The sequence below is a fragment of the Poecilia mexicana genome, unplaced genomic scaffold (assembly GCF_051168715.1).
Source record: "Poecilia mexicana isolate PSO_F unplaced genomic scaffold, ASM5116871v1 scaffold_16, whole genome shotgun sequence".
Lineage (NCBI taxonomy): Eukaryota > Metazoa > Chordata > Actinopteri > Cyprinodontiformes > Poeciliidae > Poecilia > Poecilia mexicana.
Genome location: NW_028263385.1, coordinates 25,461,876 through 25,606,054, shown reverse-complemented (window position 1 = coordinate 25,606,054; position 144,179 = coordinate 25,461,876). Strand labels below are relative to the sequence as shown.

Sequence of the window (144,179 nt, the reverse complement as noted above, 5' to 3'; positions counted from 1 at the left end):
GATTTAAAAAAATACTTTTTCTACTTTGTCTACAAGAACAGGATTTTAACATTTTATGCTCTGTTTGGTTTTTGTTAGTTTTATAAGTCAATAAAATGCAGATTTGGTTGCACCCGTGTCTGATTTTGAATAAAAGTTGATGGATATTTGTTGTTCTATTTACTATAGAATCCAAAAGAGAGCAAAAACAATATTATTAATAAAATACTTTGTGTTGTACCTAAAGTTTTTCATCTCAAAAGACTGTCAGTAAGTAACTGCAGCAACTGGACTTGAACTACACCATGTTGTCTAAACACATTTTAAACTACAGTGCGCAACTTCTTGCAGCTTCTATTTTGTTTAATCTACTGGCTGCATTTTTCTCCGGTAGAAGAGCCCAAACGAAATATTTTCACTGCTGTTCTCATTCCTGAGATCCCAAATTAGTCACAAAACGGATCTGTGCTTAGCGTATCACTCATTTTAATAAGTAAATCCATTAAATTGTAATTGGTTTGTAACTGATGAGGCTATTGCACCCATTTGTTGAAATCCCATCTATTTCCCCCATATTGTTTTACATATTTTAGGTTTCCATGTTTTCAGTTTAGCAGTTGCTCTCCAGCACGGGACGCCGGGGCAATTTGCATTTGCTTCCAGTTCTGCTTTCTGGCTTCCTGGCTCGCTGCCTTTCTGGCTCGTCAGCACCGGTTGGACAGACAGACAATGATGATGACAGTCATCAGGGATGAAGCAGCCTTCCACCTGTCCATCTGACCATAGGAGTGCAACAAACAGGTGCTGAAAAATCAAGAATTAGCAGGAGGGTTTGTGTGGTGTGGAAAGCGGATGATCACAGATGATAACAAAAAGAAATTCTTACAGTTTTCCGGCTGTGCTGTACTTTTTTCTTTCTTTTTAGGTTTTCCTGAATAAAATTCAAGATGGTGGGGATTCATGTTTAAAAATTGTTGGGGGAAAAAAAATCATTCTGTACTTTAAAAATGCCCAAAATTAATTTCACCGCAACAATTGAACGCCCGAGGTTAGGAGGATCATGTTTTAATATTCCAAACATACCCTAACATGCATTCATGTGGACAGTGGAAACAGTCTTAGCGTCAGAAGATAATACGAACAGTGTCGCTTGCTTCCTTGGGGGTACAGCCAATCAGCCCCAAAGGAAAATAAACGGTGCCTTTGCAAACGTCAGCTCATAATGTGTCGAGTGGTACTGCGCCTCCGTGTTTCAGCTTCCCAATATTTAAGGTTTTCCCTATGGAAAATATTATCTAGAATAGGCAAGTTTTCCACAGGAAAATCCATGAATATGTGAATGGGTGAATACTGAAACGCCAACAGATGGGGGATCGTCTCTGGTTAACTCTCTACCCAATGAGCCTTAGGTAAAGATATGTTGTGCCACGGTATTATGTGTCATTGTCGGCTTAAGTGTTCATAAATGTCTTATGAGTCAAATATTTTACAAAGCTAAGCGGTTTACATTTTAAAGGTCCTTCACAGGTCAGAGGTAATCCTAACCTCTGACCTTTGGAATAATGTGAGACATCACAACGAGAAGGTCCTAATGTGTCCTGTTGGACGTTTTGGTGACAGATTGACACAATAAATGTGAAGATAAAAGATAAGGATTAAAAGCCTCTTTTACAAAAAAAAATATATCTACATATATATATATATATTTTACTGTATAATTGTGGGGTAAAGGTCCGTAAACAAATAAATGGTTTACCTTAAAGCATACTCATGTGTTAAAGTGGTCTAGTCAAAGTCTGGACCTAGACTAAATCCAGCAGAGAAATACTTTTGATGTCTCTTCAATCAGCCTGACTGAAATTGAGAGTTTTAGGAAAGAAAAATGGGCTCAAGTTTTCAAAGCTGATAGAGACATACCCAGAAAGACTTGCAGCAACTCAAGAACCTGGCATACGCACATGACCCTTTGAAGATTTTTCTTTCTAAGTAAAGAAAAAACTCTTACATGTTCAAATTATGCACAGTCTGTGTTCATACATCGTTTAAATTCTAACTGAAAGACACCGATGTGGTTCTAACTTGACCAAAATGTGAGAAATTTGAACGGGACTGAATACTTTTGCAAAACACTGCCTGGCTTCAGGATGACACGTTTAATCTGAGGCTTTCATAAACTCCCTCAGATCATAAATATACAAACTCTGATCTCTGAAAACCCACCATGGACAGTTGTTAGGATCTTTTTTTTTTTTTGATGCACAAAACTTTTAATTTCAAAAAGTAAGTTAGTCTCTGCACAAATCAAGGGCGGAAAAAATCTCCCATCAAGTGAGAAGTGGTTCTGTGTTGCTTTTAAATGAAGCAAGCTGATTTCAAAGTAAATTTCTAAATAGGAAAATATGCATATCACACGTTCATTTTTCTAAATACAGCTGTTAGATCCCTGATTTAGTGATTCACTAATGGATTTAAATGCAGGATGTAAAAAAAATATCATATAAAACACTACAGGAAGATCAAAGAGAGCTTTTAAAAAGCTATAACATCGGATGCATGTACAGTAAGCAGCTGGAGGCCAGGAAAAAAAAAAAAAAATCAGACATTTAACATCCCTCCGATGATTCCCAAATGTTCAAAACATCTTTGCTGTTTAACATGTTTAGCATTTTAACTTCAAAAATCCCCCGGCGCCTCTCACATCGGCCCCAGGATCTTCAAGCAAAAAAGATAAAAAAATAAAAAAAATAAATTGTATTGATCGCAAAAGATGCTGAAGATAAATACAAGAGAAAAAGAAAAGGAGATGAGAGGGAAGAAAATCAGGAGATATACACTGCAAAAACAGAGACACAAAAAAAAAAAGAGATAGACGGAGACAGGCCAAATAAACCAGGGGCGATTTTTAGTATCTGGGTCTCTGTTCTGTAAGAAACACAAGAAGGGAAGGGAGGGAGGAAAAGAGAGGAGAAAAGTGAAGGAGAGCAAAAATATCTTTGGGAGTGTGTACAAAGAGAATGAAGACACACACACACATACGCACACACACACACCCAAAGGCCGGGGTCACAGTCTGAACGCTGGAGCGGCGCAGCGGGCCCGGCGGCTACGCAGGAACACCTCGCTCTGCCTTTAATATCGCCTGCCCACCGCACAGATTTCAAAACAGATAGTCCAAAACAAAATAAAAAAAGAGAGAGAAAGAAAGAAAAAAAATAAAGGGAAAAATCAACGCCCCCAAACTCGCTCACACGCCGTTCTCAAACAGCCTCCGCCGTGAACATAAACTCCACAGCCCCCATGCAGATGCAGCGCAGCCTTGTTAGGTCGAGCTCAGAGGGTGGGAACGGGTAAATTCAACAACAATTGCGGCCTCTGGGGATCCGCCGCGCAATCTCACAGACACGCTAAACTCTCCCTCTCTCTCCCTCTGTCTCTCTCTCTCTCTCCCGCATCACGCTCGCCCCCGTCTCAATCGCCCCTCCGTACGCGCACACGGTTAGAGAGCAAGAAGTGAAAGGTAAGCTTTTCTCACAGCTTCATGCATAATTCTGCCTCACGGTGCCAAGCCAGTGTGCTGTGATGTGTGTGCGTGTGTGTGTGTGTGTGCTCTTCTTCTTCTTCTTCTTGTTTTTGTTGTTGTTGTGTGTGTGTGTGTGTTTATTTTTGTGTTTCTGTTTTTAAGGCCACAAGGTACGGCGATGACGAGATGCTGGAGTTGGAGTCCGGGCAACAGCTTTGCTTTCAATCAGGACATTTATGAGGGGTTGAATCATTTATGTACCCGGCGTCCCGAGCGCATGACAGATCCCTTGGAAACACAAATTATCATGTAGACTCGCAACAAACACTGTGTAATTACATCATGGCCTGTCAAGAGGCATTAAGGAATCTTCTCCCTTATCTCCAAAGTAATGAGACGCTAATGCAGCTATATGACACAGTCACTGGCATTTAAAAAAGAAAAAAAAAGAAAAAATCCACTGCCACCAAATAATTACAAAACTCCACCATTTTTGCCGCTTTAATTTCTATAAAGGACTTTTAGAAACAAATGTCTTTGCAGCAAATTTTTCTGGTTGCCTTACTTTACTTGTGTGTTTCTAAGTGCTTTTCGAACTGTACAGTGCCTTGCTAAAGTATTTACTATGTTTGTTTAATTTTATCTTATTGGAGTTTTTTCTGTGATAAACCAACATGAAGGTCATAATTGTAAGTAGAAGGAAAGGTAAGTAGTTTTGAAAACTTTTTACCTTGTTTTTGCATTCAGATTATTTACTTTGATACAACTAAAAAAAAAAATCCAGTACATCTAATTACCTGCAAAAGTTACCTAATAATTTAGTAGAGTCCAACGATAAAAGGCCTCCCAGGTGTGTTAGGCCTTGTACACACCCAGCCGGGTCTTAATAAAAATGAATATCTCTGCCATTTTGGTTTAAAAGGCAATGTTGTACACATGAGAATGGTTTCACAAATGTTTTCATACACATGAACCCTCACAAATCCAACCCTGAGCGTTGTTTTAAACATGCCAAACCCATAGGGGGCAGTGTAGCCCAAAGCTAAAGACTACATCGGCCAATCAGAATGCTTCAAAACAACCACAGCTTCCTGTTAGGAATTAAACATGGTGCCAGGAGGTTCATCAGTGTAGACAGACATACAGAAGGTAGAAATACTTTTAAATATCTTATTAGAATAGAACGTTAATAAAACACAAGACAATGTTGATTAGAAATTATGTCAAAACAAGTATGTGGACATGTTGGTGCATCATTTGTTGCAGCCTGTAATGCACAGGGGCCCTAAACCTCTGTTTTCTCATGTACACATGCAACTACAGAGTTGTTTAATGTCTCCACTTAGTTGGAGTTTTTATAAATAATCATTTGCAGTAATATCAAATTGTGTTTTTGTGTGGATGAGAAGCTGAAACGCATAAAAATTTGTTTCTAGGCCTGAGAGGGCATTAGAATATGAACATGAGCCAAAGAGCATCATCAGGACCAAGAGGAACCCCACATAGGTCAGGAGTTAAATATAGGGAAAGGTTATGGCAAAATTTGAAAATCACCCCGTTCAACCCATCGTTAAAAAATATGAAAGAGCTCAAACTCACCAAGACCCTGCTGTCCAACTGAACAAGTTTATTCTGGCTGAACTTGAACTAGGACACAAAGAAGAAAAGGCAAACATTTCAGTGCTTGGATGTGCAAAGCTTGTAGAGACATACCTCAAAAGACTTGGAGCTGTAATTGCAACAAAAGGTAGTAATAATGGCTGTTTCCTCATGGGGTCAAACACATGCTTACCACACTTCTCATAAAATCCAAATAAAATTTAATAAGAGGAAAAGTTGAAAGGGGATACATATTTTTTCAAAGCACTTCAAGTTGCTTTTAAATTGCAAAGCTAAACAGGTTGAAATGAGATGGTGTTCTTGCATCGCTTAGCACTACGGTTGATCCATCAGGCGTCCATCTATTCACAGAGGTCTCTTTAGGAGCAGACTGCTCAGGGCTGTTTGCCTTCGCCAAGTAAACGTGAGCGAAATTGGGAGGGCCTTAGGCCTTAATGGCACTGCCCCCTCCCCACCAACCTACTCCTGGCCTGCTATCCTTAAATCTGCAGGGAATAAAGAGTGCTGTTAAACCAAACTGGAAGACAAATGGTTTTGTTCAATGGGAAGCCGCCTCCATAAATCCCCACTTAATGCGGCGGAGGAAGGATGAAGCAGAAACAGGTGAATTCGCCGCAGTGAGGGAAGCCATTCATTACTTCTCAGGAGAAGCCGAGAACAGGAGGAGAAAAGGCCAGGATGATGAACAGATGGATGTACGATAGGAGAGAGGAGAGGATGGGGAGGACAGGTGCTGCTCTTCCAAAATGCAGGCCACTAATGGTCGACGGTGTTCAAGCACAGAAATCTGATGAAAATGTATATCTGTTATTGGATGGATGAAGATGTCTGTCTCAACTCATACAACTTCATGAGTAAGGCATCATATCAGGGCGATTGTAGATGGAAACAAAAGGACTAAATTTCCACCAAAAATCTGAAATTTTCTAGAAAAAACATGGAACTTTGAGTTAGAAAAGTCCAAAGTTTTCAACTTTTGAAACTTGAAAATTTCCATGTTTTTTTTCTAGAAAATTTCTAAGATTAATATAAAAAAATTCTAGGTTATCCCCAACTTCTCAAACTCAGAAATTTTCTTTATTTCTATAAAAATTCTGAGATGAATCTCAAAATTTGAGTTTTCTCTAACAAATTTTCAACTTTTCAAAATCAGAAATTTCCCTGCTTTTTCTAGAAAACTTCCCCAAATTTTAATTTTTTTTTGGCGGAAATGTACTCTTTCTTTGTGTGCTATTGTGGGAGATTTGATAGGTATAAAGCAAAACAAATAATGCACAAAATCAGCTGCTATCTTTTTCTCTTAATAGTAAGAGATATTTCGTCTTAACCACTTTCCACAGAACATCATCATGCTACACAAGCAAGGATTAATTCTTGTTAAGTTATTCCTTAACCTTTTATTTTAGCTACAGAGTGTGCAAATGTGAACATTGTGTGCATCAACGTACTGCTGAAATGTGTATTACCATGTGGGTGTGTCTGCTGTGGCAGCCATCTTGGTGTTCAACTAAAGAGGATGAAAAATTGAATCGGATAAACACTCTGTGTTCCTCATTCTTATTTTTGTGTTTTTCAGTTGCTGCTCAGCAGTTTGACCAAAGCTGACTGACCAGGACGACAGCGAGTCTGTCAAGAAGCGGCTTTGTTATGCATCAGAGAATGAGGCAGGTATCCCAAGGAACCAAGGAGACCCAAACCCAAGTCAACCAAACCAGAATCAAGCTTAAGTTAACCCAGCTCACAGTTTCGCTGGTTCATAAAGTACAAGCGTTTACCTCATGGAGGCTGTTCTTCCATGGACAGACTGTTGTTCTGACAGTCATAAAGGATATATAGCCATACATAATTTTAAAGACAGAATCTAACGTTGATTCAACATGCAAGTCACCGACCACTTTTTGGATCATTTAAATGTCAGGCTTCAACATGGATTCAATATTTCTGCCTAACCATTTTTCAGTGTTGATTCACTCATATTTCATATTTCTTTCATTAGAATGAAGATATGGAAATATATGCCTACAGTGGTCAAGAAACAAGCATTTGTTTCCCTCCTGATGATGCTAGCTAACATGCTAGGCTAATGTTAGCGTCTGTTTTTATAACTGATCATTGGTAATTTATCTCAGTATTCATGTGCAAACTTACAGATCAAGTTGTTCTGCTGAAATTTGACAGTATGGAAACACAAAGTTATTAGAAATGCATATTTAAACTTAATGCTTTTTGTAAATGTTAAAATAAATATGATTAGGTTGTAACAGGAAAACAGAATTGTTAAATCAACTCTGTGTTTAATTTGGTATTCAAAAACCTCTGATGAGCTGCTTTTAATTACTGAAAATTGATAGGGTGGAAAATAAATCTAATCAGATTTCCAATCAAACAAAATAGGAAGTGCTATTTATGACGCTCAAGTGCATCATAACCCACTTGAGCATCAAATGGGTTATTATGCAGGTATCTTAATAGCAAGCGAATAAGTTCCATTTTTTCTGATGCAACCCAAATTGATTCAGTACTGAGTTCAGTTTAACATCTGCACGGTTAAAATTATGAAACTACAGCAAACATGAACAGATTGTTATTAACCATCAACAGCACTCAGTTTGTGAAAATCGCCGGCTAGTAAATCAAGTGCATCCATTCAGACGATAACATGGCATGTAATGCCTCACCTGTCAGAGCTGCAGTCTGCAGCTTATTCACCAGCTTGCATAGTCTCCGGATTACATAAGGCAAAAATTGAATATAAGCCTCGAAACTCCAATCACGAGTCCAAGTCACGTCTGAAGTCTTTATTTTGGGTCAGTGAGTACAGCGTTTGTCTTGCAATTCAAAAGTTGTGGGTCTGATTCCAACTTCCTCTTGCTACATGTCGTAAGCTCCGGGGCAAGATACTTATCTGTGTATCAATGCATGAATGAATGGACTTCAGTGAGTGGGATAGTGTCAGGATGACTAGAAAAGTGCATTCAGCCAATCTGCTATTTGCTTGAGTACAGCTTAAGTCTGAAACTCAAGAATTCAACCAATTGAGCTAACTTTTGTAGATGTGATCATTTGTTTTAGACTAGTATAGTTGTCTGCGATACTGTATATTTTGGTATCGATCTAATATCAAGAAAATAAAGGGTCAGTATCGCCAATACCAATACTTTTTACTTAAGTTTGACATATAAAACGTCTTAGAAAACAGAATTTGTAGAAAGTTTATAGGTGTCCACAAAATACTTTAATATATTAGCTTAAACTGAAAAGAAAATAACTGTTCAAATCATTCAAGTGATAATCAAAAAATATCTTTGAGGTAGAACAGCTACAATACAAACATAAAAAATTTAAGAGGGAATCTTAAGTATTGATCTTATCAAGCCAGTAAGCTAGTAATCTGATAATGATACCGACTTGGTATCGACATCATCAATATTTCAAATCAATCCGTCCAGTACTATTAAAAACCTCAAATGTTGATATAGTCCTTAAATCAATCTAAAACTGCCAAAAAAAAATTTTTTTTCATCAGATTACACTCAAAATCATACATTTATGAAGATTAGAGTAAAGTCAGTAAAGTTTTTTCCTTTGAAAAGACTAAGACATGTCAGTGAGAACAAACCAATAAAACCTAAGTCAGTATTCAAAGGACATGGTAATGACCCGCGACAGACACATTTGGCACGCGTAATAACAGCTGTCTATGACAAATTCAAATTCCTTCACAATTATCAAAGACCTAAGAAGTGATTTGAGCCTGGTAATGTAGCGCATGGACACGTAACCTCACAGATGAGGCGCTAAGAGACCGAACAAGAGTCTGTGAAGGGTAAGGTAAGTGAAGGGAAAGCATCTTGCAGGGTAGGATGTTGGACAGACTGTGGTCTGAGGACGAGAAACCGGTGTTAGGAGTGAGCCATGAGTGAGTTATATTTAAACCATTAGGCTGCTTATTCGCTCAGTACAAATGCAAATGAACAGGCATTATCATCATGGCCTCTTCCCTGGAAATCGACTCCCTCTGTAATACCTCGGCAGAAGTGGACCGGTCATGAACCTTCCTCCTCTGCAGTGCCAGCTAGCCCTCAAATGGCCTACATAGACAGCTCGATGCACACACGCACGTTCGCACGCGCACACACAACCGCACACACACACATACACACGCGGAGTGCCCCTCCTTTCCTAGGCACCCGCCCAAATCAGAGATCAAAGGCTGGATTTGTAAAGCTAATGGCTGCTGTGCTGCAGCCAGGGACAGGGAATGAAGGAAAAGAGGGAATGAGGGAAAAGCAGACAGCAGAGGCAAAGTGACACGGAAGTGCAGAGAGAGGAAAGGGAAAAAAAACTGTGTTTTTAAAACATGCAAAAAGACTTAACACCATGTCGCGTGTGGACGTGCGCCGCAAATGCCGTGCTATTTAAAACTAAAGGCAAGGCGGAATATAGTGGGAGGTATCTCCAAAACACCTAGACAAAACGCCACACTGAGGCGTTCACACTTTTAACTTTTGCTTGGTGCAGTTTTTACTTTTCGGCAAAGTGATGAGAAACACGTCCACAGATGGTGACTATCTCTCGCTCGTCACTGTGTGGGATTGCGGGATTGATGGTGTTGAAACAGACCTTTCTCTTTGTCTCACACATGGCGCAAGTGCTGCTGCTATTCCCCACGGTGCACTGAGGGGCCATTGAGACAAATGGCACGAGTACAAAAAAAACAGGAGTGGAGAAAAAAAAAAAAGAATAAAGAAAGGGAGGAAAGCGGAAAGAAAATGTGTCTTTCCCTTTCAAAAGAGCGAAATCACACGCATTCAGTCTGCCAGTTCGCATTGTCCTAACATTTATAGTGCTTTAAGCTTGTCAGTAGTGCTCCGTCACTCCCACTCATTACATTGAAATCCTTGCTGTCACGAAGGAAAAGAAAAGAAAAACAAAGCCCCCCCCCCTTTTTTTTTTTCGTTCGCAGTGGTTTGGTGATCACAGGAACATATTAAGGAGCAGATTTCAAAGCTACATTTTAAAACTCCACAAAATGTTCACCGAATCTCATATATCTCATGTCAGGTCTTTGTGTTTTTATTGTTTCTAGTTCGCTCAATTAGAAGCCATTTTGGTTAGTAGCTTCTCCCTGGCAGAGACGTTAAGGGGGGGGAAGCAACTCTTGCATACATTAGCAGTGGAACCAGGCCAAAATGCTAGATTTCTCCTGATGACATCGACACTGTGACTTCATTATCATGATAATAAACAAGCAAAATGAGCAAAAAAAAAGAAAAATTAAAATAAAATCGTCTGAGCGGCAAAAACATGTCAGTTGCTGGTTAACGCTTGTGCCGTAAAGTCAACATCTCATTCAGCGTTTTAATCAAGTTCGTTTGTTCGATTTTGACAGTGAACAAACTGCGTTTTGAAGTATTTTTTATGCCATTAAGCTTTTTACGGGTTTCCTGGGATGAAGACGGTCTTTGAGAGCACCTCCCTCTTCCTTCCCGCCAATCCTCAAGACGCCATCATTCATCATGATAGGGGTGCAGAAGGCCCCTGCATATCCCCGTGAGAGAGCAAGAAAGAGAGAGAGAGGCTGAGGAAGAGGATGATGCAGAGGGATGAGGGCCAAAACCACATCTCTTTGTCAGATGACAAAAGCTTGCCGACGCAACAATAGCTATCAGTCACTGCCGGAGCCTGTCGGATTACGGGGATCACTATACAGCCGCGGTGGTATGTGTAGGTGTCTATTTAAGGGGCGTGGACGGTTCTGGATTTTAGAGGTGTCGCAACAATTGGAGGGGGGTGCAGAGGACAGAGGAGAGTGGGTGTTGCAACAGAGCTAGTAATGGTTACAACCTGCTTTGCTCCTCCACACACTCGACATGCGCAATCGGCAGAAGATCAGCGGTGTATTACTTATGAAGTAGAGGTTTCCTAAAAGGAGAAATCACTACTGGGGATGACACTGAGCCACGAGAGACTGAGGGAAGGTAATCTGTTCTTATAGAGCCTCGCGAAGGTAGTCAGGCCCTCTCGATCCAACCACACAAGAAATAGAAAGAGAAAGGCACAGCTTCAAACCTTAGCAAGATGTGGCTGTTCACCTAAAGTTATGGGGAAACACTCAGTCAGAAAACCAACCTACTGGGATTCTGGTGGGAGAATCCGTTGACTTGACAACCATTAGCTCCTTTACTTTACAGATGAGGGGTAAAAGCAGGAAATTATTGAATTGAATTATTGAAAAAGCCCATAAGAAGTCCCAAAAAAACCCTGATCATCAGATCACTTCCCTGTCACAAGAAGGGAGTCATTAGGTCAGACAGACTGGATATAGACAATAATATTTGATCTTATCAAAAGTCAAACCACCAATCAAAGAATCATTCAGACTGGAGAATTTAAGTCTTGATCATCATCAGGTGAGCCAACAAATATGAGGAGCAAGGTCCTCCAGTTCAGTGACGCCAAAATGTAGATTTTTTTAAAAATCTTCTCACGACATGGAACATGTGGGGGAAAAACTCACACTGCACCCTGAACACCTCAGTAAAACACGGTAGAGGCAGGATGGTTCTGCACTCCATGAATCTGGGCTCTATAAAGGAGACGAGGAAGAATCACCATAGAGAGACGGAAAGAGTAATAAAAAAAGAAAACATATGGAGAAGTAGGTTTAATATTCTGGTTAATATGGAGACATACATCTCGCCCTGCACATCATCCACTCTGCTCCACTCCAACCAGTAACTGAGAAAACATTGGTGGTGTTAATTAGCATTATGCTGTGGACATGTTTTACTTTAGTTTAAAAAAAATAAAAGCTAAAAAATGTCTAATCCAGAAAAAAACAGCACAGTAACCAGCCAAGCAGACGTCTGCTTATAACATTACACTATGAGGTAATATTTTGTTGTTCAGATGTGATAAAGACGGTGAAAAAGGCATTGACAGTGACCTCCAATTCAACTATCAAAGGTCAGAGTTCACATTGCTCAGAGCTCCTGAGTCTGAGTGGAGGGGTGGGATCATAGGAAAAAAGGAAGAAAAAAAAATCAATTCATGGCCAGTGGTAAGTCTCCTTCTCAATCAGCCACCATGTCAGCTGCTCCAGATGGCCACCGGGTAAGATGGCTGTCAAGCCATCAGTATCATCATTACCCATAAGGCCTGCTTCGGCCAAAAGGTCAAGGGGTGATCTCTGCAGATTTGTCAACCTGAAACACCAGAGATCCACCGAATATTTGTGTCACTGTCTGCTTTGTTTTTCTTCTCTCTTTTTTTCCCTGGTTTTTGTTCGTTTTTATGCGGTGCGTATCCTTTCTGTGCGGCCGGACGCTTAGTGGCTCTTTCAGGAACAGTGACCTGAGTGGCTACCGGGAGCTCAGCGCGTCTTTGAAGAGAAGATGACCTATGTGAACTCAGCAGGAAAATCAGCCTGATGAATCTTATTGTCCCGGGGTCACGACAGGGTCGGGGGTTCACAGAGAGGAGTCCTGTCTGACCTTTGGCACTGTATCTCACTGATAACCTTGCTGTGGAGTGAGTAAGGAAGAAAAAGTAAAAGGGGGCTTTTTTGCCTCTGTAGTATTGACTGCTTTAGCTGCTTTAGTCGCATTTTTCTCTTCTCACCCTTCACTCCAGGGACAATTAAACATTGTATGATTTAGGTTGCTCCCTTTTATTTTACACATGAAACTCACTATATGCTGATAATAAGACTAGAATGTATAGTTACCATAATTTCAACACTTTGTATTTCTTTATTAAACTACCTACTGGTGCTTTCTACTGTTAGCTTAATTGTTAGGCTAATTAAGGAAGCTGTGTCAGTCACTTAAATTGTGCAAAAAATGTAAACAAGTATATGTTTTCCATGTATTTTCTTCACTTCCTCCTGGCAGTGAAGGAAGTGAAGAAAGCCATTCAGTCCATGTTCACCATGATTCCAAATACTGAGCGGCTAAAGTAGGTGCAAGAAAACTGTTTTAGACATTACGGAACGCTTCATCGAGCCAAACGTTAGCATTGAGTAAAATCACATCCAATCATTTAAAACTTCAACAAGAGACCACGCCTCCAGCGAGGAATCATTTTTCAAAAGCCAAGTGTTCAGACTCTCTCTGAACAAAGGGCTGGGTGTTTTTTATACAGGCTGCAGAAAACCTAGAACAGAACAAAATTATGTAGTAGTACTACTCCAGTATTTTAGTTGGCCTTGTGTAAAATTTCCTCAATAGTGGTAAAGATGTGGCAAACACACTAATTACACATAAATTTATTATGCATGATCAGTGCAATGTTATATCACCACCACCTACCCAACAGTGTCTATGACTTTCGTTTCTAAAACAGACCTGACTTGTTGAAGCAATGACCAACTCCAATGACTCCCTACAGGTATGCTGTCAAATCTGACACCAGGATGTTCAGAACAGGTATTTTAAGTTGTGAAGTGGGGCCTGCTTGGATTGGACTTGTCCAGCATGTCCCACAGATCCTTGCCTGGATTGAGCTCTTGGTAATTTGCTGATCAAGTCAACACCAAAAATCCTTCTCAAATCAAGACTAAGCAAGTCAGTGAATGCCTTTCCACGAAAGGTTGTGGACAGTCCACAACAATACCAAGGTAAGCATTATATGACAAGCATCAGGACCCAAGGTGTCCCAAAGTAACTTTTTGCAAAGCAACGTATAGCCTCTGCAGCCTTACTTTCTTCCCATTGTACTTTGAGTGCTTCCAAGTTGAGTAACAAATACGTAGTGTGGCATTAAAAAACACTCATTGGACTGTTGTTGTCTTACCTCACATTTCTGATGTCTTTGTTGGCTCTTTTGAATGTGAAAAGATGTCATCGGTGTCACCATGATACATCTGCGTACGGAGCTCCTTAAGTGACAAGTGAAAGTTGTTCTGACACCTTTCACTTGGAACCAGCATGAACTTCATGGAGAAATATTATATTCAGTCACTCTGTCTCTTACGACCCTGACAATGTGTAATACATCACTGAAATTAGCACAAGTATGAGAAAGCAGGATTCTTCTGAAGTGATAAAATTCTGATTTTAGCTTTGAAACACAGTCAGACACCACATTAAAGGCACTACAAACAAAGGTAGTAGCACCTTTGACAGACAGCTATAATGATATATTCTTAGTTTCCTTTACCGCATTCAGGAGATTAGACACATTAACCGATCAAGAGCATGTTTTTAAGACTGCTGTCTGTTTATTGCTTTCCCTGGTCAAAGACTACCAGTGTGTGTACGTAAACATAACGCTGTGCGTTTCTCACACACACGCGGTGTCGGCTGTATGGGAAAACAGCATTCGTGTAGGAGGCTGTGCAGTTGCAGTATGTCTGACGGAGCCACAATCTGACACGACCCTCTAAACAACAGATGCAGCCGCTCACACTCTGGCAAATTCATGCACAATGAAACGCGCCTGCTTCCCACTCTGAACAGCAGAAGTTAAAACACATTTGCGAAGAAAAGAAGAAGAAGAAGAAAAAAAAAATCAGCGCATGCACACGCTAAATCCACACGGCGACTGTGACCTTGCCTTGCCAGTGGCATCCACCTACGCGACAATCTGTGTGACAGAAATAAAGAAAATAAAAGACGAGATCCTCATTCTTCTGGAACTGGCATTTCTGTTTGGATTCCTTCTTGGCAGCGTTGCAATCTGTCGTTTAGCAACTGCTGCTGAAGCAGAAATCTCCTTCATGTAAGCTAATAGTAGATGTGGAAAGGGCAGTGGATGTACTCGAAAGAAGGGCAAAATAGCTCAGCATGTAAAGGTTTCTTAAATCTTGAATTCATACCGTTTCGCTTATTTTGAGAATTTAGGGAACTTGTTAAGAGAATACTTTTCATTTTGCTCCACCTTTAGAAGTCGTGGATATTAGTAAAAGTGCTTTTGTGGAGAGCAGAGTGCAGCTTTCATGGATTACAACTTGATTTAGGATATCGGGTGAAACTGGAATGCAAGACCTTGCACTTTTTTTTTTGCCATTTCTTCCCAAAGGATAAATAGTAACAATAGGAAAATGTTCTAGTTCTTAGTGTGGTATGTTGGATTTTAGTTACAGACAAAAATACAGATTTTAGTTACAGACAAAAATAAATAAATTAAAACAAAATTGCCAATTGGAATTGTTGAGACCAACCAATAATAAAGCCTCAACAAAAATCACACTTACTCATTGAGTTCTTTTGGAAAATTTGTGACATTCCCTCTTTTTATTATAATATTTTCATTATTATCATCATTACTTCACATTGTAAGTAGTTTACTTTTGCACAAATTTGAAAAAAACACCACCACAGAGGGTTTTGTTGTAATAAACAACAGCATTCGTCAAATCCACGTCTTCCCATGCAATTAAAATATCATGGTGAAATCAAAAGAAAAACAGGCAAATTTTACGTGTAAAAACCCCAGGAAGGATGAGGGGTGGTGAGGGTAACAGAAGGGGAGCTTACAGGCAACAAGAGAAAAAGAAAAAAAAAACAAACTACAGACTGTTGAACTACATATGTCTCTCAGACAGCACCTATAGCCTGCTTTGCCAACGAGGAAAACAAGGAAAGAGCAACTAGACAGAGAGTTGGGGGAGAAAGGGGGTGAGGGGTTGTATTATCCCCCCAACAGAGGGGTGGAAGGGCGGGGTAGTGTTGAGGTTTGGGGGGTGGGGGGTAAAGGGGTGGGGGGTGTTCTGGTGTGCCATGTTATTGAAATCTTCAAGTCCTGAAGCACTGTGCTGTACTTCTCATTAACCGGCGCAACGTTTGCCGGGGTGTCTCTTTCCTCTTTAATAATAAAACAACGCTCCCCTCTTTTCTGCCGACTTAAAGGATTTCCTAATTTAATCAAGGCAGGCAGAAGCAATAACAACAAAAGCATCAACAATGGTAACATGGCCTCTAGTGTCTTGTTGTACTTTTGCAGAGAAGGGAGTGTGCCTGGATTGGGAGGTGTGTGGGGACGGGGAGGGAGCCATGTGTGTTTATGCCTGTGTTTTCAGGATTGGGGAAGGTGGTGGTGGTGGTGGTGGGTGGGAGGAAAAAAAACAAGAGAGGAGCATTTAGTTCACTTTCTTCTAACAATCTTGGCTGCCAATCCATCTGCTGCTAACTGGGAGTGTTTGTTCGAGTGGGACAAAGGGGTAATAATTAGCCACTGGGAAGGCACCAGAGGAGGGAGGAAGCTCCTCGGTGACCAGTGGGTGACCCGTGCAGCACACCCCGGCCTCGGTGTACACAGGCAACCTGACCTGACTCTCACCCCGAATACCACTCCAGCACCCCCTGCATGCCGCCCCTCGGCCCCCCACTGGACACACACAGAAACACGCAAACACACCACACAGGGACACAAATAGACAGCAGAGTTTCTTGGGTCTGCTGACCTCATCATCACCCTCTCATAGTCCAGCTGGCCTCTCTTTCACCCCCTGACCCCGGGATCACCCCAGACGGCCCCCTGAGAGGCAGAGAGGCCGGGGTCATAGGTGGAAAGAGACAGTGGCCTGTCGCTTGTGTTCATACCACTTTTTTTTTCTTTCTTTTTACATTTTGTAATGTTATAAACCACAAGTGTCAATGTATTGTAGTGGGATTTATGTGATAGAAAAACACAAAGTAGTGTATAATAAAGTAGAAGGAAGACGCAACAGGATTATATTTCTTTATATTTCTTTTTAAATAGAAAATATTTACATTCGATTGATGGGAATTTAACAGGACTGAGCATCTGTGCTTTATGTATATTACGTTGCATATCACCACTAAAACAAACACTTCTTTATATTTTGTTAAGATGTATAACAGATGAACAAAAAGCAGAGCATGATTGCAAAGATTGAAGGAAAAGTCTTTGTGGTTTTTTAAATAAACATCGGAAATGCCCCTAAATAAAATCTTGTACTACCAATGACATTCAGAAGTCATCTAATTATGAAAATATGTACAGATGTGTGAAATTATATTTTCAAGGCCTGTCATCTATATTTAGCTTTCCGATACCAAACACTGGACGTGAAAGTAAGTTTCATTTATTTAACTTAGTTTAAGGGTTTTGAATTAAGCTTTACTTAAAATCAGTGAATTTATTCCTTAAAGGAATTGTCCACATGTCCAAAGACTCATTATGTCAGTTCAGTTAGTGCTCCTTCAGGTTTTCTATCTTGAAATTGCTTTAGCTAGGGATTAATTTCTACATCCGGCCTCTTATTAAAGACAGGCAGTGATGTGAGAGTGTTCTGTCTACACCATCCTTGAAATCTACCTGATATTATGTTTGCTGGTGTGTTTTACCCAAGTGGACTGAACAGTGCTGAGTGATTATACGAGTGTGACAGCGTGCGCCAAAGGCTAGCTGGCAGCGAGGTTTCTGTCCTGCTGTTTTAACTGCCTTTGTTTACTTCAAGCTATGGAAAAAACATGTTTTTTTCCAACGTTCTTCAAATCCTTAAGTGTATGTTTAGCCCACACTGAAGTTATTAAATGGTAACCAAAAAACGCAGCACGATGCACATTCATTGGCACTCATGGCTAGCTTTTATGAACAGCCTTTAAAAGTAGACGTTTCCAGGGTGTACCTCGCCTCTTGCCCCACGATAATGGAAAAAAAACCCCCAAAAAACAATATATATATATATGTATATATATATATATATATATATATATATAAATCTGGGCCTGAAATTGTGTGCCTTAATGCAACTGGAGGATTTTCAACAAATCTTATCGACAGTAGACAAAGTGTCACTGGAGGTTTCTGAACATTTTATTTTACCAAACCAATTCATATGACTTTGTTCAATCCAGAGGAGTAGCACCTCGACTTGGAGTTTTACTGAACACACTCAGACGCTAAGGGTGAGTCCAGTAATCCTACGAGGTGGAGTTTATTTCGGTAGATCAGTCCAAAAACCCTCATTTCTGCACATCCAACTCCAGTCTTTCTGTTAATCTCCATCAATCGTCAACAAGACCAGCACATCATAAAATATTCTACTGGATGCACAACATATGGTGTAGAGTTTAGATTTATGACCCAACCTGGACCTGAACCTGACCCGAAATTCTGGTATGGCTGGGCCAAAATTATTTGTTTGACCGCCGGGTCAGGCTCGGACTCCATTTTATAAGCCAATGTAACGAGAATGCACAACATAAAGTGCTGTCAATCTACTTCTTGTAGTCTAAATAGACGACTTGGCAGCTTACCCTGTTGAATGAATGAAAGAAAGGTGCCGGCGTTCATTAGACTGTAACAAGCACAGCAAACTGCATGATAAATTGTCACAAAGCTCTGTCTCCATCAATCACACATCCCAGATGATTTGCACTTGTCTCAAACTCAGGTTACAACAAGTGACAAAATGGAGTTGAAAGATGCTAAGCAAAAGCTAAAGACGGTAGAAGTTACACTGTATACTCAGATTGTGGTTTTAAAAAAACGGTAAAAGTTTAGTTAAAATATGAATGATCAGAGCCTCAGACTTGGAGAAGCTAACTTTCATCCCAGCTGCTGTGACCAGAGCGAACCGAAGATCAGGGCTTGGCGATCATAACAGAACCACATCATCTGCAAAAAGTAAAGATCTTAGTGTTTTATAAAGCACACACGGCTCCTGGTTTAGCTGAATAAAGGCTGCACAGTTTTCATGTTTGTTTAAAAATCAAGAGTCTTTGCCTCAAGAAGATCAACCTTTGTTAAAAAAAAAGGTAAAATATAAAAAGAAATGTTGTGAAATGACTCAGTCTATACAATCACAAATAACACCTTTAAATGAGAAAGTGCATTGGAGAAAGTTGGGTTTCTTTGGCGTTATCTTTGAGCAAACAAAAATTGCATCATATGAAGAGCAGTTTGTGTTTATGAGATGGACATGCATAAACAATTTTTGTTCTGGGTTTTTGTTTTATATAATACCTTTTATGTGTTTGAACGACAGATTCATCTGTGTGTTCTTGAGTCTCCTGAGCAGCTAGTTTGGAAATGTGTGTTACTGCAAAATAACTGTTCCTGTTAAACAGCTGCCACAACGGTCCCAGTACCACGAGGTATATATTATACAATGATAGTCTAAAGACAAAAAGCATCATAGAATGAAGAAGAATAGGAAAAACAGGGACTTTACCATTGTAAAAGGGGGGGGGGGGGGAGGAAATCTCATTTTGTCCTCAAGTCGGATAAAACACGTAGCTAAGAAATGCAGGCAGGCATTAGGTGGGAAAGGTAGAATTTTTGTGTACAATATGCAATTGCTCCATCATATTTGAAATGCAAACTGGCTCTTTTGGTGAGAGACTAGTGGGAGTTCGAGGTGCACTGCAATGGCTTCTGGGAGTAGAAAACAAACAGCGCTGTCAAAACAAATGCTTTAATGCCTGCGGAGGCTGTCCTGCACTCTGCAGTTAGCGAGACTGGTCCGTACCAGCCAGCTTAATGGGCTAATACGGATGAGAGATCTTTTTTTCTCCCCCTTCTTGTGCTTTTGTAAGCTGAACTTTACATCAAAGACCCGTGATTAATTACTGATAAAGGGGTTAATAAAACATTAATGCTTTTTGTAATTAACTACAACTCTGAGATACTGTACACCACCCCGCCAAGCGCCCCCCCCCCAGCCCCCTCAACCCTCGCTACCTCCCATTCTCTCCTCACTCACCCGCAGCTATGTCTTGTCTTCATCTTTTTATGTCACATTCTGCTGCATTGTGCCACATTGCATCTTTTTTTTTACCACCCCTTTCTCTGAGGTTGAAGTGAAATCATTAAAACAGAGTATGGGATGGGCCAGAAGGGAACAAACACAGCCCCGGATTTGTTTATCCTGCTCCAGAGAAGGATGGGGTGGCGGGTTTTTAATTAAGGGCTTTTGAATATTAATTTGGAAGGGTGATGGAGGCTCCTACAAGGTCAAGATAAAAAACAAGAGCTTCATCACGCTGACTTTCACGAGAACCGAGCCTCCAGAAAACAAAACACTCTCGTTAATTGTCTGGCGCGGGCCGGCGAGAGGGGTTCGCACAAAAAAAAAAGGTAGCATTGCATCAGTGGCACAGGGGGATTCTCACTGTGTTCTTCTACCTGAGTCAGGAAAACAATAAAGATTTTTTTTGTTTTGTTTTTGTGAATGCATTTTTACGGAAAGGTATATATTCTTGAGTTAAGCAAGATGGGATAATAAGACGAGTTCCGTTATTCTACTTAAACTTATATTGCTGGAGAGGTTTGGGAATGCCCCTTTAAAAGTCTTAGTATCTGTCCTAAGCTCACAATGTGCAAAACACCTGTCATGATGTTAAATAAAAAGTTGCTCCGGTTACTTTTTTTCCCCAGTTAGTTTTTTTTTTTTTTTTTTTTTTTTTTTTTAGCAGAAACCCTTTTGTTAATTAAACTGTAGAAATTTGCTGGTTGTAAAATTGAGACTTTCTAAAAGTCTGATGTACATTTAAAATATCAATGTTTGCTATAGTATATCCACACACTGTGCACTAAATGTTGAATGGTCTGTATGAAACGTCCCGTGACAGACCCTGCAAGAAATGCTGCTGCCAAGAAACGTCACTGAAACTCACCAAAAGACATCATCATTTGTGAAAACGTCCTTGGTCTCTGTATGTGGAGAGGTAAACATCCCCTCTTTGGACTGCAGCTGGGAGGGACTGCTGCATCTGGCCCTTTAAGATGGCAAAAAGCTCATTGACAGCAATAAGCTGGATATGAGCTTTCAAGTTAGAATCTGTGGTTACCCCAGAAAACGTCAGTAGCCAAGTTGTTCTCTTTTATAAACTAGACGGTAGGAAAAGTTGCAACAGGTTTGCAACACTGGGCAGGATAATCCCTGCCTTACACAAAAAGACTAAAACTGCAAATAAATGGTGAAACTGTAAAGAGTTTAAAAGACAAGCTTCTTGATAAAAAGCACTCAACAATTAAAAGTACGATGTAAGAAATTAAGCTTCGGTGTAGAAATTATATTTCACTCTGCGCGTTTTACTTCAACCCCACCAATCAATAAGCAAGAAGCTGACTGCACTACAGACATACGACTGCACTTTATTTTGATTTTGTACCGAGCACAAGTGTACACTCCAACCTGCGAGAAGGGGAGAGGGAACTGGGATACCAGGAGAATAGCCTCTCATCTTCAAGGAGGAAATTTAAACAAACTAGTGGCTATGAAGGTCAGTTACTTTTCAGGAGCAGAGAAACGGAAACAGGTGAAACAAACTAAAGTAACTACAGAAAAAGGGATGCAAATTTTCAGAACTTTGATAGACTTGTTTGTGATACTCAGGGCCGGGTTTACAAGGATGTGGGCCCCTGGGCTGGAGCCAGTTTGGGTGTATACACTAAGGAAAAGTGATTTTACTAATGCAGATTACAGTAATAGGTAGTCCTTTACATGAGGAGGTAATAATTGATGTATGGTAGTTTAATAATAAATACTCTAGCTAAAAACTCCATGCTATTCCCAAATTAATTGACTATAACTAAATAATTTTCAAATACTTGAACATTGTTTAATGTTTAAAAATATACAAATACCTTTGAGCCGTCCCCCCAAAAAAATTAGGGCCCTGGGCTACTGCCCGTTTCTAGTCTGGCCGAGATGATGCATTTAACGAAGGTTTCATTTGGCCATTTGTATGTTTTGTCCTTGTTCTTATTAATGTTTATTTAAAAAACCGGGCGGACAAGATGGCCGCTCATAGCAAGTCTGGTTTATTAGTGCTGCAGCACAGCGAGAGAGAGCAAGACTTTTATCAGCTTTCTATCAGAGAATAAGCTGAGTTTTATGTGAAGTATTTCTCAGACAAGGTAAGGATCTACATTCTCTATAGCACACATGGAAAAACACTGCTGCTTTGTCACCACTGCTAACTGAGGTAACTGCTATAATAGTATTTAACTTTGCAATAATAGTTTAATTTTAAATTATTGGTGTAACTGTTTAACAACAATTGCCTTTGTAATATACAGAATTAATTACTGCTTATTATAAAACATTTTTAAATATTAAAAAAAAAAGGTGGATCAAAAAAGCTAGCGAGTTTGTTTTGTTATTATTGTGACATCAAGCAGATTAAGCCAAAATCCACACCTCTAAAACACTTGATGCATACAAACACACACACAAACACACAACACACAAATAGAGAGATTTCATGCGCGGCGTCTCCGTCTCCCAAACATAAACACACTTACACCTATTCACACTGGATGAGACAGTGGGAATGTGTGGTTAATATTTAACAAACGGGAACAGAAATAGATGGGCTTGTGTGCCGAGAGGAGAATAGGTTTCAGCAGGGCAGCCTCAGTGGCACATGAAATATTTAACCCACTCCAAACAGTAAATCATTGGAAATAGAAAAGTAAAGTTTACATCAAGATAGACTTGTAAAGGAGGCTCTCCTGCGCTGAATGTGACGTCAACGTCGAGCCATTTTTAATACTCGATAAAGTCTTGCAGCCGCTGCGATCTGAGAGGAAATTTTAAGAGAAACACGTATATATATATATATTTACATATATATATATTTTATCAACTTTTGCTTTGATGCAAGTAAAGATGAATAGTTACAAACGGGTCGTATTTTAAAGCAATCACTGGGAACATTCTGGGTCAGTAAATTACAAGGCTAACTGTAAGTATGGGATCATGTTGCCTTAGAATGAAACAAGCATCTGGTGTGTGAGTTTGGGAGCGTCCTTTTTTTTTTTTTTTTTTGCTTTTCTCTGCCTTTTTGGAGCTTGCACATGTGCTACCTTTGTGTATGATAAATCTGCTCCCTCTCATAATCTATGTGATCCAAAATGTGATATATGTGAGCATGAACTTTGAATTATGACCCAAACAGGGGATCGTAAATCTCTCCCCCCACAAACTCTGCCTCTGTACACACTCGTAGACTCTTTGGTTTGGTCCACTCATAAATCTCTCCAAACTGGAGCGGAGGTGCATGCTCACCGCTTTCTTTTTTTCCAACGCACGCTTCCATACAAGTCGGAGACTTCGGATTAGACAAAACAACCAGATAGTCCAGCTGACTTTTGGGAATAAACACATGCGGGCAGAAGAGAGCTACAGGAAAATTTGCGATAATTTTTTTTTTTTTTTTTGGAGTAAATGTTTGCAAACCATAGAAAATGCTACATTTTAAGTCAAAAATAATAATTATTGAAATAAAGACAAAGAAAAAAGAAAGTGCTCTTAGGCACTATTGATCAACTAAAAAGTAAAGCGACAGGAAAAACTAACTTTGAAGCTGCTGAAAAATAACAAGTACCTTGGCCAAAAACCACCCACAGCTTCCAGACTGACCACTGGTTTTGAGACTGGAGCCCCGAGGGTGTTTTACAGACGGTGTTTTCTCTCTCTGTCTCATTTGTGTGGCAGCCAAAGTGTTTTTTTTTTCTTCTTTTTTTTTTAGGAGAATCACAGCATCAGCAGTCAAAACCCAAGTGGTGAGAGGACAAAAGAGTCGTCTGCTATTGTTACCCTGGCTCTCAATAATTTGCAAGTTAGCTTGAGGTGTGATATCGCAAAACAACGCCTTCAGACAAAAGGGGAAAAAAATATATAGTGCTACCTCGGCATTCCTTCTGTCACCTGTGAAGGGAAACACCTGTGTTGAACAAGAGTTGGTGCTTTGTGGTGGCATGACTTTGTTGTAAATATTTGCTTTGTGTTTCTGCAGTAGGGTTTGTTATTACCAACAGACAATCAAAACTAATTCTGAGATGCTATATAGATCTTTTCTCTATCATGCTGTGAAAACTGAAGTGAATTAAACAAGTTTATGTATTTAGTGATGAAGTCACAATCAGTCACCACAGTCTCTCTGGAGTCCCAAAGGTCTGTCATAAAACAATAATTAGAAATATTGTTGCACAAGTTAAACTCGTCCCCTCCTGCCCATCACTTTCACTGTTAAAGTTTTATTCCCAGAAGTCAATAGAGTGACCACCTCATTTATTGGCGCTTAAACAGACCTAAAATAAATGTATGACTGCAGTCGAATTGTTTCACAAGCTCCTCACAGTAGATTGTTGGGTGTTTGGGGTTGTTCCTCCTGACAGAACCGCTGTAACTGAGTCAGGTTGGTAGGCAGCATTCCTCAAACACATTATTTGAAATTTGGCCAAAAACTATCTGAAGGACTGAGATCGGGGATTTGTGATGGCCATGATAAATATTGGCTTTGTTGAGTTTAAGTTGCTAAATTTGTAACCAATTTGGCGTTATGATTGGGGTTATTTTGCAGACCCACTGGCTTCCAAGCTTCACCAATTTGGCTGATTTTTTGAGAAGCTCTACTTAATTAGTGAAGTGCACCAGTCCCTCCTGTGGCAAAATAATAATTTGACTTGTAATTTTCTTTTTTTATGTAAATGTGACAGTGACCAAAAACTCCAATTTTAGTTTCAGTAAACAGAAAATGTCTCCATAAATTAAACAGGGCAGTATTATGTACATGTTGCCATGTTAAAGTACAATCAAGTCACTATGTTACCCTTCAGTTATTACAAAAATGTTACATAAATCAAAAATGACAAAAATTTGTAATTTAACGCCTCGAAATTGGGCCTCTGTCTCTTTAAGAAGCTCCTGCTCCTTCTGAAACTCCGCCTTCAGGAAGTCATCATGACATCACTTCTCTATTAACTCTTCAGCATTATTTTTAGCAGCATTGCACTGAGTAGTAGCTAGTAGAATGAGCTCAGTAGATGTGTAGTTGTTTGCTAATTGCTTCTGGTAGTCTGAAGGAGCTGAGTAGGAAAAACACAGGAGAAAGGTGCTCTGTGAGGCAGAAGTTTGGAAACCTTGAAACCAGCTATCTCCCGCCAAGTGTTTTGCACAGCTGAGTGGTTGCAACGGGAGATTAAAATTTGCTTTTTATGAACAAAACTCGTTTCAGTTTTGATAATGATATTCCCTTACCACCAGCTTTAGCTCTTTTGCTTTTGTTCTGGAATAAAACATGTTAATCTTTGGGATACATAACTTGTCCTCAACTTAGTGAAAGATAGTTGGACATTCACATGGTGCTCACACTTTAAATGTTTGAACAGCTGAACATTGACACCTTCAGGTATCTGGAAATTGTACCCAAATGTAATCTTTGAGGTCGACAGCTCTCTCCCTGATATTTTTTTAGACCGTTTCTGTAACGTCACACGTCTAGCGTTTGTGGCGTCTCCTTAAAACACGCTGCCTCCTTTTAACTGATGCAAACAAAGCCATGGGATCGTCATCAAGCTTTTCAAAGGTTGTTTAAGTTATTGGCAGCTATGGCTCAGGCAATGGCCCCCTCTAGCAAAGTGTCACAGCTAGTTATAATCATATGTGACTTATTGAGAAAGCGAAGAGACAGAGAATATAAAGTTAATGACAGCGATAACTGGACGTAATGCACAGTAGTCGAATTAACTAACAAAACAAGGAAATGCAGTCAGTACGTTCTCCAGCTGCCTAAGCTCATTGCAGCATACTTAAAGAGATTTAATGGGTTAAATTATGCTAGTCTCATATCTGAACTCGTCACTGCTTTAGTTAAAAAACATGGATATAATTTTGTCTGGACAGAGGGCCTAACATTAGCAATTCACTGAACAAAAGCAAACAGTTATTCAGTGTTCAGTGAGTTTCTTTAACGTCAAGATATTAATGTTTAGTATGAAAACATTTGAGACAAATTAAGAAACATTTTGGCAGGGTTGATTATTTCTACTACATCAGAATCGTCTTGGTGGGAAATGAACTCGGGTCCATATCCTGTCTTGTTTTAGAAGTAGCAGCATCAATTTTCTTGTAGTCATCTCCTGACTCGAGGTCAATCAACCCACAGGTTTATTATCATGTTCTCCTGTCTTTCCCATTCTGAACAGTGTGTCTTGTGTCATAATATTTTAAAAAAAGTATGAAAACCATTTTCTCACTATGTTAGATTAAACTTAACATTTCCTATGAAAGTGGTTACTATTTGACGAGTGCCAGAATGATCAGCAGGAGATTTAGTTTTTGCTTTCTTCAAATTCAGAAGCTTACATACACTAAGGTTATTAGGCCTTTAGTATTTTCTCTCCATAGAGAATAAATTGTCCCATCTTTCCTTGTTTAACCTTGTTTTAACCCCTTACTGTACTTCCGTGTTTCAACGACATGAAACCGAATTTCTCTGTAAAATTGGTCAAAATTTAGTATTTTTGTACATAAATTTGATTACTTATATTTTGTAAAGTACTTAGAAGCAACATTAGTTGTGAGCTGAATTGTGTTTATTTTAAATGCGGTTAGTATCTTATTTAGCTGAATCATTTTCATAGCAGTCTAATTACTGATGTAGCATTGTATTATATTGCTACATAAATGTATAACCTATTGCAAATTTATAGCCCATATGTCTCATTTACTCCCTGCAACCTCAAACATGAGAAAAATCTGGTTTAGAATGAATGGATGAAAACATAAGGAGTATATTTACCTTTGAAATGGCAACTCGAAATAAAAAAAAGCAACATATGTCCAAGTTATTAGTTATACAACAAACATCCTAAGACAGTTTTGTAGATAGTTCAACATACTACTTTGGGATATAGACCCGTTTATTCCAGAGCCGTTTCCACCAGATTAATCGTATCTATCCGTCATCAGTTTCGCAAATTTGTCCCCAGACGTGGAGGCCTGGAGAATGTTTCATCTTATTTATTTATTTTTTCCTTCCATACCAGACACAGCTTGCATTTAGTGAACTGATGCACCTGATATGGTTCATTATGATTGTCATTTCCACTTCTGCTCCTACGGGGGCCTGCTGCAGTCATTTTGTTGCCGGTAACGGCGCTACGCGGGGTAATTAGCGCGGGTGCGTGTCGCGGCGGGTTTACGGGACGCGTCGCCGTCGCCTCCATTACGCCTGACATTCATCGCTCATCAGTCCACTCACAGATGATGATGATCAACATACGGTGCATCATCGCCGCTAATGAGATGCGCTTTGCTGATGAAAGCCATTCGTCGAAATTCAAGCGTAAAATATTGAGGCAGAGAGGAAGAAGAAGACAGAGAGACAGGAGGAAAAGAGGAAGGGAGAAGAAAAAAGGAAAAAAAAAAAAAAACACTCCGCACACACAGGAAGGAGCTTTCGGACAGCTCTCATCTTTCAGTCTAATGGTGTTAACTAAGATTCATTAACCACCAGCCATCTTTGTCCTGCAGGAAACTTGGAAGTCTGTTTGTGTGTTTGTCTGCTCTCCGTTTCCCCCTTTCCACTTGCATTCTGTCACGTGTGGCATGATGTCAAATTCGTGTGTTTGTGGATGAAAGTACTGCATTGGTACGACAGACCGATCGAATGAGTACGAAAATCATCTGTTTCAAATGGAGGGTTCACTTTGTGCCATTATCCATGGCGAAAACAAATTCACGAATGACTTGCTCCTGGAAATGTGGCTGTGTGAGAGTGTGTGCGTGTGTGTGTGTGTGTGTGCGTGTGTGTGTGGGTGTTGTCTGTGCAGACGGAGTGCTCATCATCTCCTGGAAGGATTGATATGAACATTCTGTCACTCACGGGCAGCACAGATGGCTAATTTCCGGAAAAGAGCAGATTTGAGCCAGGTTTTAAAGAGAAAAAAAAATAGAAATGGCACTTTTTCAAAGCGCATGTGTGTGTGTGTGTGTGTGTGAGAGAGAGAGAGAGAGAGGGGACAGACTGTGCGCGCGTGTGTGTGTGTGTGTGTGCGTGTGTGTGCGTGTGTGCGTGTGTGTATATGTGTGTGAGTGCCTATAATGTAGCGGGGGTTCAGTCAGGCTTGACCACTGACAGATAAAAGCTTTGTGTTGTTCAGCTGCCAGCCCAACATGGCTGCCTGTCAGAGTTTGAGTGAGCAGTGTGTGTACGTGTCCGTCTGTGAGTGTGTGTATCCGGCGAAACCTCCAATGTGATCTGGGCGCCCACAGCTGTGGAGCTCTTCCAAAGTGCTAACATTTAGACAAACAAACCCCGCTCCACATCGATTGCAGGGGGGGGGGGGGGGAGAAAAAAAAAGCGGGAGAGAAGGAAATCCAGACGTCGACATTTCAATACCAATTTAACACTCTTTGCTCTCGCCGCCAAACGCTGGCAACGCCTTTGAGGGGATATAGTCATGTTTACTGTAAATAACCAGTTAAATGGCCACTGGCAAGCTTCGGGCTACAGGCTAGGGGCTCGGAAAAAGAAACGGACATAAAAATGGGAGTCATCTGGTCGACTCCCCATTAGACCGATGTAGCAGAAGTACTTCAGAGCTACGATCACGTGCGACTGTGCGATGCAGTGATGAAATAAAAATGCTCCAATAAAACGGAATCGCTTGCGCTTGAAGAAGATTCTGTTCGGACATATGCTGAGCGTCTGAGGGCAGCCTGTTGCCTCCACGACCTCGAGAGAGCCAAGCCGAGCTGGAGGACGTCGGGGATCGTACCAACCGCTTTGTGTGTGTGATTTTGTTCCCTTCTGGAGGAAGATGTTTGGTGGACTTTAGAGGGGAAACTGAACAGAAGATGAGCCATTTCACACCGGGTTTATGACAATGAGATTTAAAAATGTATTAAAGAAGAAATAAGAATTCGTATTATTATAGTATTATTATTATGAATAAGTTTTTGGTTTTTGCTTAACAGTTTTGGTGCTAGGACGAGGCGTTTTGTTTGGCCATATCGAAACTGGTTTATTTTGGAAAACTGCAATGGAAACACTTTTTTCGCGTCACGAGTCACTACATGTTTTTAATGACCTGTCAAGTGAACAAAGTTATTCACGTGTGATTTTAATTGTGTTTCTTATTTAATATAAACACACCAATTGGAAAATTGTGTTTTCTCGACATCCATGTAATCTTGACAAAGTTTTAGCGCGCATTTGTAATGAAAACGCACCTCCTGCAATATTTTGCATTAACATGACCACTCTTGCACAGCAAAAACACAAAATGTTATGACGTATTTTCGGTCTAGTTTCTAGTGCAAATGTTTTAATACACTTGAAATAAGACAAAACTTACAAGTAACTTTTCAGCAAGATATATAGGCTTGTTTTAAGTAAATAATTATTTAATGTTGTAAGAAAAATAATCATGTTAAATGTTAAAAGTTAATTTATCTGCCAATAGAACAAGCACTTTTTCCATCAATATTACAACTAAGATATTTGCATTAGAAACTTGACCAAAATGACTTGATAGGATTTTGTGTTTTTGCAGTGTACTCGTCTTTTCAGGTGCATCATTAATCGACCTCTTTGCGTGTTTAACATTTGCAGAAACGTGCCTGTGTTTCTGTCAGCACTCATGCTACCCGTGTAGCTTTAGCATCCACCCCAGCGCCACTTCATCCTTTTCTTAAAGAGACAGACATGTTTTTCTCTGTTTGTCTGCGTGTGTGAGTATGTGTTGAAGAGGGAAGTGTGTTTGCACAGACACGCGATGCCTTTGCTCCCGCACTAAGCGGATGAGGGGCCCACTGAGCAGCGCTAAAACATCTAACTTCTCGTCCTTGCCCTTGTCAACATGGCGCCGTCCGTTATCCCTCACCTAGCACACAAAGACACTTCTTACAGAAGGGATCATCAGTCGCCTTTGCAACTCGGCAGATTCAGTCCATAAATCCTAATTATGCCCCCTCCCTGCTTTTGCTTTACCACTCCACAAATAAATGGTCAGAAAGTGTAAAACATCTGCTGCATGGATCATCTCCGTGGCTGCGGAGGTAAATCATCCTCGTCTGTTTCTATTATGAAGGCAGGAGCGTCAAGGGACCTCAACTCCACTGAACGTGAAGCATCACTCCACTGACTTGTTCCACCGCGTCACTTCGCTTTTCGGCTTCTAAAACCATAAACTGTCTGCTGCTGGTGTGTGTACTTCTGACCATTTTAGGTAAAGCTGATTAGGTAAAACTAATCGGTGGTAACGGTAAAATAAAAATGAATTTATGCGCAGGTTTTTATTTTTTTGTACAGGATCTGGTTTCCAAAATGTGATTGTTGATCTGAAGGAAGAAGGTGAGGAACAGCTTTTTGAATTTGACGTTGTATCTATGCAAGGTGAAACAGGCCATCCAGTATGAAAATGCAAAGATGAGTCAGACTGTTAATGTATGAAATGAATCTCAAGTCTCCATGGCAGACTGCATGTATGAATTGTGAACAGGCATTCATATCAATAACATCACCATCATTCAATCGAGACAAAAGGCAGGTGTAAGGGTTTTTTTTTTTCCTGCCGCAACAAAGAAAAGGGTTGATTTAAAAAAGAAAAATCGAGTTTTGACCAGCTGCTGAATCTGTATTTAAAAGTAAGCAGTTCATCAAGCAGGATACAGTATTTGCATTCAGATAGTAAAATCAAGAACAGAACCTCAATGGGCTTCAACATATTAAAAAAAAAAAGGTATTTGAATTGGAGAATTTTTTTTTCTTAGCATGAGGAACCAGTTCACTTTGGAAAACAATGTGTAGATGCAAGAGAGTCAGTCTTTAACATAATTCAAGTAACTATTTTATACCTGATGATTATAATAGTTGGGATGTAGAATAATTCTAAGACACTCGAGAAGGGCTCCCAGGGGAACACCTCTGGCCAAATGAAGGTAGCTACAATGGTCTACACAATTTCTGGTATCTAAACAAAAAACCTTGAAATACATTGGTGTTGAGAGTTGGTGACCCCAAGATTTTCAACAATTAGTTGAAGATTTCTTATTTTACTGCCCACGTTATCCTGCTGTCTCTGCATTTTGGTTTGTTTTTAGGTTTTGTTAAAAGGCATGTTGTATTTAAGAGAGGGTAGAAAAACTGACCTGTCACATCATATTTATATGACAGATTACATAATAAAAGTAACATTAAAAAAATGTTAAACTAACATCTTCTTGTATTGGTTGTGTATTGACTAAAAGTCTATTACTTTCCTAAAAAAAATCCCAGTTATTTCATAAGATTGGTTGAAAATTTTTGATTCTTAATATATGTACTTTACTCAATTTTAAAAAATTACTATTTCAAAACTTAGGCTACATAAGTTTAGTAAGCTAACGCAAATCACTATGGGCAGGAACCACTGTACATTTCTGCTTCAGTCCACGAATCAAACGTTGCGTGACGTAGATAAGTGTAACATACTAAACCTTTTATCGAACGGAAATGTTACTCTTTCACCACTTTCCCCCGATAAGAAGTGTGAGAGGATAATACGCAACAAATTCCCAGCACGGTTAACTCATACAGTGCATTAGCGAGAAGTAAAAGTGTTGCTGCTAACGAAACTCTGGTCCGAACGTCACTTGAGCAAGGCTATACTGTTCGTCTCATACAGTAAACCCAGGACCTTTAACTTCTAACAATAATTTATATCCATGCAGTATTAAACAAGTGCACTCACCCAGGCCTGTTGCTATTGACAGTGTATTGTTGTTTACTTGTATGGAAAAAAAAAAGAACATATTTCATTTTGGGGAGGGTGGCTGTGGGTTCAACGCGTTGTGTGTTCCTTGTGCGGGCGTACGGTATTTTGTTTTGCCCTCGTCCTTTTCTGCCTGTCTCCTCTCCCCCCCGCTCCTTCTCGACTCTCCTCAGCCTCCAGCCAGCCTCTCCGCAGACAGGAGGTCAGGCCACGCCACTCCGCTCTGCCTGCTGTGAGCGCCGGGTCACCGAGCCAGATAACACCACCAACTGTTCAAGATTTGAAGAAATCAAGCATTTTTGTTTGTTTTGAAATTTTTACTATTTGCTCGCGTTCTCTCCGAGCTCCCCTCCCCCGATGAAGCTAGCACTTTATGCTAAACAGTGGAGTAGTTCAAGGTTGGAAAGTCACAAATTAGAGCCTTAAAGTCTGTTAAGCGGTAGGTCTTTTGCATGCTCGTAGTGCGTGAACTAAAATAAACGCATCGTTTGACTCCTGCACTTTGAAGGCCTTTTGTGAAGGAATACACATCTTATTTGATTTTGGAAGAGAAAGAAATAGGCCAGAGTGGCAGTGAGTCATTAAGTTACAGCTAAGCCACGTTTAAAACTTACTCTAAATATGTATTCCCTGCAAGTTTTGTTTGAAAAGCACCTTTTAAGACAGTTCAGCTTTGTCAAAGATGCATTCACTCGAATATGAGATTTTGGCGCTCTTTTTTGTTGTTACTCGACATGAATATTCAGAACTGTTCCAGGTTCAAAGACTGATTACGCACCACATGCAGATAAGTGAGAGGACGTCGCTTTAATGCCGAGTGTGGTGAGGAGTAAAGCTGTCCAATAATGTCTTTTTTTTATATCTTTCTGTTTGTTACAGTAAGTGAATGCAGTCAATGTCGTGAAAAAAAACAAACAAACATGCAGTTGTGGTGTGTTATTTTTAAAAAAAAATACAACCTTATCTTATATTCACCACAAAGCAATAGTCTAAACCAAAAATCAAAGTTCTGGAGGACTGTCAGGCAAAGCGAAATGTTTGCCTGAGTATAATTTGAATTGCTCGTCATCAGCAGCAGTTCAAAATCGGCACTCCAAGATCACTACAGACGTCTGAGCACCACATGGTAAATAATGCACAAAATGAACTTTTATCTTCTACAATATCGAATTGTGTGATTTTTTTTTTTCTCATTGTCAAAACTCATGAAATCTCCCGAATAATGGAGTCACCTGTAAATTAAACTTGTGGGGTTACACACCCAGTTTTATATGAGCAATACGGTTCACCATCCAGGTCTGTAAAGACTTTGGGACAACTTAAATGCTTTATGTAAAAATAACACAGGAACATTTATTGCATGGTCAGAGTGTCCACAGTAGAGCGTAAACACTAAGGAAATATTGCCTTATGTAGGGGGCTAATGACCCTAAAGTTAGGATTTGACTCCTGTGTTGTGCTGTAATGAAGAGTTATTTCATACTTTTTAAGGAAACTGAAATGATAATCTCTAGCTTAATATCTAAAATCTTTGGATTGATCAAATGTAGACAGGATTATTTTACATTGAAAAGAGACTTTATAAACAAGGCAGTTCATAGTTATTGGAATTTTTACTCATTTTTTTATCCTTCATAATAACAGAAGAAATATGTGTATTTGAGTACCAGACGTATAAAATGTCAATTCAAATGAGAAAGACCAGCAAATTAGCAACTACTTTCCCCATTGATACTTGTTTGTCCAGTTAAAATTTGGCGAGGGTCAAAAAAAATGTAAAATTTACTGTTTTGTCACTACTGAGATACAATCGATCAACTTTATTCGTACAGCACATTTCAGCAACACAGCAGGTCAAATGCTTCACATCGTGAAAACATAAAAAAAACCCATCATAAACACATTATAGTCAACAGTTGTGAAAACCAGTGACAGACATTACATTTTATCAAGGGTTTAGTCATTAAAATATGTTGGTCAATAACCCATTTATTATCATTCAAGAGCAACTCTAAGCTAATAAATCAGACAAATTGTGCCGAGACTAGAAAGAATCTCTTTGAAATCTCACCTTTACACAAAAGTTTGCATTTTGAGCTGAGACAAGTTAAGAAAGAGATTTCCCAAAGATGACAGAATTATAAAACATAAAGGCTTGAGCCAATGCCGTGTTTGGATTTACAATTTCGCCCAAAATCACCCAACGCCCCACTTTACAAGCATTCATTTTTTACCAGCCTTTTTCACATGTGCTCTACAGTTTACTGCAGAGTTTGATCATTTTCGTCACCGGATCTTTTTATTTCTCTCTCTCGCTCTCTTTTTTTTTAGAAGTTTTCTCAATTTCTCCAAAAAAAGAAAAAGAAAAAAAAAAGAAAGAACATTGAGAAAGGGAGGCACCTAAAACAATAACTGGAACATTTTAAGCCACCTATCTTCATCACATACCTTCATATTTTGATCCATCCATTTCCTCCAAACATTATTATGAGACATATACTGCCAGGATCTAGGGTTTTCTGGGGAAAGTCTGCTGATGCTGCTACTATCTGCTGCTGTAAATCTCACCCTGCATTCAAACCGCTGCTACTATCCGGTTGTCCGTTTCAAACAGATATATTCATCCTACCATCTTCCTCATCTATTTAACAACAGCTAATGTTACGGTAATACTAATGCTCTGTAACAAAAGCTAAGCCGAATCTGAACATGTTACTTGATGTGATAAGTCGAGATGTTTTAGGTTTACGGCTCTTCCTCCCATGCCAGCCTCTCTGTAGGTTCCCCCCCCCCCTGTCTCACCAGCTCGCTCCTTCCATAATGTCCTCTCTAGACACCAGTACACTTGAAGGGTTTAAGGTAATTGCACTCGGGGCTTCATCTTAACGCCGCTCTCTCACATGTGGAATCATTATCCAGGCTAACAATTACAGCCTGCTCTAGTAATTGATCAGAAAACTGTCTCGGGGAGGTTAAAAGGTATTAAATATCACCACTTTCTTAATTTACTGCGCCTGTCAAATAAAAAAGAAGGAGAAAGAGGAGTGAAAATGAGAGTCTTCAGCCTTTTTTCCGTCTCTCGGCTTAAATAATGACCCCCAATTAAAGTTCCTCTCTGTTACTGCGCACTGCTCTAATGCAGGTCTGTTGGCCCCGTGGCTAATTTTGTGTACACAGGGTCATGAAGATTTTTAATTTATCGTCTTCTCGTTGTGGAACTGCGTGCGTATGTATGTGTGTGTTTTGTGGTTGCTGTTGCGTTTGTGTGTGTCTGTGTACATTTCTGTGTTTCTCCTATTTTTCCAACTTAACTTTCACCAAATCACCAATTCTAATGAGTTGCCACTGGCAATTATTGCCCACTTTACAGCTGACCCGACTAGATGGGAGGGTCAGAGTGTGCAACATTGTGTCTTTGTGTGCGCCAAAATGGGGAGGGGAGATTATCAAAATGTGGAAAAGCAAATACAAGACGCTCATTGTGGACTTGGAGAGCCATTATGTGCACAAATCTACTCCTGTAAGCTACAACAGCGCCCCACGTTAGACGCCGCTTCTCCACAATATGGCAGCCTCTGGTAGACATGTTTGGGTGACCATAAAATGCATCTTTTACTGCAGCAACTAAAAATGTTAGAAGAATTTTAAAATAAATAAAATTTACGGTGCAACACTTATTGGGACCCAAACAATCCCCCTAAAGTAAATTTAACGGAAGCATTTAAAAAAAAGTTTTTATTTTTATTTTTTTAGTTGCGTCTGGAACATTTTAATTAGTAATCCATGACCTGCTGTTTCCTGGGGGAATAAATATGGAAGGACACAAAGGCCTGTTTATTTTAGCCTCTACACAGAATGAAGACCCAGTTTCAGTAGGATGATAAAGGAGGCTAAATAAATCTCAAAAGCTCACTGTTGGAGAACAGCAGCAAAAAGTGGCATCTCCAGATCAACAAGTCTCCATAACAACCATTAGAGACCGTCTATGACGAGTCAAACTTTAGAAAACAAGCCAGGAAAAAATCTTTTCTGTTTGACCAGGATAAATATAGAGTGGTGCTAAATTCTACTTTAAATTTAGTTCAAGTCAAAGGAGACTTAGATTGATTGTGCAAAGGCGATTCACATACGACTTATTCCTGGCAGTCTGAATAATCCAATTTTGATCTTTTCACCCCCCAAAAAATATATTTTTTAATCGGATTGCCACTTCTATATGTGGTGCTAAACTGGATACAATAGCTTCAAAATCACCTGCAGTCTGAACAACCGTGTTGCATATTTTCCAACTTTTACGTCATTTACGTGAGACGTGTCATAATTATGCACCAGAAAAGGCCAGATACAGTAAATTTGGATGTAGACAATAGCTCACTCAATAACTTTATTTTCTTAGCTTCCTTTGTCTTGTGAAAATACTACCAGGATCTTTAAAATTGCTCCACAGACGACGGCATCCATTATAACTTCCATAAGCAGGGCTGCTGTGTGACGTTTATGTTCTTCTGCACATGTAGGTCAAGGCTTTGTGGCAACTAGTAATACGTTTATTGGATTAGAACTTTGTTAATTAAGGCACATTAGCATCTTTTTGAGCATGATCAATCCGTTTTAGGTCGTTAGGCAGCATTTTAGTTAGATTTAAGTCCAGACTTTGACTAGGCCTCTCCAAAACCAGCTTTGTTTTTGACCTTTTCAGAGGTGAACATGTTGGTGCGCTTTGAATCGCTGTCCTGCTGCATAGAAGAAAAGTTTAAGGCTGCAAAGTGGCTGATGTACATTCTCTTTCAGGATTTTCTTGTTGAAAGCAGAATTCATGCTTCCATCAATTATAGTGAATAGTCCAGCTTCTCTGGAACATCACACTATCACAACCATGTTTGTTTGCAGGTATGATGTTCTTTTTTTGAAATGCTGTGTTAGCTTTACACCAGATGGCCTCTTCAATACGATGAATATTTTTCCCCCAAAAGGTTTTGCAGATCATCCAGATGTTTGGTGTCATCTTTTTTTTTCTTTTTTTTTAGTTCTTTTTGAAAAACAATGGTTTTCAACTTGAAACTCCATGAATGTAGGACTTGGCTCACGCTCTCTTAATGCTGAATCATGAACACTTGAGTCCATGTTTCATCTGAACACGTGTTCACGATTCAGTGTTTGTCAAAGATTTTCAACAAAGTTCATGAGAAAACACCAGAGTTTGGCCTAGTGTCGCTACATGTTCGTCCAGTTGGAGTGAATGCTGCAAGTCAATGACTCAATGCAACCCAATGGGTTTACTTAGGTAAACCTTTTAAGCCAACTTGTATAAAGAGCTGAGCTTAATGCACTGCTTGATAACTAGGGTTTATTGGAATGTACATGTGAATGGATTGGAATAACATTTCTGTCAAGAGTCTCGAGATGTTTTAGAAATATTCAAATTGAATTTGTCACCCATAACAAATGAAATCATCCATTAGAAAATGTTTACTCACTGTATATTTGATACAACATTTGAATATCAAGATTTACTCCTCCACTTAAAGCCTTATCTGCTATGGTGAACCTCAAGGCTCCATCTTTGGTCCTGATTTATTTTGATGTTTGACATACAATTCTTTCTTAAAATAACTATTTGGGATTGGTCTTACTTTGACCTACTTTGCAGATACCCGTGCCCCTCCTGCTTTTCATCATTAAAAATCTTCCAGAAGTGTTTATCGATTGTTCTTTTAAATTAGAGAAGCGAGGCATAGTGATCAAACTGCTATAACAGGACCTGCTCTTGCCCCAACGAGGCCTAAGGAAACTTTAATTTCTTTGGATTTGGGCTAAAGCAGAAGAAACTAACACTTATTCCGTAGGCACTGGATGTTGTAAAATTACTTTAATACATTCACATACCATCTTTTTAGGTCACAGACTTAAAAAGACAAACGTTGACGTAAATGCAAGAAGAGCCCTTAAAAGTGCCGGACCTTTCTCTGACTGCTAATTCTACTTTTTAACCTCCATTAAACAACCGGCCCGACCCATCCTGCACATCTCCCCGTGTTTCCTTCTCCCCCCCTCCCCACCTCAGTAAGGACAGCTGACAATGATGGGCAGACAGGGTGAGGTGGAGGAGGTGATGGGTGGAATGGAGGGACAGAGGGTAACAGCAGGGGACAGCAGGGGCTAGCAGGGTGAGCGACGCTCGGTGCCTCTCAAATCAGCTCCATTTTTTTCATTAGCTCATATCCTTGCCAGGCTTTACAGCTGGCTGATCAGCAATCAGGGCCCGTTTGTTTCAATCAGCCAGCGACTCCACTGTTACAGACAGGACCAGATTACAGAGGGAGAGGGAGAGAGAGAGAAACAGGGGAAGGATGAAGAGGGGTGGAGAGGCAGGAAGGGGTAGGCCGGCTGTGGGGGAGGACGTCTTTACCTCTCACCAATGACTGTGATGAGAGGGGTGAAGCCGGGGACATGCAGATACAAAATAGAGTGCAAGGCGTGTGTAAATGGAAGGGTTGGGAACAATGGAGTAAACCGTGGTGGATATGAGAAAATGCTCCCTGTCACTGCAGACACAAGGAGGCGAGGCGACTTTTTATTTCCGCTGTGCCAATCGTGAGCAGGAAAAGTTAAAGGAGCAGTTAAGTGTTTTTTTTTGTGTGTGTGTGTGTGTGTGTGCGTGTGTGTGTGTGTCTTTTTTTTAAGTAAGGCTCAATTAAGAGGTTACAGACAAGCAGCAGTGACTAACTCTCTCCGTGTCTTCATTTAGTATAACCTCAGATTAGTTTGTACCACAAAGGCAGAAGCTAAATGCTAGTCTGAGAAGAGCGGGAACCAGCTTCAAGTCTTGAAGTAACTTGAAGCATCTAAAAAATTAAAAAAGATCATAGAATCTAATGCCACCGCCGTTTCATAATCCCTCGAACTGTTGTGGTTCTGTATTTCCACAGAAGTCGAAAATGTTTCACAGTAAGTGAAGGTCGGAGGTGGTGCACCACCAATTATCTTCCTTTCTACTGAGAAAGAAACATGTTTCAAGTCTAACGGACTTAAAAATAAAGATAAGGATGTTTTATACATTTTTATGCTGCCTTTCTTTTCTGTCAAGTAATTTGCCCAATTATTATTTTACCCTTTACAACCAGCTTCCATTTATCATGTAAATTGTGTAAATAAATGCTAATTATAAAAGTCTAAAGGTTGATAAAATAAACTGCCTAAACTACTGCAATGTTCCTGAGATTAGTCAAAAATGAGCTACATGTGCTGCTTTCACTTTTAAAAGGTCATCCAAGAGGACTGAACATTCACTACATATGGTGACAAACTTTCAAAGTTGATGTGACTGTGTGTCTTCATCACTGTAAATATTTCCAAACTGACTTAATATTCTCACGAGTGAGGGAAAAGTGTAGTAGCTTTCTTTTTGTCAAGCTTTTTCATCCAGCAGACAGGCAGTGAGCAGCAACATATGGGGAAGAGGTAGAACGGCGCTGGCCTCTCTGACACATCCAATGGGAATACATTTTTACATCAGGAATGTTATTAGACAGCTTTAATAGTTTGTGGAGAGAAACACATTGATACTAGGATCATGATTATGAACAGGCTAGCAATTAGCTTGAGGATCAAGTAAAACAGATTAGTCCTAAATAGTCCTAAAGTCTGTCACCTGAGGAACACTTCCAGGATTAAAGGATAATGTCCGTGTGAGATCTTGAGAAACTTGAGTTCAAACGTCCTTACACCGACTCCCTGTAGCTCAGAGAACAGACTTTAAAATGATTCTCTTACTTACCAAATCACTGAACAGCTTAGCACCAAATACATTAAAGTTGTGTTGTCTTAACCTTCCAGACACTCAAAGTCTTCTGGCTCTGGTCTGCTCTGCGTCTCAAGAATCAAGACCAAACATTGAGAAGCATGATTCGGTTTTTATGTTCTACTAGTCTGGAAGAAACTTCCAGAAAACAGCAAAACCGCCAAAACACCAAGTTCTTTTTCATCAAGGCTAAAGACCCATTTGTTTAGACTTGCCTTTAATTGATAACTAGAACGTTGTTAGTTTGTCAACTTTTCATTACGTCACTTTATTTTGCCACTGCAATGTGATATATGTTGTCTATTTTATTGTGTTATGTCTTTATCATGTAAAATACTTCGAGTTGCCTTGTTTCGATACAAATAAACTTGATGAACAAGAGTTATCAGTGATAAGCCGTTAAGTGCATGTAATGTTTCTACAGAACAAGTCGTCAAATATTTCCCCCTTGGGGGAGAAAACAGATGAAGCTGAACAATTTCAACCCTGTACAAGCCATCAGTTTGATCAAGTCCTCTCAATCCGTTTCACTTAAGGAGAATAAACTCGTCTTTGTTGTTAAGATCGCCTCCGTTTTTGGCGATAAATGCGGCGAGACCTTCGCGGAAACTGTGAGATTAAAGGGCCTCGCAGGGGCGGCGTGGCTTTCTCCGCTGATGGGAGGCGTTGAGGAAATAAAAAAAAACGAGGGTAAGATCTCCCTCATCCCTCTTTCAGTCACCAAGCCAGAGAGCCGCTCAGCCGCACCGCGTCAAAGAGAAAGAGTGAAAAAGGATGGGAATTAGAACGAGGAATGATTTAAGGGAGCGAGGCAGCGCTGTGCCCACGGAGGCCTTGTGCCTACCGAGCGTGCCCAATGAGCGGCGGGGACTGAGGCGTGTTGGATCTATAAGCAAAGTATTTATCCTGCCAGAGACCCTGAGAGATTAGCCTCAGCAAAGTTGATTTATATCGACACACGGCCATCCTTTACCTTATGCTACAGATATCCTCTCTCTCTCTCTACTCCTTCGCTCCCTGCGGATTGTGTCTGTCAGTGGGCCCTGATGCCCAGTTAGCCTCCAGCTATGATATTTGATCATAGTAACTACTGACTCTGTCACCTCCATTTCTTTTCTGTTCAGATACATTATATCCAACGCTGCTGCCGGGACGCGGACGTATAGAAGGGTGGGGGGAAGCGGGGAATCGTACGGTGATGGATTAAAACGGGCCGGATGAATGCGGCATCCTCGGCGTCTGACGAGTCGGTCGTGAGTTTATTCTGCAGTTTGGACAGACTGTCTCTCCGTATAAACAAGGCGGTATGGAACACACCGCAGCGATCGGATTAATCAGATTTTAACCGCGGTTACATAAACCTCAGAAGGCCTACGGTTACATAACGCGTTCTTAGATGTACAGATAAAGGCAGAGGACTTTGTTTGATGTTGGATTTTGAAGAACGATGTTTTTTATTATTGTTATTGTCGGATATGTCTTCGTGTGCTTTCCGTGTTGTACAATGTAGAAACCTTGCAAAAGTATTCGCACCCCCTGAGCTGTTCCAGATTTTGCCTTGTTTACAACCAGCTCATGCACTGCAAAAAAACACAAAAACTTAGCAAATGTTTGCCTAGTTTCAAGTGGAAATATACACTTGAAACAAGGCAAAACTAACTTACAAATAACTTTTCAGCAAGGCGGAAGAGCTCGTTTTGAGTCAATAATTTCTTAAATTTGATTTTAAAAAGTAGCTACTATAGTTCTGCTGGCAAACTATATCACTTACAACATTTTAAAAATGTCTTGGATGAGCATGTAGTGGGCAGTTGCTTGGATTTTGTTATTGACTTTCATGAAAACTGTTAAAAACCGCAACTATCATTACATTATGCAAGTCTATCACATAAAATTGTTGTAAAATATATTAAAATCTGTGCTTCTCTTTTGATAAAATGCAGAAAAGTTAATGGAGTATGCATATGAATGCTTTTACAAAACACTGGCTGACTGTTATATGAGATTATGGTCTCAGTATAGCACCAATCTCTGCAAATCAGCTTTCTTTTCAAATGTTGACCCCTCGTATTTTTACAAAAGTGATATTTTCATGTCAGTTACAGTTCGACTTCTGTCTAGACATAAGTTTACATAACCTTGGATACTTTCTCTCCAGGCCAGAGAAGAAAAAAGTTGCAGCGATAGAACTTATTATGAAATGACTAGAAAGGAAACGGAGCTATGCATTGTATTAACGATCACTTGTCTGAGACACGCATGTCTGTAGATCATGAACTTCTGTTTCAGAGACTAGCTGGAATAAGCTGCAGTGAATTCAGAAGTGGTTCAGAAATCCGCCACCTGAACTCTGGGAGTGGAGAAAACTTCTCACAGACACTGGAGAGATTCTCCAAGTAAACAATTTCAGGCCACATGTTTTCTGGTTTTATGGAGCTAAGTGACAGGGAGCAAACCTAGCAGATGGATATTTATAGCGACCCCCCACAAATATTTGCACATCTGGTAAAGATGTGTACAAAATCTTTAGAATAAACTGTTGCTATGGAGACTTGGTGACCTCCATGATGCCAATCCTAGCTGCAGTTCTCCGTCAGTGAGCTTTGGATATACATGCATATTTTTGCCATTCTCGCTGTATGTGAAGAGAGAAGAAACTAGAGTGGCACAGTTTAAAGTGTTTTCAACTCATAGATTATTCTTCTCAGTTAGGGCAAGTCTGTTCTTTTTTTTGTAGTAATAGTTTTCTGATGTATGTAAATAAACATTTATCTTCCAAGAATTATGTGCTCTCTTGTCATTCCCATCTTGAAGAGCAACCAAATAAATTCAACATGAAGCAACAAGACAAATACCACATTAAAAAGTATGTGCATCTCTTAAATTAGTACAGTTTAAAGGGAAATTTAAATGATTAAAAGCTATAAAGGGATTTGAACATTTGAAATCTGAAACTTTCATGATGGAAATCGATTTACTTTTCAATCTTTCTTCTTGATTGTTTTGTTTTCTTCTCATGTTGCTTCTCTGTTATCTGTTAGCATTTCTTATACTAAAGCTATGAGGAGTGGAAATGGTTTATTCGTAACGAACACATAAGGGTTGGCACGTATACGTTGAATGGCCTCAGCCTACACCTTTTTGATTTGTGCAACACTTCTGAATTATTTTATCTGACTTTATTGGAATTTATTTATTTGATTTGCAGTTGGAATGTTGATTGACAACTTGTGGCTATTTGAGTGTTTTAGATTGAATAAAATGCAAGTATAACAATGGATGGAGTCATACATTGTCTAACAAAGAATCTACTGTATCCGACATAAAATAATGTCAAAGATGTCAAGACAAAAACTTAAGATATTGCCACTGTCATAGCATACTACATTATACATTTTATTGTAAATCATCAAATACATCAGTAACTTCGACTTAAAAAACATTCAGATTTTTCAATCTATTCAACGCAGCCACTTCCGTGTTGCAGCTAAAGCTCTGAATCCACTGAACAAGCGCAGCCAGTGCAAGAAGTAAAGCTTCCCCTTCAGCTGATTTACAACCCATTGTCAAGTTTAATGTTATTAACAATGCATTATAGTTGGATTTGGACTAACAGCGAGTGGGATGTGGCCAATCATGTGAGCCTCTATTTGCCCTCACTTGAAGACCCCCACCCTCTCATTGTGGCTGTAATTGGCTGAGCTCAGACAAATACCCTGTGACAGCTTAAAGCAGCAGACAAGTTGGCACATTATGCTAATTATGAGGAGTCATTACATGTTTAAGGAAAATGGCTGGTGGGCTCAGAAGGAGGAAGGAGGATGTCGTCAGAAGCCGTATCAACACATGCTCTGCGCATTAGACGTCCGGTCTGATGATCCCCTCCTTCCCTCGCCTGCCTCTTTAGCTGCATTCAGTCGTCGCCGGCAGCCGAAAGCCCGCAGCTGTCTGCTCTGACCCAGCCTGGAAAACACGACCTGGCAGCAGCAAACGGTCATGCGACAAAAATACTGGCAACCGACACTCTGCACATTGAAACAGGATGTTTTACGCTGCTATATAATGAGGTTTTCCAGAAATTCAGGGTAAAAGTAAAGAGGTCTTGTCATGTTGGTAGCTAAATGTGGGAAGAATTTTCTCACATCACACGGTCTGGTTTCTGTAAGAATTTACAAAAATGGGTGGTATGTACATAATAAACATTCAATTAATTAATCTCATGGTGAACTGAAGTGAGCTTGATCATTTCCAGTTGGACAACAATGGTTGAAGAATATTGAAAATGTTCAGTGTTTCTCAAAAATCTTGCTGTAATGTTGTGCCACTCAAGAATCCAAAACCTCGTATTGTCACGTCTTTTTGAGCTGAATGTTTCGTTACATCTGATTATGGAAAGAAAAGTTATGACTGGGATTTGAATCAAAAATGCTGTTCTACTTTTTGGATGCCTGTAGGTGGTAGCAACATTGACATGAACTACATCAAAATTCAAATGAAGTTCATGTTTAACAGATGCAGTAATAGATCCACACACACACACACACACACACACACAATATGGGCTCAGATGTTCAGCTTTCTATGCTATAAAGTTTTAGAATGTGCATAAAGTGAATGGATTCACAACCAATAAAGAAAAGTGTTTGAAAACTTCAGTTTGTGTCTCCAAAACTTGTGTTTGGATGTGAGGTGCAAACACAGGAGAAAACTCTCAGTTTTGCAAAATCTCTGAGTTATTGTGGACAGGTCTATGTATCCTGTGACAGTGTGAAGGTGTTTTCTGCCCACACAGCCACGCATGCACTCTGGAAATTTTGAAACTATCATAAACAATGAACTAAAGGCATTACACAGTGAATTAATCTGATTGCGAAATGTCTAAATTGGAGTGGAGATGCCTTTTCTTCCATTCCCGTGACACTGAGGGAAATGAGACGGTATCTGAAGTCCCCCTAACCCCCCACAGAGACAACAGGTAAAGTGGGTAATGAGCAACAGACATAGTATTCACACAGACCGCCTCTCATGTTCCCACACAGGCAAAGAGCATTCATCTCTCACTAATCTAACCACAGGGATCCCTCACAGTTATGGCCCCAAATAGCAGGAGCTGTCAATACGGACAAGGTTACTGAACTCGGGGTCATAACAAGCTAGACCCCTACCACCCACCACAACATGCACACTCTGCATCCACATAAATACAAACAGCACGTTGGCAGCAGAGCGCCCGGCGCGGACCGTATATAATGAATGTGATTTTTTAAAATACTTGAAAAGTTTAGATCGATGTGAATGTTTTATTCTGGGCACGGCAAAAGCATGAATCCTCCCCTAAACTTTTTCACGCTTTGTCGCGTATAAACTCAAAATGTAATGTAATTTATTGGGACTTTATGTGTTAGACCAACAAGAAGAGGTAAATAAGTGGGGCTGGACAATATGGATGAAAAACATATCACGATATAAGCGTTTCATATCAGTCGATAGATGATTATTGATTTGATGTTTTCCAACCTATCGACATCCATTGATCTAAGCACACCCTCAGCTTTGGTTGTGCTTTCAGGATCATTTTCCTGACTAAAAGGCTTGAAACTCCCTGCTTCATCTCTAATCACGTAAAGCCTCTAACAGGTTTCCCTTCAAGGTACTCCAGTGTTTACCTGCATCCATCTTATCACCCAAAACGTTCTTCCCTGTCTCTGCTAAAGACAACAATCTTTCTTTTCCACAATCTTTCTCGGTAGAGATGCTCTTATCAGGTCATGTCCGATGCCAGTTTTTCGCAAGGTTTCAGTCAAACTGCAAACAGGACTTGTTGAGTCTCTCTTTTAACAATTGCATTGTTGTCAAGTGTCTATAAAGACCAGATTCGTATGACTGATAGATGCTCTGTCAGTAGATGGGAGCTCCTCCAGAGTCATCAGGGCTTCTTGGATGCATTTTTGAGTAATGCTCTCGTTGTCCAAGCAGTAGGTTTAGATGGACAGCCACGGCTTCTTGGTTTTATTGTTGTTGGGTTGATGGTTTTCACTTCGCTCCATGAGATGTTCATTGCTTAGAAATATAATTTTAAGCCCAACCATGTGATGGCTGCATGGTGCTGCCTCGCAAGTAAGAAGGTCCAGGGTTTCAATCCTGGCCTGGATGGTAGATGAAGTTCACATTCTCTCCCTTGGCATGTGTGACTTCTGTCTGGTTAACAGAGGTGGACAGATTGATCCAAGATATCAATAATATCGATACCATATCGGCATCAATCTCAGATTGACACTAGTATGGTGAGAACGATACTTTAGTTTCAGATTCTCTCTAAACGTTTTATACTATTTTTGGATGATGTAGTTTCCTAATTCTACCTCAGAAAAGATTTTGTTTTATGAAGGAAAAGACGTACATAAATCTATGTGGTTTTTCTATTGTTTCTGTGTATGACATCAATATATTATCAAAGTATTTTGCAGACAAACATTGTCCAAATTCTGTCCAAGGTTTTTACAAAAAAAAAGAAAGCAAAAGCCACAAAAACTCCTAAAAATTAAGACGTTTGATGATTTACCAAACTTGAATAAAAAGGTTGATTGCACTGTATTTTATGAAAGGGTATCAAAATGCATGTCATTTTTCATAGGTAAAAAGTATATAATTTTCCTTCCACTTCAGAACTTTGCACTTCTTGTTTTCTCACTTAAAATCCCATGAAAATACAAAAAAGTTATTTTCCCATCGTATTGTGACTAAATGTGGCAACTTCCAAGCTGCTGCTTCCCAGAGTCTGATACTAATTGAATTTCATCATTCACACTCCAAACTCTGCAGCAGTACAAGTGCTTAATCACTCATTTTTCATAGAAACAAAACTGTTTGGGTGGAATTACCATGGGAATTTCACTGATGAACTCGGTAAGCTCATCTTAAGCAAAAATCGGAATGTACACAGAAAGTGCTTATCAATGTTTTTTCACTCCATAATTGAGATTAAATTAGAGAATAATATAAAAAAAAGCAATAAGAAGAAGAATCATCAAGCCGATAATAGGATTATTGTTGTTTGTTGTGTGTTTGCTATGGATGGCGGATTAAAAAGAAAAACCAGGGTTAAACGCAGGGAAGATTAGCACAGCCTGCGTAGTTATCGCCCTACCGTTTCATAAAATTAGCAAACGCAACACACTGAGAGCTCATTTACATGAGGAGATAACGCTGGCATTGTTGTACGAGTGTTGCCGCTAATTAGAGGTTGTGCGAATACTGTTATGATGAATTAAACCCTTCATCATTAACACTGAGAAAAAAACTCACAAATGATTGGACGGAGGGGGGGATAGCTGAAACGGGGAGCTTGAAAGAGTATTTACAGGGTGTCAACTTGACTGACACTCCCCCGCTAGGAAAAAAAAAAGAAAGGAGTCTTGGGAGGGGCGGCTTTCCTTTTTTAAACATTATCAAAGTCAGTAAAGCCCCAGATTGAAATATTATGGGTTTTAATAAGACTTGTGGGGGTGTGACCTGCCTCGGTGCAATGGGTTGAGAGTGTGTATGTGTGTGTGTCTGCCTTGTGGATTTGGTTGGTATCCGGGTGGAATTACTCATTTGTGCCTCTGTGAGTGATGTGTATGTGCCTTCCTGCTCCGTACTGTATGTGTGTTTGCATTTATCTAAAGTGGTTAATTAAATAGCAGAGTGGAATTGTCATTTAGTTTTAATTACATGCCATAAATGAGGAGAGCAGCCAACTCGCTCGCCTTCTCTCTGTGAACCGGTCCTTCAAAAACATCAGTGAATAAAGCCTAACACACTACTCAGTTCGAAGTTACGCAATCTAACGAAGAGGAGTGGAGAGCAGCGGCGGCGGCGGTGGTGGGTGGGGGTAAAAGAAAAGGGAGATGGTGCTAATTAAAGTCAGCTCTCTGTCAGTTCTGGTGGATAAACACTTCAAGAAGCTTTGCAGATAGATGAGAGATGCCTTTGTGTCAGGGAAATCTCTTACGTGGAAATGTGTTCTGGAAAGGGTGACAATCCCCAGGGAAGACGACGTCTGATAAGGACCTCATCTTAATTTTTTTTTTTTTTTAAAGCCTAAACAGGCCTCATTAAGGACCAATGTCCTATAGATCTGCCCTTCATTTTGTTTCGCATTACACAGAGTGAAATAACAAAACAATGACTGGAAAAAGTAGAATGTAATCACTTGCTTATTGAGGTGGGGATTATTTAAAATGTATTTATATTTGAAGATTTATCATGAAGTAAAAGTTTAGCGCATATTTTTGTGGAGGCTTTTATTTTGTACTTGTTAAAATGCTGGAGGTTTCCAATCCTACTTAACGTACTGTGCCTCACCAAAGTATTCACATAACTTGAACCTTTTTACTTTGGGTTATGGTACAACCACAAACATCAATCCACTTTCTTTTAGAATTTTAAAGCAACATAATGTAATTCTGAATTGGGTGGTACAGTTTTAAAATTTGTATATATAAAAAATAAAATCTGAAAATGTGAAATACATTTGTATTCATTCCCCTTAAGTAGGATTACACAAAATAGATCCTGCAAACTGGGAGGAGACATAAATATACTCATTACTGTGATGCCCCAAAATAAAACCAACTAATAACTTATCAGAAGTTAAGTGATTAGTTAATAGAATCCACCTGTTTGTTATTTAATCTTTAGTGAATAAATCACATTGTAAAGAACATAGCAGCCTGGAAGAAAGTTATGGACAAGTGGAAAGAGTCTGCCACAACTGCAAACTGACCACACCGAGGAGGGGCAAAGAGATTGTTATGAGAAGCAGCTAGCTCTGGATGAGCTCCAGAGATTCACAGCTCAAGTGGAAGAAAATTCTTCATTTTGCACGTTAATTCTCAACATAAAACACGGTGGTGGCTCATCCCATACGGCTGGTGCAGGGAAAGCATTCAAAGTTAATGGGGAGGTGAATATAAAGCAAGTGTAAAAGAAAATGTTAGATGGGAAGGACTTGACACAGCCTTAAACATCCAGCCAGAGAAACTGTGAAATGATTTAGAACAAAACTTTACAGCCTGGTTAAAGTACAGACCTAAATCCAGGTGAAAATCTGACAAGACTGAAATGAATGTTCACAATCCACAGTGCACAGCAGTTAATTCTCCAAATCCGGTGCCTTTTTCTCAAAGATTTTCATTTAATGCAAACAAATTTTTTTGAGAAAATCAAGAAATGTAAATATCCATGTGTGTTGGTAATGTAACATGCAAATATATTTTAAAAATCATGTTTCGAAAAATTTTATGGGTTGTTGAAGTGTAGAGGTCAGCCAAATGAGCATCTCCCCACTGACCAATGTTCATTTTTCAATGAATATCAAACAAATAAAAATAGCCAATAACTGCAAGTTGTTTGTACCATTATAAACATTTTAGGTCTACTTTAACCTAAATAAAAGAAATGTGAGAAAAATACATGAATTATATATAAAATAGCACTTCTTAATCCTGTCCCTCAAGTTTTGTTCAACCCCATAATAGCATACTAATTCCTCCTTTTTATAAATAATGATTCAGTCCAATTTCCTCTGCACCCTAGAAGTGACATCACTGAAGTCTTTTCCTGCTCATACTGTAAAGAGATTTAAGTGTTACGAAAGTTTCTTACCTATGTTTGGTTATGTTTTTTACCCAAATATCATCATTGTCAAGCTCAACCTTTCAACCCTGTTACGCACATAAATTATATTTATTGTTGTTTGGGAAAAAGTAAAGAATGGTCTTTGAAACACATATTAATTTCTTGTTTTCATCATATCATAATGTTGCTCCATACCCTAGCTGATGTGAACTTATGGCAACTTTTAGCGAAAATCTTCAACTGTAACAAAACCAGTGTTTTTGTTACGGGGTTGAACATTGGACTGTTGTTAAGCTAGCCAGAGTGTTCAGCCCCGTTACAGTCTGGTCAACTTTTACAATGGGTTCAACCACGATACATTGTTGTAATTTTTTTTTATAATAACAGCAAATATTAGACTAATAATTGTTAGACTGTTTGCAAAGTATAAAGATAAGAAAAGCCTGATTTCATTTTTATTTTTAAGTGTATTTTCATGATTTATGAAAAGCACTTTTACATCACACTGCCATATTCTACTTATCAGTCTAATTATTATGATTCAGAAACAAATAAAATATACTTACAATTAGTTATTTTAATCAAGGGACAGGTGATCTCAAAGGAACTGGAAGAATTAGTTTAATTATGTTATGCAGTTATACTCAGAGAGGAATGAAATAGTCCCATTACGGGGTTGAATTTGAAGCGACCTCAGCAGCAAAGAAATTCGTATTAATGTTTGGGATTTCATGCATAAGGTGGGGAGACATATTTTCTTAGAGGTTCAAAGAGTCCTTCAAAAACAATTTTTTGTGGTATATTTTTAAGTAACCATAGACCCCAAAAGGCACCGAATTCAGAGAATCACCCAGTTTCAGTCTTTATATGAGAAAAGCTTGTTGTGACCCACCCTGAAGTGCAGGGAGATAAATATGTTTGAAGTTATGAAATCTTTTGCAAAGTACTATTGAGTGTGAAGATTATAAGAATAGTTATGTCAGCATTTAAATGTAGTGTAACAGATAAAAAGAAAATTCACAAAATTCAAAATAAAATAAAAAAATTAAAACATGTGAAGAAAATGCATCCATACCTGAACTAGTGCTTCCAGAGAGGCTGGTTCCTGTCTCCAGTACCCAAATGTGGAAGAAGTGTGGTTCAACCTGGTCAGATTATGCAAAAAAACTAAACAAACAAACAAAAAACAAACAAACTGGTGAACAGAAATGTCATCAACTGGACAAAAGATACTCTAATGTGTGACATATTTATTAAACTTGGCAGCAGAGCTCAATAGAATTTGCACTCTTGACATAAACCTGCAAGTGTGCCACTGATTTAACGGCATGGACGTCAGAGATACTCCTCAGAAAAGAAAAACTATTGAAAACAATGAAAATTAAAATACACAAAATCATGTTGCTTTTATAAAGGAACTAGCAAGCTGTCTAAATTAAGGGCTCTTAAATTCATTTCAAAAAGTGATCTTACACAGGTCTTACAATTTTTCGTTGCAGGACAAGTTAATCTTTTTTTTTTTTTTATGGAACCGTTCTGTCAGGCAAAAGTCACATACAGATATCTTCAGTGTGTTCTGTGACACACTGCTAACATACCCTTGCTAGCAGTGTTGTGTTCAAGACCACCTAACCCGAGACCAAGACAAGACCAAGACCAGAGTGTATCGAGACCGAGACAAGACCAAGACTTTTGGGGTCCAAGACCAAGTCAAGACCAAGACCGAGGGGAGTCGAGACCGAGTCAAGACCAAGACCAGCGGCCCGCGCTACATGACACAATAAGATGTAAAATATGATCGAAATTGCTTCTCAAAATAATCTGAAAGATCCATATTACCATAAAACACCTAGATATTAAATACTTAATACATTTTACTAATATTAAATATTCCATTTATGTGCTAAAAAGTGTGATGGTCTCGTGCCATCCCTAAAAACATAACACCCTGGGCATTTGCCCATATTGCTCATATAAGAAGCCACCACTGTCTGCACCATTAAACATAGCAATTGAGGCAATGCCCTGACGGTAAATAACGCTCAACCATGAACACTGACCAAGGAGCAACAAGCAAGAAGTAACCAAACAGAAGGCGCTCATAGTGACTGTTTTCACTCTCTGTCCTAGTACATGAAGCCAGGTAGTCTGACACCATGGCAGACATTACAGTTGCCACTTTGAACAAAAACAATCAAAGAGCAATGTGCATGCTCTGCGTGCTCTTTCGTTCTTGTGTTTTAGTTATTTGTTAATTTAAATATTAACGTACATAATAAAATAAAATAATGATGCAGTGTACACAGAGCATTACAAGAACAAAGAACGGGTGTTCTGTCAGGTCAGATCACGGTGTTCTGTCAGATCAGCATACGTTGTCAGATAGTCGTACGTTTAGCTCAGATATGCATACGCTGTCATTACCATATGATTTTATTTAATCAGCAACATAGAATCATGACGTAGATCATCATACACTTGGTTATTAACAGTTGTATGGCATCCAGCTGCAGCCAGACCTGCTTTAAACACACTTTGAAACCACGACAACGCATGTATATCCATCTAGTTATCACATTATGTCATATTATAAACAATTTAATTACTTATTTTCGTCATAACTTGTTGCGTATACTGACAACTACACTGACGGTCGGACTTAATGCGCATGCACTGGCATGGTACTCACTGCATGTATGCTATTCTGACAGCGTATGGCTATGTCATAGAACACCGGCTATATCTGTCAGACACATCATTACCATAAGATTTAATTTAATCAACAACATAGAATCATGACGTAGATCGTCATACACTTTGTTATTAACAGTTGTATGGCATCCTGACTTAGCGGTTAAGTGAGTTTTACACGGGTGTGTGTTGTAGCTAACTCCAGCTGCAGCCAGACCCTGCTTTAAATACACTTTGAAACCATGACAACACATGTATATCTATATAGTTATCATTGAAAACAATTTAATGACTTAAGTTCATCATAACTTGCTGCGTATGGTGAACTGACAACTCCTCTGACAGTCGGATTTCTTAATGCTTAATGCATGTATGCTATCCTGACAGCGTATGGCTATCTGATAGAACAACGGCTCTCAGTGAGTGACACTCCAGTCCTATCTAATAAGTAAAGAGCCGTGGAGAAGAATCGACTGTTTCTGAATGTCACCTCACTATATTGCAGACTTTTGGACATAGCGTTGTCCCATATATGCGACAAGTCAGTCAACACCTCCGCACAATAATTCAGACAGTGAGTGATAACATATTTCATCACAATGCTTATGTGTCTCTGTACAGCTAGCTTTGCTAACATCACGTTAACGGAGCTTACCTTCTTTGAGCTACTTTTCTAAGTGACGAAAAAAGTTAGACGTTGTCTCCACCGTCTGTGAAAATGAAGCGCTACTGAGTTAGCTGTGGCCATCGGATTTCTTACTATTTATGCAGCGCTATTATATTACTGACGATTAGACAAACATTTTCTGCCGCTGAGAGAAAACCACTGCGCATGTCCTGGAGCGCCGTGTGCGAGTGAAAGGTGGGGAGGGGAGGAGGAGGGAGAGTGAAAGGTGGGGAGGGTGGGGGGAGTAACAGAAACACGTAGTTGCTTGGATTTTAATTGGTGCGTTTTGCATCCACTGAAAACAAAGATGTTAACAAATAAACTGGACAGTATGCTGTACGTTTAGTGATATTTTCACAGTTGCGGTCTTGACTGGTCTTGAAATAAAATGCCGAGTCCTCAGCACCCGAGACCGAGACAAGACCGAGACCAAATGCGGTCGAGTCCGAGACGAGACCGAGACCATCAAAAAATGGTCTTAAGACCGGTCTTAAGACCAAGACCAACTTCGAGTACCACAACACTGCTTGCTAGCTACCACACTAGCCAGCTAGCTACCACGCGGTAGTTAGCTAGCTTTTTGAAGGGCTATCGTCATGGGTAAGTGCATTGTTATCACCAGTTGGCTAGATGAAGTTTTTGCATTTCTTTGGGTGCCATGATTGTGCTGAGGTGGAGTTGGACCCAAATGCAGATGAACTAGAGGTAGGGTTGCCGCCCGTCCCCTAAAATACGAATCGTCCCGTATTTGGCTGTTAAATGTTGCGTCCCGTAATGAACCGATAAGGGACGCGATTCGTTCCGTATTTCTATAAATGTCCAATAGACACGCCTATCACGCACATATCAACATTAAGTGCAACAATAATGACCAAAATAAAACACTGTTGGCTGGAGCTAAAGGACCCGAGAACGCTACGGACCGACGCTGTTGTCACGGTTGCCTAGAAACGGACACTACGCAGCCACGGTAAGGCGCTATCAACCCGGGTCTTTTTAAAACGTCCTTGACTCGATACTCCACCGTCCTTAGAAGCAAAACATCTCGTAAAGATACATACGTGAGTGGGAATAATGTTTGTGAGGATGAATAAAGACAATTTTAAAAATGTGTCCATTGTGGCGCAGGGTGATAGACAGGATGGATCAGGAGAGGAAATGTAGACACATTAGAGCCTAAAGAACCAGAAATCAGCATCTCTTCATCCCTCAATCATCTCCTGAGGCTGATATGGTAGAACATTTTATTATCAAGGTTTTTTTTATTGTGCTTTTAATTGGCTATATTGGTTTGATTATTTGCTTATTAATAATATCAGCCAAAATAATACTAATGGTCATTTAAAGAACAAATCATACAAATAGACATCAATATTTCCTACTTCAAAAGATTTGTTAATGCTTTCTGTATGCTTTATTTTGAAATGCTGATATATTTTATGAATTCAGTGTTCAGTGGTCACTTAACTATTATTAATGTACCAGACACAGACCTGCAGCCCAGGAGCGGTTCTAGATGGGGGCCAATGGAAAGAAATTATAGAAATGATACTAAATAAATGTCTCATGTTAATACTCAGCGATGGATTTTTTTTTTAACCTTCACAATTTTACTTTAACAATGAATTAAATATTCTAGTGCTGCACTTTTAGCTGCTGCATAGAGATAGGATCACACTTTCCATCTGCCAGGGATCTTCAACCTGGATCTCTGGAGACAGATGTGGCTCTTTGACTCATTTATATCAAATGATGAAATATTGCTCTGTTTTTTTTTTGTTTGTTTCTTTGTTTGTTTGTTTGTTTCAAAAAACACTAACTAAAATACCAGAATGTTCACATAACTTTTATACTTTTGTCTGTCTGAGGATATATTTGAATATTAAATCAGGTGTTATGATCAATTACTCAGTACTTGAGTAGTTTACCAAATACCTTTTACACTTGCTTAATTAAGCATGTTTAAGGTATACTACTCTGATTGGAGTACAATTTTGGGGTACTCTGACCGACCTCTATGCATGAACGATTGCTCTATGGATCACTTTTTAAAAACAAAAAACACCGCCATAAAATAATGTCTATCACTGCAGCGGACGTCCCACCCCATGAGAGTAGGGCGACGCGCCGTGGGGAGCGTCCCTTATTTTTATTTCTGAAAGGTGGCAACCCTAACCAGAAGTATTGAGTAGATGATGAAATTTTAATGAAAAATGGTAAAATAAGAACTTACAGCCAGGAGAACACAAACACGCAGGAACACAAGGTGCGAGACATGGAGGAACATAACTGGGTATCATGAGAAACCAGCCAGGAGAGGTGAAGTACTCCTGAGTGCTGGAACAAAAGACTGGGGCTGATTAGCTAACGGGTTACAGGTGTGAGGGCAGAGGCTGAGGAGAGAGAGAGAGCAAAATAAATTGGACAGGGGGGAAGGAGAGTACAAACAGGGGAATTAGGAAATTGAATCTAATTGTAGCAAAGACTAACTAAAGGATAGAACTAAAAAAACAAACAAGGCTGATCTTAGAACTAAGAACCCAGAAAAACACAAACTCAGAACAACCCACGATCCTAATATTAGGTCATAAACTTTACTCATAATAGTCTTAAAAAGGATATTAAAATTGAGTTGGTGAAACGCACAGAAACCCTGAACTAGTGACTTACGACCGTGTTCTGTGCTGTTCTGACTCCTACCGCCCAAATGAACAACATCCTTTAATGTTACCAGACATTTCTTAAACGTCACAAATATCCCTTCACATGTCAACTTAGGTTAATGACAACGTAACCTCTTTCACATTTCCAGGCCCAGTTTGTCTGCACTGGTCTGCTGACGTTATCGTATTAGTTCCCGGTCAGCAGACACAGCCACTGCCGCACTTGTTGTACATGTTGCTGGTGAATCGAAATGAGAAGCGGCTGCGGTTCTGAGGGGGCCTCCATGCCTGCGGGCAAAGCTGACCCCACTGTCCTCTTCCGACTGTCTGTGATGCGGCGCAGATCTTGGCTTCGGGCTACAAACATGCCAGGGTGGAATGGATGGATGTGGAAAGAGGGAGGGGAGGCGGAAAAGCTACAAGGGGGCAAGGGCTTAATTTGCCCGTTTTGTCACCAACTTTAAAAAGGGAGATGCTCCGAAGTGGAGCATTATCCGCTGTGCTTAATCCCACTCTGTCATGGCCAACGAGGGGCTAAACGGGGAAAAGGGAGGCAACACGTTGGGGTCGCTGGGAAGGTTTTCCCTGAGGTGTTGGGAATATGTTGACTGGTTTGCTTTGCTGTTTGCATTCTGCACTCAGTAAAAAAAGCAGATCATCCACTCTTCAGTAAAAATTTTGTCTTTTCACATCAGCTTACTCCTTGTTTGTGGGAGGTTAACACCTACCTCCACCAATCAGAAGCCACGAGGCGGGGTTCTCCCTAGATAGGTCCTAGTCATTCTTAGTCACTGGAACCTATTTTATTTGTCATTATCCTCTAATTAAATAGAATTTCTTCAATAGTCCATCAAGTTAAAATAACATTTGTATAATCATGCTGTAACGTTTTAATGTTTCTTGAATATCTGGAAGTTTTAGCCATTTTTAGGGTCTAATTTTACTTGCCATGACTTGATTACTTCTGCCAACTCCCAAAAGATTTACACCACTGCTGTCTGAACTTGATTGCCACATGGCCCAAAATTGTCAAGTTGAAAGTCCTTACAAGTCTTAAAATTGATATACTTTTAAAAATAAAAAAAAAGTTTGAATTATTTTATTGGATTTTATATATATATATATATATATATATATATATATATATATATATATATATATATTACAGTTAAGACAAAAATTCTTCACACACTTAACATGTTTAGCTTTAAACCGGTCAGTTAAATAAATGATGGTATTTCTAATAGGAGTTGACACAGGAATCTCTGAAAAAACTAATAAAATACTGTTAAAAGGGTATCAATTTTGAAAAAAAAAAAGTTTACATTTGACTGAAATGGCTTGTGGAAAATTAGATGTTATTTATACCTTAATCTCCATAATCAGTGTATAGATCTTTGATAGAAGAATGACTGACCAATCTTTTACTCGTTTTCACTGATATTTTGATCTTTGTTGAACTCTGAAGTCTTTGGTATTGAAAAAGTAAAAATGAATTTTCATTCATGGCAGCCATATTAGATTTTGAGGATGTGGTGAGTGAGAAATTCTGACATCTGGGGGCTTGTCCGGTCAAAATGTTCAATATGGAACTTGTAAAGTCCATTATTATGTCAGTTTCCTATCCTTCTGCATTCAGTCAACTGTGAACATTATTCTGTTTTTTTAATGTAAATATATAACTATAACACTCATATCCATGTGGCAGTGAGAGAGAATCTAAAGGTATTTTGGTGAAGGGCTGCGCTCTCTTTCTTTCTTTTTGGTGAGTGTGTGTTTTGGAAATTCAGCACATTTCTCTTTGAGTGACAGCCAGCAGTATTTTTCAAGGCTTTCCTTCCTCGTGAAGCCCGGGCAACAAACTGCACATCACAAGCCGGCCAAGATGGCATCCATCTCACAGCCCTGCCACTGATCTCGCAGCTATCGGCTGCCAATCAGACTCATCATGTAGCTGCCTTCTGCTTCCTGACAGCAACCGGGTCCAAAAAAGTTAACTCTTACTGCGCCAGTCTGGACACACACACGCACACAAAAGTGCTTCTCTTTCTCTTTGGTCAGATTTTATTTGCAGGAAGCAAGATTGAACCGCAGCAAGCGATCACTCTCCAGGACGCTTCTCAGCCTCCTCACTGTCACCAAGACAGCCATGCAGCTGTTTTTCTTTCCCTCTCTTGTCTCTCCTCTTAGCAGCCAGGCCGGGCTTATCATCTCACTTTGCATACACAACGCCGCGCTAAATGATTTGTGCGAATATGCAGGAGTGAACATTTCCAACTTAATTGGGAATATTGAATAGCAGATAATTAGATATTTGAAGTGACACGTGGCGTCTAATGGGCTTGATGCAGTGGTCTCATGTTGTTCCCATAGAGAGAGGGATTTCTGATGTGTTGTCAGGCCCCGGTGTAAAAATAACTGAAGTGACAGAAATGACTTGGTTGTCAGTGTTGTCGAGGCTGGTGCGGATTTTCACAGCCATGGGTCCCCTCCCCGCCGCCCCGTGCGCGCGCGTGACGAGTGCGTGTCCGCAGCAGCCTGTGCGCCCGCGTGCGCTTGTATACACGCGTGTTATTTGTGCACCGCAATGTTGTGGGTGACAGTGCTGATCGCTGTGTGATGACAGCCTATCATTGTCGCTGTGCAAGAGTGAGAGTGGCAGGGGGGCCTTTTTGGCATGTGTTTTCTCCACGCCTTCATCTGTGTCTATGGCACTCTGAGCTTGGCTTAACAAAGGAGAGGGTGGGGAGGTGAGGTGAGGTGGAGAAGGGTGTGGGTGGGCGAAGGTGAGGAGGGTGGTGTGGTGGTGTGCTGGCTGTCAGAGGCTGGGTGGGGCTATAGCCGTGGAGAAAATGTGATGGCAGCGCAGTCACATGGTCTCGCCTCCATACAGGCATCGGGAACAGGAAGCAGAATGCAGATTCAGTGGAAACTTACCGGTGTAAGTAATCAGTGTGGGTATTACTGAAAAGTAAATCTGGGGCTTTTAATGACACTTGAGCCGCTCTTTTTTTTTTTCTCAGTCTGGAATAGAATTTAGATCGGGCCTAAAAAAAAAAACTCAATCCAGGCTGATCTGATAATCATTTTTCCTGAGCCTGATCCGACCTGACTGACGGACTTTAGTTATGGGCTGAATTACCTCCTTAAAGTGCAATTAAGTCCTACAAACACCTGGCTATGAGTCAAAGATGCGTCTAGACATTGCAAGATGGTGGTTCCTAGGGGCTGGAGTGGGAGGCCCCTAATTGGACCAAGTCAGGTTTGTTTTCTTTAGCACATTCCAGCAACAAGGACATTCAAAATGCTTTACAGCATAAAAACAAAACATAGTAACCAATTGTGAAACAAGCAATAAATGTGACGTTTTGTCCAATGCCATCATCGAAATCGTCAAGCAAATGTATATCACATATATCAGTGTTCCAGATATTATGAGTCACAGGCGACGCTAAACAGGTGAGGTTTGTAGCCTTGATTTAAAGGAGCTCAGTGTTTCAGCATCTTTGCAATTTCCTGGTAGTTTGTTCCATTGATAAGTTGTAAAAAAAAAAAAAAGAAAGGAAAATAATAATAATCCAGAAGCTTTTTGTAGACATCAACAAGCTCCTGGCATGTTTCTGGCTGGATATTTAACCACTCTTATAAAAAATGGTTGAGTCAATTGAAATTGCTGGTTGGTTTTCAGGTACAGGGCTGACCTTTCAGATTTTTGTGTAAAATTCCACAGGTGTAAGATTGTGGAAGTTGCAGAAGTTTAATGCTAACCTGCGTTATCCAATGGAAAAATTAGCTTCGGTGAGTACATCATGATCATCTCAGCATTCTTTATTATTTCATTTGCTCTGTGCAATGCATGACTACCAATGGTAGCTAAACAGTCCCTTGCCATGATGCTACCACCACTATGCTTGACAGTTGGTACAGTCCTGAACCAGTTTTGATCAGTGTCTGGGATCATTGTTCTGTTGGGACTGTCCAGTTTTCAACAACATGACTCAAAATGTAAATATTTAAACCTATGTGGATAAAAAAAAATGTAAGAAGCTGAGACCTGAGAAAACAATTCTTGCCAAAAAAATCTTATGTTTTTATAATAATTTTATCTTGAAGAAAGAAAAAAACATTATGGCATTATGACACTTAAGCCTGTGATGAGTTTGCAATTACACAATTAGCCATAATCATGCAACAGTAAGCTGCATTCCTGTAGGTTTGGTTAATTTTAGATCTAATCTTTTCAGTCTCTCTGGTTGTTCATTTGTGTTCAGCACAGCAATAAAAAAAAAAAGGAAAAAATAAACCCTTCAAACCTCCCATTGTCAACAAGTGCCGTGAAGCAGCAGTCATTTCTCTCTCTCGTCAGGAATTAGGTATGGGGAAGGCCTTTTATGAAAAAAAATAAAAAATACTTGCCTTGAGCCATTTTTCACAAAACGTTTTAAGGAAACGTATCACATGATTTTGTGTCAGAGAAAAGCTCTGCAGGGCTGCTCTAGAAGCACTGTCAAAAAGCTCCTTTCTTCTTAGTGTTATTACTGTGCTCAGAACATATGGAGAAAATAAACCAAAGCAGCATTCATTCTCCTAAACCAACCACTGCAGGAGCAAGAAAAAAAAAAAAACTCCCAGTGAGATTGACTTTGGAATACTTTGCAACCGGTCCAATTCATTGCACATACAGTGCATGCAATGGGAACAATGAGAAGGGTAAAATTATCTTGGTGAAGTGACAAGGAAGTGACAGGCTGTCCATTAACTCAACACCCAACTGCAGCTTCCTACCTTAGTACTGCTATGGTGGTCATTAACTGGGGTGACTGCCAATCTGTATTCTCCACACCAAAGCTTTCACTCATCCCTCCTTCAGGAGAAGCAATGGGGAATTTTAGGTGTAAATCATAAACACAAACTGCATTCTAAGATTAGATGGCCCGAATGCAATTTTTTTATACATATATATTTATATTTATATAGAGGGAATAAAAATGTGTTGTCTGATTTTATGTTTGCTTCTTTTTTCATCAGTACGTATTATTGTCTCTTGATTTGTTCCACATTTTGCCAAGTTACATTTAGACAGTAGAGTATTAAATAATTGCAAAGAATTTATTAAAATACAACAATATTATTAATATTAGTATTATTATTTGTTTACCAAATAAATGCTTGAAAACAGAGGTACATATTTGTGATTTATGTAGCGTTGGTGTTTTTATGGTTTGGATATTTTGTATGTTTCTCTCAGCACATCTACACAAGCTGAGACTTCCTTTTTTTTTTGTCCATTCATCTTTACGAAACGGCCTCAAGCTCAGTCAGATTGGATGCAGAGCGTGAAGGAATATCAGTTTATCAACCTGATTTAAATCCAAACTTTGACTAGGTCATTTATAATTTGTAGAAATTTTAAGTTCTGTGATGTTTTTTTTTTTTAAAAACCTAACGAAACTTTAACCGTCTCCTCAACTTTCTCTCTGAGAAGTTGTTAGCAAAAAAGAGAGAAAAAAACTGATTTATTTTTTGTTTCTTTGTGTAGAAATGTCACATGATATCTAAATGTAAAATGATGAAGTTTGCAGTCGTCACATGATGATTGAAGATATTTCTGCAAAGGACTGTATGAATGTGGAAGAAACGTATTCTAATACCTGGTTCACTATTTCATTCAGCCTGAACGCCCCAACGAATCTGTATACGGAGCCAAAAAGAATACATTTGCTTTTTTTGTTATTCTCTCTTTTATTCCGTTGACATGTAAAAACATGTAAAAACTTGAATGAATAATGGTAATAAGGATCACAAGGGAGCAGTAATTGAGGTGGGTGTGGGCCATGTGGGAACACAGCCTCCATTAGAAAAAAAGAAAAAGAAAAACAACCCATGGTTGAACATTAATGACAGAGGATGAATGTACAATAGATACCCTCTAAATTCCAAATCCTGCGGCAGCAGTCGTTTAATGGCGTTCCCACGAACAGCCGTCTGACTTTTAAAGAACACTAAACTCCTTCAGTAAATAATTTCTTTGTTGGACCCCCAGAAATATAAAATCCCCTCACTAAAGTGGGAATTATTTATGTGGCCTCACATCTGATCTCAGAGGGATATTAGGGAAGACATTTTGATTAGTTGCGGAGAGGGGGTGAATTAAGGCCCGGAAAAGATCAGATGGTGTTTGTTTGCAGTTGTGCAAGTTTCTGCGTTAACATCTTGGTTTTTGTCTATTTTGGTGTTCAATGTTTATGGAGTCATCACAAGAAAACAGCCGTCCCTTTATCAACTGGAGAGCAAACTGGAACAATAGTTAAGATAGAGTTTGCAGCGTGAACATGAGTTTCCTCAAAGGGAATCTTTTTGAATTTAAGTGCAATTCAAGCTGGTAAGTGTGTAAAAAAAAAAAAAAAAAAAAAAGCTTTTATTGCTGGAGCCTATTATCACACTTTTTCTTTATTTTTTTTGGGTCACATTCAACTTTTAATAAATTACTCTTTTTTTTAGTTAGAAAGGGAGAAGAAATTTTTCTTTACAAAATCTCAGCCAAAACAGTTAGAGGCACGGCTCAACAATTAAAGGAAACTAAAAGCATTGGGCAAATCATTTTTATGTTATTATCTTTTAGAAGTTGACCAGCCAGTCTGGGAACTTTTAATTAGCATTTGTACTTGTTTGTTTTCCTGAATTTTAGATCTGGACCAAGTGCTTCCTTTCTTCACGCTTCAAAAAAGTGAAGGTGAGAAAACAATGATATTCAACTAAGGCAACAGAAAATGTCCGTTTTGCTAAATATTTCATGTTAGTGAAGATGAAATCAATATTCTATAAACCAAATGAGATGCAAACATCTGCACGGAAAAATCTCCTCACATCTAAAGTCTGAAGCAGAGAGTTTAAAGAGCAACTTTTTCTGCAACCAATCCTCCACGGTGGTTTTCACCATTAAGTAAAGTGGGGGATCTGTGGTGCTGTGGGCCAGGTCCTCTTTCAAAAGCTTTGGGGAAACTATTAGAGAGCATAAAATAATGAAATCTGAAGATCTCCCACAGAAAACTGTAGAGTATATTTCAGTTTCACATAAGCTGGTTTTATAACTTTTTACATTTTCTTTTAGGGCTGCAAATAAATGTGGATGTGACGACATATTGGACTAGTAAACCGTCTTTTAATAAAGGTATAAGAAGCATGATCCTGTGATAAAATAAACATCACTATATATCCTCATATGTTGGCAAAGCCTCTCTCTCCTGTACATCAGTTTCTGTAAATGCTGATTTGACAGCCTGTCTCCGCATTTCCACTCTCAGAACCTAACAGCCACATCCCCCGTTTGCAGTAAAGGAGAAATACAATCCCTCCCTTTTAAATTATTTATTTCTGTTGTCTAAGGCCTAAATGAAATGTCTGTGTCAGCTCTGTCGCAGCAGCCTGGTTAAAACTACCAGACTGGTTGGTGGATTCGAGGTACCGGTTCTGACCTTTCTCACCCTGCACTGGACCCTCCGTCCACAAACAAAACCCATGAAGACGGGAGACGAGAGGCTGGAAAATTGGATATATTTTTAAAATTTTATTTTCAGGAAACAAAGTTTTTTTTTGTGCTTGTTTTGTTTTTGTTGGTTTTGGTGATTATTTTCAACCAATCTACACCGATTAGGATCATTAGAATACAGATAAAATGAATCTCTGTTTGTGTGCTGTTTACAAATGGAATTAAATCCAAAGATTATTAATAATGATGATGTAGAGGCCCACTTCGCCTCTACATCATTATGATAATGTACCACATGTCTGTGAATTACCGCTTTATAAGTAGATGAACTGAATTCACATTCAGGCAGCTGGAATCAAACCTACAACCTTCCAAGTTGCATCATTATTATTCTGTCACTTGATTAACTAATGACTAGTAAACATTAATGATGTCACATTCAAACGCTTCTCGCCTTTTCAGAATAGATGAACTGATAAAATATGTGCAAGTTTTTTTGTTGTTGTTGTTTTTGCTTTTCTGTCACACAATAACAATTATTTCCCAGAAATTTCCAGTGAAAACTTTCTAGAAACCCGTCAAATGTTCTGAACATGTTCAGAAAAGAAGCCCGTCGGGGTGGAAACCCGCCCAGTCTGGCAACACCGTCCACGAGTGTCTTCAAACCGCTAAAAGATCCAAAATACTCCTGTTTTTTGTGACCGGAATAATTCGGTTTACTCTTATCAAAATGTATTCAAGTGAAGTCTGGATTTTATTTATTTATTTATTTTTTGGATGCCCATTTCCATGTACGGTGGGGTAATTTTGAAATCTCTTTCCCAATTGGTTGAATCCGAAACCCAACAGATTTACTCACAATTTTTTCATTTTTCATGTTTACACATCCATCCTTGCATTCTTTACTCAAGTGAAATCTGAGGTTCACAGCAACAGAGCAGCAGACTGAAACTCATATTTTCCATCAGACACCAGCACCAACATGGTAATATAACCGGACAGGTGACCTACGGCGGGGGGGTCAGGGGGGGCTCCAGGACCCCCTCCCCGCCTGCCGCACAATGAGGACTTGTCCAGGAAAAAAGAAGGAGAAAAATAAAAGGCCTCGAGGGCCTGTACTGTACATCACAGTCACGTCTAATCTGGTTACCATGGCAACAACAGGGATTAGGAAGTGTGATAAGGGAGGGGCCTTCTAACAGACTAGTCATATGCATAATTCATGTAAACGAACCTCAGTGGGGACGGTGGATGGAGATGAGGGTGCGGGGGGGTGTTTGAGGAGAAGTTGATGAGAACATTCAGAGGACACACACCTCACTACTGTTCACCAGTCACCATGAGGTTTACTCGCAAGTTAGTTAAGCACGCTCATCTTCTGGTTTGTAAAAGCTGTTACAGTACATAACCTTGTACTTGTGTGGCATTTTATGGCTAAACAGCATTAATATACAAGTATATGTTCAACTGCAGCATGTAAAAATGTCTTCTTTTAGTTTTTTTTACACATTTTTAAAACTGTCACTATGACAGTGTTCAGCTTGACTTCAAGGGATTCTGTTTGCAGGTATCAGGCAAAATTTGATAATCACTCTTAAATTGTTGTCAAAATAAATGTTAAAATAGTAAGAATATATGATTATGCTGAAGAATAAACAGAGCAGTAGCAGAAATCTCGCAAATCATCAGTTTAAATTTACATAACTCAGTTTATATCAGCAAAAAGTGACCCAAAATTCAATTGATATAAATCAGAAAGAAACTCTATGGTCTCATATGCTCAAAAAAAAACAACAACTTCTCAATCCAAAATGAAAACTCCAAAAGAGCAAAATCCCCTCAAAAAGTTTAGTTAAAACAATTATGATACCACAAAAAATTAGATAGTTCAGGATCTCACAGAGAGCTTTGGTTTCTTTCCCCCCGTTGGCGTCTCACACCTGGCGAAGTCCATCTGGGCGGAAAGCTCCCAACAGTTCCTGATGTCGCAGGACGGCAAACTCAGCCTTTTACGTCTTTTGTCTTTCATTTCATGTTTGTCTGTTTAACATCCTTGAAGGGAATCATCTCGCCGCATCTCGGTCGTGTGCCGCTGTAGGAGAACTGTGCATCTGCTGTCATTGGTGGCCTTGCTAACTAGCTTTAGCATTGATAGCAGGTGTGTCTCACCTGTTGGGCCGCGCGCCGATGCACACACCCCTTTTTATCCGTTCACATAACTACAGTTACACCTGAACTTATCCATAATAGGTTCATGCGTTACCCACATCCTCCCCCTAGCTCTCTAGTACGCTGCTGCTGGGTTCCCACCACAGGGCCTGCTATCAATGCTAAAGCTAGTTAGCATTGCCACCGATGACAGCAGATACACAGTTTTCCTACAGTGGTAAGTTGTTTCTCTGCCATGAGCACATTCAGGAATGTGTACATGGGGTTGATTGACATCGCTAAGATCATCCTTCTGGCTCTGATTGGCTGTTTTGAACCGGCAGCGGTACATTTCTGCAGGCGGTAACAGTCTGCAGAAAGTGAAGGACCCTGATTGGTTTTTCCACATATTATCTGTCTCACACTGTCGCCACAAAGTGACGGTTTAAACAAATATGTAAAAAATAAAAATAAAATAAAATAAACCATATTTTTGTTAAAGTTTCAAACTGCAGCTTTAGCTTGATGAGATGTAGCATCGGTGGCGCCGGGGAAACACTCGCGTCCAGCAGAACGGCGCAGGGTCAGCTCAACTGTATTAGTCATTTTCACTCATGAACAGATGTCTTAAGGGGCGAGATTATTGCTGCGATTTCAAGATGGCTCAATGTGCATGTCAGCAAAGCGTGAAGTGATGCGGGGGGGAGAAGGGAGGGGGGTCTGCGTGTTTATGTGATAGAGAGATAGAAACAGTCTGGCTGTCTGCATTAGTGAATTTGAATGCACTTGTTTATGTATATGTTGCTTCTCAGTGGACATGACAAACGTGTCGCCCCTTCAGTGTGTGCTACACCAAGATGCTACTTCAACCCCCCCCACCACCACCACCATCCTAACCCCTCCGTCGTCCCTTGAAAACAACACACCTCTTCGCCCTCACTCTCCTCCTGCCCTGATACCCCGCACCCCTCCAACACTCCCAACCCCACCTGCATAATAACCGCCCCTTCTGTCTTCCCCTGCCAGAGAGCGCCCATGTCCAAACCAAACACAACAGATCAACAACTCGACATGCAGATCGTGTCACGGGATAAATTATGCGCGGCGTGTCAGCTTCATACGTGGGCTCTCGGGTGGCTGTCCGTGACATGTGTCAGGGTGCCCCTGCATCTCCGCCGCGCGACGCTAATGACGGGATGCCGGGTTAGCCCTCCACCCCAGCTTTTTTGCATGCCCCTACAACCCCAACCCCTCTCTCAGCCCCCTACTACCTCCCCCGCCCCCACAACCCGTCATCCGCAGTAAGACAGTGTGTCACCTCCAAGAAGGGCAGAAGATTGGAATGAAAAAAAAGAAGAAGAAGAAAAAAAATGCTGGTTTAAAAAAAAAAATGTAAAGAGGGACAACAGTGTTTTTGGTTCTTTATGTGTGAATCTGGGATGGATGGCCATTGAGGGCCTTTTTGGGAATTTTGAAAATAAGAGATTTTGACTTTCTACTTTGTCATGTCAATCATTATTTTTGCTTTCTAAACTTAATTTCCCTTAAAATTATTATGTATTTTTTTAAAGTTATTTTTTATTTTTCTTCTTTCCTTTAAACTAATCAGCGACATGGAACAGCAACAAAACAATTCTAGTCACGAGCATGAATGTATATTTTGGGGATTTTCTGTCATCAACTCACATAAAGTATCAGGTAATGGTGCTTTGTCGTGTCAAGCATTATTTGCACATTCAAAACTTAATTTCGCTATAAATGAAGTTTAACTTCTGTATTATTATTATTATTATTATTATCATTATTATTATTATTATTATTATTATTATTATTATTATTAAACAAATCATAAACGTATGTATATTTGAGGATCTTATGTTATATATTAACACAAAGTATTAGGTAATGGTTCAGTGGAAGAAAAAATTTATAATAAAAATCCCTAACATCCATCAACCTGTTGTAAACATTTACAGATTATATATATATAGTTACTATAAGCTCAGCTATACTGGATGGAAAGTTTCTATGATCATCGGTTTTCAAGCATTGCCACTGATTCTTTATTGATCGGACCATGATCCCATCAACCCTGATCAGCATGACGTGACGATGCCCCCATGTTTCACACATAGTGATATGCCTTTTATAAATGGCCCAAAAGTTTCACTTTTGCCGTCTTCCGACCAGAACTCCTTTTTCCATGTGTTGTGGGACCCAAATGAATCTGCAAAGAAGGCAAAGAACATGTAGATGCCACATTTTTTTAAAACCACGGATCGATTTTGTTTCTACCTTACAGCGGTGTGCTGCTTTCTGTTAGCCTATCACATAAAATCCCAATGAAATAAGCTGAAATTCGTTGCTGTATCGTGATGAGATGACGTTCAAGACATGTCGATACGTTCTCATGTTACTTTAGCAAGTTTAAGCAAGACCTTTCTTTTTTCTTTTTTTTTTTAGATTTTTCCGGTATTCCTCACCTTCCTGTGTCCTCTTCCTACCCAAGACAGAGCATTTTTTATTTATGCCCTCTTTTTTTTTTTTTGTGGTAGTCTTTGTATGCAAATCCTGTCTGACTTGTCTGAATTATGTGTGTCTGTCCGGGAGCTTTGGTGATTTGGAGTGACTGAGGATTGCACACACGGTGATTGCATCCACTGGGCCCACTCTGAGCCTTGAATAAGTAATTGAGATGTCAGGATGTGTTCTCATATTCTCACAACAAAACTGTACGAAAACATGCACCGTTGAAGGTCATTTGAATAATTCCTTAATGGAAGGCAGGCCTTGTTTTTTTTCCCCCCCCCTCTTTTTTTTCCGGGATGCATGAAAAGCAAATGTCAATGATCAAAATCGAGCAGCATCATATCTCACGGAGGCAGCACTGATTCCTGGAGCACTTCTCCCTCCATCCCTCTCTCTCTTTCTCTCTCTCCTTTTCTCTCATTCTCTCTGAAAAGATAGATAAGGGATAAGTGTCTTTGTACATATCAAACGCAGCACAAGCCACTATTTCTCAAGGGTCTTTTTGAAACACAAATTGGTTTTGAGACATTTTCTGCGTTGACCTCTTTGATTTGAAATAGGAAATGACAGGAACATGGTAGTTGTTCTCTTACACAAAAGAAAAAAAAATCCCTGAGAGGTCAATGATTAAATCATGCAGACACACATACATCTACAGACAGCATTTGGGGTTGTGGGGGAAATATATCATTAATCTTTCATGTGTGGATTATTATTGTGGCTATAGGCATGTCCCCAGGTGAGCAGACAAATAGAGATGGATTTAGCTGCAATACAGGAAAGATCTGCGAAGAAGATCATATACAGGAAGTCGGCACGAGAAAACTACAAGTAAATATAACATAATGTCAAGACTTCACAGATAGATAGATAGATAGATATATAGATAGATAGATAGATAGATAGATAGATAGATAGATAGATAGATAGATAGATAGATAGATAGATAGATAGATAGATAGATAGATAGATAGATAGATAGATAGATAGATATCTCCTCAAATGTTAAAATGAAGCATAACATAGCATACTGCAGTGATATTAGTGCCATATATATATTCATTTATTGACATTTTGATTTTGATTAATGGAGTTTAGCAAAAATACAGAATAGTAAACCCTTCAATGTAGTCAAAGCAATAATTAGGAAATTACTACACTTGGAAACATAACATTTACATGTGTTTTTATGTCATATTTACATGTACATGTAAGAATTAAATCGAGAACAGTTTTCAATAACTCATCAGGCAGGATATTTTTACCGTGTTGCTCTTTGTAAAGCGATAACCAGAATAACCGGCTGATATCGGACATTTAATCTCCTCCGTTAGCCAGCCTGCAGTCTGCTGCCTTACAGACGTGCCGGTAATAGCTCGCCATTTGTAGTTTTAATGATATGAATGGTTAGTGACACTGTTTCAGTCACTACAACATTTTTTTTTTCAACCATAAATATTTCCAAACGCTCAAATTTGTCTTTCTTGTAAGAGAATGTGTGTCTTGTTTCAGCAAGCTGACAGGCAGGATGCAGCAGCAGGCTAGAGGATTTTAAAATTTTTAAAGGGTCTGAAGTTTGGAAGTGTTTCAAGTAAAGAGATGGTAAATAGGGATTTGGACACTTAACAAAGTTTCTTTCTCTCCAAATATTTTGGTACTTATCAAGCCAAATGCTTCACCTCTAAATGTTTGAAGGAACATTAAGACTAGCATCTTTTCCCATATCTGATACAAAGCTCTGTATCTCTGAGTCTCAATGTGTTGATTTTATGCAGCTGATGTTATTGTTCTGCTAGTTTAAACTGTGGGGAAAAAAGCTTATAAAATCTCAATTAAAACGTTAAAAGCAGAATTCAGCTAATAAATTGAATTAATTTTATTCTACTGACTTTATAGAACTTCATTATTTGGACTTCAAATCCAATAAGTGCTTCTTTTTATGTTTTTATCCTGCTGACCGTTTTGTACTTTAATACCTTAAGTCCTTTTTTCTTTTACACTTTTGTTGCCTTAACTAAATGGCAAACATGGCTGTTATAAAATGCACTAAAATTGCTTTTGACTTTTTTAAAATTTGGCTTTAAATTAGCTATTTGTTAATAGATTAATAAAATAGGCTCTTCTATTTTCATTGGGGAAAAAAACCCTCAACTGTCACTTAAAATTTAATGAGGCAGCTTTTCATTTTATTTGACTAATATTTTACATTTATATTTAAGTAAAATTTGCTGTACTTTTACTTGCGCACATCACTTTTGTTGTCTGAAGAGCCGTAGAGACTTTATTACTTTCTCTTATATCTTATTAAAGGCATTTTGAGCCTATTCATTTTTCACTTAACGCGTTCTTTGCAAACACTTTCTTGGAGTGTTTCTCTTTAAGAAACAAACATTTACACGCCAACAAACAGGTTTGGACAATCCCCTCATCCTCCTTCCCCAAAAAAGAAAGAATAATGACAGGGCAAGGACAGAATGGATAGGTATCCTATCTTGTTTTGTAAAACCACATCCCTCATCCGCCAGGATGGAAGAAACATTTCATTCCCCGATGCTTTGTCCGGACTTGTGATGGATGAAGGGCCTGGCGACACACACCTGCAGATCGCACCCGGCACCACATCATAACTAAAGCCTCGGCAGACTGAGATGATCTCCTACATCCGTTAGCCTGCCGCTGTCAAACACCAACCCTCTCTAAAGACAACTCTGTCACATCAGCCGTCCCACAGCAAGATGAACCCACCTTGATGAAAGACTGCTGCGTGTCTATCAAAAAGAGAGAGAAAAAGTGAGAGAGAGAGGCAGAGGGGGGGGAGAGTACAAATACACCATGGTTGACACCAGCTGGGGTGCTGCTGTCTGAGGATCACAGTGTGCTGCCTGGAACAATGTGGCATGGCTCTGATGAATAGGAAGAATATGTTTAATAAAATAAAAGTGTTCTTGTGGAAGTGAAAAAGTGCACTGGGAGCCACGGATCTCACTCTAATCAAAGCTACGCTATGAGCAACATAAAGCTAACGACGAATTCCACCGCAGATCCCAGACAGACGTTACTTTATTTTGACAGTGTAAAACCGGAGTAATAACAGAATGAACAGCAGATCGGGACGCCCACAATTGTGTTTTTGTCGTCGCGTTGCCTCAAAATTACACAGCGGTTCTGTGGAGCCATGAGGAGAAGCGTACAGACTCAAATTTCAAAGACTTTCCTTGCTGGAATTGAACATTGAACATATAAATAAAGAAGATTTTTTTATATATATATTATGAACAAATAACTGTTGAGTCATTCGTTTCATCCAAATTCTGTGTTTACTCTTTGGGACCAGAAGTAAGCTAGCTTTAGCCAAACCTTGAATCAAAGGGTTAAGAGAAGAGACCGGAAGGAACCTCGTTATTTTTCCTTAAGAAAGTTCTGCCTGCATCCAGTTAGTAAACTCATCCCTCTTATCAGACGTTTTCCCTTCATGGTTTAAAAAGCTAACAATCTGGACACACTTTGCTATATGTGTATGATACCTTTGCTAACATAATTTAATTACTACAACCCAATCTGACAGATTTTTTTGAAAAGGCTAAAAAAAAAAAGTCTGCCAATAGTGCCACTGCTCTCACCACTGCTCCAGAATCAATTAAATTAAATACAGGAATAATGACCTGATGATAACATTACTTATCACTACACTATGCTATGCAGATTGTTTACTCACCTCAAGATGCTGGATACTTGAAAGTGGAACTGAATTGCTGTCAGATTAATGTGGTTGGCAATTATCAGATCATAATATCACTCAAACACAGTCGTCTTGTGCTTTAATACGAAGAAATATATATATTTTTTAATAAAACATCAGTTTTTGGAGTGCTACAAACTTACTTAAGATTTAAAATAAAAAACAGACTGAAAAAGTCCAAACATGGCTGCTGATACCTTCTGAAAGGCAATCTCCACAATGAGGCATTTTATCAGGAGCGAAACAGATTCCTACGACTTTGGTTTCTGATCCGGAATAAAGGCTCGGTTTGTGTTGACTCTCTGTCAGACGCTGTTTGTTTAGTCTGAGGTTCTCTGGGACGGGTATTAAGCCATACGTCGAAGCTGCGCTGCAAACTTCCAAGCTTCACAGACACGAATGTGAGCTTTCGTCTTTCTGCTTGACAACGATTTCCAGGCCGTTATCACATAGCTACAAGCCATGAACAACAACCAAAAACACACACACCCCATAACTAAAGACCTTTAGGGAAAGGTACAGGTGTGTTTCTCCCCCCTAAGCACTCATCCCTTTTTGAGGTAATACCACACCTTTAAAGAGGGACCTCAGAGAGGAGATCAAACATCACAAGATAAATACGCCCTCTCATTTTTATTTTTTAGCCCTACTCCTCTGTGAGCCCCAGTTGTAAGGTGACACCTCTCCATCACAGCCTCCAACAGATTAACACCTGTTCTCGGCATAATGAAGTGAATCAGAGTGCACGAATTAACATCCAAGCCCCAACATAACCCCGCTTCTTCCTTTGACAGAAGCAACTTATGGAGGCTGTGGCCCCCACCACCAGCCCAGGTGATTTTTGCTATTCCGTTTGTGCCCTCTGCCTCCACCTCCCGCCCCTGTCTGCTGTACATAATGGTCCCAGCCCAGGGAGGAAGCAGGCATTTACTTATACAAAACCTAGAGGAAATCCCTACCAATCCTCAGGGCTCACGTTCACCGGCGCCCAAAACACAAAGGCTATGCAAATCTGCCCAGCCTGCGTTTATCTACCCTCGGTTTCCGCTTGCACCACGGGAACCAGCATTGTGCCTTGCGTGGCGATTATCGCATGTAATTTACATAGAATACGCGCAGGAAACAGCGCGCTGATCTTTAACAATGCAGGGGGAGGAAGAAAGAAAAAAAAAAGGGAGCCTCTATCGGCTCAGGAGCTATCTGACGGCGCAGCAAAATTACAGGTTTTAGCTGTGGGGTATTAAATCTACAAGGTGTCTGCTGTTCAGGGTACACTACCCCCCTCTCTTGCCCCCAAAATGTTGCTTGTTTATCTGCCTTGTTTGTTTTATAACCCGAGTCGGGCGGCCCCTCCGTTCCAGGGAAGGCTGCGTCTTCAGCCGGGCTAATCTGCCCCTCTGCCTGTGTTTCCTTTGTCACCGAAGCCGTGTATCAACACAGCGAGGTGCCGCCAGATTTGAGGAGGTGTTTGGTGCCGCACAAAGACTCTCATGCTAATATGCGTGAGTGCGCGCGCGCGTGCGACTGACATGAGACCGTATTGTGATCGCGAGGAATGGCAGTCATAACACTGCAGCATGGCTTCCTCCGTACAAAGGCCGGCACTGTACGTTCTCTGTCAGGAACTTGAGACATGAGGGCGAGATGAGAGATCAAATTCCTGATGTGGACGCTTCACCTGCAGGGCCGCCGGAGGAACAGGGAAGACTGGCTGCCTGTGCCGCACTCTGGCCGGGGGAGCAAATAGAGGTCACCGTGCATACCTTCAGCTTCAAACAGCAGCTGAATGTTAAAGGCCCTGGTGTGGATTTAATCCCTTCAGCATTTTTTTAAATAATAATATTGTGTGTGTGTGTGTGTGTGTGTGTGTGTGTGTGTGTGTGTGTGTTTGGTGGGGAAACATAATAAAGCTCATAACCAAACAAAAAGACTGAATGTAAAACAGATTCCAGATTTCGCTTTCTGCAGACGTTTCTTTATGTTTGCATAGTTTCTCTCCCAATGAGGTGGAATGGATTGATCTTAATCTGGGAATTCTGAGGAAATTTTCAAAGGAGCTTTCTTTTTCCCCTGATAACTCAGATATTTGTCTCGGATTATTGATGATGCAAAATGCGGTATGAAATTGCACAGAGACAAATCTCTTGGCACCCAAGGTAGCGACGTGGACCAAGGTTTAAATTAAATGTCGCTTGTTACGGTTGTGTAATTGGACACTGAAAATGTTTTCAGTGAGTGGCTTTTGTCAGTTGGACTTGTTGACCTTGAGCAGCTTTTGTTGTTGTTGGTTTGTTTGTTTTAAGGACTATTACACATAAAAGATGGTTCCTTGATAGAGATAGCAGTTTTGAATCCAACTGAAAATGTAGGCGGTACAAAATCATCCCAGTTTATGCATTTACATCTGTATTCAGCTTTATCTGATTTTCCTTAAACTTTTAATGCATTTAATGAATAAAAACTAAATAAAATCCAATCATAAACCAGATCCAAGCAAGGGGGAATTGTCAGGTTGTGGTCACTCACACATTAAGTTGTAAGTTTTCAGCTCTTTTGACACAAACTTGTGGTGTTTCCTAAAAGCTGCTTGGCATTTAACTTGAAGTGTATGCAGAAGCAGACAAATGTGTTATTTACCTATAAAACCTCTCATAAACATATAGATATGGTAAAACTGACACATGTTGTTATTCAGACACATATTAACCTCAGTCCAGAACACCTTAAGAGAAGAAGTGAAATTCTGGAGAGATTATGCAAAGATCCTTCTGTATGTATGCTTTTACATTGTGACATTTTGCATAATCACTACTTGCAAAAGAAGCAATTGTTCAAACACTGATTTAGCTAAAAACATGTCCCCCCCCCCATTAGATAAATGCATTTATTGGATGAACCAAGCTGGATTTTTCTTCTTTTATTTCTAATGAGATTATGCTAAAAAAAGAAAAAAGAACACTTTAATGTCCTTAACAGGGGTGCCAATGACTCCGTCTGTATTTGTTGAGACCTTCTTTAATAATAACATCCTTATTGCCAAGTCTGTCGTGGGCAGACACCCCATCTGATCCTATTCTAAGAAGAAATGCAAAAGTACACAGCTTTCATTAATACAACACTGATTCATTCAGAATGGCCCTCTGAAAGTCAGTCACAAGCCTAGCATGGGTTTCAGGGAGTACAATAGGCCCCCTTACAGGCTTATCATCCTCGTCACTTTTATCATCATAATCATTGGCGGTATGATGCAGCTCCGTCATCAGTTAGAAGTATGACACTAACGACTTCCCTCTCTTCTTTATTTATTTATTTTTATTCTTGCCAAAAAAAAAGAAAAGAAAAAAAAATCTGGCTAAAAGTTAAAAGTGGCAGAAAACGGGAGGGGGTCCATTTTAAACGGCACCTCTGCAATGCCCGTGTTTAGAATAACCATGAAAAGAAATCCGGTTACACTGGGTTAGCATTTGACATGGATGTGAATGCTTTAATTTGCCCGAGAGCAAATATCTACAAAGCTGAGATGTATTTCAACACCGCTACCAAAAGAACACACAACCACAAATATCTGACTGTTAACAACTGCTTTGGGGTTTATTTTACAATTGAGAAAGAAAAGGAAACAAACTAACCGGTGCTAAAAAGTTTGTTTTCTTTTTTTTTTTTTTCCTTTTTCTTTTTTACAATATTGTCAATAAAACATTGAAATGTATAGTCATTGTGCATCGCTTATTTATTTTTCCACACCATTTCATGCATCAAATTGGATGCAAGTATAATTAAAATCATTTCTGTAAACCGAGCCAAAGTAGCTTAATTTGTATTTTTCTTTAAAAAATGACATTTTGTAGCTCTACAGCATATATTTATGTACACCATCTGTTTTTATGCTATTTTTTTAATCATTTTTCTATATAAAATGACAATATAAAAGTTAGAGAATGCACACACCTTAAGATACAAAGAAAGTGGAGCCTTTTTAAATGGTATAAGATATGTCTCATGGAGCACTGACATTTCACTGGTGGTCATTTACATGTAACGGACTGTTCTCTTTACAGCTGAAGAAAGCGACACAATTTAGAAAGAGAAACTCGTAACAAACCATACAACTGGAAAATTGCTATAAAGTGATGCTTCACAGCAAGGAAAGTTTCTTTTTTTTTCAAGAGCAAACTTGCATACCGATGGCTGTTCACTTTCACCGATTGACTTGTAACCAAGAAGCAGCATTTTAATTTTCCAAATTATCTTTTTTTTTTTTCTTTAAATACACCAACAGATTTATGAGCAGGCTATTCAATATTAAAAAAAAAGTGGAGAAGAAAAAGAATAATAATAACAAGGGAGAGGAGTTGGGAAGGTGGGAATGATAATCCTCGGATCTTTCCAAATCAAATTTTAAGAAATGCGAGATATTTGAAAACATGTCCTCTTCACAAATTGAATTGTCTAAGGTGCTACTGTACTTCAGTCTTTCAGGGTACATCATCCTTTCATTCTTTTGGCGTACACATTTAATTGTTCCTCTTCTTGATATCAAGTTTTACATAGTCCTGACTTCCACCAATTTTATGCCACTTTCGCCATCGAAGCAGTAGTTATATTTTTGCCATGAACAGATTCAAATCTCATGTTTAACCTTGTTTCACTAAAATACATGCACAGGTCAGACAAATAGCATATAAATATTTTACAAAATAAGTGTAAAAAAGCTTGGCAAAACAAAACAAAACAAATAAAACAACATTGAAAGAAATGGTCCAGTCAGGCAGTCGTCAACTAAAAATAGTAAGACTGATTTTTTTTTTTCGTTTTTTTTTATTTTTTTTTTTCTTCTGGCGGCTCAGTTCGGCCCAGTGCAGTAACTGTGAACAATGTCATTTTAGTGCAATGAAATTCTAGTCAGTTCCACAGCTGTCAGTCTTTTCCCTCAGCAGCTCACGGATTTGCTTGATTAAACTTTTTCCATTTTGTCGAGCTTCTCCAGTTTCTCCAGAGCAGTGACAAACACCAGGTGGTCCTCTGGAGACTTGCCATGGGTCTTGCTGAGGTGCAGTTTGACTGCGTGTTTGCTGACGAATGTCCGATTGCAAAGTCTGCACTGGTACACAGAGCCCGTGTCGTCCTCCGGTGTGGTCAAGGCTGACAGTGGGCTGCCGAATGTCATTTTGTCTGTGATCACCTTTGAGGCAGCCTGCTGCTCCCGTAGGTGCTCCGCTGACAGTTTGGACAGGTCCTTCAGGCTAAAGCCCAGGTGAGATTCCAGGTGGCTGATGTAGGAGGAGGGAGTCCTGAACTGAGAGGCACAGTCACCACAGAGGAACACGGGCTGGCATGAGTCCATGTTCTTGAGAAACTTGGTGCCCCCAGTCCGTCTCAGCTGATACTTCACGTTTGCCAGCCAGTGAGATATGGTGGTCATCGAGAGCCCTGTGAATTTGCAGATGTGGACCCTTTCCTGAGGGCCCAGGTCGGTCATTGCGTAACGGCCCTCTGGGGTCTCCCTCAGGCTAGAGGCGAACTGTGCTTGCAAGATGAGAAGATGCTGAGGATTCCAATTGGACTGCCTCCCTTTCCTCTTCTGTACCGGTGAGAGGTCCTCCAGGGCATCCTCGAATGCACTGCCATCGGCATCAGACTTCTCTGAGATGGAGGAGGGAGTTGACGATTTGGGCGTCAGTCGTCCTGTGAGGTTCTTCACCATATCCGAAATGTCCATTAGAGCATTCTCTCTCAGAGGAGAGGAGACAGATTCAGGGAGGGAGATAAGAGGCTTGTTGCCGTTTACGCTATTGTTGGTCAACAACACGCTGTTGCTGTTGGTATTGGTACTGCTATTAGTGGTGGCCTTATTTTTGCTCAGGTCTATGGGCTGGTCGTTACTTTCATACAGCTGAAAGTGGTTAACGGGCTCAGTCGCCTTGCTTTGAGGAGTTGGGGTAAAAGCTGGTTTGTCCATCATGCTGTTACTGATTTTGTAAAGCATGGACAACGGATCTGCTGCTGGACTCATAGGTTTAGAAGCCTTTCCCAGGTGCGTGTTCATGATTGACTGGAGTGCACTCAGAGGGTTGATAAAGGGACTTTCAGGTGAGTGGTCCGTGATGATGCCAAGACTGTTCCCATTTGTTACTGGAGACTGGGATGCCTCTGAGCCATTTTTTGAAGTGTTGCTGTGGCCGTCCAACAGACTCTCTTTGGGCTCCTTCTTACAAATAAGCTCAGAGTCTATACTACCTGGGCTGATACTTCTCAGGCCGGACAGTTTACCTACAGAAAGGTCGTTTGGGGACGGTAATTGCTCTCTCTGCTCTCTCAGTGCAGGAGAGGGCGATTTCACTAATGACGGTGGCCTACAACGCTCTAGACTGACCAGCTTTTCCTCTTTTTCTTTCTTCACTGTGGCAGTTTTTCCTGTCACTTTCTCAACAAGCTCCTCCATGGCAGTGACGTTGCTCCTGAGGAGAGTCGGGGAGGAAGGGCTACGAGGGGAGTGGATGACGGAGTTGGAGTCACTCACAAGACTTCGTAGCCCACTATTAAACATTGGCTGCATCTGAACGCTCTGGACGGTTGGGGGAAGAACAGTAGCTGAACTTTTAATTGCACCTTGCAGCTGGTAGGCAGCATGAATGCTAGGATAGCCACCCCAGGTGGGAGTGCCCGTCTGGGCCTTGCTGATGGCACTGGATACAGTGTTTTCGAGAGACTTTAGTATATCTAAACCCTCTTTAGGCGTTTCCTCCAGATCTTCTTCTCTAAGGTATTTATAAGATGTAGTATCAGTTTCTGATTTCTCACTTGCGTCATCTTTCTCCTCCTTGATTTTTTTCTCAATAGGCTCACATCCTTCAAGTTTTTCATCCTCTAACACCTCCCTTTTATCCTCGGAGCCAGAGGAGAGGGCAGGGGATACTGGTTGGGATTTTACAGTACTGGGAACAGGGAGTCTGGTGGTGGTTGGTGGTAGTGGGATTGACTGAATCTTCTCTTCCACCACTGGATCAAAGACCAACTGTTTGCCCTTCTTAGATGCAGAGTTTGTAACCTTCAAAAAGTGACCTGTAACCATCATGTGGGCAGTCAGCTGTTGCAGTGTGTCATGTGAACTCCCGCACTCCATGCATTTAAGGATCTGCGCTTTGCGAGCCTCAAACTGCCACGTGTAGCTGGCACCATTTTGGTAGCCATAGCGGTTGTTCGGCGTCACATAGGGGTTAGCGGTAGCTTTCGAATCTTTGCCCATATCCCCAAGAGACACAGAGCCACCGCCACCACTACCAGCATGGATGGAGTCTGGGGAGCATGGAGAGACTATAACATCTTGAATAGCACGTTTTTTAGCTGAAGTTGGCACCAGCTTAGTAGCCAGGGCTGGCACGGGTTCTTTGAGAGGCACTTTCTGGTAATGCTTGGTCTTGATCATGTGTACGCTGAGATCTTGTAGGGACTCAAACGAGTGGCCGCAGTACATACACTTCAGTACTTTCTGAGCATCCTCCTTCCCCTCCATTTCCATCAAGGATCGCTTACGTGGTTTGGACCAGCGCTTGCCCTGGTCCTCCTCTTTGTCCTTGTTGTCATCGCGATAGTGGCCCGTCTCATTCATGTGAACTGTCAATCCCACTAGTGTGTCATAAGCGGCGCTGCAGTCTTTGCAGCGAAACTTGCTTGCACCAGTGAAAACAGAGCCGTAGAGCTTGTTGTTCTGCCGGTAGAGCTGCACTGTGCTGAAGAGGCTAGGCTCAGGTAAAAGGTGGTATGGGGTCTGCTGAAGAGTTTTGGCGAGCGCTGCCTGGTGCCAGTCATAGGCTACACCACTTCCGTTGCTGGCTCCACCGGCACTGCTTCCACTGCTGCTTGTCGCGCTGTGGCTGCTTGCGGAGCTAGTTGTCGTACCATTGGTGTTGGCACTCGCGTTGCCTGTGTGGTTGACAGTGTTTGTGGAGCTTCTACCGTTGTGGTGACTGTTGGCCATGTTCACCACACTGCTCTTGTTTGTGGTTGTAGTCGGTGAGACAGAGACAGCAGAGACAGGCTCTGGAGTCGTGTGGGCAGTGTTGACACTGCCGGCTGCAGCAGGCTTTGATTTCATGATGTCCATTGTGATGCTAGACCAAGAGGCATCTGAGATGAGGTTTGCATAGACGGCTTTCATCTGTGCCAGGCTGTCCTGGAAAGACAGGCCGTTGTTGGGACGGTAGGGTGGAGCAGAGCCTTCCCTCTCCTGACCATCCCTGGAAGAGGTGCTCTTAATATCTGCAAGTCTGTCGCTAGCGTCACTGAGTGGAGACCCGTATCCGGCATCCGGGTTAGTACCATTGCTAAGTGGAGAGTCTCTGTAGCTAGGTGGCTGGCCTCCATCCGCATCCTCCTCTTCGTCATTGCACAGGAACTCCGTGTCCTGTCCGTCTAAAGAGAGGCCATCATCCTGCAGGTGCTCTTCCTCGTCATGACTGGTTGCCTTAAGCTCATCCTCGGGCATGTATGCTGTAATGCAGAAAAGAGAGAGGGGAAAAAAAGAGGTCAGCTCGGTGAAATTAAAAATTAACGCCACACTAACAGGACCACTGACAAAATAAGGAATGAATAGTCAATGATGGAAATGCAGGCTTTTATTCTCTTCCAGAGTGTCTGTGTGTGTGTGTGTGTGTGTGTGTGTGTGTGTGTGTGTGTGTGTGTGTGTGTGTGTGTGAGACTGTATGCATGCATGAGCTTGTGTGTATTTTACACACATGTGGCTCTGAGAGGCAGTGGTGAAAAAAGCCTCCAAGGGAAAAATAAATCGCTGAGCTTCTGACAGTTGTCCTTTTCCTTCTCGGCTATCTATTCTTCCACACGTGTCTCATGTTCCCCAGGAAATCACTGGCTGTTTGGCCTTGTTAGCCCAGCTGCATGCTCGCATGCTCAACTCCTCTTCCCCCCTCTCTTTCTCTCTTCTCCAATGTTTTTACTTCATTTTATTCATCAGGCTTCATAAAGTCCACGTCTTCACACACTTAAGTTCCATCAGAAACTGGTACCTGAAATAAGTAAAATTCTACTTTGGAGATAGTCTAGCTTTTTGTAATTCACAAATTTTGAGTTGATTTTCATAGATGTATGAAGAAATGAGTTAGAAAATGTTCCACTTTATCTGCCCTGACCCGAAGCTCGTTGTTTTTACTGACCTATAAATGCACTACACTGTCCAGAGACAGGATGCACAGTCTCTGGTGTGGAGACTCGCACTTTTACTTTTTACCGAAAACAGTAGAAGTTAAATGTGTATGAAACCATTTGAAAGACAGCTATTTCTAATTCATACACTCATTCACAATTCATCTTGATTTAAACAGGGGTTGAGACATCACTAGATAACATAATGGCTACATGCATTGCACCAAAGTTGTTCTGTTTTATTATTTTGAGTTTTCAGCTTTCAACTAACATGTTACTGTCCTGTAACATGCTTGCAGCCCTTTGGTTAAACACCCCTTAACCGCTGTCCAGTGTCTTGTTGACTTACATGCAAGTGTTTTGAGGGTGACAGTTAAAGGCTCTAAATTCATGAAGGAATACAGCTAATTATGCTAGCTCCCCAATATATTATGCAATTTAGTGATAGAGAATGTTTCGTTTTGTAATTTCATTGCGAATTTTCTCTGACACACAAATGGTTAGCCTACCCTTTACCACAACCAGACCTGGAATTAGCTAAAATCTGTATCCGCAGGTTAACGTTTTACAAAAAAAACTGGTGACGGAAAACAAGTTTGGATTTGTAAATCTAAGCTTGAACACTGAAGTCAAACTCCTTGTTTGCACACACAATCTTGGTCTCTAAAGCTAATCCTGAATGCAGAATACCTGCATGTCGTCAAGCTTTGCGGTTGTAAAGTGAATGAACAACCTTCCTCTGGGTGGAAGCTGTTACTATGGGAAAGAGACTCAAAACTAGTTATTTTTAGAACGAGCGAGGAGTTTAAAAATGAAGTGAGACGAAGCACAAAAAAGTAAGAATGAACGTTCTGACATCTTACTCAGCAGATGACAAGAAGGCTAAGAGCAAAACAACAAACTTGTCCTGTTTTATCCTTTTAAGTCTTCAAAATGTCTTAAGAGTCGAATGAGTCTCCTACATCTGAGTTAAGGTAGGATACACATCTCTGACTAAGAGTCGTGAATGCTAATCAGGCAAACCGTAGATGTTAAAAGATAGCTCAAAATGTAAATTCCGTAACCGGAAATCGGCCACAAAACCCATCCCTGGAAAAGACGTGTGCATCCACATGCTTGTGGTAGTTAGCTAAGCATCTGTAAGCTACAGAGCAAGAAAGCGAGCGAGTAAGGAAGGGATAAGTGAATGAAAAGATGTGGGGAAGAAAGGAAAAGTAAGCAGGAGAAGGTGGTGGAGGGAAGGGCTGTAGAAGGGAGAAAAAAAAACATAGGGAGAGGAGTAAGTGAGTGAAGCAGGGAGACAGGAAAGACAGCCCCCTAGCTTCTTCCTTTATCTCCTTCCTGCATGGTGAGATGTGCGTCCTAGATGCCAGTATCAGTCTCTCCTGATGAAACAGATGTGCTGTCAACTTCAAACGGCACGCTAACCTGTCACATCATAATCTAAGTGGACATAATACCTGATATATATACACTGGCACCATTTACTGCTGCCTGAGAGGAGATGGGTGGAGGAAGGGGTGGGGGAAGGTGAGCAGCTGCACCATCAACTGTGACTGCATGATGATGATGATGCGCATGTGTGTGTGTGTGTGTGTGTGTATGTGTGCGCGCGTGCACGCCTTTGTAAATGGGAGTTTGTCCGCACGTTTACCTTCCCGTGCATATCTGTGTATGCACTTTTTACACTTCATACGTTTGCTTGTAGAGCGCGAACCCAGCAGCCACCAGCCATAATGTTGCCTATAAGTCTGAGTTCGCCGGGTACCCACTGATACATCCCTCCCCCAAATGAGCAACATACTCCCCTAACGCCTGACAAGATTTCTGTGAAATGAGAGCACTACAGGAGAACCTGGCTGCGCTTCAATCCAACTGACAGACTGAGACCGAGACAGTTTCTAAAACTCCTGAAAATCCCTAACACAGCAGATTAGCATTATGTGCTGTTCTCCCTACAACACATCTGCAGAGCGTCTTCTGTTCCAGCACCTCTCCTCTCCCATAACATGTTGCCAGAGAAGCGGGCTATCAATACGCATCAGCCATTTAAAACAAAAAAAAAACAAAGAAAAAAACACAAAACACAAACGCATCCTGGAGAATGGCTGTCCGCTCTTCACCAGCTCTGCGGCACAGTGCAAACATGCGATAGGAATTACCTACGTGAGCAACTCATGTCTGCTGTAGCCAAAAAGAAATAATTAAAAAAAAGAGAAGCTAAACCCCAATATTTGGCAGTGTTTAACACACACAGAGAGCAGGTTGAGAGGCGGCGGATCAGAAATATCCCTGGGTGAGTGACAAAAAAACCCAGAATGCGCCAGGGAGGGGCTTGCAGCGATGAGCAGGTCGCCAGGGAACCCTTTGACGATCCCTGTCAATCAATTCCTGTCCTGCCATGTTGTCATGGAAACAACAAAGAGAGGAGATATCAAAAGCATGCAGACAAAAGACTGGCAGCAACCGACATCTGTAAGAATCACAGGCAGCAAAGTGGGCGGCTTTGCACGCCACCAGCGAGCGATATTAGTGATGAAATGTGGTTAGCGTGAGCCTGATCGCTTCATCTGCATCTGTTCGGACGGGACGATGAAACACGGCACGTGATGAAGAGAGAATATCAAAAGCTGCACATCAGCTCAATCACTGCAACTTGGAAGATGCATGCTTCTGACTGGCGAGCAGATTAGGCTTCTCACTTCCTCCACCTCCCATGCCCTCTTGTCTGGTTCTGGGCGCACATAGGCACAGCGAGCATCGGCAGCGACGAGGACGGGGCTCAAGGAAGGGGCACGGGGCTGGCAGGGGCCGTCCCTGGTGGTTTGGTTTGCAGAGTGGGTGATGCCTGTGAGCAGGGCCATCTGCACAAGCGCCAAAGCGCCTGTCACTTTTGCTCGGGGACACGCCGCCGTCAAGTAGACAGGCGGCAGTGCGGCCAGGACGGCACGGCGTAATCGCTGTCAGAAGCGGCAGCGATCAAGGCCGCCACCAGCCAAGCCAGATCAGAACCATCACACTCCCAGAAAATACATAAACATGTTACCACCCCTCTCTCACTGATCTACTACTAATGCTGTATTGACAAAGAGGAACACAATAAGACACAAAATTATTTTGTAGCCGAGTTGCTTGCACAGGTGCTCACAGCCCTTGGTGTTTTTTCACGTCACGGGAAAAGACGTCTACCTCAGGGGCCTCCAACCCTGGTCCTCAAGATCTGCTGCACTGCAGATTTTAGATGCAACCCTGCTCCAACACAGCTGAATCAGTTAATAGCTTGTTAGAAAGTCTTTGCCAAACTTGCTGGTATGCTGACAAGGTAATTCAATCGTTTGATTCAGCTGCGTCTAAACCCTGCAGAACAGTAGATCTCGAGGACCAATGTTGGAGACCTGCGGTCTACATCCAAAACAAAGGTCATTACCCTAAACAGACTAAACGTTCCTATGTACTTCATTCAGAGATGAGCAGTGGATGAAGGGTAATGTGGTTTTGGCATGTTTGTTTTTGCACACAGCTTTCATACAATGGCACAGACCACCTAGGAGACACCCTGCCCTCCACCTTGCTTCAGTATAAGTCACGCCACCAACCCACCAGATTTTCCATTCTCTCCCTATGTCCTCTGTTCAGACAACCTTCTCTGAGCACAACGATGATGAAATTTCAATCCTGGGTTTTTTAGCCATTTGACGTTCTTAATATTATAGTAGTTATTTAGTGAAAAAGAGAAATCGCACAAATGGCTCACTGTGTCAAACAAACATTCATCAAGATTACTCATGTCTGGTCTGGATACAAAAACCGGATAGTGGAAGTTGACTAGTTCAAGAGAAATATAAACTTTGCTGACCGTGCGCATTTCTAGAAAAAACCACACACAATAGCAAACTTCTGACCAATCACACAACACTTAGCACATAGGTCTGTGGAAATACTTTGACTCAGGCCTGATGTCGAATAAAGTGACAATTTTCATCTCTTGAAAATTGATGAATTTTCCATTCCGACACTTCGGATGAAGTGTGTGGGAGCTTTAACAACATGGTGGAGGCTGCATGGTGCTGTGACGACACTTTTCTTCAGCAGGGACAGTGAAGCTGATCAGAGTTGATGGGCAGATTGAAGCAGGTAAATAGAAGGCAATTCTAGCAGACAGAACAACCCTAAACATCCAGCCGGAGCTGCAAAGGAACGGTTCATAGCAGAGAAAACTCCTGTGTTACTGTGACCCAGTCAAATACCAGTTGAGAATCTGTGGGTGGGGGAAAAAAAAAAACTGAAAACGGATGTTGCAAACATACATCTTCCTTCCACTTCACAATTACGCTCTACTTTGTGTTGGTCTATTACATAAAATCTGAATAAAACACAAAGCTTTTTGAAAAATGTCATATGCTGAATATGCTATAGAGATGTCTTAAAATAGCCTACCGCACAATAACACTGACTTGCACTTGCAAAGGTTTCTATGTCTCCGGCTACATAGAATAACACAGATATGCCCATTACCTTGGATAAGAACTTTTAAAAGAATCCATGTATGTGTTTGCACCCTGTCCTTATTATTATATAAATGAAAGTGTTCCAGAAGGACTACTTCAGTGGAGGTGTATAATTGTAAAGTGCAATGTTGTTTTTACAAATAGAAACAAGCTTCTTATTGCTATTCAGACATTTGCAGCATTGCCACACGTTCTCAGCTGGATACAATCATGCTCCATTCCACTGTAGCTTTGGCTGAATCTTTCGGTTTGTTGTTTTACTAGAAGGGGAACCTCCACCCCAGTCTCAAGTCTTCTGCTTTACAGCTTTTTTTCCCCCAGAACTGCCTTGTCTTTACCTTCGTTCGTCTTCCTAGCAACTCTGACCAGGTTCCCTGTCTCTGCAGAAGAAAAGCATCCCAATCCGAGATGCTGCCACCACCATGTTGCCCCGTTGGCAGGATGATAGTTTTCCCACCAAAAACGACAGCGGATGAGCATGTAGGCAAAGAAACATTCTTTTTCCATATTGGAATTTAACCATCAGATTTTTAATGGCTGAAAAGTCTGAAAAAAAAACAACTCTTTTCTTCTACTCTGCAATAACAGGCAACTTTATCAACATGCAGGTTTGTGGTTGTGAGACGAAACATGGAAAGGTTCAATGAGCACCAACGTCTTCGCCGGTTTGTTTTTGACGACGCTGAACGGCCTAGAATCCCAACCGACACTGAACCTCGCACTGGAACACGATCCAGTTCGGGTCATGTCTGCAACACTCCTACTCGCGCGCGCCGTAACTCATCGGATGTCTTGATTTTTGTAAACACTCCGAATGAAACAGAACCAGCAGACACGTCAGCCTCTTGGCAAGAAACATATCACTCCTTTTCAAAACTTTGCTATTCTCCCCATCCTCCTTGGCTTTATTTTTTTCTCTGTTGCCTTCTCCCTTTTCTTTGCTGAGAGTCTGCTGGTTGTTAAATCAATATAACTCTCTGTCAGGCCCGAGGAGCTTCACCATTTGGCCGCTGTCAAAGCCAAACAAACCAGATAAGAAAGGCAGAAAGGCGATGAGACGGGAGAGGGAGGGAGAGATAGGGGATGAAACGATTCGGCTTCCCCCCACTCCTCCACTGCCGGGGCCCCGTTTCCCCGACGTTCCCCCCACCCCCCTCCTTCTATTTATTTACACACATTTCTTTATTTATTTGATGTGGGTTCGGGAAGAGGGGGCAATCACTGCAGTCATTTGCGGCACTAATGTCCAATCACGCACCCCTTCACTCATGTGATTTAGGCAGTGCAGGAGTGGGTCCGTGGCAGGGGATAGTGGGGTAGGTGGTGGGTACAGGTTGGGGAGGGCCGGGGCCGTTTAGGCCGGGCCCCTAATAGGAAACTGGCAGTCTTATTCCTTCCCCAGATTCTGTTTGTCACCCCGCTCTCCATTACGTGCCTCTCAGCCCTGATGGCTTCAGACAGGAGCTGATCAAAAAGCCATCGCTTGACCTACACGCCGTGGCAGAACGCGGCCCGCGCCCGTCGCAGGCACGGGGCGAGATGAGACGGAGGCGGGAGGAGGAGGAGGAAGAGAAGGAGGAGGGTGTATGTCAGCGCATGGTGCAGAGCAGAGAGGGGGGCTGAGGGAGGAAGAGGGGGGGCGCGGGGCGGGCTGATAGCTCTCGGGCCGGGACAAGAGGGCTGTAAATAAAATGACATTATTATTTCCTCTGTCCCGTCATGTAGAAAAGCCAATTATGGTAATGCCGCTGCCGGCGTGTCAGAGGGAATGCTGGGATGTGCTTCCCGTGAAGCGGCTAACATGAGAGCAATGCCCCTGATCAGGAACGCGGGCCCCATCCTGACAAGAGACAGAGCAGATAGGAGGAAGAGAAAGAAATAAGGCGAGAGAGAGAGTGTGAGAGAGGGAGAGAGAAAGAGATATGAATCAAACTGCAAAAAATCTGCGTGTGGGCCTTGTTTTCCCGAACGGATAAATATTGAGCTATCTGCAGCAGAGAAGCTGTTTAGTCTGACGATCCAGAACTGAAGGAGAGCAGGAGTTTCATCCCAGTCAGAATGCAAATGGAGATGCATTGATCCGATTGTAATGTCTGTACCGATCCTGATATTGACAAAAATTGTGGATATTGGGTATTGATGACAATGTGCCCAAAGGGGCACATCTATACAGTCTAATTCTATACTTTGTGCTGTGAGTGACGTCATAATTTATTGTTTATTTTGCATCATATTTAGAAATCCTAATCAGACTTTCTGAACTGTTTGAAAAGTTTCTTGCAGTTTATTGTTTACATGTTTGACCAAAGCACTAAACTTATTGTTTATGTCAGTTTCAGTATCTTTATTGTTTATTTTACTGACATTGCACTGACTGAACAAATAGAAGTTGTTTTTACATGTTAGACCAAGCTTGTGAAGTTATTGGTATATTTAAGTGTGTTGTACTGCTGCAGAGTTAAATAAATAAATGTGTATTTCGGTACAGTTACCTGTATGTTTTTCTGTATCGGATCGGTATCAGCCGATACAAAACCTCAGATATCTGTATCAATACCGGCAGTGAAAAAAAATGGATGAGTGCATCCCTACCACTTTTTAAAAAAGAAAAAAGAAAACAAAAGTTCATAGGATATCAACAAGTACCAACAAAGTTCATAAGGAAGGATTCCATCCAGACCTCATTATGTTTAGCTGCTAAAAAACCCGCAAAAGTTCACAACTTACACTCTGTGTCCGATTTGGACGGGATGGATTATGTAAAGATGACGGTGAGCGATCGAAGGTGATCGTTTACTTTCCCAGCTAATTCGTTCTCAATCTCATCCGAAGGCTTCTCCCTGCCTAAAATTCCTTGTGTGCTTGATAGGAGAGCTCTCCTTAAAATAATTCCTCAGCTACCTTCCTCCTTTTCACTAGCCCCCCCCTCCCCTCCTCTGTTCAGCCTCACTCATACGCCCACATGGGCCCCTCCCAAGCGGAATAATGGGAGCATATGGCCTAGGCAGCACCTACAGGGCCTTAAATAACTACTGCAGCATTCCAGCTCGCTGTACCAATTTATCTCCCCGCCCCTCCCCGCCGTTTCACAAAAAAAAAAAAACACCCCTAGCTCGAGTTTGAGCTGGGGCAGACGGCGGCGGATGGGACACGTTGCTCCTCAGACACACAGCTGCTATTATAGACTGATGCAAAGAGTGGTGTGAAAGTGAATAAGTGCTGTGCAAACAGGATTAGTGTGGAAATGCTATTTTATTGGCAGATATTCCGCGAGCTAACCGCCGGCTTTCCTGGTAATCGTTCGCACTGGTGGCTCTATGCAAACGCTTCAAGTCATGTTGAGTTACACTTGGCCTGTGGCATTATGGAAAATCATGCTGCGGATGCTTCCGACAGCAGACTGTGTGTTTTCGCCTCGCGAGCAGGTAGGGTGACGAGGCGGTGGCTGCAGCCTCTAGAAGGTTGCTCCAAATCTGGAGCGGCAAATTCAACTCAACGTCAAGGGTAGAAGTTGGCATTGCTTAAACTTCACAAATGTCCCAGAAAGGTTTCAGGTTAAAACTCTTTTTTAGCAATATTCACACAAACCTCAGTGCATTTTGTTGGGATACTATATGGTAGATCAACAAGAAGCATAAATGTGAAGAGGGAGAAAAAGGACACATTCAATCTGAAAAGTGTGGCATACATTTGCATTCAGCCCTATCGAGTCGACACTTTGGACAAGAACCCTTTTTGCCATTATTTCAGCTTTACACATCTAAATAATGTTTCACAAAAAGCTCAGGCAGGTTTTCTAACAAGCGTCCTTCCAGGAATGTCTTGTATTTAGCTCAGCATGATTCTGCCACCACCTTGTTTCATGGTGGCGTTCATGGTATCGGTACACGGCCTATGCTTGAATAGTGGTTTATCCAATCCAGAGGATCAGTCATACACCCATTCACGCATAGATTTTCTGGACAAGACTAACAGACTGCCATACAATCAAAACCACCTGACCCTCTGACAACCAGGCTAGGCGTCTTGCCCAGTGACACAACTGAGACAGACAGACGACAAACATCTACCTCTTGAGTTACTGTTGCCTCATCAGATTTTAGTCTTCCTGTCACTTTAGGTGGACTACCGTGTCTTGGCAGGTTTGAAAATTGAGCCATATGCTATTCGAAGTAGAATAATGGCTTGAGCATTATTTTACATAATGTTCAAAGCATCTTGTCGAAGTTTAAGTATCTATAAGACGCCTAAACTTCTCTAAACTGCCAACCTGTTTGCTGTTTGCCTCCAATGCACCGCCGAGGCTCACACAGAACAGCTGGATATGATGACACATGATTTCATTTTGGGGTTTTGGAATAAAGTTGCCAAACACAAATGCAGCCACACTTTTGAGGTTTTCATTCGTACAAAATTCGAAAAATCTAAGCTTCAGGTTCACATTGTTGTACTCCAGTCATACTGAATAAATTAGGATGTACTTTCTGATGAGGCTCATTTGTCAGATGAGAAGTGCCTTTTGGAAAATAACCCTTCAGCTGGAATTAAACAGAATTTTTTTTATTGGTCTAATGTCACATTCTAATTTTAAATGTCATGTTTGCAATACTTTAAGCAGAAAATCCATCAACTACACACACCAGACTATGTGTAGTTCATCAATATAATGTGTTTTCAACTAGAGATAAAGTTCCTGAAATAATGGACTTTTCAATAATGTTCTAATTCACTGAATGGGTCCATCAGTAAGACACAGAAGTTTGATTAGGATGCGACACGTCTGGCAGAAAGCACATTTTGAAATCTTGTGTCAGACATCTGTTGCTCAACCAGAACAAGGTCGGTCCGGGTCACGCACTCGTGTAAACACGTCAATATGTCCGAAGACTCGCGATTCGGTGACCTTTAGAAAAATGACGCGGGGATGAATGGCAGAGTATAGACGGGAGCATTTGTCTACATGATCGCGTCCGGACAGGTGCGAGAGCCATTAAGTCAAAGGCCTGACCTGAATGTGTGTGTCAGAAAGAGAGAGAAAGAGAGAGAGAGTGTGTGTGTGTGTGTGTGAGTGACTAAAAGGTGCTGCTGTTTTATTTATAGAGTGAGCACTATTTATACCCAACTCAAAGATCAGTTCAGAGAAGCTGCTCGTGGGCCAGAGCCAAGATCACTCTCCATTACCGAGCACGCGCAACAACCCACACAAACACACACACACACACTAATAACGCGCTCACACACTCTCCTATAGCCCCCGTATGTGAGCTGCAGCCTCCGCGTCCAGCGCGGCGCGGTATGCACAGTGTAAGCATGTGTTAATGGGTGGAGGGGCTTTCTGACTGAGAGTGCCTTCATGGAGTACAGCAGGCTTTAACATGTTCAGGGATCAATAGAGTGAACCAGCGCCCAATCGATTGCAATTCATCTGTCTCTCTTTATTTATTTATTTTTTCATATTTCACTCTCACGCGCTGCACACTGAGCTGCAGCTGTCCTGCGGGGCAATACATAAATAAACGGACACGCATTTGCATACATAAGGGTGCGCGAGCACGACCATGCAACACACGAACACACACGCACCTGAAAAGGGACGCCTCCTCTGCGTATAAAAAAAAAGTTCAATAAACCCGTACGGAATTTATTTATTTTTATTGAGCATATCACCTTATCCTGGTCCTCTCTGCATAACAAGGCCCGTATAATTAAACCATAAATTTCAGCGCGCTCCTTTAATTACCACAGACAATGTCAGGAGGCAGCAGAGTAAACAAATGGCTTTGAAGTGAGCAAGGGGAGAAAAAAAACAAAAAACGCTTCGACACAGCAACGAAGAAGCTGTTCATTTTTGGTTGGGATGTTGTTGCACTTGAAAAGGATGAAATGTTCAAAAGGGTGTGCGTGCACGAGAAGGGGAGAGGGTGTTGGAAGAGAAGGGAAAGGGAAAAGGGGGGACTGTATAGTTTTTCCTCCTTTAGCTTTATCTAAGAATGCTTTTGAGGGATGCGGTTTTACCTCAAGTGAAGGGAGGGAAATAATCAGCGTATCAGCGCAGGCGTGACAATGTGAAAATATTTATACGTGGATGGGAGTTGAGTGCACTTCTAATAAATATGTGTGAGTGTGCACCGGTTTTTTTTTTCTTCTCCTGAACACGCAGAAGCCGTGTTTGTGTTTGCATGTAATTTACATCGACTCTTGTCCCACTTGAACGCGACTGCAGATGCCTTGTGAAGTGTTTGTCTTATTTAATATATGTGAACAAAAAAAAGTGTGTGTGTGTGTGTGTGTGTGCGTGCGTGTGTGTGTGTGTGTGTGTGTGTGCGCGCGCGTGCGTTTGTGCATTGTTTGTGCGTGTGTACGTTTTAGGTCAAAGTCAACACACGGGCCCGCTTCTCAGCAGCTTAGCTAATTACACGAGAGCCCCGAAGGCCACTTAGAACAGGTTAGCTAATTAACAAACAGGCTGATTGCAGATTAATTGAGAGGTGTTCTTAATCTTCACCCCTAACTGCAATGACAAATGCTAACTGGCGCTAATTAGGCTGGTATGGGGAGCAGAGAGTGGAGGTTGTATTTACAGTTGCTGTGGCTCATATGGACGCGTTCGGTTCCCTCCCTCAGATCTGCTGACAGGTTAAGCAAATAAAACCTCCGTAAACAGACAGGCTAAAAAAAAAAAAGAGTTGAGGCACATATTCAGGACAAAGGCGTTGGGATTTTATTTGATAAAGTTTGCTTTACTCAACCCTAACCCTTAGAATTTGTTGTACATATCTTTGGTGTTGGCATACATTAAACTCATGAGACATTACATTAGGTTCATGTCAACAACACGAGAGAAGAGTTTAGCAACATTTTGGGGAAAAACCATGAGCTCCACATACTTTGCTGCAAAAAAAGTCCAGGTTTTATTCATCCAAAGATTGCTTTTTGATGCACTCTAAATGCTTATGTTTTTTGTTTTTACAAATAAAACGCATACTTTAAAAAAACAACAACCCAAAACTGTGTTTTTAATGAGTCTATGGTCAAACTAGAATTGTTCACTTCAGGTGTGATTTAAAACGACAGGTAGTCATGATATCAAATGTTACTGGACGATAAATTGTCCCACAAATTATTGTGAGAAATGTAATAGTAACCAGTAATATGATAAAAATGGCATTATATTGCAAGTTCGATCTCTCTACTTCTAGTGAATTAAATTTTATGCTCCATTTTGGAACTGGAAGACGTTAAAATTTCAAAGTAAAGCACAACAACCAAAAACAAGAAATAAAAGGGAAACTAAAACAACACACAACCTTACATAAATTATGACATCACTCTAAACAAAACTGCCATAATAACAAAGGAAACCATCGAGCACATTTTAATTTATCAAGCGATTAATTGAGTCACTGCTAGCTGCGACATGCTTAGCGAGAGGATCAAACGTAATCCAGATGAAAACGTTGAAATAGCTTTTTAGCTTAAGCTGCAAAGAAGACGCCACATTTATAGTTGTTAGCTGCTAGCTTACAGATTCTTCCTAACCTGTCAGTCACTCTGTCAAAATTTCAGTTTTCTACTGAAAATCCCAAAATGCCAAACACTTTTTAAGAATGGTGAAGGATCCCTCAATTCTTCTATAACTGTAGTCTCCCACCAGCAGGCGATAGCAAGCTAATTCTGTCAAAACAAGTCAAGATTTACTTTCCTTCTTCCTTTAGGATGAGAGTGTCCAACATAAATACGACACAATAACAGCTTTAACCTCCTTCACCAGATGATGTCACACGATGACAGCAACTAGACTTGACTTGATGGAAAGTGCAGGGCCATTTCAATACAATAAGGTCTTGTTACGGCTCTAGTAAATGTGTTATTTATTGTTGTTGATCTCACCTCTCTTTCACATCTGGAAACCCTCAACCAGGTTACCTGTGACAATTTCCTGCTCTTCTTTGAAACTTCCTGTCTGATTGCCAGTAAAAGCGCACCGCTGCAAGGACATAATATTTGCAGCTGACCTTTCGGTGTGTCCTACTTGTGTATGTGTGTGTGTGTGTGTGTGGGAGCTGATGTCTAATGGTTTTTGTATAACACGAAACCTGAGACGGTGTCAACACAATGGGTTACCGCCGGATTACAATGGCACAGTGAAGAGGGAGCGGGCCCCCTCGGCAGGGACTTGAACCAGCACCCATCTGTGGCCGATCAGCTGCCGTAGGAAATGCGGCTTGCTCTTCCACACACACGCACACACACACAACGAGAGAAACCAAATCTTGCAATTTTCACTGCTGTGAAAACTACTCCCCCCAGGTTCGACTTCTTCCAACTTCCATATGGCCGGATGAATTTATCATCCAGCTCCTCTGTCTATCACCACACCTGTGTCTTTTAAGCCCCCCCATCCCACCTCCGCCTACCCACCCCAAAAAGAACATACACTCAGACTCCACCTGGCCCCTTTCAACCTCTGACCCCGCCCTAGCAAAAGTCTGCCTCCTTCTGATAATCCTTACCTCCATTGACTAACAGTTCTGTGTTGCTCCTACCACCTGTGCTTTTAAATCCCCGCATCAAGGCAAACACACACTCGCACGCCGCCAATAAATACACTCCACCCTGTGCACACGTCCCTGCTCAGGTCGCAGGAAACACACATAAACACACATAAACACACACACACGCACACATGCACCGTCCCCGACGAGACAACAGCAAGCAGCAGCTGCTTCCATCTCCTAGCAACAGCAAGCCTGATAGATGACCCTACGATGGATAATTACCGTAAATCACCGCAGCTCACATACTAAAGGCAAGAGAGGGCCGAGAGAGCGTTAAAAAACAAGGTGAGAGAGAGAGAGAGAGTAAAGACAGGGGGGAAAAAAGATCAGAACTGGAGGGCTGGGACTTGTCATGTGTGCACTAATGCACTTTGATGAGCTGAAATTCAGCTGTCTTTTAAAGCTCACAGATGCTAAGTGTTGACTGCACAAATGCACATATTACCGCATGCTTACATATGTGCAATTCGTTTCACCCTGAAACTACAGGCCATGCTTGGAAACAGATGTGCATGTATTTTCTTTCTTTCTTTTTTTTTTTTTTTTTTTTACAAATAATTCAAATCTAAGACATATAGAAAAGAAAACGGGAAGATCCTGTGGAACACATCTAAAACATCACAATGCAGAATCACACTCAACACTCCCCACAGGTATTGGTCTCTCTGGAAAAATCTCTGCAGTAACATCTAAAAATGAAATATTTTATCGGAGTAGCAGAATTTCACACTTAAAAAGCCAGAAAACCTAAATCAAACCTTTAATTTCAGCACCTTTACATTAGTTTCAACTCTAATAAACCCTACGCATAAATTAAGTCAATCACCAAACTGCGGCAGGAATCTGCCGCTGTATATGTGGGATATAAATGTAACATGACAGTCATATTTAACAGTCAGAGGAACACACCATTCAGGTAATGTACATGTGTGTTGATCTTCATAAGTCGGGAGATGGTTTTAAGAAAATACAAATGGTCCTCAGCTGTTTCTAGAGAATTAGGATCAAAATGTTTAAAGCAACCGAAACTGAGACAAACATGGCGGGATAGGAAGATAAGTTTGCCACTGCACTGAGGACTAATCTATTTTGAGACTTTATATTCGTCTTTAGTAGGGTTTGTAATAGTTCTGGATGGTGCTGCATCAAGGGATTCAGCCACAAGGTTGTTAACCAGTTCAGCAGGCCTTTACGACTGATATATAGGAACATAGTTCAATGAGATGGTGGAGAGTTGCCCAAAACTCAGTTTGTCAAAAAGTTTCTCACTTTGATGAGACTAAGCTCATAAATATTAAAATACGTTTTCATGAATTGCCATAATGATCTGGAGGAAGCGTAACCAATATGATCAAAAATAATACTGTGAAAATGTTTATTGTTTCATGAGCAAATTTTTTATGTGCTGAATGTTAAAAACGCTATGAAATTATCCTTTGTTTCTGCAGCAAAAGGGACAAAGCACACTCCAATTTTAGCATAGTTAGCAGCTAACAGCTATGTCCCTGTATTAATGTAGTTTTTAAGTAATCACATGTATTTTATCTGTCACATTCCTGTTTTAAATTCCCCACTTATTAATCAAAGTGCCAGATGTCAAAATTTTGGGTGGAGACGAAGCTATATGAAGCAAACTGCAATTTCAGCGAAGCTAGCGCTAACAGTAAGCGGGGATTGTACTCTCACAGTTTTTGGTTATTATTTGTATTTTTCTTTGTAAAATACTGCAAAGTCAATGAACAACTACAAAGTGTTAGCGGATAACAGTTAGCTAGCCACAGTATTCCACAATGCTAACAGTTCACCATGACATTTTATTGTTTATGGGGAAGCTTTATGTTTTGTCGTTTCAAATGAGAAACATAGACTTCTGAAAAAACAAATCTTAAACAAGTTTTAGGTCTCTGTATTAAGCCTTCAATGCTAGGAACTGAATTATTCATGAACGTGAGAAGATGTGTCCTGCTGCTATTTTAAAAAATGCGTTGCCCGCTTGGTAGGGGGGTTTGACGACAGCGTTCTATAAGTTCTGCCAGCAAAGCAGCAACACGTCAAGCTCCCTCCAGAAGTTTCAAGTAATCACGCCCCAAAGAAAGTTTACCCCGACAAACTCAATATATGCACATGCAGCTGCTCTAATAACTTCATCTTCATTTTCAGCTCTCCCACACACGCAATCTGTCCCAGTCCTTCCCTTCTTTCTTTTAAGCCCCCCCTCCTCTCTTCGTCTTCCCACCCCCTGCTCTCCCTCCCTCTGAGAGTCCTGGCTGCTGCAGACATTTGATCTGGCTGCCTTGTGATAGATTGACAGGTAATGAGGAGGTTGAAGGGGCGTTGGAGACAGGAGCAGGTGTTCTGCACAGTCTTTTTGGCCAGCGCTAAGCTGCCATGTCCTTCACTGCCGTACCGCACCACTCCGCTTCCTCTCTCGCTCATTCTTTCCCGTCTTCTTCTTCTCCTCCTCCATCCTTCTCCTCCCCTTCCCCCCCACCCTTTTCTTCCTGAGAGAAGAGGACTATGCAATCCATCACTGGGTGACACGGTCAGACATAGTCTGTCTTTATATGGGGAAAAACGCATCGGCCGTGGAAATAAATAGAGAAACATCAAGTCCCATGTTGGCAGCAGCAAACTGTGCCTCGGACGGATCAGTCAAACCCCGTCTAGGACAGGAAGAGACTGATTTGGCACATGCTACATATAAGAAGACAGATATGGGCTTCTCGGGTGCCTAAGTGACAGCTAACATTACTTCTATAATGTTGAAATATTTACTGTTCTTCTTCTAGGATCAGTTTCATCCGCTGGATTGTTTCAAAAGTCCCCTTGAAAGGGAAAACAATGAAATCTCCACATTCAGACAGTCAGGGAACTCTTCCTAACCGTGCACACTTAGCAGCTGTCAAAATGACATTATATTAGAAGTGGGCTGACTTACAGCCTTAACAGTATGTGGTATATCTTTGCAGCCTTATGTGAGTCACTCTGTATTTTGACCCGCTCGGTCCTGCTGACGCAGCAAAGCGCGGGCTTCGGGCCGTACATCAGAACAAACGAAGGAGAGAGGTGAAGACGAGAGAGGACTGTGATGAGTGGGTGGAAGGGGCAGAAATCTCAGGGGGGGAAGCTGAAGTTAGAACAAGGAGGAGACACAGTGGAGATCGATATTTTGAAAGTTACTTCAAGGTGTTAATATTGTTTTCTAGACATTTGAGGTGGTTTTGGTCGGATTCCTCAAGTTTAATCTCAAGTAATTCTAGGAGGGAAACAGCAAAACACACTGGAAGAAAGGAGGAGTTTGTACCTTAGGACTTAAAAATTTAATTTTTGCTCAAGTAGGAAACCCTTCAAAAAGTCCTGATTTGGCTTCAGTTGGGTTGAGGTCTCTATTTTTAACCCAAACGACTGTCCTCTGTTGTAAGAAACTTCTTTGTTTGCTTTCTGTGTGGCAAATTCCCAACACAGGTCTAAGATGCACAAAGGAAAGAAAAGCACTGAAGAGTTTCCGTCACATCTCCCCCACTGTCCGAGGTACTTTTTGTGAAATGCCACAGGAGGCACAGGTGTGACTACAATTTCCTCCAACTAAATGTAAAACCAAAGCAGCTCCGCAATGCCTGTCTCTCCCAGCAGTTGCTGTGCACTGATGGCCATCTGGGTGAGAGAAAGGTAGAGATCTTTTCCTTTGCATGTAAGAAATAAAGCTCAAGGTATCAGAAATTTCTGGTCATAAAATACACGGACAGTTATGTGGGAATCTCCTCATCACCTGCAGTGTAGAAACGAAGCCCTACGGTTGGGGAGCCATAGCAGGCTTGCCTGCTAGTCACCCAACTCCAGGTTTTACTGAGTAGACAGTCGAACTAAACATGCAGCCATCGGGATTTGGAGATCGAGGCATATTTACAGGAGAGTAGCTGTGGTCAAACAGGGTTTTGTTATTATCTTCAACAAACAAAATCGTAATGGAGTTGACATTTTAAACTGGCCAAAGTGTCTTCTTTTACTGAGCAGTGTGGTTAGCTTTACAAACCGTAGAGACAAGTGTCTGACTGTAGAACATAGACTCTTTCCAAAAGATTACCAACGTCTCTAAATCCAGCACTAACGTGACCCCCCCAATTCATAATATTACAAAAGGTTAAAGATTCAGGGTGAATCTCAAGCCCAATCTTTGGCCAAGTTTAGTTTAAGATGGAACCTTTGTTATAATCATGAGGGTGACAAGGCAAGACTTACTCATGGGAGAAACGGGGATTCAGACTATACATTCAGTCTTCCAGCTCACTGCACAGATTTATAGAAGATGTTCCCCTTTTAAATCTGTGCACCAAGAGGAAACCCTCAGGCTAAAACAGGAAGCATCCACACAGACCTTAAAACAGTCCTGATGGGAATCAACGGTACTACACTTCAAATAATCACAGGGAAGTTATCCAAACCACCCGTCTGGCTTTACCTGGACAGTCTTGCAGACGTTGGAGTTATTTAACTAAACACTTGGAAAATAAAGTGTAGAAATAAAGAGGACGCCACCAAGCTTAAATTTAGCCTTTCCCAATTGTCACCCAACTCAAAGAGAACCTGTTTCCCAACATCAAGGAAAGAGAAAAAGTCATTGACGTGCAATCACATTCAAACGCGTTCGCCTGTCAGTTTATAACTCTCCTGCTCACGCACACACGCAAAGACAAACTCGCCGCACAAGCAGACCAAACGGCGTCCAACACACACACACACACACACACACACACAAAAAAAAATCGACACCCACACGTATACACACTTTTTAAGCCCTCGGCTGGCATCAGCTGTCACACAACCTGTCTCGGAGAACTAAGCGGAGACAGACGCTGTCAACTTAGAGTGCCTCAAATGCCCACATCCAGCCAGGCAGAGGAGAAATCAAGCCCGTCTCCCAGTATAATTTGCGTTAATCCTTCGCAGAAGATAGTGAAGTCTATGGCATATCTGCCTAATAGCATCAGTCACTGGCAGGTTCTAATCTCATATTTAGACCTATTTCCATCACGGACTGACGACAAAAGCACCAGCACAAAGTATGATTACCTTCTCTTTTTTTTTCTTTTTTATGTTTCTGCATGACTTGACTCCTGATAATAGTGTTGGTGATGGGGAGGGGGAACTTTGAAAAGCCCAAACTTTAAGGCTCTTTTCTTAGTCCTGCAAGAAGAAAGTCATTTCAGGCGATTACAGGAGACAGGTGGACACAAGCTGTATCAAGGAAGTAAAAAAGTGGATGTAAAGTGAGTGAAATCCTTTCAGTTCCAAGCTTGCACCCTCTCACTCACACACACATACACACACACCTACACACACACACACACACACGCATCCATAGCCCCTTCACACACTCAAATGCAGACACTCCTTTTCAAAGCGTTTTACAACCAGTGGTGTTTGTCCTGCTCTGCTGGCTGCTTCACCACGTGCATTTGAATGCCGACTGGAGTGCATCCCTCTCTTTCAGACAGCGCCATAAAAGACGACATACACAATAAGGGGGCTCTTTTCAGCCGAGTGGGGCTGCCTGGGGGCAGGGAAGCACCTCCGAAAAACCGCCACAGCGCCTCAACTCTCGAGTCACAATGAGGTGCTAAGCCTTGACGAACAATGACAGATTATTTATAAGGATGACAAACAAGAACTGAAACAAACTATACAAAGTGCCAGAATGAAAAGTACTTTAGCTGCAGCTTTCCCTGAAGAGAGAGAGAGAGAGCGGCGTGTTGACCGTACGGCTGGCTGTGCGTTTTGTCTGCCAATGCGGCCGCACAGAAGGAGGCAGACGCGTACAAAAAAAAAAAAAAAAAAAAAGAGGAAGGACGGGGAGGTAGCGCAAGGATCCTAATGAAGCCGTAAATCCGAGACCGGTGAGAAGAGAGATCGCATCAGCGGAGACCAATGCAGACAGACACACTCACACACCGATGAGAATGTATATATAATTAACAGCAAGATGCAGAAACATTACCAACAATAAAGGCAAAACTATGTGTCACCTAAAAAAAGGAGCGAGTCATTTTGTCGCTTTGTAGTTTTGGTCGCTTGGTAACTTAAGGAGACGGGTCCGTCATGGATGTTTTGTTCAGTCTGCCAGTCAGCTCTTACCCAGCGGCAAGATATTGTTGCAACCAAATTTAGCATAAAGGGTTTTATATATATATATATATATATATATATATATATATATATATATATATATATATATATATATACTTCTTCATTTTCAGTCGGATTCAGAACTTTCACATCTATCTATGCAATTCTGTTAAGAAGAAACGAACAGGTCCGATTCAGAATCGACAGTTCTGACCTTAACGAAAACTGGAAATCAGAACGGACTAGAAAAAGCCCGATCAGAAACTGGGTGGAGTCAAAAGCTTTCAGAAAATACTACAAACTTCATTCAGATCACAGATGAGATTTGAGCATTTTTATGACTATTTATGCTCATTATTCCCAAAAATAAAACTATAAAGGCCCCAAAAGGAAGTACTAATTGTGGAAGGGCCCCTTGAAACTCACGTGCATTCACATAGAATCCATCAGCCCCCCCACACCCCACTTCCCCTCCTCATCAATGGGCTTAGGGTCTCACTTCCCTGCTCATTGCTGCTCATCTGAATAATATCTACTGTGATGAATGGCACCATAACTCTGATACCCACAATCAATCTCTGCTTTAAAGAAGCATCCATCTCCTAAAATGCTGAATTGGTTGAAGGTGCTGGTGGTGGGGGAGATGTTCAGGTGCTCTCTTGGTTTGGGTGGGCGGTAGGGCAATTGATGGCCTAAAGGTGCTGACAGAGGAAAGACCATCATATGATGGCTTTTCAGTGATTCAGTTATATCTGTCAGCTCATATTTAGCTGCAAACCTGAATATGGGTTATGAAGACAAATTAAAAATAAAATAAAAACAGGTTTTCCTCTTTTGCTTTCTACTTTTCCGCTTACTCACTCAGAACGAGACAAAAATCACACAGACGATCGGAAATAAAGCGAGGAGCGGAGAAAAGGATTAATATGTTGAGCCTAAACAAAGATTCTACCCACATTTATGCAGATGACTTTAGGTGACTGCTCATCCAACCCGAATTGAGTCATGAAATCAACTTGCGTCTGAATGCTGGTTACCGAGTGAAGACCTAAAACCTGTCACAGTGCGAGTGAAAACACCTTTCACAGCACGCAAAGAGGAACAGTGGGGGGAAGGGAGGAAGTGTTTAAAGAGTGAACTGTCCGCGACCTGTTTGAAGGGTCGCTCCTCGGTGACGCGGCCGCTGAATATTCCCCTTAATGATCGACCACGTCTTTTAACCCCCACAGACAAAGCAAAGGAGCGTCACACTGTCAGTAGGGCTTCTTCCCACCCCCCACCTCTTCTTCATCTTCTTCTGCTTTCTCACCTCTCATTCACTTTCCCCGTCTCCCCTTCTCTACCTCGGTCTGCGCCGTGTTAGATTTTGAATAATTAAAAGGAGAATTCCACCCAGAGAGAGCTCCTCTGCTTTTCTTGAGGCTGTCTGGTCTGCCAGGACGAGGCTGTCTGCACCGCAAAACGATATGCTTTCTGTTTAGAGATGAACGTTTGTAATTTCCATCACGAGTCAGCATAAAAAGGGGGGACGAATTCCTGCAAGTTGCATCTTGATAGTTTGTATCGGAAGCCCCCCCACCCCGACTGTTCAAGCTGCATTGATTTTTCTTCTTCTTAACCTTTAGAAATGTCCCTGCATTCAATACTGAAAGTCGCTGCAAGATGTTTGTGGCAATAATCCTGGTAAAAGCTGTACAACTTGTGATTTATTTAAAATATAATTATAATAGCTTGAGTTAGCTGTACTATTGCATATTCATGATTTTGATTTCACATTTGATGCCAAAAGTGCAAAGATAAGTTTACATTTCTGACTTATGTTTTAATGTAGAGATTGCTTCCTGCTGACTCTTCTTCTGCTAAAGTTACTTATGTGTAGCAGTAGTGGGGTCCTCAACAGTGACCCCTTCTGTTCAGGCGAATTACTGCAGTATGTGTAACGCACAGGTGCAAACAGTCACTCCACTACTTTGGTGTAACAAGCGGCTTAAGCTTTCATATGTGCAGCTCTTTTTTAGTCAAGTGAAAAGACTTTAATGTATTACTTAGTGAAAAAACATCAAACAAACTCTAACCAAAATAGTTCAGCAGCTGCCAAGAAACTGAAAAAAAAATTAATAAATAAGAAAGAAGCACAAGCTAAACCCCCCAAAAATGTCAACATGAGGCAGCTTCTAAATTCTGGAAATGTTAAGGCAATGGATGAATGAAGGTCAAGCAAAAAGAAGAAGAAGCCGAAGCAAACACTGCAGTTTCAACATCTTCAACATTCAGGAGAAATGTACGTGGGAGAGGATGAATAAAAACACAAGAACATACGACTGCGATTTGAAGAATTTCTTTTCAGTGTAAAAATCATCCGATGTCAGGTTTCACAAGTCTACTTGAGTTTAGAAATGATGACAATTAAATGCAGTTCAAACCCAATAAAACCAGCACAAGATCCCTTTAGTTGAATGCTAGCAGAAAGCTCTAAGCTAACAACAAACTTTTCCACTGTTAGCAGCTCGGGTTAGCCAGTCATGGTAGTCATACTGCTTAAGTCATCTCTTGTCAATCATTCTGCCACCATTTCAATTTTTAACTCGGTTCTCAAAATGCTCCCATAGAAGCATTTTGAACGTTGCACAGACTTTGTGCTAGCTAGCCTGACTACTTCTTGGTTACCCGACTCTGTCAGCCTGGCACCAAATCAACAGAAGCCTCCTTTTATTCCTTCAAAAAAACAGAATCTCAAACTTACACAATGTGACAAGATTAAAGCGCACGCCTTTCTATCTCGTACTCACGATGGTTGTTTAAACTTGCGTCACGAGACAAAGACAAACGCTAACAGCAGCTTAACAAGGGAGTCTTTACTTTGACAACAAATACGGTGCTTTTTTTCTTATTGTTCCACAAAATCTTATCACATCCCTATAGGTTATTAACAAAGTCAGCCTGTAGAGGTGTTGATTCTGCAAACTTACTGTCACCTTCTGAACTTTCTATTCAAAGCAATTATCTAGTTATTTATTGCACTCTGCTATGTGTTGCAAGTTCAGTGAAAAGAAAAAAGGTGTATGTTGTGACATTATGCCATGTGAGCGTGGTTAAAAATTAATCAGAAAGCATCACAAGCCCGTCTAGACAGATGACAAAACAGTATGTATGCTTTGAGCAATGCTTAAAATCATTTTAAAAAATAAAATAAAACAAATAACACCCATACCTGGTGACAACATTCACAAAGAAACTTCCCGTGAAGGAAGAAGCAACATTAGAGAGAACAGAAACGACAACGAGGCCTATTAACAAACAAAGGGGGAGCTCATGGCGGTGAAGGGCATACAGGTAGGTTAAGTCATTCATTCAGGATGTGGCCAGAATGGAGTCTGCCCCAGCTGAGGCCGGGTGTGGGGGTGGATGAAGGCCCGGGATAAAAGGTGAGCCGATGATGGATGAGAGGAAGTCAGGTTTGGAGTCTGTGCGCTGAGGTAAGACGTCGGCAAAAAAGAAGAAGAAGAAGAAGAAGAAGGGGGGAGGAAAGAAAAAGCTGGTAGACAGACATGCCACGACTGGACTGACGCTGCTTTATATTGTAGGTGGCACATTGTATACAAAATGCATTCCTCTGCTCATCGACGTAATGGGCTGTTAAATCAGGGGCTGCGGTATCTAACACACCATGAAAGCTGTAGCCTCTCAGAGGGGGGAAAAAAAAAACTCTTGTAACTTTGTTCTAAGTTGCAGTGTGTAACTCTTGGCTGATGGATACAAACGGTGATTCTTTTAAACAGTCTGAAACCACAACTGAAACAGCCAGAGCGTTAAGATCAATGCTTCGGTATGCAGCCATGTAAAAGTATCAACTATTTGTCATGTTAAAAACCACAAATTTCAATATATATTTAGGGGGAAATTTATGTGCTAGACAAACACAAAGCAGCTCTTAATTTTGGAGTAGAAAGAAGTGAATCACAGTCTTTTGTTAGTGTAACTTGTGTTTGTATTCAGCTCCATTCACTGCAATTACTTTTAGAAGTCAACTAGTTAGTAAATAGAGTACATTTCTGTGAAATTTAATCTCTGTATGAGTCCAGCTGTTCTTTGAAAGTCTCAGGTTTAGCTGAGAAAAACACAGAATCGTGAAAACAAGGCCTGAAAACCTGGACACCAACCTCCACTGCCAAGGAGAGCATTAAGGAGAGAAGTAGCCAAGAGGCCCTTGGTAACTTTTGGAACAGATATAAAAATCTTGTTGCCAAAACAACAAGTAGTAGCAGCAACAAGAAAGCAAAATAAGGAGTTCCGTTTTCCACAAAGCATGTGGGAAGAAGACGTTCCGGTCAGAACTTTTTGGCCTACATGACTTATAACTGTGCAAATTACATGGTGGCCCAAGCTGGTCAGAGATGGAGTTAACAACAGGGAGGACAATCCTGGATCACAGAAGACTTGAGCCTGAGGTGGAGGTTCACCTTTTAGCAGAAGAATAAACCTAAGCATTCAAACTAGAGCTGCGATACAACGGCTTAGAGAAAAGCACATACATGTGTTAGGATGTCAACGTCCAGACATAAAATAAAAACCTATAGCAAGACTTGAACATTGAACTTCACGGATGCTAACCAATCTGATTGATGTTGAGCTGTTTTGCAAGGAAAATATGAATCTCTAGGTGTGCAGACCTGGTGGAGACAGGTGGTCCAAAACACCGGCTGAGGACAGATGATGCATGCCAGACTTCAAAAAAACATTTTTTTTTACCCAATCGCTACCATTTGTCCGTGACATATGCAATGCTTCAGTTTGACGCTATGAAGCTTACCAAAAGCTGCCTGCGCTGTAAACAACCAATCTCCACTGAAGGGAAAGAAGAGCCCAGCTGAACGAGATGGCTGCTGGTGCTAATTTAACATTTGGAAATGTGGCCAACAGGGACTGAACAGATTCATTTACTTCCTCTGCTGGAATTGTTAAAACTACAGGCAGATTACAATTCCAAAACAGCGCAGAAAATCAACATCATTCACAACCTCTTCTGTTCGCTGGTTGGCCCGGTAGAAATTTTACCAGAGGAATCCACTTCAACGGGAAAAAGCCCAGACTGAGCTGTGAAGCGAGATTAGAACTGGGAGGAATAGCGTAGGAAGGCGATGGCCAGGCTACAATTATGCACTAATGTGCTTTGATCTGTCATAAAACACCAGCAAAATGCACCGAAACACTTTTTTTGTTTTGTTACAAATCTAACAAACGTTTAGGAATTTTAAGGGGTATAATTACTTTTGCAACCCACTGTAATTGCTTTTATGTTTAACGGCTTCAGAAAGATATTTAGTGCATCAGGTCGAGGTGTTTATGAGCGCTCGCTTAACCAAACGAAGATCCTCTTCCCGTCTCTTTTTCTCTGCCTCAAAGTTGAGCAGAGTTTGGCTCTAAGGTGCAGCCCAGCTCTGAACTCAGTGGGGGTAACCCTGCATACACACAGAGACACAGCTGCTGTGAAGACAGCAAACATTACAGGGCCCTTCTTTTTTTGTTTTTTTCAGCACCAGGCGAAGTGAGTGGGTGGGTGGTGATGTCGAGGGGGGTGAATGAGGAGGAGAGTGAACAGTGGGGGCGGGCTGAAGGAGTGGAGATGAGGGGAGGGAAGGAGGAAGGGAGGGTTGAGTGTTGGAATGAACTCTCTCAGGCTTTGTGGTGCACGTTTCCCAAGGCCCCCGCCTGGCCCCTTTGATAAATGACACATGTCATTCTGTCAGCTTGTGACACTGCAGCTGGGAGGCCCGGTGATATATGGCTCTGCTGAAAAAGGAAATCAACTTTTTTCCCCTTCTCCCTCTCCCTCTCTCCTTCGGATTCTGTCCCCCTTCTTTCTTCTCCCCTCCCTCCATTCCCTCGGCCCGGGCTGAGTGCACGGCCTTTTTATATATAAGGATTTAGGTTTCCTCTGGTCCACTGAGCCCCCCTCTACACACACACACACACACACACACACACACACAAAACGACAGACGAGCTCGCACGTAGACAGGTTGCGGCTGGTTTGTTCCCTCTTGCATGCACGCACACACACAGTCGCCGTGACGCAGCCATTATGATCGCGTTCAAAGCCATAACCTGAGGAAAAGAGGGCAGCGCCACATAGGAGGTGGATCCAGGATTTATGGCAAAAAGCCGAGGAAGTAAACAAAGAGCACACTTTTTAATAGGCAAAAGGGAGGAGGGCGGAGGGAGTGTGGAGAGATTCCGGTTGGGCAGGATGGCTGGTGTCTCCCACTGGGTCATCTGTCATCCATGTGTCTGACTGGAATAGGGGAAGCACACACACACACACACACACACGCACACACACACACACACACATAGAGCTCTGGAAATGTTGAGCGTACACGCCCACAGACACACACTCGCGCTCCCACAGGAACTGGGATGGACTGAGAAAAGTATGCCACACACACAGCTAAACGAGCAGATACGGGATATGTACGTGAGCGGATAAATATTCACACACTCGAGAGGAACTTTTCAGAGCAAAATGCCTCCACTATCAATCTTAGAGCGATGAAAGAGAGAGAGGGAGAGGGAGAGAGAAAAAGAAAGCAACACAAAGACACAGTGAGATTTTATTTCACAGGGGCAAATGAATCTAGCCAATGAGCTGCTCCCGTGAGGCCTGCCCTAACCCTCCCTTTCCTGGCAGATTAGCCTATCACGGCATCCTATTGACCTCTTCCACTCCGTGCACCGCCTACGCTACGGGTGAGCCAACATAAAGAAAATCTTTCCCTTTCTCTTTTTTTTTCTTCCTCCCTTCTTGCTTAAACACTTTCTTATTCTCAATAATCACATCCTGATTCTTCTTCTTCCTCTTCTTCGCCTGCCCTCCCTTCATCTGTATCCCTTTCACTTTTCACCACTCCTCCCACCCTCTTGTTTCGCCCTCAACGGCTGACCTGTTATCAGCACACAGGAGCTTTAACGGTCAAAAGAAGAAAGAAAAGGAAAAAAAAGAAGGAAAGAAAAGGAAACACGAAGGACGGATGGCATCCACCAAACCAACTGACCTAACATTTTGGAGATTAAATATTTCCGTCATTTTCTGCTCAAGGTGGTCAGGTGGGAGAGAGAGAGAGAGAGAGAGAGAGAGAGAGGGAAAAATAAAATCATGACAGTCCCATTGGCATAAAATTACAGCAATGAGGAGCAGGATTCATGCCATTCAGCAGCTTGCATACACAGGGTAATGAGTAAGAGTTCACCATGTGTTGCTATGGGGACCAGGGCTACTTTTACTGAAGGGGTGCAAAAGAGACAGAGACACAGAAAAGACAGGGAGGAGAGCACTAGGAAGGATACAGAACAGAGAGGCAGAAGTTTGTGATCTGACAGAGGAGGAGTTACCAGTAGCTAGTAACATGGGGGTGTAGATGACGAAACGTGACAGAGAGAACAAAGTGTCTTTTAAAGAATCTGTAATCAGTGTACAATATTAGTCTTTTTTTACTAGCCTGTGTCATTTTTTAGAGGTCCCAAATGCCAAAAAGATGAAAAATGTATGCGAAAACGCTCCGTTTTTGTGTTTTCCCAAACTGAATAAAGCGTTCAGGAATTCAAAACTGTATTTAGACAGTCACTTTAGTTCAAGTTAAATGTCTCAGATACTGAACTAAAGATGATCATATGCAATCCAGACTCATTGAAAACTGGGAAACAACCTTTAGCTTGACAATAACTGGCAGCTAAGATGTAGATGCTAACTTTAGCATTGTCAGCGCTTAGCCACTCTATCCTCACCGTCCTTACAACTCGGTTATGACTTGTTTCTTAATTTTAACAGCAATTCTTTTTTCTTCAGAATTCCCAAGGTTGCTCTGTTGCGTTGCCGGTCACGACGAGCAATGCAACGGGGCAACTCAAGAACTTCTTCTTGTCTTAAAACACTTACGCCGCAAGAACTGACCAAGAAATTTGGTGCTTGGTTGTGCTTGTTCTCGACACATCAGCTGGACAGAGCGCTTTTCTCCCTTGGCATCAGAGAACTGTTCTGTGATTGGTCAGAAATTTTCAAATGGGTTTGGTCACACACACACACAAAAAAAAGGAGTAATGTTTTTATTCTCACTTTACCTTGGAAAGGTTTTCCCAGGAGTTCTGTCCTTGAGTTTGTTGTGAAGTATAAAACGTCCTGCCACCAAAGATTTTTCTCAGTTTTTCCAGAGTATATACAGCCATTTACTTCAAAATAAAGAGTCCCAGATTTAAAGCATCCTTCATATCCTGCCATAGCATAACCTTACTTCACCATTCAAATCAAATTAAAAGTTTGTATTTCATTTGTTTTGAACTACAGATTACCAAATGTGATCCAAATTTACTGAAAACGATCAAACAGCCAATCATGTAAGAATCAGAAGAACTGGTCTAAAAACGATGATCATTTATTGCCTTTAGCAACATAGAGGAGCAACTCAAGAACTACTTCCTTTCTCACTTCAAAATAAGAGTAGTTAAATACAGAACATAACAGTGTCATAATAAAAGCCTAAACTTTCATGCAGATAACGACTTCACAAGATGGGTACTGCTCAGACAAGAGATATTGTGGTACCACATGACACCTACGTTAGAACGCGTTTAAAGAAGAGCCACACTGTGATACTTTCTGTGAAAATAAAGGAGAAAAACTACACTGATTTGTGGCATGAAAACTGTTGAGTTACCAGCACGCGGCATCAGAAACCTCCCAGCTGTGAAACACAGGCGTTATTTCTTAATTTTATATATATATTTTTTTAGGATTGTCTGAACAGGAATTTCACCGGAATTCTGCGGCAGGGCAGAGAAACAACAAAAGAGAGCAAACAAGGACCAGCGTAGACCAGACTGTGGCCACCTGGGGGTCACGACCTGCCCACGACCTCGTCAGACGAGTGCGCCGGCTGGAGGGTGCATGCAGGAGAGGCAGGGAGGGACAGGGGACCGCTGGCGGTGGGGGTCTCTCTCTGCTGCAGGGTGGACACATTTATAAATGCCAGAGGGCCTTCACTGTGCTGTCACCAGCACTGGTGTAACAACTTTGTGTATGTGTGTGTTTGAGAGTGTCTGTGTATATGGCCTGAGATGAGTGTTGGGGGCGGCGGGGTCTTGGTGGGATGAACCGGCTCTGGTCGGAGCCCCCTCTCCCTCCCTCGTTAACAAGCTGCCTCTGTAACCCACAGGATATTGCTGTACACATGTAAACAACAAACAGTGAGCGAACCCGCAGCGCCGCCGCCGGAGGAGCATTCCTACCTCTGATGTCCTTCAAGCGCAAATAGTGAAGCCACTGTGGCCATTTTGTTTTTGTTTAGTCTTTCCCCCACAGCCCCCTCCCCCGCATTTTTGTTTTTTTTCGGTGTAAAAAAAGTTTGACTTGAGTGGTTTGATTTTGCTACGTTTAATCACAGCTGGAGCAGAGGAGGAAGGAGGAAATGAAGGAAGCGATATGACAGAAGGGGCAGTGTGTGGCAGGCTGGATCCGCTGTTTGTACGGGCCGATTTTTTTTTCTTTTTTTTTTTTGGCGGAGAGTAGCCAAGGTCAGCTGATAAACACTACATTCACGAGCCAGGATTGCAGGATGGTGGACATTCTGAAAGCCACCACACACACCCCACACACACACCCACACACACACACAAATACCCCAAGCCCCATTCAGCCAGTCAGAACCCGGCATTCGCCTCAATTAATCACTGGAATTGTTACACCATGGTAATACAGAAAACAATCTCCATGATCACACGCACAAACAAAATTTCAAATTGCTATCATCCATCTCACCTGCCCCTGTTAAAAGCAGAGGAGTGGGTGGTGGTGGTGGTGGGGAGGCAGAGGGGGTGGATGATGGCTGAACCATTCGTTGGCCTCCCTCTCCTCCACCCGCTCCGTTTCTGTTCTCCAGACCCAGCCGGCGAGTTGATGGTGAAAAATTAACGGCAGGAGGCCAAACAAGTAAAGGCACCGGGGCGAAGGGAAGTGGGGTGAGGTGGGGTGAGTGGAGGAGGTGGCGGAGGGGGGGGATCAATGTGCGGCATCCGTGGCAGGAGCAGCTATGTAAAACACTCGCCTTAAGTCGGCTGCATCCGGTTAATATTTAATCCCTCCATCCATCTCCACAAAGAGCGTTTCCCTTTTTGCTTTAGCTGCCGTTTACTTTGATTACACAAAACGGTTCGGAGGGGGGTTGGCTGGGGTGGGGCGGGGGCAGATAAGAGAACACGGTGAGGTGATTTGCATGGGGATGGGGGAAAAAAAAAATATTCTCAGGTTTGATAATCGCTTGGAGCAGCATAATGCTGGAGTGAGACTGAATGGAGGCAGGCCTGAGGAAGGAATGAAATAAAAAGAGGAGAAGAAGAGGTGGGGAGGGGAGAGAAGGTGAGAGAAAAGGCCGAGAGAGATGATAGTTTGGTCATGATGAAAACGACCATAGCTACAGGAAAAAATATAGAGAGAGAAATCTCTCAGAGGGTTTTCCTTATTTAAAACAAGTGATATGCAAATAAAGCAGGAGAAGCAGGAAAAAGAAAACACACACACACACACACACACACACACACACACACAAAACAGTGATATTATCTTTCCTGGTTATTTTTTTTGGCAAATGATTTCTAGGGAGGAAAAAAAAAATCCAAAAGTCTAACTCCCAAGTGAACATGCAAATCCATCTGTGTGTTCCTGGGGAGCTTTTTTTTTTTTTTTTTTTTTTTTAAACTCGCTCACTCTCGTGTTGCTTTTTAAGCGTTGCTGTTTTTGCTTCCTCCTTCAGCCGATTGAAGCCTTCCCCGTGTTTACTCTGCGGCAGCACTGAAAACTGCATTCATTACAGAGTCTGAGCAATAACTACAGAGTCAACGGCATGACACATCACCATAGAATCAGTAAACATGATGGTGAATTCCATACTGTATGTAGAAAATATAGGCTCTCCCTCTGTATTCCTCATGCCTGCAGGAATCAATGTCCCGCTGACTTACCCATTTCCGTTAAAGCTTTCCAATCAAAGAAAAAAAGTTCAACTGCATACTAAAGACCCTCATAAACCGAGACAAGTGGGTAGGCAGATGCCAAATAAATTAGCGTTTCACTTTCTTGCAGTAAAACCGTGAGACGGTCGAGTAGAGATTCACCGATTACTCGACCAGACGTCAGAGTAAGAAAGATTTCCCGTTTGATTGACGCTCAACAGATCAAATGCGGAAAAACCTACCGTAAACCAAACCTACCATAAACCACTGCACGTACTTTAACTCACTATCGGATTAAAAATATTTGCATCTTTCAAAGAACCTGTGGTGCATTTTTTCCTCTTTTAAGGGTTACAAAGTTAGACCATAATAGGTGTCGCAGAGAAAAGGCTTGATTGAAGCATCTTTGCTGTTGATACTCAAGCGCACATTTGTCAAAGTGAGCCATCAAGATGTGCAAAAAGTTTGCAAAAGCATGTCCATCAACTCGTTCGATGAAAGCCAGTGAACAGAGGGAGAACCAACAACTCAAAGTACCGTCTGCAGTAAGTCTGCAGACGGTACTTTGCAAGGCAAGTGCAGCACATATCATGCACGAAATGGATCCAAACACTCATACAAACACAACCAGAGATGAAATGAGGCTTGTTAACCTGCCAGATCTGAGAGCTGAAAGATTTATATTCAAAATAGCTGGTGTAAGGCAAGGTACTGCTTCTTGAGGCACCATTGTGCCTATGTGGGTTGCAAAGCAAGAAGCATTTAGGAAGCAGTAATACCAGCACGCTGGTCGTCAACAGATGTACAATAATCGTGATCCTGGGTGCTACCATTGATCAAGAGATGGGGAAACGGAGGATCTGACTGTTATTTCTCTAACAAGTCGACAGCTGGACCTAGGAAGGGGGGTGGGGTGGCGTACTAGAGGGACGGAGGGACGTGTGAGTGAGTCCGGAGGGGCGCTCGGCGGGCCAGGCAGTAATTCTTAATTGACACCTGTCAGGATAATGGTGGCAGTCGCAGCTGTTGTGGGAGAATTTGTCCGTCGTCCCGTTCATCTGTCAGCTTAAATATCCTTCCTAAAAGCCTCACCCCAGCACTCCTCTTTCCCACTCAAAAACAAAAACACCACAACACCAGCGACCAAGATCGTCATTTAGCCGGTACTCCCGAGCACCTTGACATCAAGAAAACCCGATTTTACTCATCGCTTAGCGTTACCAAAACATTGCTTGGATAATCTATTATTTGCAGGGAAAAGCAGCTTAAAACTCAAAAGACCGCCCAGCGGAAACCCCCTCTCCATCTCGCCTTGACTTCTGCCTGATGAGACGCAGGAGGGAACGGGAAGTTTTTTGCCGTAAACGAAAAGCTCAAAAGTAAAGTTTCTCTTTGGTTCCGAGAGAAGAGAAAGGCGCATGAGAGGCGGGAAAGCGCGAAAGAAAGAGGAGAGGGAGCGCTACGAAACGGGAGACACGTGAAAGAGATGGAGAGGCAGAGATGTGAGGAGGATCCAGAGAAGAAGAAGTGGGGGAAGGGAGGGGTACACTGGGGTTTGGGTGTCCCTGGATAGGGCTTTGGTTCTTCTGTAGAGGGCCTCGTCTCGTTTGTCTTGTTTGTTTGTTGGCATCAAAGGGCTGCCTCTCACTCCCCCTGCTAACTGATGTAATGAGTGGGTAAGCTACATGTTTTTTTTTTTCCTGGGCTTTTTTCAAGCGCCGAGGAACTCAAATACTTATTAGACAAAATATTCTGTAATTGCTCATCTTTTATTGATAGTAGTAACATGTTAAATTTGGCTCTGGCAAACTCTCTCGTAGCCTCTTGAGGAGGCACGGCGCTGATCAAGAAAGCAAATTTACCCACAGCTAATGTAATACTTTACTTAAGAAAATTTGAGATATCAATTTTTGAGCCTTAAATGTTGCATGACTAGTTCTCTCGAACATTTCCCCTCTTATCTTCCTCATGTCTCCAACTATGTGCCAGACGAGGAAGGAAAGAAAAAAAAAAAAAACATATCAACAGTTTTCTATTAATGAGCTCTTAAGTCTTACATCCCCGCTGTGGACCCTTAACAAAATGTAATTACTCAGCACAACACCACTATTACATCGTAATTAAGCACACTTCGCAGAGAGCTGATAACAGTGACAGGAAGCAATTTATCAAAGCTTTTATTTTTCGTTCCTTATCGGAATTTCTCAAAAAAAAAAAAAAGTTCAGAGAAGAGTTTGTTTCTGCTGCTGCAATATTTTTAAAAAAACGGGAAGAGGGGAAAAAATACTTTATTTGGGTGGAAATTGTTTTTCTATGGCAGTCAGCAGTAAGACTGCTTGTCAGCCCCAGTCCCAGAGGGCTGCTTTCTATCTGTTTCAGACTTGATTTTCTCAGACTAGGATTTCTTTTCTTTTTTTTTCCTTTTCAGATCCCATGACTTGCTGCTGTTTTTATGTGCTGCAAGGCAGGCAACAAAGCACATCTGGCTGCTTTAATGATATGATTTCCCATCATACTAAGCCACCTCCATTATGACCTCCCACAGAGACATGCTGGCTGCACTTAAGCATTAGGTATAGGTGTGTGTCTGTGAATGTGCGAGTCTCTGACGGTGTTTATGGTTCACAGTGCGCATGTGTGTTTTAAAGTGCGGCGAGGGGCAACAGACTGCGAGTGGTGGTGGGAGCGTGCCCCACCCCGCCGGGGGAAAGGATTTTAGTCAGAACACCCCGAAAAAGAATTGTAAAGAAATATAAAAAAAGAAAAAGACAAAATCTGGCGTTAAGATGTAACAGTGAAAACTAACGTGAATGGAGAAACCTCAAGATTAGCTGTTTTTCCCGTTTGATTATTTATCTATGCCGACTTTAGGTTAGAATACCAAAGCAAGCCTTAGAGTTAGGCACGGGCCGATTACCGACAAAATAAAATTTGTGAAAAATCACAAACATTTTTCAACGTGCCATCCTTCGAGGAGGAAGCGCAAGAGTTTTCTGCCCGTCTCTGTAGGTTTCCAGTTGTGTCATCCTCCATTTTTGGATGATGAATTGAAAAGTGCTCTGAGGTTTAAAAGCTTGGGACGAGTGAAGATAGCAACAAAACTGCATCTTTGACTCCCCGCCCCCCCTTTTTTTTTTTTTTTTTTTTTAATCTACAGGATCAGCTGCCTCACAGAAAACTGTGATAAAATGTCACATTATATGACATTTTATCTGCAACAATTGGGATTGGAAGGACTAAAGAACAATGCATCATTTAAGTATAATTACACATAAACAGGGTGATCTTTGTGGCAATAAAGGCCACACATTTGCTATAAATGCAGCCTTTGAGACAGATCTGAAAGCTGATCACCGTTCACCAAGGCAGTGTTCTTGAAAATGATTCCTTCGCTAGTAATGGCGCTGCATGCAACAGCCTTAATTTAGTGGTTTGCTAACAAGAAGAGCTCTGACAAACGTTAACTGAAGTGGCGTACGGCTGTTATCAACTAAAAGCGAGGTTCTAGAAAGTTAGCTTCGATTTTTCCATTACGCCATTCTTAAAGTTCAAAATCCTGCTAACGAGGTGTCAGCGTGGGGTTTTCCTCGAACTGGAGGAGCAGTAACCGGCAGGGTGACGCCCCTTCCCCATGGTCAGCTGGTCGAAAGGAGGCAACAACGGAACCAGATTTGGTGGAAAAGAATCTGTCGCTTGTCACTTATGCTAACATCCGACAAGACGCGAGCTACATATCTGTAAAGCAGCGGAATGCAGGCTTGTGGTCTTTAAACATCGAGGTAACAATGAGTGTATTATATTAGGACCTTAATAAGCGCTATGTTATATTATTTATGCAGGTGTAAAAACAATTTGCTTCAAATAAAATCTCTGTGTAAGTGCTGTGATACTGTGATATTTTTACTCAAGGTTGACACACAGCCATGATCTCATTCTAGTCCATGGCTTGCAAAGGCACATGTGGTTACTTGAGGCATTAAAAAGGAGCAAGCTGAGCATGTTTGACCTCCGACCCCCCAGAATCCCAGATGTAAATTTAAACTATCGTTTTCAGAGGCCGGTGCAAGAGCAAAAAAAAAAAAAAAAAAAAAAAAAAGCTATTGACCAGGTCAGCTGAAGCCCACCTGCTAAGTACAGCGCCGCAAGCTCTCGCTGTGCCAAACACACACACACACACACACACACACTCACGAACTCAGAGGGTGTGTGGAACACACCGGAAGCGTACAAACCGAACAGGCAGCGGGGGGATCAATAGGTGGTCCCAGTTTTTTCAAGGCTTTTGATTGGAAATGGCTAAAAATATGCTAGACGAGAGAAAACCCTGACCGTTCCAGCTCTTTTTCCTGGTCCAATGAGGCAACGGCGGCGGTGGTTGGAGGCAGGAGGGGGGAGGGCGGGGATGAGAAGCGAAGGCTGGCCGTGCTAAAGAGGATGACTAAGTTGGCGTGGTCGCCGCTGCGCTCGTTTGAGTTATTCATTCCAGGAAAACTGACACCGGTCAGCACTGAGGCACACACACTCATGGTCCCGGCTGTTTCTGCTTCTTTCACACACACACACACACACACGCACTTTTCCTCTCTTTTCTTTTTTTTGGCAAAGCTCAAACACCAACAGTTGACTCAGACACTGTGAAGCCTTTGAAATTGTAAGTCCCTCCAGATTCCTTTTCAGATTTTTGCAGGAAGTAGTTGGTCAAATAAAAAAAAAAAACTAAACAAAAACAGGTATTTAGAGCAATTAAATCAGAAAGGTGGTGTGTGTGTGTGTGTGTGTGTGTAGGGTGGGTGGGCATAAATCTCTACCTGCTGATTATTTTGAGGGGAGGACTATCACATAACAGCGTCGTCAACCGGGAGCACAAAGGTCACCGTGTAATCTGATCCGCCCCGAACATGCAAAATCATTAATCCCTGGGCACTGCGATTCTCCGGGTCGGAATAAACCGGAGGCCTTCAGTGAGCTGGCTGGAGAGAAGGAGCTCGTGTGTGTGTGTGTGTGTGTGTTCAGCTGAAGTACATGGAAACTGTTTTGATTTACAAGCAACACATGTGAAAAACGTAAAAAGCTCCCCCACAGGATGTCTAGAACGTTAAGAAAAAATAAACATAAAACACGACTCTCAGGACCGCTTCGGCGAGTTGATACACCAAGAGGCCTGAACCGTGTCATTGACAAATAACAATAATATCAATAAATATGGAAAACGTCCACGATGGCGACTTAGAGGAACATTTCGGCGGGGATTTTTTTTTTGTGGAAATGGTCACGGCGTTTAAAGAAAGAAAAAAGCAAAATCGTATCTAACGTGCAAACAGAAAAAAGGGCTGGGACATGTCGGAGCAGGTCCAGGTTCTCTTATTACGACCTTATGAGGACGGTGGGAGTAAAAGACGGGTGGGGGGCACGCCGAGGTCATTAACTGGCATTGTCTCCTGACGTGATTAGTCAGGTAGCAAAGTCCATTTGTCACCTGCACTGGTAAATTGAGTCGGTGCTGCACTAGGGGCTACGGGGACTGTATAATATCAACTTGATTACATCAAGGCAGCTGCGGACTTGACACCTTACTGAATTTGTCAGCATTAATCGTTAGGGCCTGTCACAAATCCATCAGCTCCGCAGATAATTAGGGCTCTCTCTAATGAAGCCAACAGGAAGCAACCTTACATCCACCAACACCCCCCCCCTACACACACACACAGATCCCCCTACTTCCCTCCGTCTCAGCGGCACCACAAGCACCCCTTATCCACCCTTTCCAAGCTGAACACACACACACACACACACACACACACACACACACTTCTCTGTCTTATAATTAACCAGCGTGTTTCAAAAGACGAAGCAGTGACTATCTGATCTGAGCCGATCCGAGAACCGCCTCGGATGAAAGGCAGAGCCACTCCTTTTTCCGTCCTCCGCTCGTCCCTCGTCTTCGCCGCCTCGAAAACAAAGTGGTTCGCCGGGGAAGGAGGGAAGAAGGAAGGGGAGGGAGGGAAGGACGGCCGCAAGGTGTCACGCTGAGCAGGAGGACGACACTTCCGGGATCAGAGGGTCACGGAAGTAACGGAACGCGTTCGGTAAAAACCCTGCGACTGGATCCGTCTCTGCCCCGGCGAAAACGAAAGGGCCCACATGTTCGATTGTTTCGCCTCCCTTTAACTCCAAAGCGTTGAGACAGAGACCCTGAATGTTTCGAAGTTTTGTAAAAAAAATATAGATTTCTTCAAAAAAAAAAAAGTGATGCAAATTTCTTATTTGATATGTAGCAAAAAATTATATTTGAGTTGCAGAGAAAACGCAAAAAATATAGTGTAGTAAATGTATCTACTCATAAAAGTTTGAGCAACTTGACAGTAAAATGTTATAAAATCTTTTCTGTATGTAAATACCAACATAATATGACTTATGTGGGTGTGGAATTAATAGTAATCTGCCCCGAAACTCTTTTTTTGGTTGTTTCTTTTTTAAAATCATGTGACGTCTGATTTTCGCCACCGATAGCAGTTTGAGATGTGGCACACAAGGAGGAAGCTACAGGTCAGTGGCAGCTCCCAGTAGAGCATGAGGCCAGACTACAGTGTGTGAGTGTGAATGTGTGTGTGTGTGTGTGTGTGTGTGTGTGTGTGCGTGCGTGCGTGCGTGCGTGCGTGCGTGCGTGCGTGCGTGTGTGTGGGTGTGTGTGTGTGAGTGTGTGTGTGAAGTACAAGTGGAAGTCCTATCTGGACTTTCATTTTCCTGGGAGAACGGAGGAAGACCCTCCGTTTGATCAACCGTCACGAGCCGTGATGTTTGCGGCTCCCGGCGGACACTTAGCTGGATGGGTGGCGTTTATGTGTGCGTTTTCGATGTGAGGAAAAGAAGGGGGCGGGGAGGTCACGGCGGTGTCACGTCACGCATGCTTCCCTCTTCATAACTCTCGAAAACCACGCGCGGAAAAGCACAGCGAGCCCTGGAAGTGGAAATCCGAATCCCCCGGCTTCCCAGTGTGGCCCAGCGATTCCAGGAAGACTGTTCAGTCGGAGAATCGTCTCCATCTCACAGTCCCTCTCCTCCTCTTCCTCCTCAACATCATCACAATGATAAAACCCGCTGAGTTCAAAGTCCTCGGCGGCCGGGCCTCCCGTTCGACCTGCTCTGCACGTCATATTAAAAAAAAGAAAAAAAAAATCTCTTTAAAATTCTGTAACTGTCTTTTGTTCGCTGCAGTTGTTAATGCCTAACTTCAAAGGCTCAGCCTCATTAGCACAGAGGTAGAAAAGCCCCTGTCACTCATTTACATTTGTTTAAAGGCTGCAGAGGGGGGTGGGAGGGTGATGGTTGGTGGTGGGGCGGGGGGGGGGACTCAGATCCAAATCCAAACTAGTACATGTCAACCTTGTGGGGTCCTTTTTCCCAATAACTGCTTCTATCAGCTGGTCACTTTGCTAAACATCACAGCATACGGGTATATCTGCTCTAGCTGGGAGCGTGGGATAAATCCGGAAGAGAAATTTCTTATTTGTGTCTGGAAAGAAAAAAAAAAAAAAAAGTAGTGCATACACCCTACTGTACAATGTGCTGGCCAATCACAGGAGAGAAAGACTGATTCCACTTAGAAGCACCAACACAACGCCACAGGAGATCTTTCCTACCTGTGGCCATCAAAGTGCAGAACCACCATCACAACAGACGCCAATATAATTTTTTTATTTTTGTACACACACGTGCCAACTTCAGATTCATCTAATGCTGTGTTTACTGAGATCGGATGGGTGCATCTCATTTTGCACTGATTTATACTGACTCTTTCCAAATTGTGGGTTTTCTACTGTTTTTCTATTTTAATTTTTTTTTTTTTTTTTTGTCGCCGAAATTACAAATATTCACATAAACAGAGTGACTGCAGCAAAATGATTTCACTCTGTGGTTTAGTTATTAGTCCTACACTTTCACATGCACATCAAAATAAACAAGCGGATGCTTCTAGCCCTGTTTTTTATACTAAATTCCCAACTTTTATAAGATTGTTTTGGCCTAAATAAAAAAAAAATACATGCAATAATAATAATAATAAAACAGACGGTCTTCACGTGTGTCTGATCGGCCAACGCTGCAGCCTTCATGGAGGGGATTTACTGATGCTTATCGGGGATGAACAGATCAAAGAGTGCCACATGACAGGCGATCAATCACGCATCAAATCAAGGATGGCAATCTTCTAATAAAACCGAAAAAAGAGAGAGAGAGACAGAGAGAGAGGGGAAAAACCGACTCTCTGTGTCAATTATTCATCATTACTCACTCACTCTCAAAACCTCTAAACTCCCCTCCCCGCTTTTATCCTCACAACAACATACCATTTAGTTTATCTCACTATTCTTAAAAGTTTCCAGGGGGGGGGGTGAAAAAGTGGCCGGATCTGTGCGTCTTTTGCGCAGTTTGGGTCACTTTATCCAAACTAATGTGAGTCACGGGTGACAAGACGGACGGATTAGAAATGTGTGTTTCTTTTTTTTTTTTTTTTAAACAACTAATAACCTACTAAAACGTGGAAACAAAAATGAAATGTGACTTGTTTCAGAAAGAAGAAAGGTTTAGAAGGGAAGGAGCGGGCTGTACCTGCTGATCGCCGCGGCTCTTGCTGCTTTCTCCTCGGCATAGTGACCGTCACCTTCCACGGAGCTTCTCATGCAGGAATATTTATTTAATTTATGTATTAAAAAAAAAAGACGAGTTCAAAGTCTGATCAGATTTGAGGAATCATCCCTTTTCTGAGGCTAAAAAAAAAAAAAAAAAAAAAAAAGCACCAGGCTTCTCGTTTCTCTGCTGGATGTGGATGATGGCTGGGGGTCGGCTTCAGCGAAACTGAGGGTTCGGCCAGCTCCCGAAACCTCCGTGTCCATCAAATATCATCTTCCTTCATTTCTCTCATTGGCCGTCAATAAAAATAAAAATAAAATAAAAAATCAGACAATTACAGTGTTAATAATAATAAAGAAAAAATAAAGCATAAAAAAAATTAAGTTTTCAGTTCACTCCTTTTTTTGTGTGTGGAAAAAATAAATCCCCCTATAATAATCTCTAGTCCCGGTTGATGGGGTGGGGGGAGAGAGATAGTTTGCTGCGCCTTTTTACGCACGCCAAACTACATATATTTAGATATAAAAGGGTGATTTCACCAAACAAATAAGGTCCGATGTGAGGGAGCAGTCTCCACTCCTGCTCCCGTTTCCTTCTTTTCTTTACCAAGACACCTAAAAAGAAAGGAAGAAAACAGACAGAGAGCAAGGCGTTAAGATGGGTTCATGTCAACCCCGTCCCCTGCACACCACCTCAGCCCGGATCCAGCGTCAGCCGTCCGGCGGAGACTTTTCCCTTCCCCTCCTCTCCTCTCCCATTTGAGAGAAAAAGAAGAAGAAGGAAAAAGAGAAACAGGGGAACAATAAACTGAGACATGCACTCTCGTACTTACGGTTTTAAGAGTGGTGCGAATAATTTCCACGCCTCATCTCGGTCAGAGTCGGTGTGGTTTTTCTTTATTTTAAGGATCTCAGCTTCATGCGGTGAAGAGGCGCATCCGAGCTTCGCCCCCCCACCCCCAAAATATATATATATATAAAAAGAAAACACTCGGATCAGATCAGATCTGATCAGATCACATCGACAGGAGCGAAAAAACGTCTGCGTCTTTTAGAAAGAAGAAGAAGGAGAAGAAGGAGAAGAAGAAGAAGAAGAAGAAGAAAGAAACTCCAGGGGACTGATCCGAGGTCGCTCTCCCGAAAGGAGAGGAGGTGGGAAAAAATGGGGGAAACGCGGTGGATCTGGAAGCTGTTTCAGACAGTCTCAACTGATAGACAGACGCATCGAGTGGCTTTTCCTGCTACAGTTTTTACTCCTCCCCTCTCCGCAAGCGTCACCCCTGACAGAGGAGCCTACCTGTCAATCTTTTTAATTGTCTTGTTTTCTCTCTCCCTCTCTCTCTCTCTCTCTCTCTCCTCTTGCTTTAAAAATACTAAACCTCCGTTTTAGAGACAAATGGAAGTCTTTTGGAACCCAAACTTACATCCAGGCAGGGCTGCGTCCAGAAAGTTTGGAAAAGGGGACAGCGAGAATGGTGGAGGCACCCGAAAAAAAAAAGAGCTTTATTGTGCTGCTGCTGCAAATAATAATAATAATTATTATATATATATATATATATATATATATATATATATATATATATATATATATATATATATATATATATATAATGTTACAACTATTTCAAACATGTCTTTTCCTAGTTTAAATTAATATTTAGAAAAATTACTATGCATGAAAGACGGTCTGGCCAACGACTGCCAGATAATTTCTAAGGGTTTTTTAGGCATTGCCAGTGCCAAACAGTATCCAATATGGAGGCTATAAAACACTAAGAAAGTTGGAGAAATGAATCAACTATTAGAAGTTCTAATGTTTTGCACTATAGTTAATATAAATAATATTTAGTTGTTAAAGTTTTAAAAAATCGTTCAATTTTATGGGAGAAATATGAGATTTGCGCTAGCTCCAAAATTCTTGTCACAAAATGTTCCAGGGATTAAGGAAGCATGTGCTATCAAAACATCTGATTTTTGCTATAGTTAAAAACATAACTAAAGTGTATTGGGTTTTACTTAAAAGTGTAGCTAACCCCTAAATCAACCTTTTATTTCCCAGCACTGTCAAAATAAGTTGTTTAGGGTTCTATCTTTTTACTACTGTGCAAATGTTGACATTTTCATGTTTAATTCTGCATTATTTTTGTCTAAAACCGTCTCAGGAGTGGTCTCCTGAGGTCAGACAGCAGCTAAAAAGTTGAATTCTACCATTTGTTTAAAACGGTGCTTATGCTAGCTCTTGATGCTTATTCTCGACAAAGAAGAGTTGCAGCTGAATTGCAAAGCGTTGTCCATAAAAGTCTTTAACACAGAAAAAGTCACTAGATTTGTCACTTGTTGGTCTTTGATTAAAAAGTCACTAGAGGTGTCTGGAACGTCACAAAATGGTGACAAAATTTATAAATTAGCATCAGTGCTAACTGCACTTACCCTCGACTTTGCCCCTCAGTCTCATTTGGCTCCGCCCACTTTCTGGAATTTTTCAAAATTTGTCGGAGCAAGGTATATGCTTTCACATGGGAGGGTGGTTACACTTTAATATTTGTCGTAACATATTGATAGCACTCCTGAAATTTCATTGTTGCTTCTACTTACACATTCCACCCTCATTTTGCCACCCCTTACAAAAGTCGGGCAGACTTCCAAGACAGGAGAGAGAGAGAGAGAGAGAGAGAGAGAGAGAGAGAGATAGAGAGAGAGAGAGAGAGAGAGCGAGAGAGAGAACAACAACCCCGTTGCTTCCAGAAAAGAAGATCAGATGACAACAGATGATAGCGAAATGAAAACATGCAAATTCCACGAATCGCCAGTGAGAAAGCTCTGGTTACAGGTGTACCCACACAAACTGACAGGCAAAACTGGAGGGCGTTTGCAAATTACATATTCTTTTATTATTTTAGATGTTACAATTAATTTGTGGATGATGTGTGTGCGGAGGGGATACGCTGGGATTTGTGTGAATTGATCCGTTTCACCTTTGCATGTACTAGGAAGTGAATGCTGTGTGTGTCCGGGAAAGGGGAGGGACTCCGACAAGTCAGGGGCGCTGCTGTGCCTCTTCCCCACTGAGCTGCGGCGGTGCTGCGTTTTAATCCCAATAAAACACACGCACACACACATACACATTCAGAGCGTGGTTTTGGCTGTAGATACTGCGTAGCAAAAGCGCGGCGTGGTTTATTTATTTTTACTCGTTGAAACGCGTTTGTTGCGGCTCAGCCCGGCCTGATCTGATCTGCGCGCGCCGCGCAATGCGCAGAGGGGGAAGAAAAAAAAGCCTGTAGCGCAGGCTAACGGCAGCAGGGCTCATTACTGGCAAGTTTGCTCCGTGAACTTTGCCACAATTCGGAGTCATGGCCAGCCCGTCGCCGCCGCGGCTGCTATTACTACTAGGGAGGAGAACAGCCGGGTCGCTCGTCGGCCGGGCTCGCGCTGCACGCGCCACCGACGCGCTTTCCGGAGTTCGCCCGACGGTTCCGAGGCGCTTCATCATCGACACGTCCTACTCGGCGCACTTCATGGATTTCAAAGGGTCCTCCATACCGAGCAGCATGAAGAAGCTGGTCGTCACCAAGCTCAGTCAGGATTTCAGAGAGGCCGTCAGCGTGCGGACCGTCGCCGTTCCGACGCCCGGAGACGCAGAGCTCCTCGTCCGGAATCGGTGAGTTGTTGCCGGGGGGGAGGTGGGGTATGGAGTGAGGCGGTGGGGTGGGCTGAGGGGTTCCGGGGGAGATGACCGATACGGTGTCTGATCTATCACTGTTATTGTTGGGGGGAAGTTACAGAAAGCTCTCCGCTTACCTCAAATCCGGCGACCGCGATCATCAGCACTATCATCATCACGAGATGGCAAAAAAAAAAAAAAAAAAAAAAGAGAAAAACACAGTTACTCCAAGTTCCGCCCTCCCTGCATTTGTCTATCAATCCATCTCTCCCTCTCGGTCTCTCTCTCTCTCTCTCTGTCCTCCTGTCTCCCTACGTCACCAACCTGCACACACAGAAAGTCGGTGGGGGGGCTCAGACTGGCATCAGGAGATGATGGAGAAGGAGATGCGGCGTTACGTGGCGCTGGAGCTGTAGCATCATGTCTCCCTTTCAGAGCAGCAGCAGTGTATTGGGGGGAATCAGGCACAAACCAGCACCGATTGCACCTGAATGCACAAGCAACATTAAACTAAGCATTTGCCTACTATAATGTAGGAATAAAAACATACTTTATAATACTTGATTTTCTGTATTTTTCCTGTTTTTTTAAATTTACTACCCCACTACCGACTGTACGGACAGTCTGATGAGGTTTATGTTTATTATTCTATTCTCTCTCCATAAAAAGTCTTTTTTCCCCTCATTAGGCTAAACATAAACGAGTGTGAAATGTTCTGCATTAGAACCTGGTTAGCTTGTGAGCAGAGATGCACTGATCAGGTTTTTCCTGCCTTTATTTTTGACCCATTCCAACCTCTTTTATTCTGAAGATTATAAAGACAAAATTGCTGTCGCTTCCTTGATGTCGATGGAAGTTTTGAATTCAACAGATGTAGGAATTGAAAGCTCCAGATTTGTGAATCAACAAGGGGAAATAGGCTGATTCCAGTCTTACGCCGATTGATCGGTGCAGCTTGTGAGGTAGAAATTGTATAAAATTTGAAGCAGGTGATGAATTTTTAGAGGGAGAGCTTTCATCGTTTTCATAGATTGCCTCTTACTGGAGCTGGAGAATCAGCTAAAGCTGCAAGAGAGTTGTAATAATTTTATCTTGAATATCAAAGCCAGTGCAGCGGGATGTTTTTAATCTGCAGCGATCTCTACAGAGTGTGTGTTCGAATTGTCTTCGATCTGTGCACACCATGTGGTGGAGTACAAACCTAAAACAAAGATATGAGCAAGAAAGAGAAAGGTGATATTAGATTATGAATAAAGTTACACATACCCCTCAAGTACTCTTTTTACTTCTTAATTTTTCTTTGTTTTTTAAAGGTCTGTTTATGGATTTTTTTTTTTCTGTAAGATATCTAAGCAGTAAATGTGACAACTTCTGATAAAACTGAAGTGCATTTCTCATTCAGAGGCACTTCTCTGTGTAAAAACAATACTGTCACACTGTTCTGGTTTCTGTGCACAATGCAGAAAGATTGGGACACAGTTCTCAGAGATCAGATAACGGTTGTAATTTATTTAATTTTTTTTTTCATTTTTATTCATTGTAAGCATGAGACAAATCATGTTTGCCCATCAAACAGACCAAGCAAGTCTGTCTCAGACTGAGCTACAACAGATTTTTAGCTAACCATTAAATCAGCCAAAAAGAGACATGTTTTGAATCATATCTCTTTAGCCTCTGTTCCATTTATAACCACAATCGCATGAAATCCCATTTGTGTCTTAAAGCCGTAAAAAATAAAAATAAAAAAAAATTAAAAAATGGAATTGCACAAAATACAAATCGGCAAATCAGACCTTAAAGTAAAATTAAGAGGTGACATTGCCTTGCAAAAAGCATCATTGCATCTGTATTCCTTAGGATTTGATTTTGCCCCCAAAAACACACATTTATACCGAAACTGTCCCTAAAAGACATCTTTACAGAGTTCACTCAGTCTTTTTTCTGATGACATGTTATATCTGATATGTGACAGTATTATTAGTTTTATTGTAATATATATAATATATATTTTTTTAAAAAGTTAAGTTTTTAGTGCATCTAAACATCTAGCTTTGGTTGCCTCACACATTTTAGGTGTGATATTCTGTGGGTGCCATTACCTTTGATAAAAACGCCACAGTTTCACTTTATCAACAGCAGCAAAGAATAAAACTAAAAATCTGTTTGAAAACGTGCAATACCACAATAAAAGTGATTTGTGCTCGTCTTTTACTAGTTCCTACACCACGACTGTGGTCTTTTGCAAGTGAAAATGTTTCCAAACATATCTCACAAATACACTAGTCTACTTGACAGCCGTCTGACTACCAGTGTGCAGCAGTAGGTGGAGGAGGGGCAGCACTGTCTTCCTCCATGCTCCATTACGGCCTGGGGCATCTCATTCAAAAATCCTAGAAATGGCTTGACAGAAATTTTGCGGTTTTAAAACCGTAATTTTAACGTGTAAATGATCAGTGTACCTTAAATGTCTTAACACTTTTCTTTTTGCGTTTTTGTTTCTGTCAGCAAACCTCTACATCAACGCTATCACGTTTGCCACAAAAAGAAACAATTTTCAAGCACAGTATCTTGCTGAATGCAGTTGAATTTTCCACACAATTTCAAAAGCTGCAGGCTTAACAGATTCAGGCTTCATTTCCAAAATAATCTCTATATTTATATCAATGAGAACTTAAAAAGCTTCAGTATTTTCTATCTGTGTAAATCCAAATAATTGTTCCTCTTTAATAAAACCACATTATGTCTGTGAGGCAGCTGATCCCACAGATGTTAAAAAAAAAAGGAGTCGAATGAAGGCGTTTTGTTATATCATCTTTACCCATCTATAAACCACAGGAGCATTATCTACAAGCTCAAAGTACACGTGTGACATGCACAGTAATGAGGCCCAGCATGCGCCGCCGCTCTAAAAGACAGTAAATGATTTATTTATACATTCCTTTTCTCCCAGATTTGTTCCCAGCGTCGCTACAAAAAGTAAGATGAAAACCGCCGCCTTTTCGTGTTGAGGCATAAAGCGACTGTCTTCTGATTGAACAAAAAAACCAACAAAATAAAAATAAAAACAGTTTCAGTTGTGTTGCGGGTGTCTCTGAAGACAATAAATTATGACATCATTTAATGTGTTTTATGATATGAGCCTGGTCCTGTCGGTACAGGACTGCTTTTTTCTAGGGGGAAAAAACCAGAGGTATTGCCAAAACAAACCTGAGTGTTTTGCCCAACAGAACAAGACTCGAGTCTTAACCTTCGTGCAGAATATCAAGAATTATATCCCTACATTTATGATCCTATGAGGCATTTTAGGTCAAGCTTTTAACTTGCCACACCAGGCTGCAGCTGTCTTTTTCTCCCACCTTTTACACAATAAACCTTTGCATCTCTGTGTTTCAGCTTTGTGGGAATCAACGCCTCTGATATCAACTACTCTGCAGGCCGCTATGACCCTTCGGTGAAGCCCCCCTTTGACGCCGGCTTTGAGGGAATCGGCGAGGTCGTAGGCCTTGGCCTCAGCGCCAGCTCCCGTTACACCGTCGGGGACACAGTGGCCTACTTCGGCAGCGGCGCGTTTGCGGAGTACACGGTAGTCCCAGCCAAGGAGAGCATACCCGTTCCCTCTGCGAAGCCGGAGTTCCTCACCCTGCTGGTGAGTGGCGCCACAGCCTACATCGCCCTGAAGCGCCTCGGCGACCTGGCTAAGGGTGAGACCGTCCTGGTCACAGCGGCTGCTGGAGGAACGGGACAGTTCGCCGTGCAGTTCGCCAAACGGGCCGGCTGCCACGTGATTGGGACGTGTTCGTCTGACGAGAAAGCAGGCTTCCTCAAATCCATCGGCTGCGACAGGCCAATCAACTATGCCAAGAAAGACCTCGCCAAGACGCTGAGGAAGGAGTACCCGCAGGGCGTAGACGTGGTGTACGAGTCCGTGGGGGGAAGCGTCCTGGAGCTCGCTGTGAACAGCTTGGCCACTAAGGGCAGACTGATAGTGATCGGCTTCATTTCGGGCTACCAGACCGCGTCGGGCATCCCACCTTTCAAGGGAGGGACGCTGCCAGTCAAGCTGCTCCAGAAGTCGGCCAGCGTCCGGGGGTTCTTCCTACCCCACTTCCTCGGGGACTACAAGGAGGCCCTGACCAGCATGATGCAGATGTTTGCCAAAGGGGAGCTGGTGTGTGAGGTGGATTGTGGGGATATGACGCAGGAGGGCAGATTTGTGGGGCTGGAATCAGTTTTCAGGGCAGTGGACTACATGTATGCTGGGAAAAACCTGGGCAAGGTTGTGGTAGAGGTGGCACCTCCAAATGTTGGAGATAGCAAGCTGTGATTTACCTTATTGATGCACTAAAATCAAATCAATCTGAATAACTTTATGTGGCCTCAAAACTTAGATTCTATTTTCGTAAGATATTTGATAAAGCTCAATAAAGAATGATTAATAAACAGATATTAAGCATTTAAAAAGTTTTTTTTTTACTGATTGTAAGATTTGAACAGTGTTCACTCTAAATTCCTGTATAATTTTGTATCTCAAGCTTACAGCTGTGTAAAAAGACAACCTCTTTTTTCATAGATATTAAATCAGACAAAATGTTACACAGTCAGATTTACCAAAATTACATAGAGATATATATACATCTGGATATTTTGAAGAAACATTCCTTGTGTGACATAGCAGAAAAATCTAAAAAAAAAAAAAAAACTCAACCAAGATAAAAGGAATAGAAATGTGGACCTCCACAGGTTTGTTCTGTCCTTGGGTGATGATGTCCAGATGCCTGAAAGTCCTATATTAATTTATTGAAACAATTCTGCACGAGCATAATCCACAGGAATGTCCAGTCATACCACCAGAAAGGAGATGGGTCCTGTGCCAGGGAGATAAACATATTTTTGGTTTAAAATAAACATGTTAACCCAAAAAACAATACCTAAAGACCTTAAGAAGATGCTGGTTGAAAGGTGGTGAGTCCTGTACCAACACAGTGTGAAACTCCAACTCTGCAATTGTCCTCAGAGACAAAGACCTTAACTTTACCGACATACATATTTTTACATTTTGAAGAAAGTGGGATCTTGCCTGAGAAAGTTGTCCTGATTGTGGAGTATACCGGGTGGCATCTTGTGTGGGGGTTTTGCAACAGGAGGGACTGGTGCACTTCATAAATTAGATTACATCATTTGGAAATAATTTTATATGGGTCAAATGGGACCCATTTGAAATGGGTCTTTCAAATGGAAAAGGACCCCAACCATACATCTAAACAATCTAAAAAAAAAAAAAAGGAAAAAGAAACCCCATCGCAAGAACAACCAGGTCAATATTTTTTGAATGTCAGCGAGGCGGCCTACAAACCGGACTTCGCTCACTGGTTCTGTCAAGAGAAATTGGTCAAAACGATTGCAAGAAGATTGTGGAAGGAAATCCAAAATGTTTAACTGAAGTCATACAGTCTTAAAGGCAAATACTAAAGAAATAAAAGCTGAATTTGAGAAAAATTTAATTAAACATTCTTGCATTTAGCCAACAGAAATAATTTTGCTAATCCCAGGTGAACTAAACTTGAAAAGTTGAGTCAAGAGTTCAAGTCAGGCAGTGAGAATTGTCTTTTTCTGCACTGTATCCAGTTTCACCTGTAACTTTTTGAAACAAGGTCCTGAAACAAAACCCCTCACGTTCAACCTCTCGAAATATTTTCATGTTTTCTGTTATTGTGCCTCACCTTCCTTCTGCTCCACGTCACCCAACCTCCCCCACAGTCCTACCTCTGGAATTATTTTATACCTGCTCCCATAATGCGCTTGCTTTTAGCACTCCCAACTACTTTATCTGCCATAAATATTTTATGATGGACTTCACAGTTTTTGTAATGGTGGGAGAGAGAGGGGAGGGGGGGCTTGGCGTTAGTGCGAGCTTGTCAAAAGCAAGTGCCGCTCCAGGTGCGCTCGGCATTTCATTGCCATGTTTGTGGCTGACAGAAACGGCGTTCACACAATCAATCTTTTCATTCACATGCCCCTGAAGCCGCTTGTAATAACAGCAAAAAAAATAAAAAGGATAAATTAGTCCAGCTAAGCAGTAGTTGGACTAGAAAATGTCATTATTTTCACCCTCAAACTGAGTGGGGGAAAAAAAAAAATCACTTAAGGTGAATGTTTTAGAAAATGCCCCCTGACACATTTTGTTTTATTTCTTTATCATTATTTTTTTTGGGAGAAAAAAACAAAACAAAACAAAGGCGCACAAAATTACTTATCAAGGTTATTCGCACGCCGTTGATCACGAAACAACGGTCCATTTCACTCAAACCAAAGCTTTCAAACGTCTCATCTGATTGGACTTTTTTAAAGCTATGTAGTGACATTAGTCTTCGAATGTCAGAGCAGTCTGTTTCGTGTTAATGTGTTCCGCCGAAAAACAAACACCTGCTCTTTCTTGGCAGGAAGGCCCTGTCGTCTTCATGCTCCATGATCCCGTTATTTCCTCATCCAGGTGGCTGCTCAAAAATACAACTCAGTGTGAAACACGTTACAGGTGTGACCCCAGCATGCAAAAGCTGCCACTTTCAAAGAGACAGAACAGGAGAAAACAAAATGCTGCAGCACACTAGCACAGAGCCATTTTGGTTTGGAAAAAGTCAAAACACGGTTGAAATGGACCGTCCAGAATTTCCACAGTGTATAACCCATAAAAGCTTTCCAGTAGTTAATACCTTACCTGCGGTAGAAAACACTCTTGGTGTCTTCATTGAGCTGTAAAGTGATGGTGTAAATCCAGATGAGTTGGTCCTGGATGTTGAAGCCAAAGGCTAGTCAGAGAAAGGCCCAGGTTAAAATTTCTGGTATGAACAGCAAATGTCTTCTATGTAAATAACTAATGCAAGCCACTTTTTTTTTTATGGAAATTGTTTTAGGATATTTGTTTTTGCGTCCCCTTTGAATCAGCTGTTAGCATGATGGCGTTTATTCAACGGTAGGAGGAATTGCGCAACTGCTGATATCGCTACGAGAAAACACGTTTTGAGACAGACCGTGTAAAGTGTTTCACTTCAGAACAATTGAATTATTTTCCCAATTAAAAAATAAGGCTTTATTTTAATCATTATAACCCTCCATAGCTTTTTGTGTACTTTTATATGAGAGAATTACGTACTGTGACTGAAAATGCTTCACGTGTTATGCAATTGTTTCACTGGGGATGATCAATGATGAATCCTCCAACCTCATTTTGCCGTGCAAACAATCACTGGCTTCTATATAACTAACAGACCAAGATAACACCAAAGTAAATGGTTAGCACGATATAACTACACTAAGCTGAAACAAAAATGTCAATGAAATAGCTGTTGCTGTGGTATTTTTATATGTTGAAATCAGATGGATGATAAATAGATGTTACAGATTTTTGAATTGAGTTATTTTTCTATTCTATGCCAACATCAAAACACTTTACATGCTCTATTAGTACGTTCCACATAGGAAGATCATTGGTGGCGCGCTACCTTCCACCTTTACTTTCCATGTAAATAATAATCAGTGTGACGACATTTTACAGACTCATACAGCAGCAATAACTGGCTGGGATGTCTTTGAAGCTGGAGTTGGTTCATTATGGAAAATATGAGGAAAGTGCTTTTGCTTATTTTGTCCTTTTTTTTTTTTTTAGAACATCCTGCAAACATTCGCCTTCAGAAACACCTCAAATTAGCATACTTTTTTTTTTTTTTTGCCATGAGATACTGGTTCTTTCTACTATAGAACAAACCAGGCTTCAAGCAACTTTTGGGACTAAAATTATAATTAAACTACAGCCTTAAGACTATAATTAAATGGAAGCACTGGGAATCACTCTGACTGCGCACAACAGGTTCCCTCTGCAACACCCCTGTTTGTTCAGGTGTTAGAACACAAAAGCAAGCTCCTACACGCCAGCCGCTCCGAGAGGTGACAGAGGTGACGATGCGCGCAGATGTTTGGACGAGTCCAGCCCGCATCCGAGAGCCGGACTGCAAAGGAGAGAAGAGGAGGAGGAGGAGGCCAAGTTCTGCGTCTTCCACAATTAACAGGAGAGGCCTCGTCTCGGCGTCCTCCGGGGGCCTACCTGTACCTCCGCTGATTAGTGAGCAGTCACAGCCCCAATTAGAGAACACACAGCAACCTGAAGAGACAACACTCTTTATTTAATTGGATTGTGTTGCCGCGTTCGGCTGCTAACTGGCATCACACCGAATCAGCGTGGAGCCGCCGAGCGTAAACAAGACATTAAAGATAGAGAGGGGCCTTCTGAAGGTGTTGCTGCAGACTGCGACGGTGGAACAGGTGGAGAGATCTATGCCTATTATATGCAAATATGAATCGTTTCAAGATAGCGAGCAGGCTGTAAAGCTTAGTTCAATCTACTGCACTTAAATGTGTGTGTGTGGTGCGTGGGGGGGAAAAAAAAGGAATTTGCATTAGTCCCAATAAAGATATGTTCAGATTTATTTTTATAGGGGAAGAAAAGTTGTGAACCGTAAGTTAAAAAAAAGTGGAATTTTAAGATTTACACCTTTGCTACACTTTTACTGTGAAATGTTCTCAATATCTTGCAGCATTACACAACCTTCGAACCTTTTAACATTTTGTCATATTACAACCAAAACCTCAACAGATATGATACATATATATGTAAATATATGTATATTTTTATCAGGGTTTCAGGGGATTACATGATATAAAATATTTGTGAAGTGAAAGGATAAAAAGAGATTTTCACAGTTCCTCCATTTAAACATTTGAATAGCCTTTACTCTGACACATTAAAATAAATTCAGTGCATGAGTTTTGCTAAACAAAAAGCATGAAGACGACTGAAAAAAAAAACAGGTGACATTCAACAGAGAGACTTAAATGAAAGACTGTGAGAACATGCACATTACACATTAACCTGAACTCACATGGGACATGGTGGTAGCAGTATGATGCTGCGGGAAAGCTTTTCTTCCTATCTGATAGGCAGCATAAATTCTCAAGGTCAATCTGCAAAAAAGAATGTGACAAAAATGTCAGTTTTTCACAACTTTTTACTTAAAATCCCAATAAGACATAAACGTTTGTGTATTCTGATATGACAAACAGGGAAATAATCGAAGGGGTGTGAACAGTTTGGCTTTCAACTTTGGGTGTTGGCATCTCTTTGTGTCGTTCGGTGAGCCCAGAGTTCAACTAGTGAAACCGTAACATGAATATGTTTATGTAACTGGAGTGACGTTAGTCATCTTTTCCTGGTTCTCAAATTATCAGTCCTGAGTAACTGCTGTATTTTTTCTTATTCAAGTTGCAGGGAAGTTTTTGAAAGATTCCCCCTTTTTTTCCTTTTTATTCCCACATTCTCCCCCCACCCTTCGCTTTTATATGTGTCACCTAACAAAGACATCACCCCGTAGTGTGGCACGGTAGTCTACCTCCCAGGCGCCTCAGGGACACCGGCATGCTGCCTGGTGCTGCCAGCATCCAGACAGTCCAGTTTCTTTCCCTCTGCAAGTCAGTCAAGACCCCTCTCAGCTCTCCAACTCCCCGAGCCCCCATCACTCCTACCCCTGCCTAATTACCAAACCTAAAACCCCACTCAACTAATTAGCCACAGCAGACCCAGGAGCTGTGAGTAAAGGTAAAGAGATGGCTTCATTCAGGACGGTGTATGTGCGCGTGTGTGTAAAAAGAAGAAAGGGAGCAGAATATTCATGCCTCCTTTTGCAAGCACATCTCTACATCCAATTAAAGTCATTTATTAAACTGTTTTTTTTTTTGTTTTTTTTTTAAACAAAACTTGAGACGCGCGACAGAACGAGACAGGAAACGTGTTTGTTTGCGGCCGCACGCGCACGACTCCGCCGCACGCAAACATCCCCCGCGTGCCTCGGTGCGTCCTGGCAGTCTGTCGTCTCTTCTGTCCGTCAGCGGCTCGAGAGCTCAGTGGGACATAAATTACAATATGCGGCGTGCGCCACTTGTGTGAGTCTCAATGAAGGGGGAGGAATAACTTTCTTAATCAAGTTCCCCTGATTAATTGTAATAAAGGTGTCATCTGTAAATGTGTCCTCCTGATTGAGTAATTCGGGGCTGGAGACGGTGGGCCCGTCCCCGGTGATTGGGGAGGGTTGGACAAAGCCGGGTGGTGGAGGAGGAGGAGGAGGAGGAGGTTTGTGGAGACACAAATAGCTCCTGGGCACAGTGGCAGCCTTCGCACAACTGACAGTTATGAAATACAATTATCAGTGTGATCTGCTTAAGAATTCATCAGCAGCTTTACCGGCCAGTAAAGACGTTCGCAAAGAGACAGCAAGGGATGGTGGGAGGGTGGAGGGGGTGGGGGGATTGTGGGCCTCACTGATTAAATGAGGTTTTTATTTTGTCCAACAGATTGCTCACATTATGCTACAAAGCTGTAAAAGTAAAACTTCCTCTGTTAAATATCTGTTTTATTTCACATCGTCCTAAGAACATTGAACTCATGCAACTCGAGAGGCCGGCCTTCTATGTGTAATACAGTGCAGATTTACTTCTGTGTCTGCTTTTTCTGGCGCACACAAGCTTTAGATCATCAGGCATGTGTTTATGTCAACCACAGGTCTCGAATCAATGTAAAAAGCAACTTTGAAATAGTAACTTCATTACATTTTAGAAAACAAAAGCTGTCCAAACCAACATGGCCCTATGTGTTAAAAAGTGTTGGATTCTTTAAAATCTTTTTTTTTTTTTAAACTAACTGCACTTTTTTAAGCTGAGTTCAGTTTCACTAGCCCTATGCTACACTGATTGCTGCAACATTTGAAGAAATCAAGAAATCACGTAAATACGCGTTGCATGTGTACAAGGGAAAACGGAGACTTGGGATCTCACACATCGGAGTCTGTGACAAATAATGTCTCAAAATATCCACATACCTGCTTTGACACGATTCCCAATCAATATCGTCTTGTGTTTGAATATCTATACATTCTAATACGCTACTTAAAAGTAGCTACCTCTATCAATCTGTCCACACAAATAAACCTCCTGGCGCCATGTTAAATTCCTAACAGGAAGTCTCAGTTGTTTTTGAAGGATTCTGATTGGTTGACATAGGTTTTAGCTTTGCGCTACACTGCCCCCTATGGGTTTGGCATGTTTAAAACAACGCTCAGGGGTGGATTTGTGCGGGTTCGTGTGGAAGAAAACTTTTCTGAAAATAACATGTGTACAATATTATTTTAAACAATGTAATGAAGATATTCGTTTTATAAAGACACGGCTACATGTGTACAAGTTCTTAATAAAAGTGAAATTTAAAATGTAAAAAAAAAACACCTAAACAAATGTGGTAAGAAATAACATTTTACCTTTGAATATGTTGAATCCGAGATAAAAACATTTCAACTTGACAGAAAAATCATATTCCGTGTCATTTATCATCTCTCTGTCGGTTGTCTCGGACTTTGGGACATTATTTGGACTTTTGAAGGGGGATCCCTCAGTGCATCTGTGCGGATGTAGATACATATTCAGGTGAAAGGCAAGGGCACCACTCACCAGCTCAGGATTAATGACAGCATTGTCACCATGCTTACCAAGGCTGCCTTCAATTGGCTGGATAAGGAAGAAGAAAAATGGCGGAAAGAACAGAGGAGGAAATATGAGCGTCCCGTCGGCAGGATGACGGACAGGTCCTCAGTCCGGTTCCCTCAGGCCCCCTTCTGTCCTCATTCTTTACCGGCCCCAGCTTGCTACAGAGGCAGTGTCTCTGCGGCCAAGGACACGGGGGTGTCAGCAGCGCGTCTGGGTAACATCGTTCATCAGGCCGCATCGGTAATGGGGAGCTCTCTGTGACAGTGGTCATCAGGACACAAAAGCAAAAGGGCCCATAAACATAACATGACAGATGGCCGGGAGGACAGCTTCGGACAGGGAGGGAGGGATGAAAAGCAAGAGGTAAAGTGAGATAGAGAGAGGGGGACTGCGGCGGACAGAGAGATCTCAGCCGGGATTGTTAAAGTCTTTGGGAAAAGTCTTAAGCACCGGGTGGTTTATGGAGGTACGTGTTCAATGTCAGCTGAGAGTGAAAAGAGAGAGGACAGGGAAAAACAGGAAGATTGCTAGGGAATTCCTCTGTGGCTGATGTCCAAAAAAAAAAGAAAGAAAAACAGTCCTAGAAGACTAAAGTCAGCGAAAATAGCATAATTAAATCAGTTGAACTGGAAAGATGAATGCAAATGATTTTTTTTTTCATATTCCAGTGAAAATATATTCAGCCATGCATGTCTTCTCCAAAAGAAACACTAGGCCTTGTTAAAAAAAAGACTTAACTGGTTCAAATTATACATGATCCGTTGTCCTTCTTAAGCAAAGTTTTCATTTCCAGCTCTCCTAATTTCTTCATTTTCCTGCATCCCTGTTTGTTAACTACCTTTCATCAGCGACTGTGGCCAATTAGTGCAGTTAAACCTTTTAACCTTCAGCATCCTGCTGCACAGTTAAACTGAAGATCCAACATGAAAGATCCACTCGCCTAAACAGAGTTAGGATAGAACAGACACACAGCCTTGCAAATGTGTTCATACTCTCAGAAAACACTTTGTTTCATTACAGTCTCAAACTTTTATGCATTTTATTGAGGTTTTACAAAATGGACTAACGTACAACATTTATGTTTGTGACATGCGTTTACATTTAGCCCTCTGAGTCAATACTTATAGAACGAGTTACAAGTCTTTTGGAGTGCGTCTCTACCAAACAGGTTTTCTTACAGAACTGCCTTGAATTTAGGACTAAACAGTGAAACTGCAGAAAGTCCTAGGTTTGATATTTGTGTGTTCTTTGACCTGCGTGTATTGTGTTGGTCTGTGACCTGTCCGGACTATGTCGTACCTTTTTCACTCTGTTGCCATTTATTATTCCTAGTAGGAGCCCAAAAGGCTGCCAAACAGATGACTTAGGAGTAATAGGGGTATCTTCTATTTCAACTTCATCAGATGAAGTCATGACGACCGCAACTGTCTAAAGCTTGCGAGACAGCAGTCACCTTAGCAAGAAACATTGTGAAGCTTCAATGTCGCAAGATCTTGTTATACCGTATTTGTTTGTGATTGTAACATGACAACATGCCTAAAAGTTCAAATATGAAGATTAGGGCAAAGGAGGACATTTAGATCTGCGTCACCAACAGAAAATGTCTTTATTCCCACTTCCAATATCTCAACAGACTTGCACACGACGTCGAAAGAAATGCTAAAAATAAAACACCCCATAAAAACTCTGCCTCTGTAAAAGTTAGTTCATAATTGTGGAAGTGACAGCAATGACAGAAAGTGCGAAACAGGTTGTGTGAAAAAGTAGAGGTGAGGGTGACGGGGGTTGTCGCAGAGTCAACTACAGAACCTGTTGGAGGTCCCTGCAGAGAGGAGACGATTGTCGTGTTGGCAACGCCTTTATCACCTCAGGATGTATGCGCCGTCTTTGGCATGTTTACAGGAACGTCTTCTCCCCAAACGAGAGCCATCCTGCTCAAAACATGGGAAAACGCAGCTCCATGGCCTCCGCACGTTCGGCCTCCCTCCGTCTCTCTTTGTTTTGTGGAAACAGACCGGCCCGTCCATTAATCGTCAGCCATCCATCCCTGCGCACCTGTATATAAAAGGGAAATTAGAATATCCATCACTTGAGCAAAACGTCGACATGATTGATGGGTTAGTCACAGGATCCCTCCATCCCCCCACACACACACACACTCAAGTGTGTGTTTCGGGAGTGAGAAGTGAACATTATCTAGTGCCATGATCAGATTTAGTCCACGCATTTCCATCCGGGAGAGCTTTCTGAGTGGATGAGGCGAGCTGGCAGAAGGCTTGTGGAAATCTAATATCATAAGGCTTTTTTGGTTTGTTAGACTTGTTATTCGCAGAGTGGGCTGGTGACACTTCTGATATAACAGCGTAAGACAATGTAACGAGGCAGAATCTCATTTTGTTGAAGCGCTTCCGTCAAACTGTGGTCTGAAGGATGATGGGGAAAATCTGTGCAACCAGGTTTTGAGTGGGGTGTGCTAAGACTAAAATACCAACCGTTTTTGAAGAAAAGTCTTAGATAAATAACAGGAAACATCCCTGGAGAAGGCGACATTAATGCCAGAAAGCGAAGAATGCTCATTTGCTGTTTATGAAGGGAAACCATATTTAAACTAAACAGAATAAATATATGCTAAAGAATTAAGCTTGAGATAAAGACTAATGACTGACCCAGCTTCATACACCCATCAGACATAATCACACAGGAAGTGAATAACACTGATTATCTCCCAATCATGCCACCTGTTAGTGGGTGGGATATGTTAGGCAGTAAAAGAAAAACTGTCTTAAAGTGAATCTGTTAGAATCTACAATAAAAAATTTGGCAAACATGAAAATCTGAGTGATTTTCATGTTTGATTTTCTTTTGGCAAGAACCAAATCGTAATGGTCTGACGTCTGGGTCAATGTTCAGTGACAAATCCAGTCCAATAGATGAGTTAGAATAGCTCAGATTGATGACGTTAAAGCCAGTTCTGATCCTAAGGTCTTAGTATACAAAGTACATAAAGTACACATTAGATGCAGCTCTGTAAAACCCACCAAAAATTACAAGAAATTTTCCTTTGGCCAAGCTCAAAGTTGGAGCTAGAACTTTGGGTGAGGAAATACAAAGAACTAGTAGTAAGCAATCACAGACACTGCTCAGCGCTGGAGCAGGTTGGGTGGAACATGGACTTTGACACTTACCAGAGGAATGTTGTTCAGGCCACATTCAGCAGGATGCCAGAAAGCAAAACAGGATTATTTAAATAAAAAATGACAAAACACAAATTTGCAAGTGATTTGACTTTTCAAACGTTTTTTTTTTTAGGGTTCGGGATTAGCTTGAAGAGCACAACAGAGCCTGTCTTACGTTTCATATTCCCCATATTTCAGTCCAGTAGAGCATCTTCTGTGAGACGGACAGATTTACACCTTAGAGGCTCCAACTTCCAGAAAGTAAAGTGTCTCCTGCCTATATCTTTGTACCAGATATCACTGCATACCTTCAGGACTCTGGTGGAGTCCATCCCTCCACATGAAAATAGGATCAACACATTTTAAGCAGGTGGCCATAATGCTATATCTGAAAGGTGTGCATCTACAGTAGAGGCACTGGTGTCTGCCCTCCACTGTCCATTTGTTTGCCTGTTTGCGTGCGTGTGTGTGTGTGTGTGTGTGTGTGTGCTTTGATGGGCTGGAGACAGGAGCCCTATCGCTGCAGGATGGAGAAAGGTGAACAGGAAACAGAAGGTGCCCATGGAGGAGGTATGTGACATCTGTCAGATCCAGTGTGGGTGTGGGGATTCAACGCGCCCCCCTCCCCCTTCCGCCTGGCCGAGGGTCACGCATCGCACCGCAGTCGCTGAAGTTGTCACGACACCATGACACTTCCTTGGCAGTGGTGGCCAGACAGCCTCAGACGGCGAAGACACACACGTGTTTTTTTTTTGTTGTTGTTTTTTTTTTTTTTGAGTAAATTTGTCTTAAGGTAGCGGGTGGGGGTGGGGGGTGTGTGCACTGTTTGTTCTCTCTCCAAACAGAAACGTCTTGCTTATTCTTGTTTCTATTTTTCTTCTCCCCCCTTCTCCTTTCCACGTCAGGGTCTCTTGGACAGCGGAAGGTCAGGTGACATGGCAAGGTCGAGAAACAAACAAACAAACAAACAGAAGGAATTAAAACGGAGAGAAAACAGACCAGATGAAATGTGGCGGCGTGTTTTTTAAGCGCGGCGAAGCTGATGGCTTGTAGCAGCCATTACTCTCTGTGGTGTCCTCTGCCCCCCATTGGTCGCAACAACACCTCCTGGCACGGCTGCCACTGTCACATCAGCTCATATTTCCGCTTAACTACATGGACAATGAGGGCCATTTCACACCGGGATCGGTTCAGCGCTTCGTGCTCTTCAGGCAGCAACGTCTGTTCAAGGTGGGAAAGGTCATTCGCAGTAGATTTAATAAAAAATGCGTTTTCCTAAGCCAGCGTGAGCTCAAATTAGATTTAGTCATTTGTTTTGTCTTTGTGGAGGCGAAAACAAAGAAAATACCGCAAAAATTGTTGAAATCATTTTTACTATTGTCTGATTCCAGACCCCATGACCAACAGCCACACAGCTTTTTTTTTTTTTTAATGAAATGACAATTTGGGTTTGATTGTCTAATCAGGCTGATTGAAGCGATGCCCCCCCTCCCCCTTCTCTGTAAATAGAAGTGGTCTGGTAACCCTTTTAACACACATCCAGTGACAATCCCCTGTCAGACACCAGTCATTGTTTCAGTTTACACACACAAACTGGCTGATTGAGACAAATTTGATGGTGATGTTGGGAATCATTTCAAAACTGACACCACAGGAGAAATCACAGTCCCAATAATAATGTCTTGTGAACATTTAAGTTGCTGTACTTCCTTCACCCTTAAGTCGCTCGACTATTTTTCTTTGTCAACATCATCTGGGTCATATTTGGAACTAAACTGGCTCAACCGTCAGGAGTGTTGTTGGCAATCCAATAGTTTTCACTTAAGTTGAGCCTTGGTCTTTTCCCACATCGATTCTGACCAAGTTGACCAACTTCCCTTCACTAGAGGTTGAATTTTAAGCATCAGATCGATGAAATTTGGACACAATTTGGAGTTCCAAGAGGAGAAAGATCAGACCTGTTAAAATTAGCTTAAAATGGAAAATATTGGCTGATGTGTGGAACATACTTGAAAAGAAGCCCTGGAACAGAAAAGACAGTCAGCTTAAGTCAACTCCACCAAATAAGTCAAGAAAAGTTGTCAAAGCCACAAATGTATTGTTAACTACAAAAACTGGTTGAGAAGCAACTTGGGAAAGAATATCTGACGAAATAATAGCCGGTCAATTTTTTATGAAATTTGTATTTCATTGGAAGTGCCATAGCATGAAATGAAATACAACAAAATAATACATTTAACAGCAGCGCCGTTGGAAAATGTGACTAGGAAGATTTATTCAGACCTTAATAAAGTGCATTTATCCGTCTGTATGCATAATTGTAAACCTGTGTGCACTAAAGAAAATTCCTTAAAAGATCAATTGCAATAATAAAAAAGCTAAGTGTTTAAGTTAATATTAGCCATTTGTGATCAAAGACAGACATCCACTGTTTAATTCACCAGTACTGGGTGTCCCACAGCATGACGCTCCCATCACCTTGCTAGACTGTTCATACATTGTTCACTGGTTTGAAAGTAAATCAGTACAGAATGGACAGAAATTGAAAAATAAAACCTTAATTCAAACTTGTGTATCCAACTCTTGCTTTTAAATTTAACTGAAGATGCATTTTGTTTAATTCAACTAACCGATAATATAAATCATAGCTCAAATGACTCAAAGAGATTTCGTGACATTTATGACCATTTATCTGCGTATGCGAACTTCTGACAGGAACCTGTGCATCCACCATCGGGTGATGTAGCTGTTTGAATTATAAAACTCACAAGAAACAGCTTAAACACTGCCAACTCACGCAGATTTGAACAGGTTCAATCCAGACTGCTGCAGTGGAAACCTGGGCCTAAACATCTTAGATCTGTATGCAGAGTGTGCCTTTAAAAAAACATGTTTCTTTTGTTTATTCTTTGCATTGTCTTTTCCTCTCTGTGTGGAGTTTTGACATTGGAGATGACAGGTGTCTGTGGAGTGGAGGAGAAGGAGGAGGAGGAGGAAGAAAAAGGAAGAGATGCCAGGTAAGAAAAAAAAAATAAAAAAAACAATCTTTGACTGCCTGTGGGTGAAGGCAGACTCCTCTAGGCAAGGCGGCCTTCAGCGTTTAGCTGGGGGCGCAGTATCAAAATCACAGCCACTGCTGTACCCCTAAGGCGCTAATCTCAACCAGTTACCGTCAAGTGCAGCTTCTTCTTTATGTAATCCTTCATTCTCACCCCCCACACCCTCCGACCGCCTCTCCCTCTACTCCTTACGTCTCCGCCGTTCCTCCGTTTTTAACCAGACCCAATCCACATAGGTGAGAGGATAAATGACAGGTTGGGAAGCTGCAGAGGAAGCAGGGCATCTTGAATCCAGCATCGCGTCTCTCTCTCTTTCTCCCAGTCGCTGCTCGCGACAAATCCAAACTGTACAGCTGTAGATGAATCAGTTTTCTCCTGGAATTGTAAAACCGTAATTAGCAGGGTTTTCTTGTGTTTACCCGCGACAAAACCCACCAGATGCCGAGGAGACCTCCGCCGTCACTCAAGTCGGCTCGATGGAGGAGGGTAGTTGTTGTTTGATCGCTGGATGACTGCTAATTTAATAAGTGTTAACTATGGCGCAGCCAAGCGAAGGAAAAGAGGGGAGGAAAAAAAATGACGGAGAACTTAAAAGTAAAAAAAAAAGTAAAATAAAGCATAGAGATCAAACAATGACATGTTCAACTGTGCGCATAATATGCAGCTTATTTAAGCACGCCATGCTGTTTGTCAATTATTTAAAAACCACAGGAAATTCAGTCCAGGAAATCTCATAAAGTGTAAATAACATTCCTTTTTTTATTTTAATTTTTTTTTTCTGTAGCTTAATTGAAATTACTTGATGCTGTTTAGGAATAACAGAGTTTCACAGAACCAATAAGGATCATGAGGGGATCTTTGCTAAAGGGCTGAACTAAACTTATTTTCAAGCAAATCTGAATAAATCACACATGAAGACTGAAGACTACACTCGTGTAAAACATCACACATGTTCATAAGCAATTTTTTTTAATCACACAGAAAACTGGCTGGGCAATAAAAATGGTGTAAGCCCTCGGCATGACACTACCACCTCTATGCTTCATCGTGGGGATGATATGCAGACCAGGAACATAAAACCGCAGATGCAGCACATGGATAACTGTGTGCCGCTTGTATTTCACTACTGACTGTTTTGTGGGAGTATTTTCTGCTTTTATAAAAACATTAGTTTCATCTTTTATGAGTTGTGCTTTGTGGGCTCAGCTAAACCAATTGAAATGTGACAGAGGCTTTAGGTAGAGGATTACTGCTGCTTAATTTTGATCTAAAAAGGCACAATGTTTTCATTTAACCAGTCTGCTATTAAGGCCAGATTTTGACATGCAATACTTCATGCACCCGAGCTCTGGATGTTTGCAGCTCCTCCAGAGTCTGTGCAGTCCGTTTCTTCACTAATGTTCTATTACAAAGGCAATTGGTTGGACTGGATCTTTTTTTTGTACCATCAGATGAGCGTGAATGTAAATGCATGCCACATTTTTCGGTTATTACTTTTATTATTCTTATTATTATAAGGAGAAGAATTAGCAATATGTTCTTAATAATAAAATAAAATAATTCTTTTGACAGGCTTCTGTGGCGCGTTTAATAAGCACACAATACATGTAGCATAAAGAAACTAACGATATTGCTCGACATAAAGTTGCGTTAATCTGTTATAGTCTAAATAGAGGAGAAAGTGAGGTGCTGGCGTTCATTAGACTAACAAGCACAACTCATTGCACAGTAAATGCCTTCCCAGCCTGCTCTGCTTCTGTCAATCGCACATCCCAGATGATTTGCACTCGACTCACCCTGCGGTTACAACAAGCGACAAAATTGAGCTGGAAGATGTTAAAAGCAAAAAATTGTGAGAAGTTACACCACCTACTCGAATTGTGGTCTAAAAGTTACAGCGGTAAAATCTTAATTAAAATAAAATGTCAGGTTTACTACATGCTTGGGCCTATAATTAAAGTTTCATTAGCTGGGACGGACCAGGCTTGGACACGACGTCTACAGGCTTGGGTCGGGTCAGGCTGCAACTTTTGGGCGCAATCAAAACTCTACATTTACGTCAACATTTCCATCGTTTCTTCTTGGCAGCCAAACACCAACAAAAAGTAAATGTGCCGCTGCTGAAGACCGGAGCAAAGACGTCTGACAGCCGATTGCAAAGAGCGGGCTAAGCATGCAGACACAGAGACAGTGGCCTCAGGCATTTCTTATTTGGCCTTACTAGCTGGATGGCATGCCTTGACGTTATTTAGATACACTCTCACACACGCGCGCACACAAAGCAGACGAACGCACCCACGAGAAGTCTTGATGCAGACTGTAGGTGAAGGCCGGTATATGTCTGTCTTGTCTCGTGAGCGAGCGGGCCAGAGATGGAGGCAGGGCAGACAGATCGGAGGGACGGAGGGGAAGAGAGGAAATGGAGGGATTAGATGAAACCTTTCAGTGCGTGTCATCATCTCTGACATTCTGTAGGGCTTGACCTTAACAGAGCAGCATTGTGTCAGAACCAGGGTCTCATCACAGCAACCCCTTCTCCCCTCTCCCCACATACACACACACAAGCTTCAGAGATCCCGACACCAGCACCCAACATATATTCCCCGGCATAAACACTTTGGAGCGGACGCACAAATACACCGGGAATAAAGCAGATAAGTGAGGTATTAAAACTCAACTGGGTGAGCAACAGATTCATCTAGTGCCTCGCAAAAGTATTTATATCTCTTGAAGTTTTTCCACCTTTTGCCGTTTTTTCCCCCACAAATTTCAACATATTCTTTTGAAGTGTATGTGACAGATGACAACAAAATGGCAGATTGTTAATTGTGCAGTGGGAAGCAATAGATTATTTTGGTGTGAGGAAGTTTTTCTTTTTCATGATTAGGGCTTGACCCTCGCCGGGTCATTGCCTTCTCACGCAATTCACTTGATTCTCATCAGCGATCCATCTGGAGTTCGATTCCCCCCGATTGAATTTTGTCCAGGCCAATCAGCGAACAGAAAGAGGAGTTGTGAATGATGATGTTGATTTTCTACGCAGTTTTAGAACCATAGTCTGTCTGTGTTGTAGTTTTTGCAATGGCAGCGAAGGAAGTGAAGGGAGGAATTCAGTCTGCGTTGGGCATGCTTCCAAATGTTGAGCTGTTAAAGTCGGAATAACATGATGGGTTTTATCACTGGCAAAGGTGTTGCGACCCTCTTCTGTGTGGGATTGTTTGCAGCACACAGAAGCTCTGATAAGCATCATCAAGCTGGCGCGTTATTTATGTCACAGCCAAATATTGGCGACTGGTAGAAATCAGATCAAATTGTGTAAAACTTCAACAGAGTCCTCGTTTCCGGTAAGCAATCATTTCTCAGGGTCCAGATCCTCTGTATGAAACGAAGCGGAGAACAAGAGAGGTAGCTCCAGGCTAACAGTGGAGTAAACTGTATTAATCCCTGAACATACCAAATTATTTTGGACAATTTCCTGTTCCCAACTTTGTGAGGACAGTTTGAGGATGGCTACTTAATATTTTAAAATGACTGTGCTCTAGTACACAAAGAAAGGATGAATATATGAATGAATGTATGGAAGAACCTGTCTGACCTGCAAAGAGTCCTAACCCCAATTAGTCAGAGCGCAGGCCTTGTCCAACATCAGTGGCTGACCTCACAAATGCACTTATGGAAGAATAGACAATGCTTACATTAAACACACGCCTGTTGAAAGCCTTTCTGGAAAGTTGACGCCGTTATAGTCTCCAAAGATAGGCTGACCTCCACTTCTTTTTAGGCACAGTGTAGAC

At 41.5% G+C, this 144,179-nt stretch overlaps 2 protein-coding genes across 3 annotated transcripts; one reads left to right on the top strand and one right to left on the bottom strand.

Annotated features, from left to right (window-relative positions):
- Positions 1-74,496: 74,496 nt before the first annotated feature.
- Positions 74,497-123,215, bottom strand: tshz1 (teashirt zinc finger homeobox 1). Of its 2 annotated transcripts, none has more exons than XM_088013562.1 (3): positions 122,705-123,215; positions 118,884-119,518; positions 74,497-79,420 (listed from the first exon to the last, which is right to left on the bottom strand). In XM_088013562.1, the coding sequence occupies exons 2-3, from the start codon at positions 118,921-118,923 to the stop codon at positions 75,885-75,887; spliced, it is 3,576 nt and encodes a 1,191-aa protein (XP_087869688.1). In that variant the 5' UTR covers positions 118,924-119,518; positions 122,705-123,215; the 3' UTR covers positions 74,497-75,884. The 2 variants fall into 2 exon arrangements, with proteins under 2 accessions (XP_087869688.1, XP_087869687.1); XM_088013561.1 differs by lacking the exon at positions 122,705-123,215 and adding an exon at positions 119,737-120,357.
- Positions 121,855-127,028, top strand: LOC106905020 (prostaglandin reductase 3). The gene is made up of 2 exons (XM_014969610.2): positions 121,855-122,564; positions 125,961-127,028. Exons 1-2 carry the CDS (start codon positions 122,257-122,259, stop codon positions 126,889-126,891), a joined length of 1,239 nt encoding a protein of 412 aa, XP_014825096.1. The 5' UTR covers positions 121,855-122,256; the 3' UTR covers positions 126,892-127,028.
- The last annotated feature ends 17,151 nt before the right edge of the window (positions 127,029-144,179 follow it).

Excerpts from the sequence above, each read along its gene's own strand:
- tshz1 (XM_088013562.1), bottom strand. The coding sequence starts at position 118,923 with ATGCCGAGGAGAAAGCAGCAAGAGCCGCGGCGATCAGCAG. Across the intron at positions 79,421-118,883 it reads AGAGCCGCGGCGATCAGCAG|CATACATGCCCGAGGATGAG; the intron begins GTACAGCCCGCT and ends TCTGCATTACAG.
- LOC106905020 (XM_014969610.2), top strand. The coding sequence starts at position 122,257 with ATGGCCAGCCCGTCGCCGCCGCGGCTGCTATTACTACTAGGGAGGAGA. Across the intron at positions 122,565-125,960 it reads GAGCTCCTCGTCCGGAATCG|CTTTGTGGGAATCAACGCCT; the intron begins GTGAGTTGTTGC and ends TCTGTGTTTCAG.